The sequence below is a fragment of the Dermacentor variabilis genome, chromosome 11, assembly GCF_050947875.1.
Source record: "Dermacentor variabilis isolate Ectoservices chromosome 11, ASM5094787v1, whole genome shotgun sequence".
In the NCBI taxonomy this organism is placed as follows: Eukaryota; Metazoa; Arthropoda; class Arachnida; order Ixodida; family Ixodidae; genus Dermacentor; species Dermacentor variabilis.
The window spans coordinates 60551431-60695609 of record NC_134578.1 but is presented as its reverse complement, the minus strand read 5'-3'; the positions used below and the strand labels follow the sequence as shown (position 1 = coordinate 60695609).

General features: G+C 45.6%; 2 protein-coding genes across 2 annotated transcripts; both read left to right on the top strand.

The window, feature by feature from the left end:
• The first annotated feature begins 40976 nt into the window (after nucleotides 1-40976).
• Nucleotides 40977-97463, top strand: LOC142564127 (venom metalloproteinase antarease TserMP_A-like). The gene is made up of 14 exons (XM_075674983.1): nucleotides 40977-41134; nucleotides 52924-53093; nucleotides 53871-53963; nucleotides 62350-62470; nucleotides 63324-63392; nucleotides 63456-63574; nucleotides 63659-63730; nucleotides 67836-67975; nucleotides 73537-73586; nucleotides 79673-79781; nucleotides 90775-90945; nucleotides 91489-91639; nucleotides 91737-91859; nucleotides 97315-97463. Exons 1-14 carry the CDS (start codon nucleotides 41065-41067, stop codon nucleotides 97402-97404), a joined length of 1548 nt encoding a protein of 515 aa, XP_075531098.1. The 5' UTR covers nucleotides 40977-41064; the 3' UTR covers nucleotides 97405-97463.
• Nucleotides 97464-103187: 5724 nt separating this feature from the next.
• On the top strand, nucleotides 103188-132833 carry LOC142564783 (venom metalloproteinase BumaMPs1-like). Its single transcript, XM_075675936.1, has 14 exons — nucleotides 103188-103455; nucleotides 104095-104267; nucleotides 105627-105719; nucleotides 108829-108949; nucleotides 109310-109369; nucleotides 109424-109542; nucleotides 109611-109682; nucleotides 120166-120302; nucleotides 120929-120978; nucleotides 123862-123970; nucleotides 127708-127878; nucleotides 128547-128697; nucleotides 128790-128912; nucleotides 132589-132833. The coding sequence occupies exons 1-14, from the start codon at nucleotides 103386-103388 to the stop codon at nucleotides 132808-132810; spliced, it is 1671 nt and encodes a 556-aa protein (XP_075532051.1). The 5' UTR covers nucleotides 103188-103385; the 3' UTR covers nucleotides 132811-132833.
• The last annotated feature ends 11346 nt before the right edge of the window (nucleotides 132834-144179 follow it).

The window sequence follows — 144179 nt, the reverse complement described above, 5'->3', positions numbered from 1 at the left end:
TGCTTGGTAATTTGGTTCACACACTTTGGCGGGCCAGTTGGTTGGACACAGAGCTAGTAGGACACACAGAGACAGCACTGTCTCTGTGTGTCCGTTTTCTTCTACGTCCTCGTTCAGTCGCACTTACATATTCTATCATTGTTAGTTTAGTTAGTAAGCGAATGTTTGCAAGTTTATACGGACGATAACACTACCAGGCTTACTTGCTATTGCTATCTACTACCTTGCTATCGCAAGTGCTGCTTCGCCTTTCGATCGAAACTGCAACACATTTGTTAGTCCCGTCAACTAGTCAATGGCGGCGATAACAGGAGCAACTATTTGCGTCAGTGAACGGCGATAATAAAAAGGTACAAAAAATCAGTGGATAACTACCCACTTATTGTGAGTTGTGAATGCGAAAGTATTATTGTCCGATTGAACGCCGCTGAGCGCTTCTTCAAGTTATGAACTCCTCACAGGGAAGCGAGCGTGTTGAGACGCGGTTTAGCCCAATAGATAAGACATTAATCTTCTAACCGCGGGGTTGTAGGTTCAAAAGTCACTACCATCAGCGTTTTTGCTATAGAATTTATTCCGTTTTTCTTACGCATTAATTTCTCTCGAGCGATTACAGAGGCGAAGTGTGAATGCAGGCGAGAGGTTGAGCGGACAAGGAACGCGCGGAAAACACAAGCTTCCGAGAGCGAGAACTGGGGTGACGTGGCGTCGCAGCTAATAGGAATTTAAGTGCCGTTTCGTTGCTACAGGCGCTGGCTTTTTCGCTCAAGGGACCGTTTGATGCTTTCGCATCAATAAAAAAGAAGTGATTAATAACGTGATCCTCAAACCTTGGTGATTGAAATAGTTCAGTAGATTGTATATGTAGAAATGGCGCTGTTATGTGCCATTGTGCGTTCGTGTCGTCGGTTTTTCGCGCCTTGTGCCTGGAGAGAGCTTGAGGCACAAGGCAATAAGAAGGGGGAAAAAACCCAGGGAAACGATAGACACCACACGTGGCAAGATAGTACAAAGACGTTCGAGTGCCTAGGTAGGAAAAGGCAAATGTCATTCTGCTCAAATGCAAAGTAGGTAAGAACTGTGACGCACTTGTTTCGTATTTCAGCGGATTTACGTAGAATGAAGGTATGACTAGGTTTTTGCCCGCTAGGTTATTAGGAATATTTCACGCAGAAGTGAGTAACATTTTGTGGAACATTTATATATAAGGTTCTGGTGACGAAAATGAAGCTGAGAGAGCTCTGCTGGCGCTTTTTGGAATTGACGTTGAAGGCAATTTTAAAGGCCATCGCGACATCGACAATCTTTCTTGTAGCCAAATATTCTCCGCGTAGACACAAAGATGGAGGTAAGGTCAGTAGAGAAAATACACAAGGTCAGTGAACAGCGAACATTTGACTTCGCTGATAAGCCGATTTATAGTCAATGCCCGCTATGCGCAAGAGACACCGCAATATGTCCGCCAGCACAGTTGTCAGAGAAGAAAGAGCGAGGGCAGCTATACTGCTCAACGTATGCTACTGCTCCACTGGAGGTCGCAGTAGCAGCAGAAAATGGTGTTTGCCGAAAAAAAGAAAATAACTATATAAATTAAAGAACGAAAGGAATGGATGAACGAAAAGGGAGGTTGGAATAATGTTGACAACCCAGTAAGAAAAGGGGGGGGGGACAAAGCGACTCTATGAAAGATAGCTAAGTGCTATTGCCTATAGTTTGAACTTTAGTATAGCGAATCTAAAATTCAAACTTCAAATTTCGAAGTATAGGTAATTGCAATGAGTTATTTGTCATCCAGTTGTTTAGTCCCCCCCTTGTTTTTTTATTTGGTTGTCTATAATATTCCAACCTTCCTTTTCTTTCACTCATTCCTTTCCTATTTATGTATTTATTCTTCTTTTCCTTCCGCAAGCACCATTTCCTGCACTCATTCCTTTCCTATTTTATTGATGTATTTTTTCTTATTTTGCTTCCGCAAGCACCATTTCCTGCCCCTACTTTTTTTCTCGCTGAAGTGCAGCTTGCCTAGTCGCGACCTGAGCCTATATAAATCACTCATCAATGCACGCATGCAGAACCTTACATAATATGCACATTTCTTGGTGACAACACTCACAGAGGCCTTCATGTAATGAGCCCTGATTGGAATTCCATATGCTGCTGAAGTTTACGCAGACCTAAGCATTATCGCCCCACAGGAGGAACTTGATCTGAGCTCGCTTGTTTATCTGGAAAGTGTATTTAAGCAGCGCGATGGGACGCGGACAAAAAACGTACAAACAAGGACTAGCGCAAAGTCGTACTCGGTCACGGATTCTCCTTACAAGATTTCCATTCCGAAATTAAGTACGAAGTCAGCGCTAGTCTTGTTGCGTGCGTTTTTTCGTCCTCTTCCCGCCGCACTGCTTGAATATACTACGCAGGAGTCGGCTGGGCTCAGCTTGCACCAACCGCTGTGCGCACATCACTGGCCGGTGGAATAGCTGACTGTGAGCACTGTGAGATGCCTGAAACGCTGCGACACGCATTGTGTGATAGCCCACTATATTTGCCGAGAGACGAATGCTGAACAATTTGCTAGCGATAGTCGGCAGGAAACATTGTCAGCGGACGCTATTGTCGGCTTGTGGCCTGACACTGCCAATGCAAGGCAGACAACGGAAGCACTGTTAAAATTCCGGCATGACACTGAACTAGACGAACCACTTTAGTAGAGTGAAGCAATGAACAGGGCTAGTTGGTGGACGTTCATGATTGTATTGCGCTTTGTGTTGTACTGGCGGAAGAACTAATGGACGAACACAAAGGGAAAAAAAAACGCGCACGTACGTGGCGCAAGCCACCAACTCATTTATTATTGTTAGAGAACACGCTATATAAGGTGCCGTGGAGGGGAGGGGGGGCATGGGGTGAAATATAAGATATGACAAGGTGACGACATGTCCGGGCCCACTGCCACATGACATGTCGTCACCTTGTCATATCTTATATTTCACCCCAAACTTATATTCTATTATATATATATATATATATATATATATATATATTACATGAAGGCGTCTGTGAGTGTTGTCACCAAGAAATGTGCATATTATGTAAGGTCCTGCATGCGTGCATTGATGAGTGATTTATATAGGGTCAGGTCGCGAGTAGGCAAGCTGCCCTTCAGCGAGAAAAAAAGTAGGGGCAGGAAATGGTGCTTGCGGGAGCAAAAGAAGAAAAAATACATCAATAAAATAGGAAAGGAATGAGTGCAGGAAATGGTGCTTGCGGAAGGAAAAGAAGAATAAATACATAAATAGGAAAGGAATGAGTGAAAGAAAAGGAAGGTTGGAATAATATAGACAACTAAATAAAAAAACAAGGGGGGGACTAAACAACTGGATGACAAATAACTCGTTGCAATTACCTATACTTCGAAATTTGAAGTTTGAATTTTAGATACGCTATACTAAAGTTCAAACTATAGGCAATAGCACTTATCTATATATATATATATATATATATATATATATATATATATATATATATATATATATATATATATATATGTATGTATATATATATATATTATCTCTTTTATTTCACCTTGCCAAACTCCAACTCATCTTCGGTAAGCACGATGGACGGAGTACTTATGAATTCTCTTTTTCTTTTGCTATCGCAAGTGCTTCCCATATTTCTCGCTCCGTTTTCGTGTTTGCTGTGCGAATGACTTTGGTGCTTTCTAGTTGCGGAGAGGATTTGCAGTGTTTGCAGCTCACAGCTAAGTAGCTAGGTGCTCTAAGGAGCTGGCACGTGTATTTGTGCTCCCATAATTGAAAGTTTAGACAGCGTTCACTTTGCCCAATATACACTTTTCCGAAAGCCAGTGGATGTGGTAAACTCTTCAGCTGGCGCATTCCACACACTTTTTCACGTGCTTAGTCTGACAGGATGTTGCACTTGATTTTTCTTCGGTTCTGGCGTTAACACATGCCTTTAAGATTTTGCGTAGCTGAGAACTACCTGTACGCCATGGCGTTGGGCTTTCTTTTTAATTCTACGTGACAGTCCATGCATGTAAGGCGACACGATACGTTTTGTCCGTTTTTGCTTTTCCAGTGCTTTTTGTCCTTTTCTGTTTGCCCTGATTTCCGGAACCATGTTTTTACTGATTTCTACCACCATGCTCTCGGGGTACCTACTATATTCTTATCGACTTAGATGCAAATCAATCCTCTGCCCCACACCATGACGTTATAATTTTTCAAATGCTTGACTGATGCAAGCCTTGGCGAAGCCTGTTTTTATGAGTTTTGAATGGCGAGAGTCATGTCGCAGGATTTCTTTCCCTAGTGTAGTTTTGTAGCATGAGCCTTATATTTATGTCAAGGTACTGCAATCGCCGTTCTAGACCTACATGCACTTTCTTGAACATGCCAATAATGGTGTCTGCGCTCACTGATTAGCTCAGATTTCGCTCCATGCACACCAAATAATCGTCAACATATCTAAAACAGGTTGTTATGTTATTTTTCTCAAACAAGACGGCGAGTTTTCTGCCACTCGCACTCAAAAGGGGGTTGCTCCCTGAGTGGGGTAGTCCAATGCGGACGCGACTTTTGTGAAAAGTGGATGGATGGTAGTACCGTGTTAAATGTTCGAGCGCCATCCCCATAAGATACACCCAGGTAATTTCATCGCTGTAGTAGTAAATGAGAGTCGCAACTAGGGCTTGACGCTGAATTTATGAGAGAGCAATAGCGTTGACTTGTTGGAAGCACATTGCAGCTCTAGCACTAGACGTAAAATGTTACGTTTAACATCTAACTTACGGTGCTCATGACTCAAACATTATTGGGATGCTTTACACGAAAAGGAAACCTCACAGATTTTTAGAAGTCGAAATAAGTCACGAAATGTATTCTAGAGGACGCGCCCAACTAGAATTCATTACAGTGGTGATTTGACGCCTGTGCTTGATTCACCTTGTACGGGGACGATGACTATCTATTTGCGTTTGCGTTCCCGAACCAAAAACACTGTTCAAACATTTACTGCGACTTGATGACTGGCATTTGCAGTAGGCTTATAACCCTATTTGAAGGCTCTGTATGGGGGCGCTATACATAAAGAAGTACCTTCACCTACATTCGTTACTCTTTACGATCATTTGTAAGTTCTATATTGTGGGGCCGTATAATGTGTGATAAAATAAACGCACGAGACCACCGCGTGAAATTCAGCCCACCATGGTGTCTACGGCTCCCTTTCGTCCTTGTCTGCTAGCACTGAAATGTTTCCGTGTACGTTTACCAGCATTCTCAACACAGAGCTTTAATGCACTCAGGTTAACGTGATCTACTGAATCCTTCGTATCTTATCTATACGCAACCATTACTTCAGGAAAAGCTTCCAGAGGCAGCCGTACATAGTCATTTACCGCACAAGCAGCGAATAATATCGCGGCATCTTGTTTTTTGAGTATTCAGAAGCAGTGGCTTTTGCAAAGCAGCATGTGGCAGGGCGAACCGCCTTCGCGTATTCTTCCCTTGAACGTCACGCAGACGTCAGCGCTGACCTCTCTGCTGTTGCATATCGATATGAGTAGCAATGGAAAAGTTTCTCCACTACGGATTCATATAAAGATATATCTGATATCAAGCAAAAGTGCTGTTGCGTTTAACGAAAAGGTTTCAGAATTTGGTGTAATGCACTGCATTCATAGTATTCATGGATTTCATGGAGCGGCAAGGATTCACTCTTGTGACATTGTGCTCTGAAATTACAAGCCAGTAAGCCATCTCAGCGCCTGTCGGCAGAATAACGTATTTGCTTTGCTGTGTTGCTTTGTTTTCCCTGCTTTCGTTCAATGAATTCTTTAATACCTATACAGGGCCAACCGACTCCTCAGGCTCATTTGTATCTTTTATTTTATTTATAAAAGACTGCCCTATCTCGGTGACTCCTAAGCACATTGTTGCGTTTCGCCTGCGACACGTGGTTTTGCCGGCGCGACTGCGGCAGGGCGGCAGACATTTTGGCCCGATCGTCGTCGCCGCAACACTCATCGCCAGGTGTTTCCAGGCGCGACTGCGGCGATGCGACCGAAAAGGATCACCCTCGCATTCCAGTCATTGTGCCCGAAACAGGCGATGCCAAAGCAGGGATCGTCCCCTCATTACAGCCATTGTGCCCGAAACAGGCGATGCCAAAGCAGGGACCATCCTCTCATTACAGTCATTGTGCCCGACCGGCAGCGCTACAACAGGGTGCTACGAGATCGTGCTCGACAGGGTGCTACGAGATCGTGCTCGACGTGGTGCTACGGCATCGCTACGACAGTGTGCGTCACCATTAGCCCATTGTACATTCACGTGCTCGTCTTTTGAGGGGTTCCTTCTTGCCCTCAACTGCGAGAGTATAAAAACAGCTGCCCCCGGACGCCAAAAGGAGGGCTCCGATTTCTTCTGTTGAGTGAAGTGCTCTCCCGTCTCTCTACTTCGGTCAACCTGACCGCCAACTCTTTGCGATGTTAAAATAAACAAGTTGTTTTGTTGTTACCAGTCGACTCATGCTTTGCCGGGACCTTCGGATGCTTCCAGTTGTACCCCAGGCCGCCAGGCCAACGCTACCCTTGGGGCTTGCGACCCAGGTACAACCACGGGCGTCAGCGCCGAGTTCCCAACAGATCGTACCAGCAGTCCGATCCAAACATCTGGTGGCAGCGGTGGGATCGCCTCCGACTTCAAACAACTGTCTGCCAGCGGTGAGATCGCGACAACGGAGGCCAGCAGCGAAGAGATGCAGTTGACTGTATGCTGAGCAGCTCAACGACGATCCGGGAGCAGTGCAACGAGCCCTGTGTGATGACTGGTTGCCTGCAGCGGAACGACTGCGCTGGACTCTTGGCTGCGAGGTTTGGTGAGTGCGGGACTTTCTTCTTCTGAGCTTTGCCAGGCTTTTGTTAGTGTCAGAAACAGAGCTGGTAATTGTGGTTGTCGTTGCTGCCGGGTTAGTTTGCGGCAAGACAATAGTAAGCAGTAGAGAAAGCAGCATTCAGAGCAGCCATGGATTTGAAGTCGTTGCGCAAACCGAAATTGTTGGAGCTTGCAAGAGAGTTGGGTCTGGATGTCTCAGACAAACTAAGAAAACCTGAACTGCTAAAGGCTATTCTTGAGTTAGAGGCTGAGGATGACGAGCTGTCGGAATGCCTTGAGACTATTGAGGAGAGGTCAAAAAGACAGGAGCGCGAACTTAAAGAACAGAAAGAAAAAGAAGAGCGTGAACTTAAAGAACAGAAAGAAAAAGAAGAGCGCGAACACGCTTTGGAAATGAAGCGTCTCGAGGTAGAGATGGAACGCGCTCGTAATGGAAGTCAGGCACACGGTGCAGGAGAACGAGTATTGTTCAAAATGACTGACCTGATGCGGCCGTTTAAGCTTGGAGAGGACATTGGTTTGTTCCTGGTTAACTTTGAGCGAACGTGCGAGAAGCAGGGGTTCTCTCGGGAAACGTGGCCACAGCGCTTGCTCACTTTGTTACCCGGCGAGGCGGCCGACGTAGTCGCTCGCTTGGATAGAGAGGAAGCAGAGGATTTCGACAAAGTAAAATCGAGTCTGCTAAAAAAGTACCGGCTGTCTGCGGAGGCGTTCCGTCGGAAGTTTCGGGAAAATGAGAAAGGCAAAAGTGAGTCATATACAGAGTTTGCGTATAGGCTTATGTCGAACATGCAGGAGTGGCTCAAAGAAGAGAAAGCGTTTGGTGACCACGATAAAGTTCTGCAGTGTTTCGGGCTAGAACAGTTTTATAGTCGGTTACCGGAGAACGTGCGATACTGGGTCTTGGATAGGCCAGACGTTTGTACGGTGGCTAAAGCCGCTGAGCTAGCCGAGGAGTTTGTGACGCGTCGGGCTCGCGGAGCTAAGGACGGTCAAAAGGGTGAATTTGGCTCGAAGTTTGAGAGGCCGAAGTTCACACCCATGAGAGCAAAGGGGAACACGCGTAGTGCGGATGCGAGTGGAAGCAGTGCGACCGAACCTAAGGAGACGGCGGCAGCCGAAGCCGAACGCAGAAAGCGGTTCGAGATGAGGCAAGCGCGCGTTTGTTATACGTGCCAGAAGCCGGGTCACTTTTCGGCGCAGTGTCCGGAAACAACACCAAAAGTTGTTTTTTTTTCAATAGGCAGCACTGACGAGAACATGAAGCTTCTCGAGCCTTACATGCGAGACCTCCTCGTGAACGGGAAAGAGTGCCGAGTGCTTCGCGATTCCGCAGCAACGATGGATGTAGTTCACCCGTCTTACGTAGAACCCCATATGTTCACGGGCGAGTGCGCATGGATCAAGCAAGCCGTGGAAGCTCATAGCGTGTGTCTGCCGGTAGCAAAAGTGCTTATTGAAGGACCTTTCGGAGCGCTTGAGACGGAGGCGGCAGTGTCATCTATGCTGCCCCCCCCAGTACCCGTACCTATTTTCAAACAGGTCCGATCACCTCCTGCGCGAGAAGGGGCTTTTGTTTGGTGAAGCTAGTGTTCAGGCCTTAACCAGATCGAAGGTTCGGGAGCTCGCTGCAAAGGCGGTAGTTGCGGGGCCGACGTTATCAAACAACGAAAAAGGGTCAGAGGCGCAGCAAGCTGATATTCAGAGCACGCCCGAACTGAATAAAATTGAGTCTGTAGCGTTGAAGGCGCCAGATACTGGAGAGGAAAATCCCGATTCGGGAAAGTTAGAAGAGCTATCTACTGATTTGCTCATCGCGCCTACGTCAGACGGACTTGATAGGTTGCTAAAAGTCAGCCGGTCGGCTTTGATAGCCGAGCAAAAAAAGGATGGCAGCCTGGAAAACGTGCGCTGCAATGTCAAAGAAGGTATCGCCAGGAAAACTGCGCGTTTTGTGGAAAGAGGTGGAGTCCTGTACCGGAAGTATCTAGACCGAAGAGGAGTGGAGTTCGATCAGCTGATCGTGCCTCAATGCTATCGTCAGGATCTGTTGCGCTTGTCGCATGGGGGTTCGTGGTCCGGACACCTAGGAGTTAAGAAAACTAAGGACCGTCTCTTGCAAGAGTACTATTGGCCAGGGTGTTTTCGGGACGCAGACCATTTCGTGAGGACATGTGACACTTGTCAGCGGGTGGGCAAACCAGGGGACAAATCGAGGGCGCCGTTGAAATTGGTACCTATCATTACGGAGCCTTTTAGACGGCTCGTTATTGATACTGTGGGACCTCTGCCGGTAACAGCCACGGGGTACAGACACATTTTGACTGTGATCTGCCCAGCGACAAAGTTCCCTGAAGCAGTGCCGCTTAAAGAACTCAGCTCAGTTGAGATAGTTAATGCACTACTGTCCATATTTGCGCGAGTTGGTTTTCCTGCGGAAATCCAATCAGATCAGGGCACAGTGTTTACTAGCGCTTTGACGACAACTTTTCTCGAAAGGTGTGGGGTAAAGCTGCTACACAGCTCAGTGTACCACCCACAGTCGAATTCCGTTGAGAAGCTCCACTCCGTCATGAAGCGCGTGTTGAGAGCGTTGTGTTTTGAACATCGAACTGACTGGGAGCTGTGTTTGCCTGGGGTGATGTTTGCGTTAAGAACCGCGCCGCATGCGGCTACGGGGTTTTCGCCAGCTGAACTGGTGTACGGTCGCTCGCTTCGATCTCCGCTTCGCATGCTTCGAGAATCGTGGGAAGGTAGGGGCGACGACCCAGTCGTGGTGGAGTACGTGCTTAAGCTCCTCGAACGCTTAAGAAGGGCACAGGAGTTGTCAGGTGAAGCAATGACAAAGGCCCAGCAGAGGGCCAAGGTTTATTATGATCGGACAGCCAGGGCCCGTCGTTTTGAGGTTGGCGATGAGGTCATGATATTGCGCACATCGCTAAACAACAAACTAGACGTGCAGTGGGAGGGCCCAGCACGAATTGTTCAGAAACTGTCGGACGTTAACTACGTGGTAAGTCTGCCAGGAAAGCGGAAAGCACAGCAAGTTTACCACTGTAATCTGCTCAAACCTTATAGACAAAGGGAAGCAGTGGTGTGCATGATGATAAACGTTCCTGAAGAGCTTCCGGTCGAGCTTCCAGGACTAGGCTCAGTGACGAACAGGGAAGACACCGGTCAAGTCATTAGTGACCTTATCAGTAAAGCACCGCTGTCGCCCGAGCAGAAAACCGAACTACACCAGCTATTACAAGAGTTTCAAGGTCTGTTCTCTGAGAGGCCTGGTAGGACTTCTGTACTTACTCATGATATAGAACTTACCTCCCCAGAGCCAGTACGATCCAAGGCGTATCGGGTGTCACCCCGCCAGAGCGATATTATGGAGGCGGAGGTAAAGAAAATGCTACGGCTCGGTGTTATTGAGGCAGGTGAGAGTGATTATACCTCCCCTTTGATTTTAGTTGAGGTACCGGGCAAGGAACCTCGTCCTTGCGTCGACTACCGCAGGCTTAATTCCATCACTAAGGATCAAATTTATCCGATCCCTAACATCGAGGAGCGCCTTGAGAAAGTTAGTAGCGCTGAGTTTATTTCCACCCTAGATCTTGTCAGGGGTTATTGGCAGGTTCCACTTACAGAAGAGGCTAGTAGGTATGCGGCGTTCATTTCACCAATGGGAACATTCCGTCCTAAAGTGTTGAGTTTTGGTTTGAAGAACGCGCCATACTGTTTTTCAAGCCTCATGGATAAAGTGTTGCGGGGACAGCAAGAATTCGCTTTACCGTATCTAGACGACGTAGCGATATTCTCCGCATCCTGGTCTGAGCATATGGCACACTTGCGGGCAGTGCTAACCCGCCTGCGCGAAGCGGGCTTGACAGTCAAGGCTCCTAAGTGCCAGTTAGCACAGGCCGAGGTTGTCTACCTCGGTCACGTGATTGGTCAGGGTCGTCGCCGCCCCTCTGAAATAAAAGTGGCCGCTGTGCGAGACTTTCCGCAACCGCGCACAAAGACCGATATTCGGTCGTTCTTGGGTGTCGCCGGCTACTATCAGAGGTACATCCCTAGGTACTCTGATATCGCGGCTCCCCTGACGGATGCTCTAAGAAAGACAGAGCCTCAAACAGTCGTCTGGGACGAGACAAAGGAAAGAGCTTTTAGCGCCCTAAAGAGTGCCCTAATAAGCCAGCCTGTGCTACGATCGCCAGACTATACAAAAGGGTTCATTGTTCAGTGCGATGCTAGTGAGCGAGGCATGGGCGTTGTACTGTGCCAACGGGAAAATGGAGAAGTAGAACACCCCGTCCTGTATGCTAGTCGTAAGCTGACCAGTCGTGAGCAGGCGTATAGCGCCACCGAGAAAGAGTGTGCGTGTCTCGTGTGGGCCGTTCAGAAATTGTCATGCTATCTAGCCGGCTCGAGGTTTATCATTGAGACGGATCACTGCCCTCTCCAATGGCTGCAGACCATCTCTCCCAAAAATGGCCGCCTCCTGCGCTGGAGCCTCGCTTTACAACAATATTCCTTTGAGGTGCGTTACAAAAAGGGGAGTCTCAACGGTAACGCCGATGGCTTAAGTCGAAGCCCCTAACGTAGGAATCAGCCTCAAAATTGTTGGTTACTGATGTTTTTCTTCCTGAGGCAGGATTTTTTTTTAACATATTGCTTTTGTTTAGTGTTTCAAAGTGATGATATGCTTTCTAGTGCAATTTTTCAATTTGTGGACGCGTTCTGAGTGATGCTAGACTACTGTAAGGAACTAGGCAGTGGTATAAAAAGGGGAAAGAGCCTGGCAGGGCTTAGTGAGGGTTGTGCCGTGCTTGCGGACTGAGCGGTTGAGTTTCAGCGTAGTTCTAACGCTTGCCGGGAACGAGAACAAAAATGTGAACTCTCCCGAAGTCACTTTGCAGTGTCCCGTGCGAACCTGAACGAGAGAACGAGGCCTTCTCTGTGCGCTGCGCTCAAGAAACGTCGAGGGACGCCCGACTTCGGTTATGAGCATCATCGAGCGACATCCCTCCGGCCAGCGGATGCAGTCCCCTGTCCATCGGGATCTCCTTCCCCCGGCGGGGCGGTCTGTTGCGTTTCGCCTGCGACACGTGGTTTTGCCGGCGCGACTGCGGCAGGGCGGCAGACATTTTGGCCCGATCGTCGTCGCCGCAACACTCATCGCCAGGTGTTTCCAGGCGCGACTGCGGCGATGCGACCGAAAAGGATCACCCTCGCATTCCAGTCATTGTGCCCGAAACAGGCGATGCCAAAGCAGGGATCGTCCCCTCATTACAGCCATTGTGCCCGAAACAGGCGATGCCAAAGCAGGGACCATCCTCTCATTACAGTCATTGTGCCCGACCGGCAGCGCTACAACAGGGTGCTACGAGATCGTGCTCGACAGGGTGCTACGAGATCGTGCTCGACGTGGTGCTACGGCATCGCTACGACAGTGTGCGTCACCATTAGCCCATTGTACATTCACGTGCTCGTCTTTTGAGGGGTTCCTTCTTGCCCTCAACTGCGAGAGTATAAAAACAGCTGCCCCCGGACGCCAAAAGGAGGGCTCCGATTTCTTCTGTTGAGTGAAGTGCTCTCCCGTCTCTCTACTTCGGTCAACCTGACCGCCAACTCTTTGCGATGTTAAAATAAACAAGTTGTTTTGTTGTTACCAGTCGACTCATGCTTTGCCGGGACCTTCGGATGCTTCCAGTTGTACCCCAGGCCGCCAGGCCAACGCTACCCTTGGGGCTTGCGACCCAGGTACAACCACGGGCGTCAGCGCCGAGTTCCCAACAGATCGTACCAGCAGTCCGATCCAAACAACATATGTACAAGAACTGACTTCGGCAAGTTGGTACTGGTTTAACATCTTGAAGGGGCAGCACATATGATAAATGCCTATGCACATAGCTAAATACGTATGAGCGGACAAGTATTTTTGTTCTGCATCCACTGTAACAAGTTTAACGAGGTCTGTTGACTTTAAAATGAAATGTCAAAATCTAGTGACGGAAAGGGAAAAACTGGCATCCACCCGTATTGTACAACGAAGCTACAAAGGAAACCCATGCGGGTTTCTCAGAAAGAAAACCTCGCAGTTGAAGAAAAATTCTTTTTGGTCCAGGACTCGATCCCGCGACCAACACCTTTCTGGTGCCATCGCTCTACCATTCGAGCTAACCAGGAGGCTAGCCAATTGCAAAGCGAGGGCGAATTAATCGAAACTAGAGGCACCGGCACACTGAATATGGGAAATCAGTTCTGAGGAATTCCGCAAGGGGGAGCAAAGTGCATGAAAGGGAGAAATTGGCATGTACCTCAATTGTAGCATGAAGTTACAAAGGAAACTCATACGGGTTTCTCGTTTCTAAGGCCTTTCTTTGTAGCTTGATACCACAATTCGGGTGTGTGCCAATTTTTACCTTTCGTTTATTTTCCTCCACTATGCGCGATACCGCAGAATCTATCTGCCATATCCAGTGATTGTAGGAAGCAGATTTCTTTGTTCAGGCAACGGATTCTTTTAGAAGAAGTTCAGAATATTGAAATAGATAAAAATAGCGTGAGTATGAAGGTTTTACATGCGAACTTCTGAAACTTCTGAAATATTGTATCAATTTGGGAGCAACTGAATTTCTCAAATTTAGTTGCGTAAGAGACGCACTTTACCGAATGGTAAAAAAAAGTTTTCAAAAAGTTAGTTTTTCGGAGAAAATAATCGGTAGTTCAGTGCGCGAGAAGACATTATTTTGTTAATAAAACTACACTAAAAAAACTCCACAGTCAAGTGTTCACGAGGCAACTATTACAGATGGTGTGCCCACAGCAGACTCATATATCCGCGCCAACATTTTATGAGCCTTTAATGTGCTCTACCCTAAGCGAATATTCTTGTAATGCAAGGCTCCACCGCAACACTCTGCTGTTCAAGTGCTCCGCGTTTAAGAGATACTCTAAGGGCTTGTGATCGGTTCGTACCATCAATGAAGTTCCATAGAGGAAGACTTGAAATTTCTCGATCGCCCAAACTAACGCCAAATATTCCCGCACGTTTGCAGAGTATCTGTTTTCGCGAGGCTGAAGTTGACGGCTGGCGTACGAGACAGGGTGGAGGAAACCATCATGGTCTTGCATGAGAATAGCGCCTATATAGGAGTCTGAGGCGTCTGAGCGGAGCACAAATTCCTTGTCAACGTCAGGTGGTTTTACAATTGGTCCAGAAGATACTGCCTTCTTGAGCGATTAAAACGCTTCTGCTCTTTTCCTGTTCCATGTCGTTTTATTCTTCTCTATGTTCTTCGCCATCTCGGTAAGGAGCTGTGCCTTTTCGGCGTGACGGGGTATTAGGTCACGGTAGTACCCAGCCAACCCTAGCGATGAGCGAAGTTGCGTCTTTGTCTCTGGCTTAGAAGCGCCAGAAATTTTCATTATTGTGCTTTCGACTGGCCGGATGTTACCATCTCCCAATCGGTGACCCAAAAAGGTGACTGTGGTCATAGCCGCTTCAGGTTTCTGTGGCTTGATCTTCAATCCTGCTTGTCGCACTCTGGAAAATAATTATTGCAACGTTGCTAGATGCTCTTCCCATGTTTTGGTAGCGACCAGCACGTCGTCTATGTAATGAACCACGTTTGGGATTCCCAGAAGCAGCCTTCTCATCAGACGAGTGAACACCGCGTATGCGGTCTCGACACCAAAAGGCATATAGAGGAAATGATAATGCCCAGATTGAGTTGAAAAAGCAGTCTTCCACTGCGACTCTTTTTCGAGTAATACCTGCCAATATCCTTTGGTTAAATCATAATTAGAGAACCATCTCTTCGTCCCCACTCCGGCTAATAAGTGATCGGTTCTGGGTCTAGGTTCTGCATAAGAGACTAGAACACAATCTATGCGTCGAAAATCTGTGCATGCTCTGTAGCTCTTGCGTGGTTTTTTAACTGCCACGAGCGGGGAATTATATGGCGATTCGAAGCGCTCTATAACCCCAAGCTTCAACATGCCCTGGACCTTCTTTTCAACGACTTCTTTCATGGCAAACGGTAATGGGTATTATGGAGTGTGAATTGGTTCGGTGGCCACCAGGTTCGGTGGTTCGGTGGCCACCAGGTTTCTTTTACCCAGAGTCTCCGAGAATGTCGCTAGATGTATTAGTACATCACATATTTTGGCACTCTGAATCTCCTCGATACCATCTCCAATCGTGACGGAGTCATTGCCATAGCTCTCATAGACCTTGAAGGTAGGTAATGGCTTGTCGGACTCCTCTTCCTCGACCACCACAAAAAATGATGTTTGAGGAAGCTCTTCCACCTGAAGTTTATCATATTTTTTTAGCATGTTGATGCGAAAAAGCCTTTTGCTGTGTCCCAAGTCCAGCCAATAATCGTAATCATCCTTCTTTCCTTGGAAAAGAAACAGCCCTTTCCACTGCATTAGTAATTTGTTGTTATTTGTAGGAAGCAGAATCAGGGCCCGGTCGCCAACTTTGAGTTCTCATTGCTTGCTGCGGCGGTCGTAATAATTCTTTTGCGACTTCTGTGCTCGGCTCAAGTTTTGTTCTGCCAGCTCCAACGTCTTCTAGAGACGTTGTCTTAAGTCTAGAATATATACAGATACCGTCTTGATTTCTTAATTTTCTTGCTCCTGAGCCCAGAGCTTTTTCAGTATGCTCAGGGGTCCTCGGATATGAAGGCCATAAAGGAGTTCAAAAGGCGGAAACCTGGAAGTCGCTTGCGGGGCTTCACGATATGCAAACAGAAGAGGTGCAAGCAAGCTATTCGAAGATTTTAGCTGTTCTTGTACAAGCTTTCGCAACATCTGTTTCAAGGTTCCATTAAACCTCTCGGCCATACCGTTACACATAGGATGATACGGAGTGCTATTAACATGCTTGATTGCCAACAATTCATTGACTTCCTTCTTGAGATCCGATGTAAAACATGAAGCTTGGTCGCACAGAACTTCGCGTAGGAAGCCAATGCGAGAAAATACCTCGACTAGTCTTTCCGCAAGTGTAGCTAAGTCAATTGCCGTCAAAGGTACAGCTTCTGGGTAGCGAGTCGCAAAATCCAAAGGAGTGAGTATATATTGATAACCGCTTGGGCAGAAATGGAAATTAGAGGTGCAATGATGTGAACAGCCACACGTTCATAAGGGTTGTCGATCAACGGCATCCGTTCCAAAGGCACCTTGCCCACCTCGCTTCCTGGCGCAGTCCTTCAACAGCTGTCACAGGATTTCACGTGTCTGTGGGCTTGTACGTCAGGCCAGTAGAAAGCCTCAAGAATGCGATCCGTCGTCTTCTTGATACCCTGGTGTCCAGACATGACATTCTTATGAGCCAAATGTAACACTTGACCTCGCAGGGACTTCGGTACTACTGCTTGTTGAAAAGCTTTACCAGGGGATAGAAAGTAGTGACGATATAAAATCCCTTTCTTGATGACAAACGCAAAGGTTGTTGATCCTTTGCCAACAAATTTCTTGTGCCCTCTGTCTCTACATACATCGATAGTCCCGTCTTTCTCTTGTTCTTCCCGGAAATCCTTGTGAGGCATTTGCCAAGGGAATTTAGCGGACGGCAATCTTTGCAAGTTCTTCATGTCTTTTATACCAACTTGAAGTGAATTTGGCCCATTACCTTCGTCCACAGAGTGAACATCCCTGTTAATGGAATCATTCCGAGAAGAAAATTTACAGGAATCATCGGGGTCAGTGGCCTCACGCGACCCAGGTACATTTCCCACTATAACATTGTATAGCGGTGATGTCATACACTTGACAATCGCCGTCCCAAAGAAGTAAGGAGACCTAATTTGCACCTCGGCCTCAGGGACTACAATGGTACTTCCATGCGCCAACCCCAAAGTAGCCGTAGTGCCAGTTAGGGCTTTATCTGGCGCGAGTTATAGGCGAACAACCAAAGTATTACGACCGGTGTTCCTTAAGACGCGAACCCTTTGTCCATTGACTTAACCTGGCAAAACCGGCATGCGACGTGTACTAGATAGCGGTTGCGACTCCGCCGCGCCAGTGATGTCCTTGTCTTGTTTCAAAGCGTCGAAATCGTCTGTGGGTTGCTGCGTACTGGTCTCGTCCTTGGGCAACATCAGACAAGAGGTAGCTGGCTTTGATGTGCTGTTCTTTTTGGTACAACTCTTGGGTTCATGTCCAGCTTTGCGACAACATGGGCAATATAGTTGCTTCACCTTATTGCGGCAGTCAGAAGCCTTGTGTGCCTTTGCACCCACAAACGAAGCACTGATCTCCACCTTTTAATCCGTGTTATCTCCTCCCGCTTTTTTTCATGTGTTTTCACCCTTATCCCGAACTATTAGTACGTTCTGTAGTTTTTTTTCCCTCGATGAAAATATCAGCCGCTTCTGTCATGGTTTGAAGAGCGTTGCAGTTCTTCACTAGTAAGAAGAGCGCCAGCTGATTGTGACAGTTGACCATGAATTGCTCGGCAACAATTAAGTCACCGACAAGATCAAAGTCCTTCCCTATCTGGGACATCTCTATCCAGCGATCGCAAATGCTTAGAAGCTTTGTGGCATACTGCCTTCCAGTTTCGTCGTCTTGAGGCTTGCTTTTCCGGAATGTCTCCCTGCAGCCTTCAGCTGTGAAACGAAGACGCTGGAGCAATGCCAACTTAACCTTGTACTCTAGAGAGTCATCAGGCGACAATCGTCCACTTTCAGAGCTTCGTCTCTTTGGCCTAAACAAAGAGCCGTTGCCAACTTTTCCCGAGGCCAGTCTTGACTTGTCGCCCCCCTCTCGAATCTCTTCAGATAGGCGTCAAGGTCGTCTCGGTCCTCGTTGAAAGCCGGTATAAAAGTGTGCGGATTCACGACTGAAGACGTACCTCTTTGGAGCCCAGAGTCAACCACCGTTCGCTCCGCGCGACCAGTCTTCGCTGCTCTCAGGCGCAGTTCAAGCGTCCGTTCTTCCATTTCCAAGTGCGTGCCTCTCCGCTATGACCTTCCGTTTCTACGACCTTAAGGCGCAACTGTATGTTGCGGCCCTCCAGTTCTAGCCGGTCCTTCTTCGCCTCTCTCACCGCAGCTCGGTCCTCGCGCGCTTGCTCATCGAACCATGCTTGCAGTGCCACTCCTTCCAACCCCATGCCTTCTTCCAGTGGCATTAACTCTCGTGTGCTCATTTTTCTTTCTTTTTTATGAAAAACAACAACTGTATCAAACGCTCAAGTCCTGTAGCGGACGCCAATTTGTCACGGTTCGGTTGTGGAAAGCGACTGAAAAGAATATCGCTGTCCATGTTCTCTATTGAAATGAAGGACGAGAGCTTTTGATTTCAGAAGCGAAAAAAGAATGCATATTTACATATAGAAAGTGGAAGGAAAACACACATAAACAAAGGATAGAAAAAAAAACAAATGGATAAAGAGCACTCTAAACTGCTTTTTTTTTAATGCGAGGGTAAATGCCTCAGGGCATGCAGGGGTATGGGATGGGGGTGAATAAGGATGATTAGGTGAATGAAAAAAGATTTGCTGACCTACTGAAGCCCAAGAGGGATGGATAATGCGGTCCCTGCGTCCAAGCAGTCTAATCGCTAGGATTATGCGGCGAGAGTCCCGCTGCTGCGACGTGCCGGAGCCTCGTCGGTTTCAGTGCAGGGCAAACCCACAGCAGGTGGTGGATGTCGGCTTCAGCATTTCGCGACTTGCAGAGTGGACACTCAGGACGAGGATATAACGGGCGAAAGTGTGGCCACTTCCAAGTCACAGCAGGAGTGAGGGCAACACCGGCCCGGATCCTCCGAAGCGCAACCTCCTCTGCACGTGTAAGACCGCGGGGGTTTACCGCACACGGAGATATGAGAGGACGTGTGCGGCGCCGGAGTTGCTCCTTTCTTGTTAAAAGGAGGGTGGCATCATCTAGGTGAAAGAGTTGAGGCAGTGACGATGGAGACGTCGCTAGATGGGTCGCAGAATCCGCACGGCTTTGGAAGCTTAGAAGGTCGCGTGGGATCCACTCGGCAGATATTGACTGCGGGATGTGTGCCGCCTGAAGATGGATCTGTTGGCATATGTCAGGGCTGCGACTGACGCGTCGCAGAAGCCGTGTCGCCTGGGGGCATCAGTGCGGATGACGATTCGGGCCGTGGGGACCATGGGAAAGGCGGCCACAGAGCGCAACGCTTCTCGGACAGCAAGGAGCTCAGCACAAAAGGAGGAAGGAGCTTCTTGCATTTGAAACCGGGTCGTCTTATTAAGGGCAGGTGCGCATGGGCAATAAATTGCAGTGGTTGTTTCACAGTCCTGAATGCTTGCATCAACGTAAAGGACGATGGAGCCAAGTGACAGGTGGGCATCTTGAGCAATAATTCAGTCACGAAGCGACGCCGCCGCGTGAGTTGATGTCGGGCGATGTATATCAGTTGGCTTGTTGTCACTCAGCTGTACAAAACTCCAGGGAGGAAGAACTGGCGATGGTGGGGGTAGAAGCGAGTTCGAGAAAGCGTAAGCCCTGAGAGCACACGTTGCGTGTGAAAGGCTGGCCTCAAGCCGGCGAGCATCACGTCGCTGCTGCACCAGCTCATCTAGTGTGTTGAGCTGTGCATTTTCTTGGAGAGCCACGATCGGGGTGATGCGGGGAAGGCAAGTGATGACCCTCATTGCCTCGCGATTAACAGCCTCAAGGGGATTCCATTAGGCCCTCGTCAAATGCTGGAATTGGGCTTGATAAACAAGGCGTGGTTGCACTGCCGCCTTCACCAATTGTCGCGCAATATATGAGCTGGCGCCGCCCGTTTCAGGAGCAATGCACCTAATCAGACCCAACGTCTGAATTGCCTGCTTTTTAGCGCTGGAGAGCCAAGCAGTTCCGGTTCCCGACTCGTGTACCATCAGACCCAGAATTTTTATAGTTGAACATTGTTGAAGAGGGGTTCCAGATAGATGAAGACGAATGGGTGTTGCAGAGAGTTTACGCCGGCCCCAGCGATTGGCGACTGACATGTAAGCAGATTTGCTGACGGAAAGCCTAAGGCCGACCGAAGAAGCCTAAGTCGCCGTGATATCTCAAGCTGATTGAAGGGCAGCGGCTTGAGTCTGCAGGTCGTGATGAGTGCTCCATACCGTGATGTCATCAGCGTACAACAAGAACATTGTCGGGTACATCGTGTAAGCGCCATGCAAGCGGGATGAAAGCAATATTGAATAATGTGGGTGACAATACGGATCCCTGGGGTACGCCACGAAGAGGGACAAATGAGCCGACGGTGTCACCACTGAGGCGAATTGCAAAATGACGGTCTTCAAGGAAAGATTTGACAAAATTCCGTACTCTAGGGGGAAAATGCAGCATGTCAATTGAAGCCAAGATGGCAGCATGACTGATGTTATCATACGCCTTTTCAACGTCCATAGCGAGGACAGTACGGACACTGTGGCTACGTGTTGACGATAATACCGAGGATGCCAAGACAGCCAGCCCATCTTCAGTACCTATGGATGGACGGAAACCAATTTGAGCAGGGTGGTAGAAACCGTGGTGCTCTAGCCACCACGACAGTCGTGTGGCGAGCATTTGCTCAGCAAGCTTGCACAACGTTGACGTTAGGGAAATGGGTCTTTTAACAAACGCAGTCCTCATTAATCAAAGTCACCGCTATTATAATCCTATAGTTGTTAGGTGTGTCCGAATACGCAAGAACGATGGACTGAGAGCGGGGTGCGGCTCGCCGACGGTTCTGGCACGTGGTCGCATAGGTGAAGGGAGCCGAGCCATCGTCGACGGAAGGAACTGATCGCTCCTTGAGCGAACTCCAGGTTTTCAGGCGATTGGACCTTGTACTGGCTCAGGAGGTTAGGCAGTCCAGGGTCTGCCTGTGGGAATCTGGAAACTCGAGCCTGCGGCCCAATAGCTCACTCCAGTCACGTGATAGGACATTGTCCTTGCTCAGGAGGGTAGGCAGTCCAGGTTCTGCCTGTAGGAGCCTGGAAGCTCGGGTCCACTGCCCGACGGCTTGCTGCCGCTCTCGGCGGATGCTGACTTCTTCGGCGCTCACTTGCGTCCGAACACCACCACGCGTATATAAGGTCTCTCCCTCACCTCTTCTTCCTTCATTTTCTGCTAGGCCACCCATCGTGAACGGCCCTTAATGGTTCTTTTCTTCTTAGTATTTTGTTTTGACGGCGCATCAGATATCACACGCATCACTTCGTCGTCGGCTTCTTGCGCCCTCCCATTCGCTCTCGATGTTAAGTTGTCTTCGCCGCACCACTCCCTTTATCTACGACATTGGCTTCGCGCAGTGTCACTCACTAACACACAACATGGGCAAAGCGGAGCTGGCAGCAAACCAAACTTTCATGTAAAGTTCCGTAGCCATCAATAACAGGCTGTTAGTACATTTCAGAAAGAGCAAATGCCAGAATAGTCATGCCCATAACTGCGTGAATACCAGTGTTGAAAAGGAAACGACGATTACGATACTCCATAAATCAGATATCGAGCACACTTTTTACGTGTTTCCACTTGCCGACGAATTGGCTGGCTCCGACAATCTGTCTTGTGCGGTACGCTGCAAACGGTGCGAAGTGTGGCGCGACTGCCTCACTAATGAGAAGACTGCGAGAGGTAGCACGTACGTGACGCGTGGGAGCGGGTCACAGCAGCTGCCGCAGGCAGACGTCCGCTCAGGCAGCACTTTCGTTCCATACAGGCGACGCGGCCTACTCTGGTGCCATCTCGCAGCCTTTGTCCCCGCAAAGACCGTCTTGCGCGGCACTACGCTTTTCGTTTCACGCTTTCGCCAGGCCCTCCTCCTCGGCGTTCCTCCCCGCACTCTCTTCGCTATCGCATTCTTTCATCTCACTCTGCACTCTACGTTCACTGTCATCCTTCGCTGTGTCAATTCACTCGGTTACGAGGGACAGCACCGACGCACGCCGCAGGAACAAGCGCCTAAGAGCTGCGCTCTAAAATGCACTAAAATTTATTGACCATATTTAGGGGGTAACAGTCGGTCGTTATCTGTGCTAATGTACGGTAGGTACGGCTATCCGAAGGAGTTGAAGGACCATGCCTCAAACAGGCTAGAAAAATCTTGCCTTGAAATTGGCTTTCGAACGACCGCAAAAGTCTTTCACTGAATACGCATTATGTATTCGTTAAATTAGGTGTACATAGAAATCCGTCTGAAAGGGACATTCTCATACCCGTGTCTGTCTGTCCGCTCTTCCTTACACTTTTACCCATGCTTCGCCTTTCCTTTCCAATAAAGATTTTAAGCGAAGCTTTTCTTGCGAACTCTAACAGAGTTAGGCATAGTTGCCGCTACCGCAGTTGTCGTCGTAGCCATAGTCATTGTCGTCATCTTTATGTCGATGGATATATTTGTGGAAATAAACGGTCAGGTTGCATTTTCGGGGTGTCCTTATACGGGGTGTCCCAGCTAGTGTTTACCAAAGGGTTAAAAACGTACTAAAAAGGAAATAGCAGTGCTATATACAGTCCTATGGTGTTCCGTCGTGACTCCTCTTCGACCACCAGGCAAGCTGTTTCATAGCAATGACCGGAGTAATTATGAAATAATTATTATTCACTTGTTTCAATATTGAATTTAAGGCGTGACTCCTCATTATGAAGCTGGTGCTGCGTCTTAATGTATACGAAAGAATAACTTTTGAAGTGCTGTGTGCGGCGTAATAAATTTTTCCCTGCTTTACTCGCACGCACGAAATGCAATAATTAAAGATAGTTCGAAGTACAAAAACAACACAACCCGTGACCCGCCTTGGTCGTTTAGTGACTTTGGCGTTGCGCTGCTAAGCACGAGGTTGCGACATCGAATAACGGCTGCATTTCGATGGGGCCTAATGCAAACAACAAGAACAACAACAACAACAACCACCACCACAACAACAACAACACCAACAAAAACAACGACCAAACCGCGCGTTTACTGCGCATTAGATGCACGGTAAACACTCCAGGTGGTGAAAATTAATCCGGAGTGCCCTACTGCGCGGTGCCACATAATAGAGAATTTTAGTGCGTCCGGTATTCCGGCAAGCACGGGGGGTGGTTTGCCGGATGAGCGGGGGCGTAAGCGTGAGCGGCCAGATTGGTGGCGTCAGCTGGTGGTGCAAAGCTCAATCACATAAACACAGCCAAATACTACATTCTGCTTAGCTACTGGTGTAAAATGCCGACAGCGGTTTAATAGTGTTCACAATTACGCCACTGCGGAAAATGTGCACCAGCAGCGAAGGAGAATATAGTGTTACTGCAATGTTAGCTCTGTGTTTGTCTGGTTGAGCTCTACGCCACCAGGCAGCAGCACCGTTCCGGCTGCTCACGTTTACGCCCCCGCTTAACCGGCAATACGCCTAAACCACCCCCGTTTGCCTGAATAGCGGACATGCTGAAAGTCTCTAATCAGACCGTGGTTTCGGCACGTGAAAGTATCTCGCGAATAGCGTGAGCCAGTACCAATGCCGACAGCTTGTCAGGAGGAGGAGTCAGGAGGAGCGAGCACCAGTTCGCTGAATTCTTTGTTTTTATTCGGGAAGGCCGCTCAAGTCGCCACAGTTCCTTGCTTTCTAAATATATATGTATATGCACATATATAAAGGCTTTCTCGGCCTGTTGACCGGATGACTAGCCCGACTGCCAAGAACAAATTGGTTATCGCGGTCTCTGAACTTTTCAGAAACTCTTCTGAGGCAGCGCGAAGCGTAACACGGACACAAAAAAGCGCATATAAAAAGACAACGCACAGCGATTCTTATTTGTGGCTTCTTGCGTCTGTGTAACGTCGTTTCGCGCTTTATGCAAGGTGTTCATGATAATTAAACAACAAGGCCTCATTGCTGCCCTTGTTCGGAGCCTGTGACACCGCTCTTGCAATGTCATCCACCACGCGCTTGTTATTCTTTTGACAGAAGTGTTTGTGCCAAAAGTTAAAAGTTTGCAGCGTGCATTCTGAATATCTGTAGCAAATGATAGATAATGCCATCGGTCATCATCGTATAAGGGAACAAACGGACAAGTTAAACATGGCGAGAGATGTCCTTTTTAGAGACGCATATTGGAATTGTCACCTTAAGAATATTTTCCACGTATGCATACCCATGCGCTTGGAGATCAGGCCGATAAAAAAAAACATCTGTAAGCCTGGCATTATCCCGCTTCGAGCACGAAATGTCTGCTACGAGGCCAACTTTCGTCAACGCTGTTCAACTGCAAGTGGGTGGCCACGGCGTTGGTAGGCGAATGAAGTTTTAGACTGTGAAAGCGGCCAGCACTGACGTCTTTGTTCGCATTCTATAAAATAGAACATTAACGATTCCTCGTTGTGGCAGATTGAAGAAGATCAACATCAGCATTCAACGTTTTTATCATCCGTAGAAAATGACACATAATGCCATCTGTCGTCATCATATAGGTAAATAAACGGACAAGTTAAAATGACGAGGTACGACGTTTTTAGAGACGTATATTGAAATTGTCGCCTTAAGACTATTCACCCATACGATCGCAGTACAGAGTAAAAAAATATTCGTAAGCCGGACGTTATCCTGCTTGTAGCTTGAAATGTCCGTGCTACGAGGTCAACTTTCGTGCTGAAAGTGAATGGCAGTGGCGCTGACTGGCAAATTAAGCCTTAAACTGTAAGGTAGCCACTACTGACGTGTTTCCTCGCATTACATAAAATAAAATATTAACTGTTGCTTGCGACGAGAGCTCAATGTTGTGACGCACTAGTCACCTAAGTGAAAGAAAATGAACTTGGTATATTTAAACGCACTCATGTTACTATTTTTAAAGAGAACGCGGGGACTGACGCAAGAAAATACGCATGTTTACTTTTAGTTTTTTTAATGTTTCTTGGCTAATAATGAAGCTGGTCACACAACTTTTATCTGGTTAGAGAAGAAGCAAATTACATTTTCTTTGTCGGGATGGTAGCGCTCCGTAAGCCCACTCGTGCGAACGTGGCCGAGCGCGAAGCAAACTGTAAACACGGAATAACATATCTGGCTTGAAAGATAATCCATTGGACGTCGTAAGACACCTATCTAGGTCTAGGCTGCAGCACAGCTACTCAAAATATTGTCAAAACAGAAATAACGAGATACAACACAAATGCTGGAGTCTATGTGAAGCGAAGCTTCGTGAAATGGTTAATGAAATGCTATAAGTTTGCCCCTTTCGTGCCTGTGTCTTTGGCGCAAAGGAGACCGGCGCAAGCGTGTACCTTCATGCACCCGTGCTGTGCAATGTGATGTATGTATGTATGTATGTATGTATGTATGTATGTATGTATGTATGTATGTATGTATGTATGTATGTATGTATGTATGTATGTATGTATGTATGTATGTATGTATGTATGTATATATATATATATATATATATATATATATATATATATATATATATATATATATATATATATATATATATATATATATGAGCCTAGACGTTACAGAAATCTTATAGTCTTGAGTTTCTCTTTATTTTTAGTGTACCGGCAGCTTTTTGACCAGTCCCTCGTTTTGGGTATGCGTCGTAGTACGGAAGCCACATTATGCTTAGACTCGGGGCCATCATCGCAAAGATCTGGTTGGCTTTGGTACGATATGTACGCACGACTTTTTGTCCAATCCCACTTTGGTGGCCGAGATTCTGTCAATATGAACATGGTTGGTTGTTTGGGAAAGAACATTTTGCAGCCACTTTTACAGGTTTTTCTACCCACGCGGCTATCAACTTCGTACACTTCAGACCACCTAAGCACGTACCCTAGTCTCCGTTCACGCCAAATCACGGCCGAGGAAGGGCACAAGCACACTTGCCCACGGCTGCAGCAGGAAAGGACGGAACGGGCCGCACCAATCCCGGTACATGTAAACTGGTAGTCTATGTCACTGTGAGAACAGACGGAGCAACGTGCTTACCTGGAGAGACTGTTTCCCAATGCAACTGACCAGGCTCCCGCATCCCAGAAACCTAACACGGTGGCCACGAGCAAGTGGAACAGCAGCACAACTAGATTCTGCAATCAATTACTGCAGTGTAGCTAGCGCTAAAGTCCAGACTATCTTACAGAAAGAGCAATTCTGAACGAGAGAAGGAATTAAACATGGGAATTAGAAAGATTGCATTCAAGAAAGGAGCCACTTGGCTCTGCAACCAGTGGAGGCCAAAAACTTCGAGAAAAGTCAAATGCTACAGAGCACACGGTGCAACAGTTAATGCAAGATGCACGGGGATGGCGCATAAGTTATTTCAGGAAAGAAATTGCACATGGCAATGTAGGCTTGAAAATACTGCCACCGTCATGTTATGCTACTAGACAGTGACTGGTGTTAAGTATGAACAAAGAATGGCTTCACCTTGATGTTTGAATGACGAAGAAGAATGATCTCTAATAAGAATGGGAATGCAAAACCTTATATTCATTGAGAACTATACTAATTCAGAACCTATACTCAGCACAAATGGAATTTTACTTGGAAAGGAAGCTGATTGACAAAAAGGAAACTGACGGAACTCTTCTGCCCGCCGTCTTGCGTGTTTGCTCAGAGGTTGCAGGAGCATCTGAACATGAAAAATTTCCCTTGCTGAGGTGTCTGGATAATTCGCCAATATCTGAGCTGTTCTATAGATGACTGAGGTTCTTTTAGTCTTGATACACACCTCCGTGGACTTGATATCTCATCTAGATGCCTCTGGATGCGCTTCTTTATTCGGGGTGTAAAAGCCTTCAGAATTCAGGTCCAGCCACTTCCTGTTGGTGTAGATGGGGGGCTCCTGTGATGAGGACCAAGATGTGCTTAGTGCAGACTTCGTTGGAGCAGAACAGTGACACACGATATGCAGCACAATTTAGCCAAACTCAAGCATTGTTTCCTTTTATGTTTGAACAATTTAGGCTGAACCGTAAATATGAACATGCATTCATATCATCTGCTCCAAACAAATATCATGTATCTCAAGATTAGCGAGCCAATACAGTATATACGAAGCACATGTTTTTCCGAACCCGCTTTTGTTTATCATGTAGGAGCAGCAAAAGTCCACACAATGGCCTTCTTTTAGCAGGCAGCCGCTTCTCTAGTTTGTTGCTTTACACTGCTGCAGTCTTCTTTGCTGCATGTGTGGAACAGAAATTTTGAGTTCATCAGAAATTCACAAAGCGCAATTTTGCAATATTAAATGCAAAAAACTTTGACATATATATTGCGGTGGTTTTTCAATTCAGAACACATGCTAAGGTGCAGTGTTTGTTCAAGGGCGCTTCAGTGCCTGATATTTAAGTAAATATTGCTACTGTCCATAGAATTGATGTCTGCCTAACTACAATGCGTGTCAACAGCTTAAGTATTGTTAGGATGACCAATGAGAACATTTTTGCGCTCATATCTACACTAGAGAACATCGCACTCCTAGTTACACATGTAAATACATGAAAAACATGAAGCTATTACAAGTGATGCAGCCTTCTTTGCACGAGCATGATGCACCGCTTCCCTACTGCAAAAATAAATGCCTTAAGGCAAAGCAAGCTGAACAGCAAGAACAATTGGAACCAACAAGTAGGAACTGTGGGTGAATTACTATGCGTGTAACTGTTTAATACGATAATTTCAGTACTTTCACTTCAATTAACCAAATAGTTACTAGGTCATGTAGGCGAAAGAAGTTGCCAGTAGATTCGAAACAAAAATTTATTGATAAAGCTATTCAATCGCCCATTGCCACGGCTACAGCGAGATGCAAATCTGATGGTCGTTCCGATATCGCTCTCTCTTTCTTAATTGTGTGTGTAACGATGACCTCGCAACTAAAGGTTTATTTCGGAAACAGCAACGGAGCGTCCTGAATGTCCATATGCATTGCAGAATCTAGTTTGTTAACTTGTGTCCGCCTGTAAGTTAGCGAGGCGATTATTAAATAACGATTGAAGCAGCAATGTTAAACGACTCACCGGTACTGCCGTCCCCAGTCGCAGCAGCTCCCGTTTCGATGCAGTCGTGCCCCGCATGGTTCGTGACCGAAACCTAGCTTTAGGTCTTACATCTCCGCTCGCAAACACGTCACTTCACCCTAAGTTAAATAACGCGAGATAACGAAGCATGCAAACTGGTTTTAGCCCAACATAAGCAACAATCTGAAGATGAACCAATGAATCCGTGCCTTCCGCGCTCGCGAATATACCGGTAAATATTTGAATCCAGGCCAAAAATCGCTTGGCTGGTCAATGATCTTCAACATTATTTTGCGTTTATAGTGAAAAAAACAAACAAACAAACAAACAAACAGAATAAGTACTCAAGAGTTGCAATGTATAATTAAGAATAATAATTTTGTACTCTTTGTCATGTAATTACTCCTCTCGAGAGCACCGCACGCGTAGTGCGAAGACGTGGGATCGTTCCCCACCTGCGGCAAGTTGTCTTTTCATCCACTTTCGTTGCCATTAATTTATCATTTCTTTAATTCAACAAGTAACACCAGTAATTTACCCTATGTGTTCTTTGGTGTTGTTTGTTGGCTTCTCATGATACGATTAATAAAAATCGGGCCCCTCGGTTAAACACCTCTCTTCTCGAATAAGCTTATCGTGGAAGGCATACATAAACATGCAAGAGTATCTAGCACACTTGGCTAACTAAAACGCGACTTACTGCAAACCACTTCAGCCGCTTGTGAAATAGCGTGCCGAACCTTTGTTCGTCCACAGCTCGAATTCGCATCCGCCATGTGGCCGCCATGTCAGGAATATGTAATCAATTCTCTCAAATATACTCAAAACCATACTGCACGTTTCATCGCCAAAGATGACAGCAGGAATTCTAGTGTTAATGCCATAAAGAAATCACTATCGCTCCCACCTCTTGAATCAAGAAGGACGATAGCTTTGCTTTGCTTACTGCACAATATTCCTCACAATCCACACGCCGCCGTGTTATTACTTTCATCACCATTTTACACATATCGCCGCTTATATAACACACACAGTTTCTAATGTGTGTTTGGCTGCGCAAACGCCTTTCATAAATCGGCATTACCTCAAGCACTAGCAGCTGGGAACGAACTTCGAAGCCACATTGTTGAAATTAATAACCGGAAATATTTTAGCGAAACATTTAAAAAATATGTTTCCGCAGTGCTTTGCACTTGCTTCACTTGTACCACGTGACAGCTGTCGTCATCCATCCTTGTTTCTTGCATCCTGTTCATATGTGTACATACGCTTGCATTTCTTTGGCACCAGTTTCACTCAGCCATGCGCGTTCCTAATCGCCCATATTGTTGTTGTTTGATTGATTTCTTGCTGGAAATGTTTCCTCGTTTGCTTCATGTTAAACAGCGTCTTTTTTAGTTGTTTGATGTGTTGTGTTACGTTCTCGTGTTTATGCTGCATGTTGTTTTACAGTGAAGCTGTATATGTCTGTCGCCTGTACGCCGAAAACCCCTCCGGTGCAACCCCAGGCGCATGCGCAAAAAAAGAAGGCGTGCGATAGGCTGCGCTAGTAGTGACATCGCTGCTCTCAGTCTTAGCCAAAGGTGCGCAGAGCAGTTTTCTCCTGCTCCGAAATGGGTAGGCCACGCGTCATGCGTACTTCTGAGAAGCATGTAGCTTTCGATCAGCAACGCCACGAGCAGAACCGGGAAGGAGCTCTTCTACATCAGGCCGATGCTGCAGCCCGGGCACAAGAACAGGCTCGTGCAGCCGAGTGCAAGCAGCAACTGGCTACTGAGGATCCGGCATCCTACCAAGCTTTGGTTTAATGAATCGTCAGGGTTAACCCAGTGATAAACACAGGGGCCGCACGTTTCAGCTTAGCTGGTTAACCATCCATACGAAGTGCTTGGGTGCTGATGTTTTTTTACCCCCCTCACGCAAAACGCCACTTCGGAGCCTGTGAGGTATGTGGACAAACAAACAAACAAACAAACAAACAAACAAACACAAAAAATAAGTAAATAAATAAATAAATTGTCGACCAAAGAAATAAATAGCAATACCATTGGTCCTGACACTATTTGATGAGGTTCAATGCCAAACTAGAATTTCCTACCATCATTTTAAGACCTGTTGTAGAACGTCAGTGCTCGTGGTTTGATGCACGGCATTCCGGCCTAAGGCTATCCATAACAAGGTCAGTAATGAGTACTATTTTTCACGTGTTTGATGATAACATGTATGAAGGTTTTATCATTGTATATACATAATCTAGGAGTTGAAAGTTGCATAGGATTGTAGTAAGCTAAAGATGGAAGGCGTAGTGCCTTACTTCTGAATAAGTTGATGACCTGCGACCCTTTGAACTGTGCTCTAACGCAGCCAGATGAACGCTGAAACAGCCCGTTGCAATATAATTATATGGTAATACTGAATATTCTGCACTGAATTCTTGTGCTTTACTTGCGAAAAACATCATTTGATTAGGAAGCACACAGTAGAGAGGGTCTCCAAATACTTTTTCCCCCAGGGTTTCTTTAATGTGCCCCCAATGCACAGGATATGGACGTTTTTGCATTCCGCTTCGATCGAAATGCGGCCATCAGCGCCGCGACTTGAACCCGCGACCTCGAGCTAAGCAGCGCAACACCATAGCCGCTCTGCCGCCGCACGGATTAATTTGTTATAGGAGTAGCTACTGATGCACTTTCGCAGCGTAAGGATGTTATTGATTCAACTTTATTTCCAAATGTTCCCTACAAGGTCTGTAGTGATCTTTTTACAGCGAAGGCGTCTATTGCTAGGATGTGGAAAAAGATATGTCCGTGATGTTGACAAAAGCAAATCATCGTGTGGGCTGATCCTGGTGATAGTGCAGACAGGGTCCAAGCTAAATGGCACATACCTTGATAGGATCAGGGACCTGTGACGCACCCCTGAACTACGCATGTCACACGTGGGACCCAAAGAGGTCCCAGGAACAAGGGCAAGGAGAGACGTTTCTGAAAAAAAATGTTTTGTACAACTTTTCTAAATTACCTTGTTTAATAATTCTCGACGCCAACCACGCAAACACTAGCACCACTGCTCGAGCGTTCGTCGTCACCTTCTTCTTGTACAGGTGGCTCCGTTGTCGCTCATCATTCCAGCGTAGAATTGCACTTCTATCGCTTTAATGGGGAGGACGCGTTTGCGGGTGTATAAGCTATTGCTTAAGGGGGCATTAGCCATTCATTGTCTTACGGGACGGGCACATTTATTAACAGTGGTGATAGGCGAATGTGTGTGCGTACCTATATTGCTACGATGATGCCAGATTAGGGCAAAATAGAGAGGACGCTTAAACTTCGCCTTTAACAGTGGAACGCGATAGCTTCTTACACTTCCCGGCACCTGCAGCCCATGTAACCATAATATTTACCTGGAAACGCTGGAACAGAACGCTATGCACGAAGGCGAGCTTTCTGGTAGAAACGGCACGCGATGGATGGATGGATGGATGTTATGAGCAGCCCCTTTGGAACAGGGTGGTGGGCTGCTCCACCAATCTCTTGCTATTATACTGCTTAATGCCCTACCTAGGTTAAAAGAGCAAAAAAAAAACCCATTATGAACTCCCACAACCAAACCAATTGCGATGCTACGGAGGCAAGCGCCATCTGGAGGTGTTGCAAGGAAAGGACGCGCCACTCCATGGCCTCAGAAATCAGCGCGCTCGAATAGTGGAGGCCATGATTGCCCTATGAATGGTTGAAATGCTCAAAAAAAGGGCTTGTGCTTCAGTTTCCACGTAACAAATTATGTTTTATCGTATACTGAAACTACATTCCGGTGCTGTCCTCTCTATAGACCGTTTCATCGGGCGAGGAGGATAGGGCGCGCGGAGAGCCTTTCCTCCTCTCTGGCTTGGGCGATCCGGCGCGGCGCTGCTTGAAAGTATTGCTGTCGCGTGCTGCGGAACGATTTCGAGATGTTTTAGATGGTACTTTGTGAAATTTACGCCATGTTCGTTCATATAAGGTCGTCAGGGAAGCCTTTCGGTGCATCGGTAACTACTGTAGGCAGAAATATGTCTTGGGGGCGCAAAAATGTGACGCGCATAATCAGCCGCGGTGTACGCGCATTGTCAGTCGCGGTGCGTGTATGTGTTGTTTACTATTTTGCTTATATCGATTTTAATTCAACAAAGAAAACCGGCGTCTCTGTACTACCAGCATTAAATGGTAAATCAGCTCACTGTCTGATCGATTGGCGTAGGGAGTAAAACATAAAACATAAGAGCGTATGCTCGTGCACGGCCAACCTAAGGCAACCACGAAACATCTGAGCGGTAGGCGCTATCAAATATTTCTGATACACTGGCATCGTTCTCACGCATTTCAAGTCTAGTATGCTTGTAATTATCATATGTCTACGCTAGCCTTGCTGCATGAGGCCCATGGCGCTGCTCAACACAGCGATCACTGCGGTTGGTGAGCCAGCACGATACATATATAAGCTGTGTGCTTCGGCATTGCCTTTTTGGCCTGTATACAGCCATAATATATGAGAGGGTTCGCATAAAAAAATGCGATGGCTATTTTTGAGCGCCAGATTTCCGTAATACGTGTGAGTGCGTCGTAGAGAACTGAACGAACACAACCGAAAAAAAAATCGGTTATCCTCTTTCTCTAAAAAGCAAGAGAAAACGGGCTAACGCCGCACAACGTTTATACATATATAACCGCTGATGCCGTATGCTTGGACCATGTGCTATATAGAACAAAAATATCTGTAATCCAGCACCTACTACTGCTTAGGACGCTCGCGCAGTTCCTAAACGGTCGCTTTGCTGGACAAGCTTAATTCAGACTGCAAGGTATGCTGCCATTACTAGCCAAAAATTTTATTCATGGGTGGAAACCTAATCCATCCAACCTAGTAGTCACGCAATGTAACCTGCAGCGAAAAGTTTGAACGCTTGTCAAAGTATAACAACATAGCTCCTATCGTATCAGAACGCTACCCACGCTGTTAGGATCGTCGCGTATGTTTCATGGCTCCTAAACCGCAGCTTAGAAATAGAGGATAATACTGCAATAAGGTCACATTAGTGATTGGAACATTCAGAGATACACAGTTGATCTCCGAGGCTGATTGTAGGCTCAAATATGAGCGCACACATCGCGCTGCGTGTTCCGTCCACCTCAACGCCAGCAGAAATTCCGGTCATGCCGCCTTAAACCACTTCAGCACGTCTCACAGAACCGTTTACCACGTAGAAGGCGCACGTCATACTAAGCAGACCGCACGACCGCGAAAACAAACGCCAGAACCTACCGCCGAGCGTATACCTGCCATGCAAAAGGCCGCTTTCACCCAAGCCAGTATGGCGCTGCTCATAGGCGGCGCCACTGCGTTCACAATATGGCGGCGCCTACGAAAAAACGGTCTATACACTCTGCTTAGATTGTACTTTACGATTTTCCTGACGCATGCTACTTTGAGGAGTTAGTTCAGTAACGCCTCTGTCCCACTCAGATAGTCTGCGTGGTTGTGGTTCGGAATGATTTTTCGCCAAGCGATGTCCCACGCCGACAGTGCATTTTTACGACACGGGGCCCTTAACCCTATCACGTTAAAAATGTGTTCGGACCTTTGTTCAATATTCTGGGTCAGCTCTGTGTCGCGTCATAAAGTGCTTCACTGGTCATCCATCTTTGTAGAGCGGAATGACGTTGAGGTCACGCAAAAAAAGGAACCCAGTTGCTCCGAGAGCATACCAGAGCAGCCATGGGAAAGGGCAGTTTTATAAGTTAACAGCTGCGCAGGCGCTGGAGCGTGAGTCATTAGCGACATTAGCAAGCATTCCTGTTGCGTAGGCACGCGCTCATGCCACCCGCGCAACCAATCAGAGCCGTTTGAATTCAGCCGGGGAGGGAGAGGGCAGCAAAAGATTTCGAGCGTGCTGTGCCGGCTTCGTTTCCGTTTAGTTCATTTTCGGAAAACGGATCAGACGGCCACGCGTTGTGCATTCCCCCGAGGAACTGGCAGCCTTCAACGAGCGGCGGTGAAAGGGCTCGCCGTTGGCACGCCGGTCAGGCTGTTAAAGCCCAGGCAGTCCGACAGCAACGAGAAGGAGATCTCGACCTGAGGGAGCGGCAGGCCAAAGCGATCCGGCACCGTTACCTGTGCGTTACTTAACCATGACGAAAGTCAGGTGCGCGTAGAACAAGCTTCGCTTACCTCCATTTTCCGGTAGGGGTAGGGTTTTCTTCTTCTATATTTTCAGTACTCATACGTATGAAAAATATACGGAAAGGAGTGTTTAGGAATTTTCTGAAGCTAGTTCTCCTCCCTACTTCCTTTTGTGCTAAACTTCTCAACTAATTTATATAGGTAAGCTTCATGCCAATATATATTAATGAATGGAGTCTTAGTATACCTATCTACTGTCACATAGAGTGATGAACTAAACGTAAAGTGCGAGCACTCCCGTAGGCCGCTGCGGCCAAAATTTGCCCTCAGCGCACCTAGCAAAATTGGCGAAACGCACCAGGCTCCAAGATGGTCGCCGTACGCTACCGAATCTTGGAGGCCATGAGTTATTTTTTGTTTATTTTATTCTTTCTTTTCCCTGACCAGTAACGTTGTGTAAATCGAGTGATTTCATGCAGGCGCTCGTGCCACTGTTTAAATGTAGCGACAACGAGTGGGCCAAGGTGCTTCGCCTTATGTTAGTTTTATTTAAATTCATATTCGTGACGCTTCAAGCTTTAACCTAACGCAAAAATAATGTCATTTGTTAGCGAGGTAGTAGTACTTTAAAGTTTGTGACATTGTACTTCGAATAATTTTCACCGAAAGGAGTATCGTAAATAAATGGGACACGTTCCTTCAGTATCAATCAACTTCGGGATACATAGCGCAAAAATTACACAGGGACAAGCAGAACACAGGACGAGCTTGTCCCTGTGTAATTTTTGCGCTATGTATCCCGGTCTGAATGCATCCCACCAACACGCCCAAACTTCTTCCCTGCTAAAGTGCATCAATCAACTTGCTGGATCGCCAAAAATACTTAAAGAGCAGACAATTTATTCTAGGAAGGTTGCGAGGAAAGTGGCAGAGAGATTCAAAATGCAATATAACTTGAATACAGGAAGGAACTGCGAAATGCAAGTAATGGAGAATAGCGGGAAATTAATGCTGCGGTCACAACAAACTTTACACAACCATAACAACACACATAAGGCGTATCGTAACTATTCAGAGAAAGAAAAACAAGCACTACACAGACAAGCAAGGAATTTATTTACTGAAGATGGGATTATTGTAGGAGGAATAAATATGACGCTTTTTCTTGTACTTCTACGAAGGAGGGTGAATTAGGTTAGCAAAATTATGTGAATGGTTACAAGCTAAAATAAAATGGCTCCTCATATCGGATGTGTAATTCAGTGAGTCCATCAATAGAGAGCTGCACGATATTGGCATATCACACAATTAAGCACTTCGATTGTGTTGAGAGTCTTTGTTTGCGGTCTTCGAAGCCTTGCAGTCATGATCCGATACTTGCAAATTTGCCCTTGAATATGCATGATGTCCTTTGGCTGTAGAGTGTATATTTAGGAAGGAGTAGTAGAGATTCCTGCAATACATAGAATGACAGGCAGAACGTAAGCAATACTGGAGGCTTTAAATCTATTCAATGCAGATGCTACGTTCCTTCGTGTAGTGCATGCTTTTCTGATCTGACGTCAAGGAGCACTAGTATAAATACTAAGAAACACGACACTTTTTACGACAAGGACCACATACACAATTAAAACATGAATACACGTTTCTTCAGCCCAAGACAAAACAGCTAGCAGTAATGGGGCGCACATAGCCGGCTACAGAGGTTGAGAGAGCGCGCAGTAATTCCATGCTGCCAATGTTGCACGTGTGTGGCTTTTAGCAATTGCCATATTTCCGTTGCAAAACTGGCGCACGATGCTTCTTGAGAAGCCACTGCCCGCAACCTTCTTGAATAGATCAAGGTAATGCCTTCTACAGCGAACTGCATGTGTTCTTCATAGGCCGCATTTCCTAACGAACCATTTTATGTTCTTTTCGAACTTCGCCGTTGCTGCGAACGTGCCTCGCAGCTCGGATGCTGCCACGTCGCTGTTATCGCTAGCATAACCACCCATCGCTGCGTGCGATAAAAAAAAGATTGCACGATGTAATTTAACGTTGCACTTGGACAGCAGCTGTTTATGGCTTCAAGGCTGCCGTGCCCCCCTCAGTCGCTCATTCGTGCGGCTAACAGTCACATAACGAAATAGGAAGAGAATAATTCTTTAACAACGCGCAAAAGAACTTCCTGTGGTCTTACTGTGTAACGGCGACGAAGCAGTCGTGTCACACACTGGCAGAAGAACCCAGCAACGATCCTCGGGCGCATTTTACAGAATAACGAGACCACGAACCCGGCAACAGGGCCTGACTCGACCTAACTCGACTTCGCCCGCGTTGGATTGTGTCGCCTCTCAAGCTGCTAGCTACAGCCGCAGCCGCAGCCACATTTTTGTTGATGTGCTCTGGCACCTAGCGGAATAGGCGAATCTCCATAGCTGGGCAACGAAAGTGGTGGAGTGTCCCCTCTTGTCGTTCACTATGTTACTCTATGCCGTCCCTTTTCAAATTCTGGAGACGTGTGAAAAAAATCTTTGCACAGTGCCCGTTCGGCACGCTCCTAATTATTACACAATGTACCAGTTCTGGCTGTTTCTTCTCAGGCAACATCTGTGCCGCATCGTGAATGGTGTTAGTAAATAGTTTAAATCGACAACAAATATTGCATAACAGAACAGCTTCAAATAAAGCTTGCGTTCGCTTATAAATAACACTCGTCTGGAGTGAGAGTGCAAGTTTTGTTGTAAACAAAAAGCGTACTTGAAGTCGCCAGGTGCACTTTCACCGTGCCCTACTTCCCAGGGCGCTACTAATTAACGGTCTGGAGAACTCCAGAAACAAATGGTCGTTTCAATTTTGGTGCCGTATTTGAGCCTGCTCACTGGTGACAATACCAATTTGTAACTTTAGGACTCGCGTAGGCGCAGCATCAATCTTGTTGCCTATCAATTAATGTGAGAACCTCAACTGTTGAGGTAAGAATTATGATGTTGTCGAAAGCGCTATGAAGCACGGCGCATTAGGGGACTCAAAATGAGTTTGAACCACAGGAGGAGAGTTATCGCGCGCTGAAAGCAAGTTCAAAGAACGCTTTTGCATTTTTACCATGTAGCAATGGGGATGCTGCTGCCTAAAATCGAACCTCCCCCACTTCGTCACCATCCCATCGTCATAGCCACTGAGCCTCCACGGCATATACAAAAATTATACGCGAGATGTTCGTATAATTTGTTTAACGTACGTATGCACGTTAAAAAGGAGCATTCCTTTTTAAGCCCGTCTGCAACGTATCTGGACAGCAAACTAGGAAAATTAGTTATTAGGAATATTGTTAGCAATTAGTGAACACTTATATACATTTGATGTCTACGACAAAACGTACGTATAGCGTGACATCTTGTTTAAATTTCACAAATTTATGATTTTTCCTAGTCATATCGAGTTGCTAGATGACATTTGGTTCCCGCGATGGCCAAACACGGAGGCTTCTCGGCATAAAAAAATACCATGCTCCTCGGCGGTCACTACTTATCGCCTTTGCATATGACATTCGCCTTATACTGCTGGAACCTCTAAGAAGTTCGGTTTTTCGAGCAAAGTTCGCTCACGCAGTGAATACGCAAATCACCAGAGTATAATATAAAACGGTCATCGATGAAGACATCGTTTTAACATGGTGTGAGCGAAATGATTGTCCACTGCTGGCTTCGTGACCTAAATTTAGCCTGCAGTTCTCGAAAGCGCAGTATACCTACTATCGATCTGCTGTCGCTTGTGGCCTGTCAGAACTGACTGTGTCAAAGGAAAAAGCAGCCATGAAAACAAAGTTCATACGGATTTTGAATTTTGCATCGATACGAGCCTAAACGCACCAGTGCAGATTACAGGTTTATGGATAGAGCGTTGTAGGGGAACGAAAGCTTAATCTTTCATCGCTTGGAGTTTTTTTTAACATGGACTTGGAACTTGGTGTACGAAAATTTCTTCATTGCATCCACGTGATGTGCTACCGCCGTGCCTAGGTATCGAAACGCCCACTTCTTGCTTAGCATTAGAAACAGCATAAGACCATTATTCGCGTAAGTTAGAAAAGTTGTGCTTCAACGCGCTGTCTTTTGGTCTTCTGCATATGTAATGCCAAATTTCAGCCACGCATGTACTTCACAAAAGTGATTCGGCCACGTTAAACAAATGGGGCGGTGGAGGTTAAAGGAAATACCTTCTATTAGGCGTAGGGCATCTCCACGTTGACATTTTCTTATTTGCTGTATACTTAGCGGAAATAAATAACACGTACGAGGAGCATCGCTGATAAACATGCGTTCATGGTCTCCATCCGTGCTAACTGCTTGCTGATATTTGTTAATACGCACTGACAGCTTGCTCAGTCAAACTGCTTGCTGATGTTTAAGGGGACCAACCTTTCCTTTCGTACCTCACTGGCGGTGAGGACAAAACATTAATAAACGCCCACATTCTTCATAAGCGCCCTCTCATCCCAAGTGGAACAAATAATTGGGCTGGGATTGCGAGGAATTCTGCCGAAAACAACGCTTGACCGCCGCAGTAGCGTGTTGACATGGCACTTATAGCACGAAGATAAAGAAATCACAAGGCCAGAGTGTGGTGCGATTGTTTTATGTTTATTGAATGAAAAAAGAAGTAAAAGATGCAGTCACCCTGCAATGGCGACGGCTACTTCTTTTCGAATAACAGTAATAACCGTATAACATGTATGTAAAAAGAAGGAAACAACAGCCTGCGGCCGCAAATCCGCCACACAGTCTCTCTCTCTCTCTCTCTCTCAGACACACGCGCTCTCCGTCTCTCTCCATTGTCTTTACTTTACACTTCGGTTCGATTGGATTCGCTCCCGTACTGTTAAGCAAGCCCTGTTAACTGCTCCTTCTGAGTATCGACAGCTTCTATACTGCGGGAATAGTGGATCATCCAGTACGCCTATCTATACGCGTGAACTATCCCCAATTTTGTGGTGTCGGTTCTTTTTATAATTTTTAACGACGCAAATTTGGCTTGAGGCATTCCCCCTCCTTTTTTTGTATTGAAGAAGAATCAATTGAGCCCTTCTTGTCGTGCCGCCACATTTCTATACTATAACACACTATATATACTATATATACTATACCTTATATAGAAATTCTATACTGAGAAAGATAATCGTCAACATTACCTTTCGCGAAACTGGTCTGATTTTGGCAATTCCCGTTAACCTTTCATTCTGAGCTTCGACTCTGGGGTACGGTCATAGAGACGTTTGTGCCGCAGTCCAACTTAATGCCTATTCCTAATTATCATTCCATTAAATATGCCGCTTAGTTAAATTATATTCTTATTACGTTTCCATTCAGGTTACATAACCTTTTTTCTCGCATCTGCCACATTGAATTCATTAGAATTTGCAAAGTATCCGGTTATTAGTCATCAGGGCTTATCCACCTGAGTAATCGCCAACGCGCAGTAGAAGACCTGAGCCGGACGTTCAACAGGGAAGCAAAACCATAACAACTGGGGCCGTCTGGTGGGTAATCTGGGGACAGCCATTCTCTCCAAAGTGCAGACTTGTTGACTTGACACTGATTATTTAAAATGCTGAGTACTTTGTCATTTGTAGTCGCGTGTATGGTGTTGCATCGCTGAGCGTTCGGTACTACCGAGAAACTCATGGCACGAAATTCAAACAAATGGGTTCGTTTCCCTTTGCTAAATGGACATTTCGTAATTCGAGGCAACGCACTTCGCCTACGTTCTTAAGGAAAGCCATAACGCAGGCACCTCCCGCACCCCTCAAAAAAAAAAAGAAAAAGAAAGTGAAGATACTTTATAATGCTGTTAGTGTAAAGTAACGTTCAATCTGGTGTGCATTACAATCACGTGAATATGTGCGTACATAAAAACTGTAAGTCAGACCCCACATGCAAACAGTGAGAAGACGGGCAGCAAATGTGCGAATTTAAAAGAAATGGGGGAGGCTGGGAACGTCGAAAATTTATCTTGCGTACTGCGTGCCTGAGTTTCAAGCAGGACGCAACAAATCTATTAAGTATGCAGCAGAAATGTTTTTGTTATCAAGGAAAATAAAATGGGGCTACAATCAACCAGTCAACATGACGACACTAATGCCTACAGTGGACTAGAAAATTAAACATCAAAGCCACACAATGTATGAGTCACTGCTTTTAAAGCATTTGAGGCTTGAAATAGCGCGTTATTTGTATGTTGTATGAGACGAAAACAAAGGAATGCAATAAATAATAGTAAAAAGAATTGGTTCGCAGTTTTTTTTCTACATTTTGTAGCGACAATAAAAAATGAGTTAGCATGTTAAAATAGTCATTCCCAATGATCGGCATATACCAAAAATTTATTCGCAACGTTATTAATAGATATGGAACACATAAAGGAAACAGGGAGGGATCAAGCTGAGAACTGCCACCGAGGTGGGAACAACACCTGCCTGCTCTTTCGGGGGGAGGGAATGATAAGAGGAGACGGAGATAGGAAACAATGAAATAGGAAAGAAACAAATGACATAGACATGGATAAAATATATTTTATGAAGAGAAAACGCAAAGTTTAGCTCTGACATTTTTCTGCGACCCCACCCAAATCATGCATGCGAAATCAGGCCAAAGGTGTCGAATACAATGCTTTCAGTGGCTATGGCAAAGTTTTGCTTGTGTTATCGTATTATTCATAGCAGAACGAGAAATGACGAGTTTCGAAACGAACGTCACATGCAGTGAAATTTTCAACTTACACTAAGTTAGCAGCGGGCACTGAACGTCTTAGACGGTCAATATATGCCATCCTTTAAGGAATGATTGCGACTGCTGGTGACGTCAAATATTAAAAGTGGCAAGGTCAGGGCGCGGAAAGTTAAGACTTTAAAAGCTTCTGTTGAGCCTGATTTAAAGTTGGAACTGTTGAGCGCTAATTTAAAAGAACCTCCTTTTCTTTGAGCGCTTGGCGCTGCGATTTCTCGGCACTTATGCTACTGCTCTAGCGTGCCTGCAAAGCGATGCAGTTTATTCCTTTTTTAAAAATTGTGTATTTAGCGTACATTTGTACGAGCTGCCATGCTGCGAACTGTGAGTACCACTTTTGAATTACTGTCCTTCGCTAATTTGTGATCTTGATAACCTTAAGCATTTCATTATGGGTCCTGCCACTCAGCGCAACGTATCAGGAAACGTGATGACAACACTCCAAAGAAAAACTGTTGCGTCTGTTGCTAAGAAACCGGTAGTAACTGGTTGTTACAATGTTAACTAACGTTATAGTTAGGGTACTTGGTACCGGTACATACACTTACACTGACCACAAATAAAGGGGTGCGTTCGGATGGAACAGGTAATCAGTTTGCGAATCACATCTAATTAGAGCATCGGTGTACTGGTATTTGCTACACAGAAATATTATTTACAAGCGGTACATTGATTTGAAATAAATATTTAGACCACTTATGTTTTGAAGTCGTATTTTAAACATGTATGCGAAAAAGGAGTCGAGTTGGCTGTTCTGTAAATTTACGTCTCATGCTCAGGGTCCCCTGTGAGTAAATGCACTAGATAAACGTGCTTTTGCACGTACTCTAAAGGCCGACTGGCGACCATGAATTCTTGATCACTTGGCAGGCTATTGAACATTACCTTTGTCTTCTGCATGTTATTTTTCAACCACTCTTATAATTTCTTCGTTAAGGTCCTCAATCATCTGTTCTAATTCGTCCCCAGTATTGCCGAACAGGACAGTGTCACCTGCAATCCGAAGGTTGCGGTTGCTGAGATATTCACCGTTGATCCTCATTCCTAAGCTTTCTCAGACTAATAGTTTGAATACTCCTAAGCAAACAGTGAATAGCATTGGAAAGATTGCGTCTTCTTGCCTGACTCTTATCTTGGTCGCTAATTTTCAACTTTTCTTGCGGAAAAGCAAGGTAGCTGCGGAATCTTTGTAGATAATTACCAAAGTATACGTATGTCTTCTGTACTCAAGGATGATGCAGTGAGTGCATGACTACTGGTATCTCTATTACTTGTTATGGCTTTTCATGATCAATTAAATCTATATAGACAGGTTAATTGTATTCCGTAGATTTCTCAATTACCTGACTCATGACATAGATGTGATCCATTGTAGAATATCCTCTCCTGAAAGCGGCCTGTTCTTTTGCTACCGTGAAGTCAAGTATTGCCCTAATTCTGTAAGGTTGAATAGAAAAACGACGCGAGCAGACGTCCTTGAGGAGTGGAGGAGGGAGGAGTGAGAATAAACATGTAATGGCGACCCTATGACTGTTCTTGGTGTCGCGACAAAGTTGGCGCAGTCTACTTTGCGATATTGTGTTAATTGCCTGATGTACCACTCCGGTTTCCCAAAGACAATGTGTGTCAGCCTCAGGGCCACCGATATGGATGGTGTCCAGCTTGTGAGCGGGGCATACTGCGTCTGTGGTGGAAAGTCGGCCTGTTAGCGTGAACTATGACTGTTTGTCCTCCTAAAACGTGCATAATTGCTCGCGGCGACCAAGCGGCGATGAGTACTCTCCCGATAAAATAGCAGTGACCGCAAAGATGAAGTGGCCTTCGCGCATATTAATAGAAAGCATCGCGACGCGAAAGTGCACAGAAATGGGCTCACGATTGATATGTCGCACTAGGCTTAAAAACACTGACATCAATCAGACATAACGCCGCAAGCACCGCAGCTTTATTGCAGCCTGCGTCCGTGTGTTCCGCTGCTCACGTGTCATGATGACCATGGCAGTGCCGATGAAGGCACGATGAAGATGACGATGACGTTGGCGATACATCACTGGCACGATGAAGATGACGATGAAGTTGGCGATACATCACTTCTCCCCCTCTTACAGGTCCAAGCGTTCAGGAGGCCGTCGCTGTCGGGTCGATCTTCGTAACGGTGGCGGGCTATCCGTCTGGGCCACTTCCGGACTATGTCGCGACGTGATTGGAGTGCTATCTGCAGGGTTTACGGCTACCCTCTGTGTCGAGAAAGAGTCTGAGACAGTTCGACGTCTCACCTGGTCCAAGTGTCGCCGCTGAATTCCTTTCCCGGAATCAACAGTGACCATTCTGGACCCCAGTTGATCTCGCACTACTCCTGGTATCCACCTGCGACGACTTGTTCGGAAATCGCGCATCCAGACTGGGTCACCTGCCTGAACTGGAGACCCTCCAACTCGTGGTTGGATTTCTGGTGACCTTTCATCGGGAGCAATACAGTCCAGTTTTGTCCTTATTTGGTACCCCAATAAGAGTTCCGCCGGCGACTTCCCATCCTTGACGGGCGTTCGGCGATATCGACATAAAACCCGCGCTATGCGTATTCTGAGGTCTATTCCGGGGTTCTTCTTTAGTCCTTCCTTGAGCGTACGCACAGCTCGTTCGGCTAACCCATTCGACTGTGGATGATAAGGGGCTGTTGTGAGTTGTTGCACATTGTTCCGTGCCAGGAACTCACGAAAAACTTTGCCCACAAATTGTGGTCCGTTATCAGAAACAAAGGTTTTTGGAAGGCCGAACCGTGCAAATATTGATCTTAGCGCGTTGGCCGTGGTTTGCGAAGTGGCAGTTTTCATTGGAATGGCTTCCATCCATTTCGTTTCCGAGTCGACGACGACTAAGACCATTTGTCCGTCCAACGGGCCTGCGAAATCTGCGTGCAGCCGGCTCCACCTTTCCCCGGTGGCTGGCCAGGCCAAAGGTATCTGTGCTGGTGGCATCGCTGAAGCCTGCGCACATGCGGAACATGAGTGCACCAGTCGCTCTATGTCGGAATCCAGTCCCGGATACCAAAACAACGTTCTCGCTGTGGTTTTCATGGCTGTCATGCCGGGGTGTGTCTCGTGCAAAAGACGCAACACACGCCTTGCCGCTGCCAAGGGTAGAACAATGCGATGTCCCCAGTACACCAAATTATGGCTGACTGTAAGCTCTGTTCTTCTGTTGAAGTACGGCCGGAGATGCTCATGGCCCTGCGGAAGATATGACGGCCATCCCTGGGAAATCCATTTTTTTAACCTGCAGAAGGCTGGTGTCTCGATTAGTCAGATGTTCAACCTCGCGGGCACAAAGCGCTGTTTCCTCAAGAGAGTGGGCATACAAAACGTACTCGTCGGCAGCAAAGTCCCGCGGCTCCTTCATTACTGGCAAGGGCAACCGACTGAGGGCATCAGCATTGGAATGGTCACTGCCCTTCCGGTACTGCAATGTGTAGTTGTAGTTGCCAAGAAACAAGGCCCAACGCTGTATTCTTGCGGCCGCCATCGGTGGTATGGCTTTACCTGGATTGAATAAACCAGTAAGAGGCTTATGGTCTGTTACTAAGACGAACTGATGTCCGTACAGGTAGTCTTTAAACCGGGCGACGCCGAATACCAGTGCCAAAGCTTCTTTTTCTAACTGCGAGTAATTGCGCTCGCTCTTGGTAAGTGTCCTGGACCGGAATCCGATGGGGTAGTCAACACCATTCACGCGGTGCGACAAAACGGCCCCAATGCCTACTGGTGATGCATCGCACTCCAGCCGCAGTGGCTTATCCGGGTCGAAGTGAGCCAGAAACTTGGAAGCCACAATTGCCTGCTTAACTTGCTGAAATGCTTTCTCCTGTTCCTGGCTCCATTGCCACTTGACTCCTTTGGATAAGAGAGCATGTAGCGGAGCTAGCATGGTGGCCAGATTGGGCAGGAACTTGCCATAGTAATTTATGAGACCGAGAAAAGCTTTCAGCTCACTCACCGAGGTAGGCTTTGGGGCTTCAACAACGGCTTTGATATTGTCGTCCTTCGGTCGCAGACCCTTCGCGTCGATACGATGACCGAGAAATGTGACTTCGTCTTGCCGAAACTTGCACTTTCCCTTGTTCAGTCGGAGACCATACTCCCGCAGCCGCTGCAGCACGGCTTTGAGCCTAGATGAATCATGTTTTTTCTCGGCGATGATAATGTCATCCAGGTACACCTGCACTCCTGGAATATCCCCCAGCAGTCCGTCCATTCGCCTTTGGAATATGGCTGGAGCAGAACTTACGCCAAACGGCAATCTGCTAAAACAAAAAAGACCCTTCTGGGTGTTGAGGACTGTTATCTTCTTTGCTTCCTCATCCAATGGCAACTGGTTGTAGGCTTGACGCAAATCCAAGGTCGTGAATACTTCGCCACCGTTTAACCTAGCAAAAATGTCGTCCACTCGAGGCAACGGGTATTGTTCTACCACAGTGGCCGCATTCACAGTCATACGGAAGTCTCCACACAGTCGGAGGGACCCATCGCCCTTCAAAACGGGTACCACAGGGGTTGCCCATTCAGCGGTTTTTACCGGCGTCAAAACGCCTTCCGCGACCAGCTGATCCAACGATTCAGACATCTTATCTCTGAGAGCGTAGGGTACAGTACGGGCCTTAAAGAACCGTGGACACGCGTTTTCTTTCAATTGAAATGTGACCGGTGGTCCTTTGCACAGGCCGAGTCCCGGAGCAAACACGTCGGCATATTCGTCAAGCAGCTGTTGCAGACCTGTGCTGACAGCCTGTATTCCAGCCGGTTGCAGATTCGCTACCACATTCGACAACATTGCCACTCCAACTTCATTAAATGCCTTGATAGTGTCTCTGCCGCACAAAGATGGTCCGGAGCTGTCGACCACTATGACAGTACCAGGAATATCTTTCCCGTCGCACGTAGCGGTCATGCTAATCTGGCCGACAACTGGAAGTTCTCCCAAGAGACAAGAGAGCTTGAGCTGTGAACTCTCCAACGGAGGCCAGAACTGCTTGTACTTGCGGAACACCGTTACGGGAATGACGCTTACAGGTGACCCCGTGTCCACCAACATAGTGAGCGGAACGTTATTCCAACTGATGTCCTTGTAAATAGGCTTAACCTTGCGGATACTGGCTGCGTGATGGAGAACCGCTGTAATCGTGTGCAAGGCGTCGTTGTCGTCCGAGCTTGTGTCCTCTCCGGCTGCCATGGCGTACGAACCCTGGCGCCGTTGTCTTGCTGGATAAGATCCCTGCCGACGGTCACTATTTGTGCTAGACAGGCACATCCGACGTAGATGTCCTCGTTTTCCACACCGGTGGCACACCGCGCGAAGGTGTTTGCACTCATCCTCAGCATGCGATTCTCCACACCTTCCACACACGTCGCGTTGTTCCGGCTTGGGAAGTCGCTTCGAGGAATGGCTCTTTTGTCGGGCAAAATGTACCTCTGAGTGCGCCGAGTTCATGCTCCTGGCATTTTCAACAGCTCTCTGTGCCGAGACAGCAAAGTCTTCAGCCTCTTCTAAGGTGAGCTTCCGTCGCGTCAGTAAATGGCGCCGAACGTCTTCATCCAGCACTCCGCAAACGATGCGATCCCTCAACATGCGCTCCAATGACGTGCCGAAGTTACACTTCTCAGCTAGGCGTCGAATGTCCGCAATGAAGTCCTGAGCAGCTTCCCCGTCTTGTTGCGAACGCATGAAGAAAGCATAACTTGCAGCAATCTCGTTGACCTCCGGAGCATAGTGATCTTCCAGATACCCGACGACTTCCTCATAGCGCAGTTCATTCACCTTTTTTGGTTGACACCGGCCCTGCACCACACGCACTGCACTGTCCGTGAGCGAAGCGATGAGCAGCGCTCGCTTCTTCGTTGGGTCCACGATGCTATGAGCCTCAAAGTACGCCTCCAGGCGAACGCGATACGTAGACCACGTACCTTCTGCATCGGCAAATTCCGGTGGCCGTCCAGCACTCATGCTGACGCGGGTCTTCTCACCTAGCGACGCTAGCCTCGTCGCCACTGATATGTCGCACTAGGCTTAAAAACACTGACATCAATCAGACAACGCCGCAAGCACCGCAGCTTTATTGCAGCCTGCGTCCGTGTGTTCCGCTGCTCACGTGTCATGATGACCATGGCAGTGCCGATGAAGGCACGATGAAGATGACGATGACGTTGGCGATACATCACTGGCACGATGAAGATGACGATGAAGTTGACGATACATCAACGATGGGCAAAACGAGATTCCTACGAAAAAGACAGATGTTTCCAGAACAAAATATATATTGCGTGAAGTGATTGATTTGCAAGAAAAAAGACAGCCAGCGCGCAACAAAAGTTGTTGGAACTGATAAGGAAAACGGGTCTCCAACGGTCTCTGAGAACACCCATGCTATTTATTAAACCGAATGTCTTCGAGGAGTCATTGACAAAGAGTTTTCAGGCTTGGCTTAATTTCTATGAGTACACATGTGATCATAATTGTTGGCTGGATGATGTTGACAAACTTATGAACATGCGGTTGTAGCTCGGAAGCGTCGCAAGGATTTGATATGAGATCCGAGTGCCCGAAAAGGCAAGGCTTACTTGAGCGGACTGTAGGAAAAAATGTTTGAGGATATTTTCTGTAAGTAGGCTGGAAAGTTGGAATTGGGCAATAGCTTTCAAGTACGTTTCTGGCCCTGTTCGTAACTAATTTTTTGAAAAGTGGAGGCTATTGCATGAAGCAGATTCTGCACTGTCACACTCATCGCTCGTGCCCCTCATCATACTGAGACTTCCTAAGTGTATATAGCATCAAGTTCAACTTGGGGCACCAGAAACACTAGAAGACCTACTGCCAATTATGAAGCAATTTGTTCAGGAAAGACAACATGCGGCGACAGAAGTTAGTTAATGTCAATGAAATATCTCTAGTACCGGGGTTCCGAAGTGACAGTTTTAGGAAGGCACGTGGCAAGTATGGTTGATTTGTGGAAGAATTTTCTTAAATTATGGGGTTTTACGTGCCAAAACCACTTTCTGATAATGAGGCACGCCGTAGTGGAGGACTCCGTAAAATTTGACCACCTGGGGTTGTTTAGCGTGCACCTTAATCTAAGTACACGGGTGTTTTCGCATTTCGCCCCAACCGAAATTCGGCCGCCGTGGCCGGGATTCGATACCGTGACCTCCGTGCTCAGCAGCCCAACACCATAGCCACTGAGCAACCACGGCGGGGGTGGAAGAATTTTCTAAACAGAAGTATAACAAAATATTTAAAATGATGCCTGACGACGTCTCCCCACCTCTTTACGAAACAATTTTCCTCCCTTATCGTGCCAAGCTGATATGTGTTACCGCACAAGTCAGCGGAAAAGATGTGAAAGCACTAGTGGACAGCGGAGCGTCAATCACTGTGGTCAACAAGAACGAGATCCAAGAGCTAAATATAACCAAAGAATATCCGTTCATCGTCTACGGGTATGATGGAAACAAACAAGTGCGCAATGAATCGGCGGATGTGCTCATTACGTGTCAGGGCAAGAACAATTCTGTAAAAGCCCTAGTTCTTAGCGGTGTGAAACGCCAAATACTTTGGTCCCGTCCGGTAATGCAAGAACTCCGTTGAAATCTCTACTGGGATGGCCAAGTTACAACGCAAGACCATCATCGGTTGCCTTCCTTCACTGTCCTTGATGAAAATCCTCGCAAGCCCACTGCAGCAGAAAACATCCCTCGGATGTACCCATAGCTACTCTGTGTCGGAGGCTCCCCAAGAGCGACGTAACAGTTTAAAGTCCCATTCGAACTAGGAGATTCGACCGTAGTGAAACGGAGGGCGTACAATATGTCGAGAGTCAAGAAGCTTTCGCTGAAGAATGCTTGACGCTGGTGTCATACGCCCCTCTACATCTTCTTTTGCTTCTACGATCACGATTGTGCCGAAAGAGGATGGAACATTTTGTCTCTGCACCAACTACAGGCAGATTAACGAACGGACCGACATCTTCCTGTTTTCTATACCTCATATAGACGAAATGATTAATGAGACGGGAGGCTGCAAAGTTTTGTCTCGACCTTTGCAAGGGCTTCTGGCAAGTGGCTGTGTGAGAAGAGACGAAGAAGCTCTCAGGATTCATCACACCGTTTGATGTTTATCAATACAACAGAACTCTATCTGGCTGGAAAGATTCTCCAGCCTGGTTTCGAAAGATGATGACCGGTGTTTTGAAGCCACGCTTGGGACTCTTCTGTAATGTTTACATTGATGATATCTAGTATACTCACGGTCAGGAGAGGAACACTCCGAACATCTGGCGAAAGTTTTGCAAATGCTTAGTGACGCGGGCTTCAAGATAAATGAAAAGAGAATATAGCTATTTAAGTCAAGGGTAGTTTTTCGTGGAAGAGTGTTCGATGGAGCTGCTAAGAGCACCAAACAGGAGTTCGTTCAAAAGATCACGAAGCTTGCAAAGCCGCACGACAATCACTCCCTCAGAGTCTTTCTTGGACTCGCAGGTCACTTCAGGAGCTTCATTAAAGATTTCGCCAAGAAAACGAAGTGCTTGACGGAGCTCACAAAGATGTACCTTTTGTCTAGACTGTAGAATGCGAAATGACTTATCGAGAACTAGCACAACGTATATCATCCGACACTGTTCTTACCCTGCCGAACCATAATTTATCTTTTGAGATGAACACAAATTCATCAAATTCTGGTACAGGGGCAGTTATGTACCAAAGAGATTTGAAATGTTGTCTCCTTCAGCAGCTGCGAGTTATAGGATACTACTCCTGTACATTCAACCCTACTCAGCTGAAATATTCGACAACTCGGAAAGAAGCACTAGCCGTTTAATTGGCACCGCGTTATTTCCGTTGATGTATGATGGAAGGAAGATGAAGTTGTACAGTGGCGACCAAGCACTAACCCATCTTTTATCTATCTCAGAGACCAGAGGGAAGCTGGCCCGTTGGGTCAATGAACTTCAACAATACGATTTGATGTCTTTCCCCGAGCAAGTAGTCATCTTACAGATGCAGATGCCCTGTTTTGGACGGCAGCAGAGGCTCCACATGGAACGGTAAACTTGACAAACTTATAGGAAGGGTATGAGCCTCTGCACTTTGGGGATGCAATTTTCACTATGCCATGCGACGCTGATACCAAAACTACTTCACTTATATCTTGACAGCCGTGAATATGGTGGTAATGATGGCTTTTGGTGGCCGTGTACTAGGCTTCTTCAGAGGTTTATATGGAAAAATATGAGAAAGGACATCGAAGACGAGGTCAAATCGTGTCACTCAATTGTGCCAAATAAGCAAGCCTATAAGTACCAGCCGCGATCCGACGAAGTAGTTTTGCCATGTCATTCCGATAAAAGCTTTGAAGTTGTGCACGTAGACTTTGCCGAACTGAAGAAGAAGAGTCCTGGAGTTCGAAAGGCGCACTCTTTTGTGGTTGCTATAGAACAGTGCAATAGAATGGTAGGAGCGCCCCCAGAATGAGAAGACGCTAAGAGCGCTATGGCCCTTCTTGATCGCACAATGTATTCACATGCTGAAAGGTGTGATATCAGTCAATGGACCCGCATTCCTAAGCAAGAAACTTCAGCAGTGGGCAGATAGCCGGGTTGTTACGCTACGACGTTGTGCTACATATCACCTGCACGCAAATGGAATGGCTGCGAGAGTGATCCGTGACCTTGAGCAGTTTATCTTTATGTACCCAACGTTTTGAGGAGGGTGGAAATGCTGTCTTGAAGCGGCTGTGGTTCATCGTGACAAGACGAACACTACTAGTCTTAGTTTTAGCCCTCATTCTGCCGCTTGTGGCCAAGTGCGAACTCTGCCAGTTGACAAAGAACTTGAAATTAAAGACAACATGCGTCTGTATGAGTGCCGTAAAAGCAACGAAGAGCTAAATAAATACAAAAAGAACGAAGTTGCAATTTGACAAGCGGCACCAAGGGCACCGGGATGATGTTTCGCTGAACAATGCCATGACACACGTGTCATGTAGGTCATGAAATAACCGCCTATGTCTTGGTGCTTTCATGGTTGTTTTGTTCACTTGGTATGCACTAAAGTTGGCATAGTATGACAAGAATGTATAACGAACATAAATCATAGCTCATGACAGGAATATCATGACATTTCTCATGTAGGTCATGAAACTGCGCCAAAAGTGGTATAGTATGAGCGTATGAGGAACATAAATGGTGGGTCACCACATAAATGTCTTGTACGCCATGAAACGGCCGCCTACGTGTTGGTATGTACAAAAATTGGCATCGTATAAGAAGAGTCTGTAACGAACATAAATGAAAGCTAATTAACGTGACTCTCATAACACGCGTGTGATGTAGGTCATGAAACAACCACCTGCGTCTTGGTGCTCTCATGAACGTTTTGTTAACACTATATGTACCAAAATCGGTTTAGAATAACAAGAGTGTATGTCGAACATAAAGCACAAGTTACGACATGAATGTCGTAACATGCGTGTATGTAGGTTATGAAACAGCGCTATCATCCTGGTGCTCTCATAATGATTTCGTTAATTTGATAGGCTCCCCGCTTACTGCTTCGCATATCCTCGATTCGCACTGAGCGTGGGATCTGCGGGATTCTTTGTTGGCGTTTCTTCCCTAGAAGAATTTTAAGCATTTCGTATAGAAAGAACAAGTGATTCCGTTGACGCAACGGTCAGTCAGTCGCATCATTACAGCCGTTACCAGAGCCATTATGGTCGTGTGAAAATAAAATAAAAGTGCGCGCGTGATTGCCCCTGCACGGTGCATGAGGAACCCGCAGTCAAGTAATGCTTTATTGACCGCGGCAAAATTCCCCAAGATGTGTGATGCGTTGACGTATCTCTCATCAATTTTCCGGCGTAAGCTGAGCCCCGATGCAACGGAATTTTATTAGAGCCGCGGCCTACAGCCTAACACCATAACACTCTAACACACTACGCCCTCACAAAAGGTAGCGACTCTTTTGCTTAACCTGTAGCACACCACTAACGACGAAACAACAAGTAAAAATAAAACGACGCACTGTCAGATTAAACCACCAGCAGCTGTCGGGGTAACAAGTTCACAGTTGTTACTGGAAGTGAAACGGGGGCAAATACTTGAACCAAACCCATCTTCATGATGAAATAACACTATCCTAATCAAAATGTCGCCTCGAAAGTACAAACAAAAGTGATTACGTCAACTCCTGGCAGATCGCCGCTCGTTGATTGGTCTCCCTCGCGCCGTGACGTTCCACGCTTTTTCCAAGTTACCTAGCAGCCTGATCGAATCGGTTCCAGCGCGAACCTCTACAAAACATGGACTTTGGATAGCCAGGTACCGACAAAATGCTTCGCATAACGTCGATTCCCGCTGTGCATGGGATCTGCACATTTTTTTTTTGAACTGCGCTCCTGGTACATCCTACTCAATGTAGACGTAACCGTAATAGTATGGCATAGCATTCCTGGCATAAAAGTCGTGGGCGCCGAGGAATAAAGAGAGGAACCATGCTCAAGATTGATGACTATAATTGTTGGCCGAAAACACATGCACGCCAGGGTGTAAAGTATTTTTGATGCCCTTTGGTGAGACTGCCGTCGCAATGGTTTCATCACAATTCGCCTGTGACGTGCTGCTTCGAAATTTGTATTTTGTGATGCGCTAGTAAACGGGCACTTGCAGATTAGTTAAACTTTCAATGCACGTTCTTTTTGTTAGACAGAAAGATGAAGATGCGTCATCTGCTTTTTGGAATACGGTAAATACTTGCGGAGCTAGCATTTTGTCGTGCCGAGAGACACCTAATTAAAGATGTCCTCCAATCGCGACACCCACTGAATTTGCAGCTTTTGGCTAGATGCCTGTGCGACATCTTATAGGCTTCGGCTGGTGACTAAGGTTGTGAATGTTTTTGAAGGAGTTCTCCCTTCTGTTGCTACATGATATGTTAATCTTCTGTAATGTGATTTTTCACTATTGCAAAACGTTATGTTGGTGTCAGTGTCAGCGATAGAGAGTGGCACGAGTGTCATTGTAAATAAAGATATGCACTAAGTGAATGTTTGGTTTCACTATTTTTCAGCGCCGACATACCGAGCTGTTGTTTATCCCCAGCTGTTTGAAGGCAGAGATGAAAACACAAAAGTTCTGAAAATAAACGACGAAATAACATTGAACCTTCAGCCAAGCTCCATTCTTCATGACGAGTTCTTCCTGCGAAAGTATCGCCAGGGTGTTTCAGAATACAGATACGTAAGAAAGAAATTTCGTATTTTCCCTGTCGGTAGTTACATTATATTTTAAGTATATCTTTAACTAGAAAGAATATACATGGCCAAAGATTAGCTCTTCAATGAGTAGATGATGCAATCCCCTTCTGAGAACCTAAATGACCTGAATTTCCCAATAATACTAGTTCTCGAAAAAGCTGTTTACTTTTACGAGTACAAATGAAAGCACTCCAATTATGATTTTCGAATACAAATCTCGCGCTTCATTTTTTCAGGCTTCCCTAGATGCATATGTGAAAAACCTGGATATCTGAGCTACTTCATTTCACGATCTGTTGACTTATAGAAGGATTTCTTCAATAACTTTTTCAATGAATCTTAGAACAAAAGCGCACGCGGTCCTTTGAGGCAAAGGCAATCACCACATAATGGAGTTTGTTGCTTAACATTACATTGCATGTGAAGTAGACTTGTATATCCATCGCAGTTTATGAACTAATGCCGCTTTCTGTATCTTCATCAGCTTTCTGGGCAATGTTTGTTTGAAAGCAGTTTCTATTTACGTTTATAAGTTCCTTCACATGAAGCCAGTGTAAAGCTACGATGTTTTTTTAATGGCAGGGAGCTGCGCAGGTTTCAACCTGTAGACCGGGAAAGAAGAATATAGAGCAAATGCTGCAGAATAAGATACGTCATTGGGATATTCAGCTGTTTTGTGAAGTCTGGCAGGATACCACATTAAATATCGCTATCTCTTTTGACTACCTTTCGACTAAATGCTTGATAATTGTTCTTACAGTTCGACGTTGAAACACTGCAGCAAGATCTGTATCACGACAGCAGACAGCTTGCGGCTGTCGTAGTTTCTGAAGAAGACGGCGTGTTGCGCGTGGTATGTATACCCTAGAACTGAAGCTGCTCCAAGTTCCATTCTGTGTATTTTCCCAGTATTTAAGTGCGCTACGTATACATCTACATATATGTGTGTGTGTATGTATGTATAAAGAGGGAGAGAGAGAGGAAATGTGCCATAATTCAGTTGTTGGCGGTTATTTCACGCGACCATCGAGAAACCGCGCTGCATTGAGCGTAGAGCATGAGTAGATTGCTTTTCAACTGAAAGTATTTAATGAGGTTGCTTTTCTGAGCACCCATGAGGGCAGTCACATGGTTTTACTTCGATAGCAATTACACGGACACTCAGCGCGCATTAGCGCCTTCGTCATCGTCCCGCTGTCGCATTGTCGACGCGGTGACGGTTAAAAATTTTCGCTATAACGCTTTTGCCAATTCCGGCCAGCATCGGAGACAGTCTACACTGACAGCTAAGGAGACAGCAGGAGATATCTTCATTGCGGTGTAATGGATCGCGTTCCGAAGCCTCCGGAAGAGGCGTGGAAAACGCTTCTGCGACGTGACGCCGCCTCGCGGCGGCAACAAGAACGCTGAGAACATCCCGCATGATTTCTGTATTTTATGTCTTTGTGCCTGACAACCTTTGTAAAACACAGTTTTACTTAGAATAAGGGCGCAGAAAAGAGTGTCTACGTTTTCTTGTACGCAGACGACCTTTGTGTCGGCTTTCCGAACGTCCTGCTCAGCCGCCATCTTTTTTGGACAGGACAGTATTGGCTTCGATGCTGTCTTCGCGAAGCTGTCTTCTTTGACTTCTTCGTGAGAATTGGGGTGAGAGTTAATATTTCCGCTGTCCGCTTAACCGTCTACTTTGCCGTCTGGGGCGAGTATTGAAGAACAGTAACGCGTAGAGCATCTGGCCGCAGACACGAGAAAGCCAAGTGGATGCCCCCTTGTGTACCGCTTAACCGACCCGGCAGTGGAGTGGTGACAGCGTTCTGCCTCCCACTGGTGTCATGAGTGTTGTGCGCGCACAGGCGCTAGCGGTCCGGCTGAGTAGCTATGAGCACATCCTGCACCATGGTGAATAAAACCGTCCGCACAGAAGGGACACACTTCAAGCTATAAGGAAAAGATGAAGACTAAGAAATCTGAGCAAGTGTAGCTTCTTGTCTTGCTGCGATAGTTTTGTTATATTGGAGGCTTAACAGTGCTTCTTGGAGGAAAGGTCGTCTGAGGCGATGACAGAGAGCCCGACATCACTTGCGTCTAGCAAGCCTCTTCGCACTGCGTCCTGCAGAAGTATAGTCTAAGGCTTGCCATGAGGACGTTGACATGTCCGGTTCCTGTTTCTGCAACAGCAACCCGATGGAATCGGGTCGCTTCTACGACTACGCCGTCGTGGAAGGCAAGCGACTGAAGAGAAGATACCGCGAGAAAACCAAAGACGTGAGTGAGCAGGGCCGCACTCCGATTTGCAGGATTACTTTTGGGCCTCTCGACGTCTCGAAGAATTTAAACTCTGTACACCGACCAATCCTCAACATCTCCCTCGGTAATATGGTTCCGAAAGGATTTAACGAATTGCGTTTCAACACCAATAAAACGTAGTCACAACGGAAGTAGCTACGTAGGCCGCTCTAAAAAAATTGAAAACCTTGCGCATATTCGGACACACAGAAGTCTGGTCGCTCCTCGTGCACAGTGGTTGCACTCGGGCAGGTGTTCTTCCCGATGTGATGATTGACATCCGAGACGAAGAGCTACGAAGCTTTCTGTGTTCAGCAGTGAAGGTCGTCGATTTTCACCGCTTCAGTTGCTCGACGAGCGTCGAGCTTCTTTTCGAGAGAGACACGCTACCTGATCATGTCAAGGTGTGCTTGTGAGGCACCCGGTGCGTCCTTATGTGCTCTGATGACTGCAATGTCAAAAGTGCCTAAAGCTGAGCCATGTCAGTGCTTTCTGCACAGACCGGACGGCATGCCTCCGCTATGCCGGCAGCTATTGCGTATCTCCATGCACAGTAAGAGAAACGAAGTTCTCGAATTGCGATGGACCCCACGAGGTCAATTCCAAGGATTGACCTAAACAGAAAAAGGAGATCAAAATACTGAACCAAATGAGCAAGACAAGTATGCCCCAGAAGTAGGTGGCAGTGTCAGTGCAACACCGGAGGAGACAAACGCGTCGTCGACGGGGACAAGCTGTCGGTCCAAACGAGAGCTCCCTGGCTCCAATTGCGCAGGTCCAGCAGAATATAGTTGAATTGGCATTGATCTCTCCAAACCATTGATCCAAGCCAGCCGCGCAAACCCGTAATCGAATGTATGGCCACGCTTGCCACCACGCACACGGCCCTTAGACTGTCAGCGGGAGCAAGGACTGTGCACTCAGATATCACCATCGGACTCTGTCATGAAAGCTATGCTGCGACAAATAATCGACTCCCCGCAGCTGCTACTGTCTGGTTTATATACGCCAGTGGCGCTAACAGCGGCAAAAATTATAAAAGCTATAAACAGTCTCCTAGCTACAAAGCAGTAACTTATCCCTCTGCCCGCGAAGAACTGTGCTGTGCTGTAAAGCGTACACGTACGCGTTGCACTGGAACAATATGTTGCGCGGTCCTCATTATATTCACCATACCACCACCCTCCTTCCTATTCACATCCTATCTCTAATATTGCCCTAAATTCCTTCCCCAGCGTGGAGCAGCAGGCTAAAGGCACTTAGGCCGACCTCTGCACCTTTCTGCCAGTAAATAACCTATGTTTCCTTCAAGCTACAAATGATGACGCTTTTGCTGTGTATTCCGGCCGCACAATACTGAAGATGTAGAACGCCGGTCTCAGTGCCCGCATAGAGGGAGCCTTCATAAGCACAACTGCTCCCTGCGCTTGAGATCGATACGCATGAGGGCTCGATACGCTGGCGTCGTGAGGCGCCTAATGGAGCCCAGGTCATTGCTTCTGCGGCGCAGCAGCACTTACCTCGCGCTCTTTGCTTCGCGCCAACTTGTCTCCCCATAGCGTTCTTCGATTACTGTGTTAGGAGGTGTCAGGAGGTTCGGCGCGACGCTCAACCTTGCTATCGCTTTCGATGCTGATCCGTTCGGGTGAAACTGACCAATTTTCCTTTTCCTGTTTCGCGGGTGCTTCCACCCTGGTGTAAAAATACACGAAGAGACTCTCTCTCCTCTGGGAGTTGTGTGAGTATGCGTAAGCAGTGTGTCACTTGCTCATATCCATGCCACCCGGTTTCATTATCGATGTTGTGAAACATGATCCGACCACTATAAAGCTTATCAACCTTCAGCAGTTGTTATAAACCTTATCGGAGCATATCCGACCCTCACCAAACCTTATCGGTTGTTATCAATCTTATCGGACTCGATCCGATATTTTATCAACCTTTATCTGTCCTTATCAACATTATAGAGATGATACGGCCCTTATCAGCCGTTTTCAGTGCTTATTACCATTATCAGAATTGATCCGACCATTATAAGCCACTATCCCTCTTTAGAATCTTACCCATACACGTCACACCATTGTCAAACGCTATGAGGCCCATATAACGCCTCATCACTCCTTATCATCCTTATCAAGTAGTTAACTCTTTATCTGTGTTGCGCAACGCCAAGAGCATGAACCCTAATAAATCGGTGGCATTTCGATCGGTGAAGGAACGCGCCAACGGAAGGCACATCTGCCAACCAACGAAACGCAACGTGGATGTGTCTTTGGCATTAAATTTTCACAAAATCGAAATTTTCCTGTTGTCTACTATGCACCAAGTCGGCTCTACATGCGACTCTAGAAATGGCTTTTATTCCACCTTTTTCAGTATTCCAAATCTTTCCAAATCCATTATTCCAGATCTTTCAATAAAGCATTCATAGAAACTGGTTTTATACAGCGCTTTCTTCATAGCGGTTCGTCGTATACATGACGTACAGGTTTCCTCGTTGTGTAGGCATAGAAATGTTTAAGCATTTAGAAAGGAAATACGCTCGATGTGTACCTTGCTGTAATACCACATATTCATTTTAAAGCGAAGCTTTGTTTGCCTCTCTCTTTCATTTTCCCACTGCTTCTGCTGCCCACTGCTTCTGCTGTGACTGCGGCGGTCTGGCACACCGCGTCAGGGGGTGGTTAAGAAAGTGGGTATACACTACAAGAGCGAGTCAGACAGGAAAGGTGACTTGAGAAACTCGTTTGGACCCCGCCGCGTCGAATGTGCCCAATGCCCTCTAGAGCTCCCTGGATGTCGTCACATTAGCCTCTTGACAGCTGCAATTATCCATGACTCCCCTCAAAAGCGTTGCAGAAACTTCAGCGCGTTCCTATTAACGAACGTGCGAATCCAGAGGGGACGTGGGTAGGAAGGAGGAGAAGAGGCAGTTGCCGTAAAAGGGGAAGGGGGGGAGGTGATGCGAGAAGGCAAGGAAACCATGCTATTATATATACGACAGCAGTTGCAGGAAAACTGGATAAGTTTGTTTTCTAGGTAGGTTCAGTATGTTTCCGCTATTTCTGAAAAATAAGCAGCTAGCAAAATGTCAAGCGGACAAATTACGCATGGCGTGCAGAAGCAGAGCCGCATTAATTAAAGCACACAGCATTGTCCCGGCGACACTACGGAAACGGTCGACCGTCAAATGAACACTTCACAAATGAAGACGTAGCATTGCGGTTACGGCGTTGCTAGAGGTCGAGGATTTGATCGCGACTGCGGCAGCCGCATTTCGACGGGGCGCAACAGAAAACGCACCTGCACTTCGATTTTGGGGCACGTTAAAGAACATCGCGGTGCCAAATTATTGCTGAGTGCGCCACTACGGCGTGCCTCATAATATGATTGTGGTATTGGAACGCACAGCCCCATAATCCAATCGAAGTTTAATACTTCTGCCACGACGCGATGGGCCATGTGAGGAAATGACAATGCTGAACCCTCTCCGAGGTTATGAAGTATGCAGTACAACGCCTCGAGCGAACACCTCTCTCTGTGTGTTTTGTGCACTACACAGAAAACAGCAGCGCCGTACGCGCCGTAACGTTTAAAATCAACTCAACACTCGGGTTAGACTAAACGTTGATGAAATTAAGCTTTCGCCGTCAACATCACCGCTACTTATCGTCAAACCAACCAGCACAGAAAGCTTCACTTACATGGATTTCCTCACTGCCTGGGATCTACATAATGTTTCCTTACAATTTTCTACAGCCATATAATTCAAGGTTTTGAGGACTAGGACCACAATTTTTCTTTAATTATGGGGTTTTACGTGCCAAAACCACTTTCTGATTATGAGGCACGCCATAGTGGATGACTCCGGAAATTTTGACCGCCTCGGGTTCTTTAACGTGCACCTAAATCTAAGTACAGGGGTGTTTTCGCATTTCGCCCCCATCGAAATGTGGCCGCCGTGGCCGGGATTCGATCCCGGGACCTCGTGCGCAGCAGCCCAACACCATAGCCACTGAGCAACCACGGCGGGTAATAGGACCACAAATTCGTGCTTAGTTATCCACTTTTAAGTAATTGGACCTGAGGGACTGCAAGAAGCTTTGGCAACTTCTCACTAGAGCTCCAAATAGCATACACTTGCTGTTATTCGTTAGAATCCGTCTTCGTTTAATGCCTGCGGTATGACAGCCGGGACTTTCTGTATTGAAAACAGAAATACGTGCCAAATATACAGCACCTTGGTATATTCTGGGGTATTTCTTGAATGAGCGAACATTACTTGTTCGACAGATGACGTTGTCCTGTCCTAGGAAGACAATTTATTATTAATTTAATTCAATTTCAATTTATTTCTTGTTACATATATTTAATTCTTTCATTACAGAAATAATACGTAATTAATTTAGGTTTGATGTTTATGAAGAAGGAAGTGTTTTCCAGGATTGTGAGTGGGAAGCTTGTTAATATGTGCATGTATATATAATTACATATACATGTGCACACAAATAACCAGAAGGTTCCTCCATCACAACCCTAAAGTAGTCCTCCTCCTGCGTAAACATCAAACATCAATGTATCTATGTGCATGACTGTAAATATGTTAGTATGTGTATATATTCCGATGCTTATACAAATGCCAGCGTAAAGATGCAGATAAACAGCCGTAGATAACAATAGAAATATATTAGTGTAAAAAGGGCGTAAGTCGAATAAAAGAATAAACTAGTGGCAGATCGTTCCTAAGGTCAATGGGTAATGTATTTCGTAATAACTTTGGTGCGATATTCGCAGCCCATTTACAGTGTTTGTTCTTGGTTTAGGAGTCAACAAGTAATGTGTGTATCCAATCTTGCAGCGACATATATGGAGTGACTTTGGGTAATCAGTGGTATTGGACGCTTTTTATTGTAGAATTGGTGGATTACCTAAAGAGCAATGGTTTAATTTACCAACTGGAAGTGTGGTATAAGCGTAAGGCACGGCGGAAGCATTTGTTGTGGTCCCGTGAGGATAGATGGATGGATGAATGACTTTATTGAGGTCCCTCGGTGCTCGCGACTAGTACACTAGTCGCGAGCACCGCGGGACCTCAATAAAGTCATAAAGCCATGGCCTCTCAGCCACATGGCGGGCCCGATGGACAGCCCTGAGCTGTGATTCCAGGTCCGAGCTGCGTAGAGGTCGGTGCCACTCTTCCTTGGTGGTCCTGGCCCCGGGCGCCAGGGGCCAACCCCAGAGCATGCGAGCAAGGCTAGCCATATCCTGACAGTAGCGACACGCATGTGAGGGTGCGCGCCCGGAATATATTTTGAGCAGGAAGGCCGGGCATGGGCAGGTGCTCGTCTGACGCCGCCTGTACGTGACGTCTTGTGCTTTATTGAGTGCTGTGTGCGGTAGCGGCATGATACACAATAAAATGTGTAGGAATGGGCGTATAACGATTTATTCACGGAGTTGTAAGATTAGGATATGCCATGAATTTGAGCAGTATCCCGATCCCACGAGCTGATTTATTCAGTATTGGCGCTATATAAGTAAAGTTCACGTGCGCATCCGCTTTTTACCTATGAAAGTGCTATTGTAATTAGGAAATAATGTTACCTGGGAGGAGAAGATAAAAGCGCATTGCACAGTAATATCGTTCCATTTCACTAACACCACTTCGTCATAATGCTGGCTTCTGTATCAATTATGGATAACAGTGGCGTATATATTTAACCGCAGTCAGTGTGGTAGTGTCGCGAGCATCCCCTCGTCGTGTGTGAAGTCAGAAACGAGAGATGTGGCATGGCTGATGCGCCGACTTGTACGCAATAATACACTCGCCTCTCAATCATTCGCTTCTGAGCCACCATGTAAATACGTGCTTGATCGCCTTTTTAAAATCGTCAAATATGCTTAAGTACATGAACTGGGACATATCGGCAAGTTCTGCATATAGGAGGAATAAGAAATATATAAAAATAGAGCATTTCGGCATACCTATTTATGTTAATTTAGGTAATGACGATATATATATATATATATATATATATATATATATATATATATATATATATATATATATATATATATATATATATATATATATATAGTTTTTTATTACATAATCTGCTGCATTGTAAAGTTAAACCTCGGCCGGCTACTCTAATGGATGGTAGTTTCTAAAACAATACGAATAACGAAAGGAATAATTTCACAGCCCAATCACCAGCTTACAACCCAGCCTTAATGTATCTGACAAGTATAATCTTTATAGCTCATTCGAATACATTAATTGAAAGCCAAACAAATTTTAAGCAAGAAAAAGAAGCTAGAAACAAACACTTAAGCAAGTTTTAGACGTTCGCATAAGGTATATATTACGATCGCGGCATTCAAGTATCAGGCGTAGTCTTCGTTCTTCGTTGCTTTCAGTCTTGCCATCGTAGCTGAAATCCCCCTTTAGACGTACTTTTCTGTGCATACACCTGACATCGAGATTCTGGTTATAAACATCCGCGATATAGAATCAACAAAGAGAGGTAAGAATGCGATGTCATTTCTGTGAATGAACAAAACTGAATTTCAGGTTTTACAAATAAAATTGGCGAAAAAATGTGTGATGACGTGCATTATTGATATATTGAACATAAGTTCAAGATTTGCACGTGCTGGCTGTGTCTGATTATTCGGGCAGCAAAGTAGTCTGTAAGGGTACGGCTACTAGTACAGCCATTGAAGAAGTTGACATTTGGCTGGGCTACAATAATCAGCGGTCACAAATCGGAAAATGTTGCCGCTAGTGTTCTATATGTTTTATGCAGTCGCACTGATCAAGTCTTGAATACCTCTGCTGACTATCCTAGAGTCAGGTGCATTTTCAGGTGCTCTTAGCTTAATGCAGTTTTTGGAATGACTACAGATAATGCAAAGGAAGGTGCGCATAGACGTATTTTCAATTTATCCAGGAAGGCGTCGTTGGACCTAAGCTGAAGATCAGGCCAATTGAAGCAAGCGAGCGTTCCGAATATGGCCCTGAAGCTCACCTCGTTGACACTATTGAAGACTCGGATTCTGACAACGTTTATGGTATGTATGTTGATTGTTTCAACTGGTTAAAATTTCCCGTACTACTTAAATGAATCTTTCGTGACTGCTTGCCGCTAGTTTAACTACGATTAAGATAAATATGCATTAACCATCGTGAAAGCAATATAGGACATATAGCAAAATGATGTGAACGACGCTGTGGCACGCATGATATTTGCTTTTGGCTTATATTGCACACGCACTGTGTTGTCAGGGTTTCTTGTGAGCCATGCTTAAAAATATATGTGGAGTTTTACTTGCCAAAATCACCATCTTATTTATCACGCATGCTGTAGCGCGCTACTCTAGATTAATTTCTACCGCCTGGGGTCTTAACCATGCACCCACTTTACGGTACACGAGCGATTTTGGAGTTCGCCCTCGATCGGAATGCAGCCCGCCGCGGCCAATATTTCACACCACAACCTCTTTCTTAGCAGGGCAACGCCAAAGCCACTAAGCAAGCAGGGTGGAACTGCTAGGCTCCCGAAGATAAACCTACCTCCGATACAAAACAGCAAATGTATTCGGTAGGTTTTAAAATGTAATCTCTGGTTAACCAGATATTACGTGTTACAAAATCCTGATATAACCAGGGGGCCCGAATTGTGACATTATCCTATTCGGAAACCCCCGAAGGCAAATTCAGCTGCCGGCAAAATTCATTTCTCTGGCACCTGCCCGCTAATGGATACGCATAGCTCAGACTGCCTTAACTTGAAAGCTGTTTCTGTTTCGATGCAATATAATCAGAGCGCATGCTAATTAATTATTTGTATACGGATATCATAGGATGATTGCTGCCATTAAGGGAGAAAGATCACAGTTCTTATGCCGTATTTTGCCATTTTAGGGAAACTTGTGGACGAGAAAACGATGATATCTGAGCGTGCTAGAAACGATCGCTATGGTTTTGACCCATGTAAGTAACGTAATGCTGGAACCGAATTCCCCCTTTGCTTAATTATGGTAATTAATTTTTTAGCCGCATACAGCGTAGAAACTATCTTTCCGGAGGTGCTTATTACGTGTGACTCAGTATTTCACCGTGAATTTAGGAGCACAAAGAAAATGTTAAAATACGTGATGGTCACGTTTCAAGTGGTGAGTAACATTTCAAATACTTACAAATACCTCGAGCTATTGTCAAATCTTTAAACCGTTCTGATTTTTTTTCTTGGTGTTCAGGTTGTCATACGCTATCTTGGGGTTAGAAACCCTAGAGTTCGACCCATACTACGGGGCATCGAATTGACAAATGTAAGTTCTCTAACATTACATTGCTAAGAACCTCGGAAATTCGTGCTGCTAGCTTAAAGAATGAACAGTATGGCGTTATTTGGAGGTTTCAAAGGCAGCAAATGTGTTTTTGCTGGCTAATTTGCTTCAAAGTGACGAGGAAATTGTGTGGCCAACCAAAGTTAAAACAAAGAAGAGTTTACTTTTGGCTAGTTTTTTTTTATTTGTAAATAGAATGCTTTTCTAGGCTTTTATTCTGGGCTGTTTCCAGTAGCGCAAAGCATTGCCATTATGGTCCCATGATACTTAAAACTCATAAATATGTTGGTAGGGGCGTTCATTTTAATCTAGACATCCTGGAAATGGGGAAAAATGTTGCTACGGGCCACTACCATTGGAGACGAAAATGCGGGTCGTGTTGAGATGATGACGACGATTGCTGAGCTAGCGCTGGCCGTAGCCTTTAGGCCAATGTGGCGTATCTGCTTGCAAATATGCTTAGGTTGTGGAGTTTAGCCAGATTTTTGTCTGCGTTCTTCCACGTACCAGTTTTAGTGGAGCTTGGGCGTTGGCTCACCTCATCACGGAGTGCTACAGTGAGCGCTTCGGCAAGCTTATCGCTATGGTGCCAAAAGACACCTCGCCCACACCGGCTTTATTATCTGCTGCCCAAGACTTACCCAAGACTTGCATTGCTCTCCGATCGCCGTAATCCTTGCGTCTTCTCTGCGATCGATGATGAAGACGTCGAGGACTGGATCAACCTGTACGAATGCATCAGAATCAATAACTAGAGGGACGCTACTCTTATGGTAGCAAACGTAAACTTTTACCTCAGTGGCGCACCTCGTGTACGGTATCATCCACATGTTGGGTTACGTTAAAGAAAAAGCTCGCAGTCACGCCTAAAAGACGAAGCCTTGATTGGGATAGCAAATGATTGTATACGAACTAAGATTCGTAGTTTTATTCGTCGTGGAAATAGCAGAAAACATTCGCTTGCTATATAAATAGACAAATATGGTTAAATAAATGGAGAAATATACCGAGCCTCCCGCACTTTGCGCACGAACTCTTGCGGCCATGGTAAATTGTTCTCCGCAAGAGACCATCGAGGCGCACGACGCACAAGTGTGCATCGCAAAGGTAAGCAAGAGGCCACACCAGACGCGGAAAAGACCAGATTCGAAAGAGGCCACAAGTTTAAAAACAAACCACCCGCATTTCACCTTCGGACAAGGAAGACTTATCAGCAGTCAACATTTTGACGAGCTTGGCCGAATCTAGCGCATCTGCAAGCCTTGATCAAACAGCAACAACACTGCGAAGATACACGTGACGGCTGAGAAGAGCGGCTCTTCAATGCACAGCATGTTGGGCCGTACGTTGCGAACCCCGACGCGGTAACCACGAGGGAGACTAGCGACCAGAGCGGCAAAAGCCAGTGCCACCAACCAGAAAAGCTGGTTGCACGCTTCAATGGCTCGCAGACGACGACCTCATTTCCTGGACTAGTCTACTCTTCATGATAGGTTCCGTGGTTGCAAGCCACGCCGGAAACGTGTAGTTTGGCCGAGTGAAAAGAGCGAGTGTACTTGGGCTCAGGCGCCCGCACGACGGGCGTTCGAGAGGTGCCGAAGAACAAGTAAAGCTATTGCTTGGGCTAGTTGGTTCATGCATGAATGCGTAAAGGCAGCTCGAAGAACAAGAACGAAGAACAAGAACAGCAGCAGACGTTCTGGCCGTCAGGCAGCTGTCGGATTGTTTACAATATATGTATACCCTCTGATATATATATCTAACATGCACATCAAACCTGCAGCATGTAAGAACGATGAAGATCATGCGCGGCTAAAAGAGAAGACGAGGCCCACGGCGCATCGCTCAAGCGTGTATAATTAAAGTGCCTTTCCATGTTTTCTCGGTTCCTGCAGTCTGAATCCCGACACTAGTAGAGGCGTCGGGGTAGGTTTTCTGGACACCGCTTAACAGACCATCTGCCCGTCCAAACACCTGTTTGCCGCAGGAGTGGCCACCTAATAAGGTGTAGCCCCGAGTTACGTCCCTTACCACAAAGGAGGAGGGGAGCGCTGGGCTGTGATCGCGACCAGGACATCCCAACACATGGCGAACTCAATGCTGAGACAGGTGACTAATATAAGTTCTCGATCTCCCTTGAGCTTGTGCGTCAACGCGAGAAAAATTACAGAAACGGGCGAAATCACAGCACATGACGAAGACAAAGCCTTTATATTAATTGAGGGCACGACAACTACTGCCTGTCGGTAGCGGAAAGAAACGGCATTAATTTGTCTTGTTGATTTTTGAAGCCGCCGCACTACGAGCGTGTCCCCAACATTAGCAAGAAGCTTGCCTTCATTAGGCTCGTGCAGTGATGTTCTCAACAGAAGAAAAACCTTTATTCCTGCGGAAATAACCGCCTACTTGCCGTCCCGACCTTGATCCGTCATGAGTTCTTGCAAGGCTGTCCCAATAATCGAGGTCCCGTTGCCTCGGCTGCAAGCCAGCATTTGCCCGAGTCAAACAGAAATAATACTGGCCAAGACTTATAGTCGTTGTGAAACGTCACGTGTGCGCGTGCCTCAAATGTCAACGACACAAACTAGCCAGGCTATCACAATCAGGCCAGCCGCCCACAAAGCCATTTGCGCAAACTGTGATGAACTTTCTCGAATCGTCCCAGACTTCCCATACCGATAATGACTTCGTAAGTGACCACTGATTATGTCGCACGCTATGTAGAGAACAAGGGTCTTCAAGCAGCGCCACGGTCGAAGTAACGAGATTCTTTAGTGAAAATGTGCCTCTGAGGTACGGTGCGTCAGCGGACGTAGTAGCAAACCGAGGAACTGCTTTCACGGCTACAATTTCAAAGAGAGCACTAAGTCTCAGCTATAAGGCTCAGTGACCACAGCCTACCACACGTTAACAAATACCCTAACAGAGAGCTTGATGAAGTATGTTGGGCATATGCTGAGTAAATACGCAGAGCCGCAAGACAAAACTGGTATTACATTTTACCGTACATCACATCCGCTTATAAGACAGCGCAGCAAGAAATTCCGCCCCAGATCACAATGCGAATGCGCAATGTTGCGCCCAGCAAATAACAGGCCTATTAGTTATATCACTGCCTGGGCGCGAGCTTTGAATTTCGGTTGGGCCCGAAGCATGGAGATCTTGTTCCACTGTGCTTTTTGTGGTAGGGCCCTGGAAAGTAGCCAGATGTATAGGCAAGACCGAGGGTGGCGCACGTAAGCCTTTGCAATGAGAGAGACAGGTCTATGGTCTGGTTCTTAATTCAGAGTGCCATGAGCTGTCATGCTGCTCCCTCGCTTACAGGGATTCGGTGGGTGTCGAAAGACGTGAATATTTGGAGACGGTTTTAACGGCCTATGCTCTCCACATTGAGCCTACCCGCCGCAGCGGTTGTACTGTGCCACAAACACGGGCATTCCTCCAAGACTTCTATGATGAATATCGCTAAGCTTCTACATGTTCGTGTCACTGCAAAACAATTACATTAAAGCGGACTATACCACGAAGGCAGCGGTGAATTGCCGACGAACGTAGTGTGACAAGTGGCTAGACTGATCACAAATATCGCCGTGGTCTTCCCAACCAAGTGGGGATGTTCGGTACCGGCACAGCAAGACGTTTTCCATCTCCCGACGTTGTTTACGTCAACACTTCGACCCCGAAAAAACGTGGTGTTGTCATCATGCAAAACGCGCCGCTTCACTGCAAAGCAAGGTTTTATCCGCCGTTTCGAAACCCTTCTACATGCGTGAGGTTAAACGAGATTTCCCGCTGTAGACAAGATTGGTATTCACACGCTTATAATTAATGTAATCAACGCTTGCAGTGCCATGTGCAGCGCATGGCCTAGGCGCCGTATGTTTATTTATGTCTTGATTTAGATCTTCATATTCATATTCAGGACTCAATGGTAAAGGTATAGTTTGTCAAGTGTATTGCCTACTTGCTTGGTACACGTCAGTGTGATTGAGCTTTTGCCAAATCTACATTATACACGAGCTTGTCTTCTATTTTCCATGGCTTCGTATACCATGGTCTGAGAAATTAATATTTTTATTTCTGGCAGTACACACAGGAGCATATATATTACACATACCTCCCAGGAGGCGGCATAGACGCATTGAAGTCGCTATACAGTATTAAAGATTATGTGGCAAGGAAAACTACTTTGTACGCCAATTTTGATTTGCTCTACTTTATTACTGGGTAAGTAGCAAATGCTGTCTTCTTCAACGTAAACGATAATGAATTGGACGTGCTGTGATACATACGAGAAGAGATGTCCTTTCTTGATGTATTATAATGTGCAAGAAAATATGTACTCCTTTATTTGAGTTGTAATGTAATTGGTAAAAGCGATATGAACTTGCTATCGTGTGTTTTTTAGAGGCCTGAATTATAAGCATCACCACGTACGAATTATTTTTTCACCGGGATAAATTTCGCAAAATGAACGCCAATTATGAAATCGTTTTGTGCGTTGCCGCCCGAGTCTTTGTACAAGTACTTTTTATTCGGTAATTAAGAAGAAGCGTTGGCTCGGGAACATTTGTGTAAATACATGCGAACGTATAAATCGTTTTTCTGGGGAACTAATGCACCAATTTTGAGGTGCCTCGTTGCATTTAAAAGAAAAAGGAGAAATGTAAAAACAATATCAAGTAAATTCCAACTTAAGCAGCCAATTTCGAAAAATATGTTTGGGAACTTGCAGAAAGATGTATGTATGAAGTTCACAACTACGTCATCCAGTATCAAAAATGGTCACTCATATTTATAAGCTAGACGTAATAATACACCCGAACCAAACTAAAATAAACTTTGCGCAGGCTGGTTTTCGGGTGATAAATATTTTTTTGGAAATAGTAGGGGTAAATATATTTATTATAAGGGTTCTCTGCCATTGACCGGTCACTTCATGAATCGTATTCTTGCGCGAACGAAGAAATATGTGTACTGAAGACTAGTTAAAAAATATATTGAAACGCACCGGCAGCGTTGACGAAAGCAGCTGGCAGCTCGCGCCAGGCGGTCACTTCGTCGGGTGATAATATTCATCCTCTAAGAGGGGAACGCCCCTAGCATTCCTACCGGCGGCAGAAGCACCATCCCAGCGTCTCTAGAGATCTATGACAATGACGGAGTGGTGAGTTTGAGACATGCCGCATACTCAACGTCACAGGACTATGGTGCAAATGAGGTAGTGGAAGCGGTGGTGAACCACATCATATATGAGGGAAATCACGGTCCAAAGTATGCAGAATGCGCCCGTGTGCCGATAGCATTTCGGTGAGCCCAACCTGACGAGACAGGGACCAGATCATTACAAATGAACTGGGCGAAAAATGTGATCATTTTTATCGTCAATCCTGCCAACGCAGCTGCTTCTCGGGGGAGTTCAAGAGGCGTGTTGTGGACAATGGGCCGATCTTGCGCAAAGATGGTGAGGGTGTCTTGCGCTTGTTCACGGGTCGGTGCTACTAGGGATGAAAGGAATGCGTCTAGCGCTAATGCGGTGTCTCGATCAAATTACACAAAAAACGAGGCACAACCAGCCACGTAGTGAAGCGAACAATTGTTTGCGAATTGGCTGGAACATTGCCCTACGAACGATTGTATTGCAAATACGTTTAATGAATATGAGCCCAGCTGCTACATTAAAAAAGAAAATCCAGGAAGATATCGGAGCTTTCGCGTCTAGAGGCCTTAAGTTCGAGATTATTTTCTAGTTTTACCAACGAACTAAAACAATGCCCTTCTTTTTGAGACGAACGTTGTTTCCAAACAAGGCAAATGACTTACAGTAAAGAAAAGTAATGCTCTTATATTATTGTAATGCAAATACTACTACTACTACTACTACTACTACTACTACTACTACTACTACTACTACTACTACTACTACTACTACTACTAATAATAATAATAATAATAATAAAGTAACACTAATGCAAATAGCCATGTTTCGCAAGATGTGTGATGCTTTTCCTCATCTTGGAAGCCCTTATTGCAGTACATTATCCTATGCATTTTCAGCATGCCTATGTCTGTTGGACCTTTCGCGTTTGTCTGCTGTTGACCTGCGCTACTATCTGTTGTGCGTATGTGCTTAGTAGAAATTTATTGGAATATTGACTAGCCGCATAAGCCAACCAATTTACGTAACACAGTTGGATAAACGCATTCTCAACGTCTCAGCTACCGTTTGCGACGCAGATCAGCGTCAGTGCTACGTTCGCTTCCGGCACCACATTACCACGATTTAAATGTATACACGTGTGGAAGATTTTACGCAATATGCTGTCGCTCTATCGAAGCAAACGCGGCTACTATGAACAACAAACCTTTGATTATTAAAAGCCGACAGCGGCTGTGACCAATATTGATGCCGGTTTTCACATGAGTGTTAGGCGAAAATGTGAGATATACCAAGTTGTCAATGTATATTATCATTACGGTGTGGAAAATGGGTAAACCTAGCAGACGCTTTATATACAACAACTATTTACACATTGGAAAACCCAAGATGGAAGCTGCTCGCAACATATGATCTCATCACCGGACAGATCGCTGTCTCGGTGTGCATTATTCAGACACTGAGGTGGTTGAAAAGTTCGCTTCGAGATGGGAGAAGTGGAAAGCATCATTGTATGGGCAGGGGAGACGGTGAGCCACCGTCCAGCCATACACTTTTATAGCTCATGTCAGTAACTTGGCGTAAAATTTTGTAAGGTCATGTGTAGTGCCACAGAAGTTTTTCAGAGAGGCCGTAACGCAGATAAGGAGTTCGGAGAAGAGCAAAAGGCCCGCAATAGAAACGGACGAGCGGGTGTCGATGGTCGTAGCGGACCTTCTCAGGGAACAGACTGGGAAAGGGAAGTCGCGTCTCTGTGGTCTGACCAGCCGGGTGAGCCCAAGCTGCAGCGTCGAGGGCATAATCTGTATTGATTGCATGTATTGCATGCCGTGATGGCATGTAGGATGGAGTGGAAAAGTAAAGTTGGGTGTGGCTTTGCAATAGGTAAAATGTTGAGTAACCGGCGATGTCGTGGCGGTATGAATTCTAGGCAAAGGTGCCGTATGGAAAGGTTATATTCTAGACCTGGTGACCGTCCAAGAGGTACATCGCCCGCCAGTCAATGTGCAATTCAACTGCTCTGGGAGTCCGTTTGTCTGCGGGTGGTAAGCAGTTGCGAGACTTGTGTTCTGAAGAGCAGCAACGCAACATTCCTTCTACGGCTTGTGAGAGAAAGCAAGAAAGCAGCGGCCGCAATCTCTGTGCAGTTGCCTAGGCACACCATGATGCAAAATGGCCACATGAAAAAACAAGTCGGTGCCATCAGTGGTACAACTAGTCTGTAGGGCTCCTGTGATGGCATACCAAGTCGATCGCAATAGTGATCCATCTGTTTCCCGAGTGGAACTTGGCATATGGGCCGAGTAGACCAAGACCGATGCGGGAAGGGGCTTCTTATTTATGTCGATGGAGTGAAGGAGGCCAGGAGGCAGTAGAGAAGGCCGTTTGTTGCCGCTGGTGAAAGTCACACACTACAAACGTAGCGTTGACCTGAACGATAGGACCGAGCCAGAAAAACTGACGCTACACGTGGAGGTATGTTCTGGACACTCCAAGGTGGACAGCGATTGGTGGGTTGTGAAGCTCTTTGACAACAGCGCCACAACGGTGCTTTGCGATGAAGAGTAGAAGTCCACCCCGTTGGTGGATCGATTGCTGCGGAAAAAATAACTTCGCATAGCTCGAACAGAAGGAATGAAGGGTCAGCATGATGCGATCGTAGGCGATGGACGATATACCTTATTGTGGCACCACTTTGCTGTTCATGACGTATGTTAAAGTGGTTAGCGATAACCAGGACTGCGACGTAGGCATGCCGGAAGGGTCTGTAGGATAACGTGATGAACATCATAAGGTGCCCTGATGCGTCCGACCGGACTTGTGTACGGCGTAAATGGTGTTTCCCTCCAACTACAACACTCAATGATGAAGCCTGATGACAGAGAATATGGTGGCCGATGATGACGCAAAGTGCGAGTCCCTATATGAGCAGGCGGAATTTCGCGGCAGGTACCACTAAAGCGCGGCATTCGCGCTCAGTGATAGAAAAGTTCCGCCATAATCACGAAGGAAGGACTGGTAGCGCAATGGCATATTCTTGTCCATTTTAGTGGTGGGTACCTACTCCATGACCACTAGCATTTGTATGAACCCCGGTAGCTGCAGAAGGGTTCAAACACATCAAAGTGGGTGGTGTTGTAAGCAAGGTAATCAGGGTGGTGAAGCCAACAGTTAGCTCTTCACGCCATAAAAAGGCGGTGTCCTTTTTAATTAAGCCAGCAACTAGCTGGGCCACGTCATTGAAATTATGGGAGGAGCGAGAGAAGCAGAAATGTAAGTCGACAAAACTCCAAAATTATTTAGCTGAGTGGGGAAGAGCAGCATCTTTTACGGCACGCACATTGTCGGGTCAGGATGGACGCCACTAGCACTAACAAGAAAACCACAAACGACGATGTGGAGTAGAGTAAACAGGTTCCTGGATGAGTTCAACGTAAGTCTGGCTCTCCAGAACACTCCAAGAATTACTAACAGGCGAGTGAAGTAGCTCTCCAAGGTAGGGCACAAGCCGATAACATCGTTCATATTGCGTAAACAAGGAGGAGGAAAGAACTTTATTGTGTGCCCTGCGAGTTGGTGGGGAGGGCCAAAGGCCTCGCCTAGGTGACGGCCAGGAGTTCGTGGGTCCTGGTGGCATGCTCGGCCCGCTGGACGGCCCATAGTTGATCCTCGAGGGCGGGGCTGAGCAGCACGGCTTCCCAGCGCGTGCGAAGGCTGCTGCGTAAACAATAGACAAATTATAGCCTCTACGGAGAGAATCCGTCATCTGCTCATAGGTTGCCGGGGCGTCTCACTAACTGAAATACATAACCTTGAGCTGGTAGAGTCTATTTGTTGGGACGAACACCGTCTTCTCGCGGCCCATGACTTTGACATGGATCTTCAAGTAGTAGATCCATGGACGAAAAAAGAAAGGGTCAACCGAATCTCCACGCTGAAGAGGACAAGGTCGATGCACATGGTGGTTCAAGATTTGATATTCAGCAGGAGGAGCTCATGAATTAGTCGGAACATCAAGGAGTTGTCAAAATGAGGGATCCTTGCATTGCTATGAATAATATTGTCGACAGGAAGTGGGGTCGACCTAGCAACAGGATGTGTTCGAGAAGCTGCGTTAGGTAGTTGAGAGGGCGATAGCGCGTCAGCTAGAGACTGCTTTTATTCGAATAGGAACGTGATGCGAATGTGGTATTACTGCAGCCGAAGTGGCCCAACGAACGATGCGACCTGATCGATCTTTCAGCGCCGAGAGGCAGCACAGAGCATGATGCTAGGTGACCTTGTCGAAGCAGCTTCATAAAGACAGGTGCATTATGGCTCTAGAACTTTTGCTTGCGTTTCTTCTTGTGCATACTTGCATCGCTATAGCCATGGCCAGTGACCGTACAACGCCACGTTAAAAAGAAAATATATCGCCTCTTCTCGCTGTCTTTACCTGTAGCATGGTAAAAGATATTGAACAAGATTTGTTTTCTGAATTGAGAGTACATGTTATATAGGCAACTTGAATAAAAGGTAGAGTGAAAGTGTTTTGACTTTAGTAAATGAGCTTTTAGGTTTTTGTCTGCTCAAGAACAGTCATTGTGAAATACCGTTACTGAATTCGACTTCAAAAATTTTATTTTTCTAGCCATGACATGATTGCGCTACAAGGAAGCAGAAGGGAGTCAGCTCTTTCAGGTAAGTTGGCGCACACCTGCCTGATCCTTTTTAGGTTGTGTAAATTGGAACGTGTGTGACACCCATTTTGTGTGAAATTTTTTTAGCCAAATTTGACAGTTTGATTCAGCAAGAATTCAACCAGCACATTGTTCTTAAAGTTTATAGTTATGTGGACGATTTGCTTGTCTATTTATTTGTTCCACATAATGACATTAGTAGGGCAGTAAATGAGCGTGTGTTTCAAACAATGCTCGCTCTCGTTATCTTTCACAATGGAACTTCCTGAGAATAGCACAATCCGGTTTTTAGATTTAGTGCTCTATTGTAACTGGCACGAACATCTTTGTTCAGAACATTTGCCGCGTTCTAAGAAGGCCATTTTACCATTTGACTCCTCTCACTGTAACTGGTAGAACGGGGTATAGTTTCATCGTCCCTCAATTCATCCAGGACCAAATCTTTTGCTGACAGGGTTTTTCGCATAGCTTCAACCTACAAGTGTCACGTCTGAAAGCCTAGGGATCGCCTTCGAGTGTGCTAGCCCCAGTGGGTTCAACGAGGCTCCACCCAATGCTATGCCGCGCTCAAGGCCAAATAAGTTTGTCGCGATGCCATATTGCCTCACGATTTCACTGAAACTAAAAAGGATGTGGCAAAGAGATGGCCTCGACCTCATCTTTCCAGATCCTCTCAAGCTTTCTCGGTTGTGCGCCCTTGCAAGCGGTCATAAGAAGAACAGGACTTGTGAAAAGAAGCATACGAAACCCCTCACGTTCTGTGGCACCGAAGTGGTATATAAGATAGCTCTCGTCTGTAGGATTGTTTACATTGGGCAGACAGGGCGCTGTCTAAATGACAGGCTGAGAGAACATTCTTCATCTTTAAAGGCCCTGAGCAACTCCGCGCACCTTCCTTCGCACTGCAGGGATGGTGGCTGTAAACCCATTTTCGACAAAACCGAAATTATAAGCAGATCTAATGGCAGACTCGAAAGAGAAATTCTCGAGGCTAGTCAGATTCGCGCTCATGCTACCCTCTGTATTAGGGCCCCGTCAGTGCATCTGATGTATAAGGAATTTACGTTCCTCGCGCTTGGCAGAAGTTTATACGCCCCCTCATCCGTGCCCCTCCCCCAGAAGTTTATTTTGGAATGACTTCTGTCAGGCCACTTGCACGGGCCATTGTTGCTATCACCTACACTATGCTGTCATAATTGATGTAGTGATGCATGCCTCGTTGTTAGACGAATTTTATATAAAAAAATCAAAACATTTTTTTCAACAATTCTCGATGGCAGCGCATGCGCAATTACGTTCCTGGTGGTTTGTCTCTGGAGACATGCTTAGTTGCAAGTGAGCGTCTCTCCTGTCGACGTCTCCTTTCTTGCGCAACGCTTCTGCGCTCCCCTTTTCAAAAACCTTTCTCCTTTTATTCCCTTTATCCCTTTCCCCAGCACAGGGTAGCCAGCCGGTACTAACACTGGCTAACCTCCCTGCCTTTCCTCTCCTTTGTCTCCTCTCCTTTGCAAAAACCGCTCAGACCAATGCTTTACACAGCTCCGCTATGAATGCACTCAGTATGTGCCGCTATTTAATGAGCCGCTTACAAACGTGGGTAGCTGAGCTTGTGCCACTGAATGTGCAGCAAGGAAAACAGCAATCCTTAGCGTTAGCAGGCACCGGCACGCCGTGATCCTCCTGTCGGAGCCAACGCACAGACTTCTGAGCCGCGTTACTAGATGGCGCAGCATATGCATAAAGAATCGCAGAAAGGATCCCAGTTGCCACATGACGCGTTTCTGCGTGTTCGCAAGGACCGACACGCCATGCGTTACGGAGGCGACACGCAGGTTTCGCGACAGTGGCGCCCGATGGCGTCGGGTGTTAAGGAAGGGCGCAAGAGTAGTCCCAAACTGCAGTATACGCCTCCGAACACGTTTGACTGTGGCAATACGCTGTGTCGCCATATTGATTTATTGCCAACGCGTTACCGTAGACAGTCGTCGTGAGATGAGTTCCGCCTCCATTTACCGAGATTGAGGCAGTCTGCTCGAATTCAAAATATGCATGCGAAAACTTGCAGCCCTTGGTTCATTGCGAAATAGGGATACTTTCACGGTAGCTTGTAGCGAAGCCCTAGGTCATTTTATTGGCTGCATTGAAGATTTGGGAGGAGAGCTTGAAGGGGTATTGAAATATTTTACGCCTTTCTGGAGGAGAATACATTTATTCGACGGGTCGTAACGAAGTGACATCCTCCAGCGTTCTACTGTACAAGCGCTGAAATGGCATGTAGAAGAAGAGAACCACACTGGATGGAGGGCCTGAAAAGCAGAGTAAATTGAGGAACATACTGATTCGAATCGCGAGCCGAGACAAGCGCTTGACGTGTGGCTCTAGAATACGAGAGTTTGGTCGATTAGTAGCCCGCTTTTGCTGAGCGACCGATTCCCTAGTATGTGCTAAAAACAGCCGTAGCCTGCATTTGGCATGTACTTAGCGAGACAAAATCACGCCGCGCCTTATTTTGCGTTTAACTAACATCATGGACTGGAGATTCCACAAGTACAAGTCGGAGCGCATGTATTTTTAGGTACCATGCGTCGTCATCATTACTAAAGTATGCCAGGTTGGATACCAGGCGGCATCCAGACAGACAAAGAACCATGCGGCGATTTTATTGTCTACGGCGACTGATAGTAGTAACTGGTGTCTTCTTTGAGTGTGCGATAATTTAATGCGTTTCTTTCAGCTTTACCTAAAGGTCATTCTTAGAGACTACGCAGTGTCTAGGTAATAATTAGGGCGGAATTTTGTGGCATTGTACTGCAGCAAAAGCGACTAACTCCTCAAAACTTACCTGTAGTTAGGTATGTTCTGAGGCGTACCTTATGCTGCTGTATTCATAGCCTCGGATATTTTGTTATCCAAGCTGATGATTTATGAACGGGTAACTACGACCACAACACAGAGAAATGAAGCTATGGAGAGTTCGTCTAAACGCGTACTGTTTCCGCTCATGAATGTGTGGCTGGTAGCAAGTCCTTTGAGGGATGGCGTCGGCACCCTTGATAATTTGCTTATTCGCAGAATTAGAAAGTGTCACAAGAGATTTTGTCATCAGCCAAACTGGCATGCCGGGAAAATGGGGAGGAGCAAGATAACGGGACTCGCTATTCCTGAAATCGGGCGGCTGTTCAGAAGACGTTGGTTTGTATTGGACAAACTTTAATAAAGGTCCTGCAGGACTCACGTCAGCGCGCAGTGACTGTCTGCTCAGAAGACGTTACGTGCGCGCTCGTACTGAAGAGAGAAAATAGGACGATGTCAGCGTTGAGTGACAGCACATTGAAATACGAAGAATCTGTGATGCGTGTGGACTCAGTAGAAATAACGTGGCGTTTCTGTCAACAGGGATTTAAGTTGGAGTGCAGCGTAATACGTCTCACCAAATATGATGTAGATGCGCTTGTATTGTTTCCATTATACGTACGAAAGAACGGTTCATGTCCGATAATTGGGATTACCATGTAAAGCGCAAGAGTACAGCCTGTTAAAGAAGGAGCATAGAGTCTTCGGGCATCCTTCCTTCCTCTTTCTGCGAATTGAAGAGCCGGAGCACAGTTACTATGTCACAACGAAAGCTAGGGGACGCGTTGACCCGGATGAGTTACGGTCGAAGGCAGCGCGTAGATAGCGTCAACGTGTCACTTTTTACCGTCACTAGAAATTGGGTAGGAGTGCACGAACTATCGTGTGAATGCGATGACAGCCCAATTTTCTGCAGCCCACTTCGGTCCCTCATGATCTATGTGCTGTTGATACAGCTCGCAGAATACTTGTACGCACTTGCAGCTGCGTGCTAATTTTATCATTCTAGAATATGATCAAGAGTGGCCGAATACGCCAATTTCAAGACAAGTGTGGACTTTTTGACGTGGTTTTATCAGTGCGAAAACTCTTTAACTGTGTTCATACAACTCACGTGCCCCCATCCAAATTGGGTATCGATATAAGTAGGCGCATAACATCGATGAGGGCTTGGTTCTCACAGTCGAAATGTTCAAAAGCGTTATTGTTGATTGTCAAAAGACGGCGCGAGAGAGGTGTTTGAGGCTTCATTCATAAACTAATGTCGACAAGAAATGGACAAGAACCTGTCTGTGATAGCAGGTGCTCCCAATCGAGCTTATTTTGTATGAAAATCAAACAACAAAAGAGAACGGCGTTAGACAGTTGCAATACCAGGAATTAAGAAATGAGAACCTTATTAACGCATACTAACGCATAGTAATACATGTGAAGCGAGGCTTTATAGATTTAGTTTGATGATTTAACCCTGATGGTGATGCCTACAATTTTGTCTACTTTCATACCATGTAAAGTGTAGTCTCTTTCAGGGTTTCATGTTTATGCTACTGCAAACATCACAACGTTTTTGTCATGTAATTTTTTTGTTTGTTCACGGCCTCTTGCACAAACAATGCCGAAATACAAATTCTATATGAGGCCGCTGCACAGTGGGAAACGTTTAAGCAGTTATGTCACAAGGATGAAGGCAATGTATCATGCTTGTAGAGGGAAGAATCTGTTGAAAGCTGTATGCGCAGAAAATTACGACGCGTATCAAACGAAATTTAAGGATTCTGTACCCTTGCTGTAACAGTGATAAGCCATCCTGGGGTATTGGTTTACCCCAGCGTCAAATAGGGAATGCCTAAGTAAAAATTAAGTAAACCAAAGAATCCTTTAAATATGATTCACTCTAAAAATGCCGATTCGGTGTGTTTTAGAGATCACTGCGAGCCGATATTGTATATTGCGGCTTTATGTAAACCTTTATTTTTATTTGTCCCGCCATGCGAAAATGCTTCGTCAGAGTACAAGGGTCATACTGCCCATTCGCTAGTGCTTTCATCTGGCACACATATAACTTGTGTATGCGCAAACATATCCGCCGAGATAGTGACCACCTCACCATACCCAGCAGCCAGGTAGCAACACACAACCTGGGGTAGTAGGCAAGAAAGCGTTGATCTAGCACTTTTTTAGAATGTTTCCGTGAAACCACGCGGTATTGAAGAATCCTTAACAATTTTCAGTACTCCTCTATCACACAAATTTTTCTGCATCCCTGAACCATGGCAGTGCAGACTTAAATCACAGGTGGGCGTAGTTTTTGTAATAACCACAATCACTAATTACCGAACATTTGTGGACACGCGATAGAGCAAACGGCTATTTATTTTCAAGTGTAATGAGCCGATATTACGACGTTGCCAGATATAGCCTGATGTACAAATGCTGCATCTGTCGGCGACCGTTCTCTAGCGGCAAGGCCTAAAATGCACTATCCTTTCAACAGGATATCATCAACAGTACTTTGTGGTCAGAGTCTGCTTTCAAACAATATCGAGTTTGCTGAACAATCGCTGTTATTGTAGTGAATATTCTTACTGCGGTATTCATTTCTAATGGTTTGCTGTAAATGCAAAACTGAGCACTAAGACAAGAGATGAAGGAAGACCTGCACTACGCAAGCTTTGTGCAAGGATGTTCGCCTGCAGGTTATTTTTGTATTGCCATAACCACTCAGTTCCACTTGAATTTTCTTATTATATTTTGATTGATAAGTTGTTCATTTCTAGCTTTGTTGTTTGAAATATTACATATTGCGGGAGCAAGAAACATTGAATTCAATATTACGTGCACTTGTAATAAGGAGGATCAGAATACGAATTTTTCAAGTAGAGTTTTCAGATAAGGTCATTTGCCACTAATGTTGTAAGCTTTCGAGCCAAAGAAGGCAGCTAGAAACAAAGTACAATATTTACACTCGTCATGCTGAGAGGCTTTTTGTGTGCGTGACTGCATAACAGATTTGGCTTCTGTCACAATTATTTTGGCGAAATTTAATGCCCTGCTGCTTTGACTTCTATGGAGAGATTTGCTTATCGAGAGGAGCCTGCACACAGCTTACGGGGGCTTGCCGGAGGGTAGCGATGCCTGCTAGGACAATTTAGTTGGCCTGTTGAGATTGTAGAAGGTGCACATGCGGGAATATAGTCGATATCTGACCGAAAAATGTTGGTGTGTTGCTTACAGGCTTCGCCTTTGTTGGGTCTGCCTGCTTAGCCTCACGACAGCAGCTTGGTGAAGACACTGCGTACAGTTACCGAGGAATTCGAATAATGGCGCACGAGATTGCGCACACGTAAGCTGCTTGCCTTACTCTACCACGATAATTGCATATTTCGCTCCTACAAGTGAGCAGTGCTTAAGCATTATGATTGGAAACGTGTGAAAAAAAATGCGGATATCCCGTACTCCGGGAATTGGTGTAAGCGAAACTTCCTGTAGTGCTTGCGTTAACTGACGATAATTGGCGGTTATCTTGATGGTTAATGCCCAAGTTATTGAGCACATTGAACAATACAAGAGTGGTGAGGTGATGGTGTCCTTAAGGGCACCACATGTGTTTTTCTACGTCGCACAAAGAACAGGCAGCCACACATGTTTCCTAGATGCGTTGTTGTAGGCCGTTGTTCACTGCCTGCGAGACCATTAGTGCTGTCATTGCCTCGCACAGCGCATCTCATTGTGACAGAATTGCTAAACTTTAAATAAGTCATGGTTCCTTGCGTGCGAAAACCAAAATCAGGCACGCCGTGGTGGGCGACAGCCTCATAATTTTGCCCTCCCTATAGGAGTTCATCAACGTGCACCAAACTCTAAGTAAACGAGCGTTTTTGCATTTATTTCCCGTCGAATTGTGGCCGCCGCAGTTGGGATCAAAATCGTGTTCTCTAGCAATGCCACAACCATTAAGCTACCGCATCGGGCACACAAGTGTTGATATGCTGGGAGGCCGCTTGCGTAGCATAGCCTTGACGCTGGGGTGCTTTAACGCGGCTTTAGGTCTGCGCACCCTGTGTTAATTCTATGGCGGGGCACATTTGAACAACCTTTATTTTATAGAAATAGCAGAAACGTATCGTACCGTACCATTAAAATGCATCTAATTAGTCCTCGACTGATGCCGCAACTAATAGTAGCTTTTCTTTTTAAAAATAAAGCTCGAACGACGCATGCTATACACAGGTCACATTATCACTCGCCCTCACCGAGTAGGTTAGTTGCCACGAGCGAACAGTCGTGATGTTGCTGTTAGCTTGTTTCATGACTTCGTCGGTGAGGGAACCGGTAGGAAATTCGATTGTACCCATTCCCTGCCTCCTCTTTTCACTCCCTCTCCGGGCTGTTGAGCGTGAACAAAAAGAGAAGCATTGCCGCTATTGCAATGTTACCCGCCGTGGTTGCTCAGTGGCTATGGTGTTGGGCTGCTGAGTACGAGGTCGCGGGATCGAATCCCGGCCACGGCGGCCGCATTTCGATGGGGGCGAAATGCGAAAACACCCGTGTGCTTAGATTTAGGTGCACGTTAAAGAACCCCAGGTGGTCAAAATTTCCGGAGTCCTCCACTACGGCGTGCCTCATAATCAGAAAGTGGTTTTGGCACGTAAAACCCCAAATATTATTATTATTGCAATGTTTTTGCTGGGAGAGAGCATTGTGGCAAACACCCAAGGAGTTCCAGAGGGCAATGTCGCCACGATCCCCCTGAAGATGAGGCATGCTGTCGGACGTCGCTAGCTCTGCTCCCGCACTCCTGCCGTGTGGTCCCGACGTGATCCTGGAGCTGTCTGCAAGACGATGACTGCAGTACCAGCAACAGCAACAGCAGTGAAAACGTAGAAGGAAGAGGCAAAGAAAGCTTCGCTTAAAAATAACGGCCAGTAGAGAGAAGATTGTAAACGATCACACGCACACAGCACGAGCGCTAACGACTGTATTTCATGACTCTTGCCTGTTTGCTTTGTTACGGGCTTGGTGCATGCATGAAACCTTGCCGATTCGCATAGCTTTGCTCATTACCAAGGTTTGCCGCCAGTATTGAACTTCAAGATATCGTTCATTTCGAAAAAGCTTATTTCGATTGTTGCCTTGGCTAATATGTATTTTCTCCCAAAATTGGCCCAATTGTTCTACCATGTGAAGTTCATTTATGCGGATGGTGTTTTAGAGCGCAGTTCTTAGGCGCCATTTCCTGCGTGGAGCGTCAGCGTCGGCGGCGGTGGCGTAACCGCGCGAACGAGCACAGCAAAAGATAAAAGCGAACGCCGAGCGCCGCGGCGGATACAAGACGCGACGATGAAACCAGAGAGGAGGCTGCAGCGGAACCACGAGACGGAAGGGCAGGAGGGTACGGGGAAAGCGTAAGCAAAGCGTAGTGCGGCGACGATGGCTACGAGATTGGGTCAGAGTAGCGCGCGGCGGCTGCTGTGAAACGCGCCCGTGTGTCACCCACGCGCTGGCTCTCGCGATCTCCACATTAGCGAAACAGTTGCACCGCACTTCGCTCCGTTTGCTACATGTGGCACCAGGCAGATTGTCTGTGCCAGCCAATATATCGCGAAGCGATACACGTACAGAGCAGCGCTCAAATTTCGCATTAGGGAGTATCGTAATCGTCGGTGACTTCTTGGAGTTGTGAAACCAGCTACGCTCATGATATGCAGTGTCATGTCATCAGGACTTCATCACACTTCCCCAGAAGGCCCAACGAAGTATTATTTACCAAAAGCTAAGGAAAAAGCTCAGTGTCCTTGCATTCTGGGAAGAAAGATGACCAGCGAAGCTGTGTATGTGGGCCCATTAAGAGCCAACTGCACCTCCGCCGCGGGTCGACCCGACATTTCACTATCATCGGTATAGCCCACGTATGGGGAGTGCTTAACACCTGCTTCACCTCTATCATGGGTCGGCCCGGTGTAGCGCTATACGCGGGATCGGTCCACATGTGGGGAGTGCCTAAGACCTACTTCACCTCCGCCGCGGGTCAGCCCGGCATTGCACTATCTTCGAGATGTTTTTCTACACGCGGACACGATAGTGGGGAAAGAAGCCCTTAACAGCTTCGCTGTAAAAAAAGACAATCTATACCAGCTGATCAGGCGCTGTACTGTGACTTGTATTTATAGAAAAGATGGTGCTTCAAATATGTGGACACGGACTCAGTGGACACGGCAACCCTGTCGTGACGATGACACCTAATGTGCCGCTCTTCGTGCAGATTGCCGCTGGATGCCTCGTTCTCGCTTCGGCCTCGGGAACAACGATTTCGACAAGTGACGGATGCTGCTGGCGTGGCGCTGAATTGGGAACTCCGGTGACGGTTCGTTTCGACAACGCTTTTGGTACCTTTTCTACGCCCTCAACAATCTCAGCTGCTGCGCATGCACATGATGCCCACGGAGGACCGCGCAAAGCTACGATGACGTCACTCACTGATAAGTGGATCGCCTCAGGGCCACCAGCGCCTGCATTCTTCAGTGGACACGGCTACCCTGTCGTGACGATGACACCTAATGTGCCGCTCTTCGTGCAGATTGCCGCTGGATGCCTCGTTCTCGCTTCGGCCTCGGGAACAACGATTTCGACAAGTGACGGATGCTGCTGGCGTGGCGCTGAATTGGGAACTCCGGTGACGGTTCGTTTTGACAACGCTTTCGGTACCTTTTCTACGCCGCCAACAATCTCAGCTGCTGCGCATGCACATGATGCCCACGGAGGACCGCGCAAAGCTACGATGACGTCACTCACTGATAAGTGGATCGCCTCGCCGTTGGGTTTAAAAGGGCCACCAGCGCCTGCATTCTTCAGTGGACACGGCAACCCTGTCGTGACGATGACACCTAATGTGCCGCTCTTCGTGCAGGTTGGTGGTCGAAAAACAGGCTTTTCTAGCAATTCCTTATGCCTTATTGTGTTGCCGTGTCCACAAATAGTGCTGGATTGTTTGAAGGATGTGTTTTCAATGGCAAGCCTGTTACTTATGCTTTCCGGAGATGTAGAAGAAAACCCTGGGCCTCCGATGGAGGATATGGTTAAAGAAATGCTTCAGAACCAAAAAGAAATTTTGTCAAAAATTAACGAAATTCAACAAGAACAAGTATCATCGGAATTAAACATAACGCAATTTCAAAGTAAACTTGTCGATATCGAAAAGAAGTTACAGAGCATGGATCAAATTGAGAACAGGCTTACCAAAGTGGAAAGTTACGTTGAGACACTAGATGTGCACGTGGCTGCCTTGAGAAGACAAACTGAGGACTTGGATAACCGCTCTAGGCGAAATAATCTTGTTATAAGAGGAGTAGAGGAGGAAGACTCCGAAACAGATGAAATTTTGATGAGAAAGGTGAACGAGGAAATCATTGGATGTATACTAAAACAAAAACTAAACTCGATCGAACGAATACATAGGTTAGGAAAGAAAATCCCTAGTCAAATTCGTCCGATTATTCTTAGAGTTACGGACTTCAGGGATAAAGTTAGAATTCTGAGCAACCGCAGGAAACTCCGAGGTACACAATTTAGCATTAATGAAGACTTTTCCAAGCGAGTCTTTGAAATCCGCAAGAAACTTTGGAAATCATCGGAAGAAGAAAGAATTAAGGGTGCCAAGGTTAAATTATTTTTTGACAAGCTCCGAGTTGATAAAACTATGTACACTTGGAATGATGTAACAAACGAGCGGAGCAAGTGGCACGCCTCTCCCGATAAAACTACGGCATGAACTCGTAACCCGGAATCCTCTGCTTTTAAAATCATAAATTTAAATGCCAGAAGCCTGGTGAATAAGACCGACGCTTTGGAATGTGCTGTTTTGGAACATGACCCAGACATCCTGGTCATAACAGAAACATGGTTACACACGGACATATGTGATGCAGAAATAACACCTTTCGGGTATATAGTAATAAGAAAAGATCGAGAGAGAAGGGGTGGTGGTGTTGCCATTATGATTAAAAGCAACATTTAATTCACGATTCTGCCAGTTGAGAGTGATATTGAAACTGTATGGATCAAAACTAACTTAGGCAGTCGTACAGTTTTGATAGGTGGCGTGTACCGTCCCCCCGGTTGCCCCATAGATGCGTTGTTTCAACTCAGGACCTTTATGGATTCGAATCTGCACCAAGGGGATCATATTCTGATCCTAGGTGACTTTAACTTACCAGGGATTGATTGGCTATCCCAATCCCCTGGACAGGTAGAAGTCGCCAGTTGTGAACAACTACTAGAGCGTGAGTTTTGCTACGAGCTAACCCAGGTTGTAACGGATTACACACGAGTATGCGGAACGACGTCCTCAATTCTTGATTTGGTTTTTGTATCGCAAGGCTTGATGTCTTCTCTTGTCTGCTGTGAAGTTGCTGAGGGTCTATCCGACCATAATATGGTTTTATTATCATTAACCGTTACTGCAGACATGCTGAGTACTCATTCGAAGAAGTTCAACCTAGACTTTCAAGCTGCTGATGACGTCGGTGCACTTGACTTCTTAGAACAGTCCCTCGACATTTTTTTAATGCATTATCGTTCCGGAGCCAGTACGGACCTGCTGTGGAAGACTTTTTCAAACATTGTACGACAGTGCATCGAAAGTTTTGTCCCCAAACGCCACAAAATTGTCAGGAAGAAAACTCCTTGGATGACGAGGGAAATTATACATATTAAAAGGAAACTGAAAAGGAAACGAAAAGCCCGTTTGCAAAACTCCACCTGACACTATAAGGAACGCATTCGACAACTAAGTAAACAGTTAAAACAACTTGTTCGGGAGAGCAAGGACAGGTTTTATAGCATCACACTTAAAAAATTTCTTGCACAAGACCCAGGAAAATTTTGGCGCTACAATAATCTTAAGGATAAGTGACCACACGTGGATGCTAGCCAAAATAACGATAAACAGGTTGACAGCTTTAGTGATATTTTCTCGTCTGTTTTTACACGAGATAACTGTATGGTGCCGCACTTTGTAGACACCTCAGATAGGCTCCCAATAGAGGATATAGTAATTAGTGAAGAAGGAATTCTTAACTTGCTCCTCAACATTAATATAAAGAAATCGCCTGGACCAGATGAAATACCCAACGAATTTTTATACAGGTATGCAGCATGGGTTTCAAAATATCTTGCCATTATATTTCGCTCATCTATTACTACCGGCTGTTTCCCCAGTCCTTGGAAGCGTGCCAAAATTGTGCCCATACACAAAGGCGGCGCAACAGCAGACGTCAACAACTACCGCCCAATTTCCCATACCAGCGCATGTTAAAAATTACTGGAGCACATTGTATCAAAACACTTAATTAAATATCTGGATTACCATAACGTATTATACAGCCGTCAACATGGTTTCAGAAGAAAACTCTCCACGACAACTCAACTTATAGAAATTGTGCATGACCTCTCCCAAACCATTAATTCACGTGGCCAAACCGACATAGTGTACCTAGACTTTGCAAAGGCGTTTGATAAAGTTTCTCATCCTAAGTTATTACATAAAATAGACGTCATATTTAAGAATCCCGCAATCACGAAATGGTTCGTGTCTTACCTTCTTTGCAGAGAACAGTATGTTCAAATTGGAAACTGCCGGTCTGTACCCTCACTTGTAGAGTCTGGGGTACCTCAGGGCACGGTACTAGGACCACTCTTATTTCTCGTATTTATTAATGATATGCCTAATGAGATCACTGTACCGTTGCGCTTGTTTGCGGACGACTGCGTCATTTACAACAAAATTCAATCGAGACAAGACCAAGAAGAACTTAACTCAAATCTTCAAAAAAATTAAAAAATGGTGCGACGATTGGCAAATGGTCATAAACCCTCAAAAATCAGTGTCTATGTCTATTTCACGTAAGAAGTGTACCCTTAGTTACTCGTACTAGATTGATGACAACAAACTCGAGAACGTTGAAAAACACAAATATTTGGGTTTAACGTTTACATCAGATTTACGCTGGAATACACACACAGAAAATGTGTGCATCAAATCGCTTAGAGCCCTATGGTCGTTGAGGCGCAACCTCAATCGGGCAACCCCTGAAATTAAATGTCTTGCTTACAAAACTCTAGTTAGACCAATTATTGAATATGCCAAAATAGTTTGGGACCCACACACCATAACTAACTGTTCTAAACTTGACCGCATACAGAGGCTAGCCGCCCGGTTTATATTTAATAAATATTGTCGCATCCATTCTCCAACAGAGTTATGTCAATTAGCTGATCTAGCACCACTTGAGCTCAGAACTAAATACGACAGATTAAAATACCTCTTCGAAGTTATTCACAATCAAGTAGACATTAAACCAGATGATTATTTTGAGGTTCCTATGAACGCGTCAACGAGGCACCGTCATAGTATGTACATTTCTCCTCCACTCGCCCGCAATGATTGTTTCAAGTTCAGTTTCTTTCCTAGGGCTATAAGAGACTGGAATTTGTTACCCGACTCTCTTGTAACCTCAATGTCCTCAACTACCTTTTTGGAAAATCTTAAAAGCACCATTTTTTGTAATAACACATAGTGAATTACCCGATATGTATGCATTTACTTTTACATGTGTGACTCCTATTGTGTCTATGACGATGCGGTGCCAAATTCTGAATGGTTCTTTATTACTTTCCCTTGTATGTTGTAGTTCATACTTTTCCATTTTTAGACAAGCTTTGTGAGCCAAAGCTTGTTGCTCGGTCGCATTCTATGTATCTCTTTGTTGTTTTTATTCTCCATTCCTGTCATAGCCCGATGAGGGCTGACAGTATCAATAAATGAATGAATGAATGAAATGAATGTGTAAAGTTATGCCCCACCAGATAGTTTTGCAGCACCAACTTCCGGTAAAGGTTTTATTGTGAACGTAACCTGATCCTAGTAATTCGACCTCTTTAGCGTGTTTGCCATTCAAGAACCAGTTTCTTAATCGTACAGAAAGAACAGGATACCTTGTGCTTGCGAAGCAACAGGTTAAGCTGAATAGATCGTAACCAAACCAATGGGACTATGCAAAGAGTGGGTGTTTTATTCTTTACAATGCTTGTTTGTGCTACTACTTCGAACTGCACAGCGCTTTCTCATGCCTGGAGTATTCTGACACGTGAGCATCAAGCTATCCACAAAGTTCTATGAACAGTTCGAATTGCGGCAGAAGAGCTACGATTAGGATTGCGATTCCCGCCTGCGAGATCGCAATGTGTAACAATGTTTTAAGAAGCTAGGTGAACAATTTTTATCTTCTCATTTGTTTAATACCCCAGTGTTGTTGACGATGCGTGTGTATTGCTCTCTACCTGACCTGAATGGTTGATTTATTATATAATAACAATTTTCCACCTGTTCCCAGTCGAAAGGAAGCTGAAGCACTTTCTACTAACCTAGTTTGGAGATGATTGAAATCTTTAGGCTGCATAAATTTTATATCGCTAGAAAGCTTGTCTGCAGACACACAAGTTATAAATTAAGGAGTGGGGCTGATGCGGGTGATCTCCACAGTTCCTTCGTCTACTCTGCAGTTTCAGTGTATCTTGACCTCGTTGTGGGAGTGTGTGTTGACTGTCATGACACGAGGCTGCTTACTAAAAAAAAAAAGAGAATTACAGGGCTTGATGACATCAGGAAACTTGCTGACATATACGGTAGAGTTCGCGCACGCAAGACAGGGGAAATATATCTTTGGAAGAGAGATGCTTTCGCCCTGTAATGAACAGAAATAAGTCGCTATTTCGCCAAGGCTAATTATTGAGAGCGATAGCAGTTAGAGAACTACACGTCCTACGTAAGAGTTGCTATTATATACAAGCAAACTTTTTCAATGAGGCACGGTTGCCCAAACAACAATACCTTAGTTGAAATATCAGTGACCCATCAGTGAAGACTTGATCATTACTGAAAAGTGGCCACCGGGGAAATTATAATTTTATTGCTGTTTTTGTGTTGACATCACATCTAGTACTCATGGAACATATTATTTATAATTTTTAGATAGACCTTACAGGCCTACGAAGAGGCTAGGGGGAGGAGGGTTGGTACAATTTATAACTAAATGCAATCAGTAAAAAGATATCAATGTGCACAAGGATTCAAAATTTCGCAGGAAACTAAGAAGTTTGCATACTACTGAAACCAGACAGATCTTAAAAAGAGAAAAAGAGAAGTACATATCATCGTAAAAAGATCAATATTTTGCATAACTAAGGCAGCATTGCATAGCAGCAAACAGCAGTAAATAAAAACACTTACTTTGCGTTGGGACGTTGTGCATTTACATTGCTTACTGTAAAAAAAGGATCTGCGGGCAGTGAGGAGAAAGAATTTCCAGGCAGTTCCAGAGACAGATAGTGCGAGTCAGTGGTAAAAAATAAAATGCTTGCGTCACGCCATATACGCGGGCGTAGCTGTAATCTACGCGGTGCGAAGACGTGGGAGGGGGGGGTGTTTTAAGCATCGTAGGAATGATCTGTCAAAGTAAATGAATTTATGGAATAATGACAGCAATGCAATATCACGGCGAGCACTGAACGACTGCAAAGATAGTTCGGTTTTGATCTGCGTTATGCTGGACTGGGTACTGTAATTGTGAGTATTGGAACGACTTGCCCAATTCTGACTTATTTTCAACGCTTAAATTGGGTATGTCTATGATGTGGTGACCACATGAGCAACGTGTACTCAAGCTGGATGTCGCACGAGCGTTAAATAAACAAGTTTGCGCAAGGCAGATGGAACACTGCGCAAGTTCCGGCACAGAAATCCTGATGATTTGGATGCATTGTATCCATATGATCACCAAAGGGTAATAAATTTCTCAAACTTGTATAGTTCGTGACAGGACTTGCTCTAGAATAACGCATTCAAGCCCTATGCTTTGATTATATTTATACCTTCTGCTTGAAGTGTATTGAACTTGTGGATCAGACAAGCTGGAATGTCCCATCACATCTGCCTGCGATATAGAAGTAGCGAAAATAATTAGGTGCATTAAATTTTAAAGGAACGCCGCCGTTTGACTTGCGAAAACCACGTTGTGATTGTGAGGCACGCCGTCATGACAGGCTCCGGAATAATTTTGTCCACCTAGGGTACTTTAACGTGTATTAGATGTACCATACACGAGCGTTTTTCGCATTCCGCCTTGATCGGAATGAGACACCTGCTAAAAAGTGTAAACCCACCACGTTGAGCTGAACAGCATAACGCCACAGCCACAGAGCTACTGGGATGGGCAGAATTAGATGCTATTTTACCTGTTGCCTTGTAATTTATACAATCAAATGCTGGTTCTGCCACAGACCATATATTTACACAACAGAAAAATCATTGTCGCTGCATGTTAGTGAAATTTGGACATCGCATGAACACAGACAAGATACTTCCGGAAGCAGTCACAGATCATTTTACTCTACCATATCACAATCTACCATGTAACAAGAACTTAAACATTGTATTCTGCAATAACAACTCTGTTTGCCCAGACACGTGATATAATCGAATATTATGCTGCACAAGGTAAATTCACTCCAACCAACCGGTATGATTGTTTCAAATGCAGTACTTGAGTCCACTTGTTATACTAATGAAAAAGTACAGCAGCGTAAAGCTAAGCCAATACGGATGAAAGAACTACGGATGAAAGTGAAGGCTATAGGCACTGAGCCGCATGAAAATGCGGGAGTGCCAGAGCGGGGGCGTTAGTGCGGTAGGACAGTTCGTGGTGTAGCCAGCAATTTTCTCTGAGGCGGAAGAAGGGGCTTGTGAGAAAACAAACGCTCCCTGTAACAACTATGTCGCTGTGAAGAACGCTCGCAGAGTGTAGTGACCGCTTCGTGCTGCATATCGCTTGAACGCGTTTCCAAAACTTGACATTTCGTGACCTCCAGCCAGTAAGCGCGCGGGACAACACACGCGAAGTCGCTACTCTTCTGGGCTCACTTTCGCACGCTTCTCTGCTTACCCTCACACCATAGCATACGGCGCGCGGCGCGACAAGGTGTCGTCGCACTTAGATTTTACGCGAAACATCACGGCGACGGCGACGGGAATGACAACCGAAAAAAATGTACCTGAGATGTCCCTATAATTGCCGTTGAAATATTAGGGCAAATATGAATTCAACAAAACTGGCCAGTGTGCTTAACAACGCGAGTTTTAATGTATTTAGGATAACACTGAACGACAAGGAAGTAGTGTATACAACAGTACTTGAAAGTTAAGTTACGAAAATTGGCAAGAACAGTGTGCAGGTAATTTTTTGCACCGAGTGACCTGGAAAATTATTTTGCACGAATTGCAGGCTGGGTTGCTCGCACGACGGAACGGCTGTAGATGGCCACTTGAGAGGATTCAAAGCGGACTCCTCGAGATGTCCATGGAGTGATGGTTACATCATGAGCTATATTGAAGAGGACGTCAGGAGCATGAAATTTTCAACGTGCTGCGACTACGATATTTCCCAGTATTCCTGGTACGTGGCAGCACCGAAAACTTTAAAGTTATTGAACATTTACGCAATTTGATACCATGAGTGTGTGTTTGGAATGTAGCCACAGGCGCCCTAAGGTCATTTCACGCGAATCGAGTATTCTATCAAGGCGGCGGGGAGGTGATTTTGTATGAAAAGCTGTGCTTGCCTTGCAGTCATTCACAGTCTCCCTTGTTAGCTTAATGCAAAGGCAGCCTTCTTCCCGGCTAAACAGGTGCACATATGAAATAGGCTACTATATCTGAAAATTCAGAAAGGAAGATTCCTAACGCTTGCATACTTGAGCAACAGCTATGCTAGTCTTTTGCTTGAACTCGTTGGTCATACTGGTACAAGTATTAGGGCACAAAAAAAAAACAAGAAAAGAGCAACACAAAACAACACAAAGCGCGCCCGTAATACGTGCTGTTGTTTTTATCTAGCCATAATACCTATAGCAGCTACGCATTCCCTACAATCTTCCACACATTATGAATATGAGCTTAAACATAAGTTTTCTTATGCAACGCGACATTTCCTTTTCAGGATGTATGGAGCTGATTGTCTGCGTCGGAACTCAACTAAAAAGATTTCAAAGAGGTGGAGAAAAGTATTTAAATTACCCGGCGAAGTTCTGAGCAGAAATGAACAGTGCAAACTTACGTACCCAGACCTGAAAAGGACATATTATATGGAGGTACGATTTATTTATTTTCACTTCCTAAGGCAATTAATTATGCAAAAAAATTCACCACAGCCTGATTTGTACTGATTTTGTTTCTTTCTCATTGCAGGCTAAGGGCATCAAGGAATGCCGGGTATATTGCTTTGTTCCAGGAGATCAGTTCGGAGGAGCCGATTACTACTGGCCCATGTACCTGATAGACGGCAGTACTTGTAGGAACGAACCGAAACAGGTAGGAAAAGAGACTTGATTACTATTTTCACATTAGCTGCATCATCACGAATTTAAGAAACAAAGAGTTTCGGCTTATTAAGAATGGTGCTACAAAGAGAATAATTATATTAGCTGAGAAGCTTGCCACGTGTAGTGTAATTTAGGCGCATACGGCTTTCAGTTTCTTCCAGATAGGCACCCGCCGTGGTGGCATAGTGGCCTTGGTGTTGCTGCGCTGCTAAGCCCGATGTTGCGGGATCGAATCTCGGCCGCGGCGGCCGCATTTCGATGAGGGGCGAAATGCAAGAGCACCCGTGTACCGTGCAATGGGCGCGCATCAAAGAACCCCAGGTGGTCAGAATTAAGCCGGAGCTTCCCAGTGCTTTATAATCACGCCCTGGTGTTGGCACGTAAAACCCGTGAATTTAATTAAATTTTATCATTAAGGCAGCACACCTATTTGTGAAACGAGGCCCAGCAGAATAATCTGTAAGCTTGCACTGGAAAAATAGAGAAATATATAGATTTAGACAGATACAGACAGATTTCAATATTGGAGCTAAATCTTCGCGTTGTCGCATCATCGAGGCATCATCTATAAAGGACAATACTTAGCAGGTTAGCGATAAAAACAATTAAATGCGCTAAACCGACCAATTGCTCAACTGCTTGGTTTATGAGTATTAGGAACCTTGTTAACAAATGACATAGAAATTAAAAAAAATCTATTATACAAAGCACTATTCTTGGGCTTCCCGCGGTACAGCTTACCTGTACTAGAAAACGCTTGCTCTTCAAATATCCGCAGAGTTCAGAGAGTGCAAGCCTAAGCACTCAGAACTTGTCTTGGTATCCCAAAAACTAAGTCATTGAATGTGACAGTGGCCATTGCCAGACACGCTCCTTTGACAGTCTACGTTGGTCAAGATGTCCTGAGAGCACACATCCGAGACCTGACTCATATTCGCTCACACCATCTTGCTTGCTCGCCAGCGAAGAGGCCACATTAAACATTTGGGAAAAGTGTTGTAAGACATAAGTCCTACTTGGCAGCACAATTTACGGCTGCTACACGATTATCAGACCCATTTTGGTGCCTGCAGCGGCCGCAAGAGAAATTGACAATTCTGCAAATCAAAGAAAGCTGGAACGCCGTCGCACGCTTTGAAGAAAATAACTTTGGAGCCCATTCATAACGGGCACACATTTCTGGGACATGTCTACACAGATGGTTCAATAAAACTGAACAGCTCTGCTGCTGAAGTCTTCATCCCGGAAAAACTTGAAGAAATCGAATTAAAAACTTAATGTGTAACCACATCGATGGGTGAAGGACTTGCGGCACTGCACTTGATTTCATTAATCAGGAACCATCGCAACAACGAACAGTCTTTAGTGACTCCAAGGCAGCCCGTCAGTGCATACAAAGCACAATGCGCCACGGACCTAATGAACAACTGGCGCCAGAACTTCCACAGATATATCATCGCACCCATGACAAGAGACACAACCTAATCTTTCAGTCGCTTCCAGGACATTGCAGCGTGTCAATATATTAAAGTCAAAGTATGCTAGATAACATTAGTAAGTGCCTTACGGAATTCATCGGTGTTAGTAACGCAGACTAGTGTATCCGGTAGGTGATTCCATTCCTGGCATGTTTTTGGATGACACGAGGTACCATAGGTAGACGTTCTGTGGGATAGGATGTTCACTTTATGACGATGGTTGAAGCGCGTAGCCGTAAAATAGACTGGTTCGATATAGCGCGTTTTAAGCGTGGGAATTGAATGGTATATTTTATGGAATAAACGAAGGCGTTGCTCAAATAAACAAGCATTGCTCGCCATTGTAGTAACCATACTGTCTCCTCTCCTCTGCGAACGCCATTCACCAGTTATCGCCTAGAACAGAGCGAGCATCGTTACCAGCATCAATTGGCGCCGAAACAGCCAAACAATGACGCTCGTGTTCTTTGGAACAAACCCTCGTCGCCATTCCGACGCCACCAGTCCCGTTCGCGGCCAGTGCGTCGACCAACGTCCCTATCGCCGCAGGCTCGTTGCCGCCGTCCCCGATGCAGCCCCGACACCCGTCTCCAGAAAACTAAGCGATGCAGCTCCCAGAGGTCGCGTTGCATTGACGACTGGACCGCAAAACCCTCTGATTACTTGGCCGAAAAAACAGAACTTGATGGACGTTTGAGTCGATGATGTGAGTGTCCCAGCACTCATTGACACTGAGGCCCACGTATCCATAATGATTGCCCAATTGCCCCGACGCATGAACCAAGTTCTCACAGCCGCTGCATCTCGCACACCCCGCGTCGCCAATTGAGGAACGCCTACCATGCTTAGTATGCGCACCATTCGCAATGGCAGTGCGGGCCCCGAACGACTGTTTTGTTGGCCGTTTTTGAACAATGCCCTTACGCCGCGCCTTGGCTAAGAATTTTTATCGTCCCATTCAGCCCTTTTTGATTGCGCGTCTAGTGTCATTCAGCTTGAAGTGCCCCACAGCTACTATAGTCTACCAGTCGCACAAGCACGGTTATGCTTTCCCGAAGACATCCGCCTGTCGGCTCAAGCCACTACGTATGTCTCTCTACTGTCGGTCCCATCTGTTCCTGGCGGCGTCTATGTACCGTTTCCCACCGCTGACATACTGCTTGAAAGGAATTTGACTGTTCCCCATACTGTGCTCACTGTAACAGGCAATCAGACTTCGCTGCCTCTTCTTAATTTTAAGTGCTCAACTCAAATTGCTCCGAGATGCATGTTTTTGGGTGATATCTCGCCTGTGAAAGATTGCGAGATATCGGCTCCTAACGCCCAATTTCCGCCGCTCTCTGCAGGAACTTCGGGTTCACCGACTCTCACACACGAACTTAGTGAGATGATTGCACCTGAGCTTCCTTCAGCACAAGCTTTTCACCTCGACCGTCTCTTGGATACTTACGTGCGGCCCCGGTGTTTATCACTGGGTTAATCCAGGCGGTTCATTAAACGATGGCTTGGTAGTCTGCCGGATCCTCGGTACGGCAGACATTGTCAGCTCCTCACTGGAAGCTTAACATTATCACTGAAAAGGAACGTGTACAATCAGTCCATTTTACCAGTCCTGGCATATGGGGCAGAGACTTCGAGACTGACAAAGAAGCTTGGGAACAACTTAAGGACCGCGCAAAGACCGATGGAAAGAAGATTGGTGGGCATAACGTTAAGAGACAAAGAAAACTGTTTGGATCATAGATCAAACGGGTATTGACGATATACTGATTGACATCAAGAGAAAAAATGGAGCTGCGCAGGTCATGTAATGTGCCGGTTGGACAATTAGGCTGACAGAATGGGCACCAAGAGAAGGGAACCGCAATGGAAGATGGCAGAAGACTAGGTGGGGCGATGACATTAGGAGGAAATTCGCGGGCGCTAGGTGGAATCGGTTGGCGCAGGACAGGGGTAATTGGATATTGCAGGGAGAGACCTTCGTCCTGCAGTGAACATAAAACAAGCTTCTGATGATGATGATTCTTTCAAGGTGTAAATTCTTGCAGCAAGAACTAACAATCATTATAGGAGATGAATCATAACTCTAATTAAATTTACGGGTAGGTAGCTACCTTCTTAGGAGTAGAGTGTGAACGAATGGTTTATTCCTGTCCTTCTCAAGGCATGGTAACGAATCGAGCTGAAAATCCTTCAAAGGGAAGTTTTGATCAGAGTACGTTTGGAGAAATTAGTGATTTTCGTTGTATGTCTACCAATAATTTTACCACAACGCTTCAGCATCACAAACAGCCTCAAAATAACAAAATGATTGGTCAGAAAAAACAACGTTCTCGTTATTGTTCTAATTGGAGGTTTTTGAATGAGCACTTCGTCCTAGATGAATTACGGAAAATTGTATGATGGCTTAACGCCATTCCAAGCCAGGTCTCCGAGAAATTGCTTCCGTGCCTCGTTTATGAACTTGCATGATTTTTTTGTTTTTGTTTTTGTCCTCTCTCGACCATGGTTATTGAGCAAACTATCAGTGTCTGCGTGTAATCGCTCGTCTCCGCGTGGTTTCTAAAAACTGCTCCGCAATTAATGTCGAGCATGCAATCTGATAATACGATGTTTGACGAGCACGTACAGAACAAATAGAAGGAGCGATAACATTCGCATAAGTTCCAAATCATGCAGGCGAGTCTTGCGCTTAGCGATAACGTTTAACATTTATTTCATTTCATTTCATTTATTATGACCTTGAAGGCCCGAAGGCATTACATTATCCAGTGAACAGCGGTCACCGGAGAAAGATAAAAAAGTACACGTATCATTATGAATAAATTTGGGATTTTCTTCATATTAGTCCATATTACAAAGGCGATTGCCGTGTGCATACAAATTTTTTGTATAAGTCATCAAAAAAAAAATGCGGAGCTTCATCTCCAGTATGACGTTATGGCGGACTAATAGTTTCATATCTTTAGACGTTTCTTTTAACCGCGTGAAAAATACGAGGACACAAGAAAGAAACACACGCCCCAGAACAAGCACAATGTGTGTTTCTTTCGTGTGTCCTCGTTTGTTTCGCGAGGTTAAAAGAAATACCTAAACAGTCTGTTCGGAAAGACATGCTGAAAACATTTTAGCGGAAACATTGTAGAAGCCTTAGGGGTACTGCGCTTTAGTAAATTTCCTTATCGCTTTCACGCTTCTCTGCAAGATGTGAGTCTTGCGAGTTGATATTTTAAGGTTCATGACTTTAGTTTTCATTATTAACATGAAGTGTGTGTTGTAGCATCGTAAAACATATTGAATTGAGCCCATTGTTCTAACTTTAATCGCACAGACCGACAGTAAATACACTTGTGGCCTGGCGCAATTCTAGAAATTATGAAGTGATATTAAAACGAATATTTTTATTCTTTATGCCGTACATTATTCCAAAACCATATTGTCGAACGCAGAAGTCCTGACCTTCCTTTGAAAATCTGGGACACCAAGAATGTAACTGCTAAACAGCACATAATGTCAGTTTCATTAATAGCTGCTTTCGATCTACAGAACATGTTTGTGTAAATATAAATATAAAATCTATGTTCTCTTTGAAATTACTGGTTTGTCAAATGTAAATGTAGTCCTTTTATACCAATTGTGGTCAGTGCCATCCACGTGTTAGTGATTACAAAAATCGCTAGGCAATTTGAGAGTACCTACCACTTCAATTCAGTCGTCCTCTCAAAGGCAATGATTCACAAAAATAGTTTTTTTTCCGCCGGTAAAAATACAATGTCTAGTCCTCACATATTTATAAAACTTTCCGAGACACTGAGAAGCCAACAAATAGGCGAAGCGTATAAACTTTATTTACTTCTTGGCCGACTTGGTACTAGTTAGTCGGTAGCCCAATAACCAAAGCTTTTGTGGACAGTTTTGATATTACATGGTGTATTGTTTAATAATATAGATGGCGGATTTTTTCAGATATGCATTAATGGGCAATGCATGCAAGACCGGAGGAAGAGGAAGCGGCGCAAGAAGAATCGGAAAGTTAAATCTAGTGATGAGTGCTAAGATTTCCGACGTTCATCTTTACGTGTTCTGCAAAACAAATACATTCAATGGCTACTTCCAGGCGCACTTGTGCATTTATTTACACAGTTTAACACTGGAAGGCCCAAATTCACTTCGAACAGGCAGTACGGCTAGGCTCCAAACAAGGTGTTCGAATTTCATGACCGTTTGGTACCTGTTGCATAATAGAGCCGTCGTGGACTTTTCAACAGACTCACGCCGCTGCTCGCTGATTCCTTGGTGTACATAGGCATATGCACAGAGGCGCACGTACTGGCAATTTTAGACACATGTACGCACAGACAACCACCCCGACACACATATCAGTACCATCAAAACCTTATCAGAATACGATAAACCATTGCCAATATTAAGCACCAAAAACTTTAATATCCTACGGCACCACTAAATCGTACATACCTGCACCTGGGCTTCACTTGTACTCAAGAACACTCAGCCATCATAAAGTTTGTAAGAAACGAGGAGGGGCCTTACGGGAGAATACGTTTACTTCAATTAACATTCGCGCAACAGCTACGAGCATTAAGCATCGTGTGATATTCTAACAGGTTGCTATTGCCACGATTGTTTATGGCGATACTGGGATATTCGTTTACAAGAAAGCCACCGTCACTTACCGTGCGACATATTTGACTTCTGTGTGATTATGACGGCTTGCGACCCGCCGTGGTTGCTCAGTGGCTATGGTGATGGGCTGCTGAGCCCGAGGTCGCGGGATCTAATCCCGGCCACGGCAGCCGCATTTCGAGGGGGGCGAAATGCGAAAACACCCGTGTACATGGATTTAGGTGTATGTTAAACAACCCCACGTGGTCGAAATTTCCGGAGTCCTCCACTACGACGTGCCTCATAATCAGAAAGTGGTTTTGGCACGCAAAACCCCATGATTTTATGACGCCTTGCTACAACATGTGCGGAAAGCGTCCATTCTACGCCGCACACTGGAATACTAATGTGAAACTTGCACGAATTTATAGATAGTTCATCTAAACGCCTGACTGAATGGGTCATTACACAGCAAGAAATAGTTGTAAACGGGGTGGATAGCGGTTGGCTGCGCGTCCTCCCCTCGCGCACAGAGAGAAACCGGCTGTCTCACGTAGCCGACGGAATTCGCCGCCTTCCCGGTTACGAGTAGCGTGCGGATGGCGCGCTGACGAAGGCTACTACACGTGCTACAAGAGCCGGAAAACTTTTTCCCGCATGTAAACCGTCTGTGTAGATTGCCGGCAGCTTTGGGGCAGCGCACAAATGCCGATCATCGCATCCCTCCTTACGTTCCACGAGAAGGCATGCAGGAACATAGCAATACAGTTGTTTGCCGGAAAACGAATTCACTGGATCGCTGAATACAGCTTTGCAAAAAACATGATCACCAAGGAACATTTTCAACACGAGGAGATGCTAACACTTCGTTTTCGCTTGCGTAGAAAGTACTGCTTGCTACCCGCATCTTTTGCTTCTTGGAGAGGCCGACTACGCATACATGTAGGGAGCAACGCCGAACTCCTCAGAGAAACGCAAGCTCTCGAAATTTACCATTACGGTCTCACCACACCACAGCGCCAAACCACCTTGCACCGTGCTTCATGTGTGGCGGCAGCGGCCGGTCCGGACGAACACCAATGTTGACGTCACGAGGCACCCGACCAATCACAGGCGGGAATGAGGCGCGCGAGCTGACTGAGTCTGCTGCTGCACTTTTCGTCAAAATAAAATCTGTTTGCGCTTTCTTTAGCTCAATATCGATACGATATTCGAATTCGGAGGGTTATTAAACCATTACGCACAGCTCTTCATTCATTTTTTTATGAAAAACTCTTCAGCTTCCCTTTAATGGCTCAATGATAAAAGCACGAAAAGCACGTAGTAAAGACATGGTTCCGAGTGGAAGTAAAGACATGGTTCTCGTACATGGTTCCGAGTGGAATTCCCATTTCATTGTAATTCCGCTCCTGCTTGGGCCACGTTGGACTGCAGTATTGTGAAATAAAAACATAAATAATAAATAAATAAAATAAAGCGTGTTTACAATGCGAAACTATTCAACATGACTGGAACTACCTCAAAGGCTGATTTTCTTAACACTTAAGCGTCCCCAAGCAACTTTTTTCAATCAATCGAAGAAGCTTAACGAATTTTTCGCAAGTGCATTTTTAATTCAGCACTTTTTATTCGTCAAAATTTTGCCAAATATTGAATACAGGAATCAATAAAAGACATTCGACAGGTACAAGAAACACGGTGCACATAAAATGTCACAGAGAATTGTCGGCAGTTTGTGTTGTCATTTGCCATGCTTCGTCGTACACTGCACTTTCTCATAGCAAACTCTAATCTGTGCATTTGTACGTGGAGATCGTGACATCCTGTATTAAACCTTAAAGTTTATATAGGTCACCTGCAGCGACGTTTTCGCAACATTTAGAAGCAAATGGTCATGGTAATTCAAAGAAAGGCTGCCTTTTCCACAGCCTTTTGAAGAAGCATTGACCTAAGTGCACCCAAGGAAAGCTCGTCCAATGTTTCGTTAGTCCCGCCTTATTGATGATATTAAGCATTCTCACATAGTGGACAAAGTCCCCATGTAGACCTCAATAGCTGTGTGCATGGTGTTTGTTCCTTCAGTATGTTTTGTTAAACTATTAGAGCAATTCACAGGGTTCTATGCAGTTTGAATTTTCAAGTGTTCTTGCATAAAATTATTTTCAACGTTACCAAAATAGTATTTTTTCCTAATAGTGACAAGTTGAGAACAAATACGAAGCTTTGTTTTACCATTTGGTCTGTGCTATCCTTGTTTCTTTGCTTTAGGAAAGGTATTAGGGGGAAACGTGACGGCTCTACCTAACGACTTTACGAAATGATGTGTCATCCTTGATATAGCCTTACGGACTAATTAAACAATACCAATTACAAATGTGCGCAACGGCTCTTTCAAAAGCGATCGCTGCGTTCTGCTGCATAACTTACGGAAGAAACAGAAATGTCCACTCTTATTGAAATGCCTGTTCAGAGTTGCTGAGCCCTTCGGGGGGAACTTAATGTGCGATAAGGTTCTGTTCGACAGCGCTTAAAATGTTTAAATTCACAGCACTGCTTTCTTCAGGGCGGCACATATTTATTGCAAGGCTGTTGAAGTTATATGCGTGTCATGTGTAAATAAGCTGCCTAGAAATACTTTGCAACAAGCTTCACTCATCTACATCAAGTCGGCTGTTAAGAAAAAGAGGGTCGTATTTGTTCCACTCACACTAAATGTTCTTTCCAAAATATTGGACGCATTAGTCTCACTGACCCTGTAGGTCTCGATTAAAACTTATTTCTCCCAACTTTCTTGCTTGAAACAAAACTCTTGAAGTTTGAATTTATTTCCAGTGCATACAAAGGGCCTTGCATTCCTACGAAAATTGGGACGCACTCGTCTCACTTACACTCAGCGGCATTTTTGGAAAGTGGGACTCATATGCCTCCCTAAAGTTCCAAGCTGTCAAAAAAAAAAGAATGTCTGTAATAAACTCCCTCATAAAACTGGCAGAAACACGCAGGACAAAGCGGAAAAGCTGAGGTCGTACGCAAAAAAGTTTGTGTGCACTTCTCAACCATGCGCCGAATACTAGCAACATCAGCGCGTTTCTGCACGTAAATATATTTACACATGCATTCAGGAGGTCGAGTTTGGCTCACTAGGTATGGCCTCAATGTAGAAAAAATGGGTGCTGATTCGTAGTTAAAGGCGTGAATATAAATGCAGAAAACAGTAACAACCTATCAGGAATCTTGAGAAGTTTTCGCACCAAAGTATGGGCCAAATTTGGGAAGTGTTAAATAATGAAAAATTTTCTCGCTCATGCATTCTCGTCACTAGCTCATGCTAGTAGTGATAAGATATCGACCGCATGAGGTGAGTCTTCCCCGCGAGACTCAAGAGACAACAAGGAAGGCGGGCATCGTGATGATGGAAAAAAGGAAGAATATATTCGCTTTAGTGGTACATGGTTCCGACTCTATCCGGGTCACAAGTGGTTCTGCCTAATACGGAAGACAGGACGGTCCCCTGCAATGTGCAATGTCCCCTTTAATAACCCCTCGCGTACATCCCTTGCATTTGTTGGAGAGGTCTGCAGCGGAAGGGCCATTTACTTCTCGTGGCCTTGCGGTAGTCGAAGTCTGCACGTGGTTGCGCCACGTGAAGACTTGTGTCAAGTTCAGAAGTCGACGACCTCCTCCTACAGTGGCTCTGGTTAACCGTGTCAGCTCAACACATGACAGGAGCCATGCGATCACGCTTTCTCGGGTATGAGGGTAATCACCTGGACACGGGAAAATGACTTTGAATGTTTGCCACACTTGAGGGGTCGAATTTCCAGGCCGATCATAGCAGTACCCACTCACGAAATCTTTCTCGCAGGAATTGCTGACATATTTAGATAAAAGGCAGCCCCAAACAAACGCCATAGAAATGGCATTTTGCCGCCAACATCCATTTCTGCGCACATGATGAAGTGGGACGTACATGTCCCTCAGTCCTGCAAAGGTTTAGCCTGACGGCCATCATGTCACTTGATTAACATTTCGGGCATTGAAACCTACAAGCAAGAGGTGGGAGCGAAAGATGGTTATTTCATGCTTACGAGAAACACCCCGAGACACCGGCAACCGTTTTGGAGGATAGTTATTATAAGCTTCTTTGACATTTGCGATCTGATCAAATATTACGCAACCAATTACCACACTGAGGTTAGTAGTATCGCTCAAATAGTCACTACACGCTAAGGATTTCCCCCGTATGCATGAAGGATGGTTAAAACTGCCCAGAGAAGCGAAGACAAGAGCAAGGAACTCGCAATACACCACGAGCGCTCCTTCCTCTTGTCCTCGTTTTTTTCCTGCAGTTTTAAGCTTCCTTCAGGTATGAAGCCAGCAAGAACCTCCCTATGTGCGTCCCTGAATTTTTCGTTTGATAATCAAGCTGACTCAAACCAAAGTTTCTGCTAAAAAGTCATTATTGTGAGTTAGGTAATAGTTTACGACTCTGGAGGAGGGTGGTTCGAGAGGTAAATAATGTAATACATGTTCAAGACAATGTGAGTTGTTCCTTTGTCATGCACTGCAGAGCGCAGCTGCGTGAAACATTGTTTTCATTAGAACATTTAGCGAGCACGCTCTGGAGCCTTTCACACACGTCGGCGATGCAGGCAACGTTTGCTGCCAGTTGTCGCAGAATTGAAAAGCGAAGTAGAAATGCGAATAAGCACTTTCGAGACAGAGAGTGAGCTACTGAGCTCTGTTCACCAGTTATCTTTATCAGCACGACATCTGAATAGATCCCTTATCACAACTGGCATCTGACAAACAAAGTACGGTTTGGATATTATTTTAGAATGGTACGTATGCATAACAGTTTGTTTTCCAGTGCTGAGAAAAACATGTGGCAGTTTTCTCGAAAGCTGCACTTTCAACAACCAATACACTTGATAAATATATCTAACGATGGTATTGAATATATCTGTGACATTTGCTATTGCAAAGTTAAGATCTCTTCGGTGTTCATGTGCTGAAATAACGCGAATAGGTCGCACAGAAGAGCCTTGGCAGAAGCGTTCCGTTATCCCGCTCGGAAAAGTCAACACCACCTTCAGTTACGCGGCTTTTAATTTTTATTGTTATCATAAGTGAGTTCCATCGTGTCAACGTCTCTTGACATAAAGTCGCTCATACAACGTCCCATCTGTATAACATTAAGTTGGTTATGTATGTAGGACAAGGCGCTTCCCTACTTTTTATTACCAGGAGAAAAATACTCGTTAAAAATACAACGTGCACTGTTGTTTGCTCGCAGTTAATGCTTCGCTTGGACGTTGGATGGTCACTCATGCTTTAAGGACTCTTTCCGCCGAACTCGGAACTTCACACTGATCCCTTAAATTCGGCGAGTGTGGGTACGCCTATTCACCGACATGAGGATTATAGACTTTGCTAGCGTCCCGCAGCTAGTGTGTTTGTTCCTATGTTGCCACAGCGCTAAATGTGAGTAATAGTGCGTATAACTTCACTTTTAATAAACCATTCATCAGTAGTATGCTAGACATGCCGCCAGCTAAGCCTCTCTGGAATTCATCAAATAGCCTCTCTCTGTTTTCTTTGCACCTAACATTGCCGTATGTCTTCTTGTAGACATACACAATATGAAAAGGTAATCGAACAGGAGCGGAAAAACTCATAAAGTTTATCTAGGACGTATTCTACAGTTATTCCTGCAGGTTCGATATGGCTACGCGACACTATTTTTCAAAGAGTCGCCAGTCGATTCCTAAGGTACAGCTCGCGCGGTTTGTGAAAACATATCCCAGAAAGGCTACAGAAATAAACGGTGGCCAATAGAAGTGACAGAGTATGTTACGAGCGGAGTTTCTTTTTTAACTCGCAGTTGCAGAAAGACATATAGGAATGGATGTTGCTATTGATATTGATAGTGCTTTGACATCAGTTAAATTGGGTGTGTGTCAGCGTGCCAATGGATGAAAAGTGAAGCCCAACATACTTATAGTGCATTTTGTTTTGTGGCTACGCATATGGGCATAACCAACACCCAAATAGGCACAACACTTCTTACGCTCAGGATGGTTCAAACCAAGTGACTTCTGACTGATCAACATTTTTTTTCAGTGCCAAAATATCAAGCTATTGTTTATCCCGAGGTATTTGATGCACGTGACGATGAAGACACTACAGTTCTTAGAATAAATGATGATATAACTCTCAACCTAAAGCCAAGCTCTGTCCTACACCCGGAGTTCTTTTTGAGGACCTATCGTCAAGGAGTTCCACAGCACACCTATGTAAGAACACCCTATCAATATACAATACGTTTTCAGTCATCGTGAATACACTTACTTTTTAAATATCGAAACCATGTCTTCCTGAAGGATCCTGTGAATATTATGTAATATTGATGGGAGAAAACAGCGCAAAATAAACACGGACAAGGGAGGAACACAGGACCGCGCGGGTCCTCTGTTCCACCCTTGTCCGTGTTTATTTTGCGCTGTTTTCACCCATGGACTCGTACCTACTAGCTCGCATTCATACCCTTCTAAGTAATAATGGTTACAATGTAGAACATTTCCATCTTCATTAGATATTTAATATCAGAAGGTAAATCCATTATCAGCCGAAACTGGGCAGGGCTAACTAAAAAATGATGGGATTGATTTTTAAGGCGAAAGCCTTAATTGGCTCATGCCACCGATGGCCTTGAAAAACAATGCTTCGCCCGGTCCAATGGCGCAAGAACTATCATCATCAGCAATCGCCCATACACCCTCTAAGCAAGCAAAATGCAATAGCTCATCCCTCTCGTAATGCAGAGGTTATAAGCACTCAGCAAAGTGAATCGTATAGTGCATAGATTCATTGGAATCACGTGTACAACGCACAGAAATGTTGCGTCTGTTCGAGTGGTGGAAAAAAAAAGAACCGCGTGACCTTCTCGATGGCTCATACAGTTGCAAGCAAGCAAGAAATGCAATAGCTCGTATTCCCTTAAGGGAGATGCTGCAAGCGCTCAGCAAAGTGAATCGAGCAGTGCATACATTCATTGATATCACCCATGAAACACAAAGAACAGCACACGTTTCAATCCCTTGCTGTGAGGGTGCAATGTAAAGTCGAAGAGAAATGTTGTTGGTGCGAGTCTGGCCCCGCTATGCCAGCGCGCGCAGCTGCAGATAAGCGTCGAAAACGAGCCAAAGAAGCCGAACTGTGAAAGCAGGAACGCGACGATGCGAGACGGCGCATTACCCAGGGTGCAGCAGGCTTCCGCCTTCACGTGTTCGAGGAGTGTAGCATGATGCCGCACTTTTTTGGTACAGTGAACATAATTCGTCATTGGTGTGATTAGCAGGTATCTATAATAGTGCGGTCGTATAGCACTGGTTAAACAAGGATTCTTATATTTTACCTTCGTCAATCATCCACGCCGTAATTCATTTCGCGAAGGATGCATTGGTTTGCATACAGCCACCATTTCTTATTCCCGTGCTAGATGTTAATGTTTGCCGTCGCAAACATATACGGTGTATTTATATTTTCGGCCTACTGATGTTGTACATGGAGGGATGGCTATCGTAGCTTTATTTAAAGAGGCACATATCTACAATTCATCTCATGTGCACTAACGGACTTGTTTTTTGTTTCAGTTTAACGTCGAATTTCTTGAGCGAAATTTGTACGACGATGAAAAACGTTTTGCAGCAGTTATAATGACAGAAGAAGATGGCGCTTTGCAATTGGTGAGATGTGGAACGTAAATTTTATCAAAGATCATTCTGCAATAGATGGGCTGCGTTGTCAATGCTGAATATCGCTTTAATCAGGCGCCCAGAGCTTATGTCAGCTCAACGCTAGGCAGGTTCGCTGATCCCGCCTGTAGTGACCAAAGCCACTTAAATGACCTTGCCCTGCAGCATCCTACATATAGATACACAAAGGCAGTCCTTCCGTAATCCTGCACCTAATTGAGTCCTACGGTGAACGCTGCAGCATATTGGAAGGTTTTTTTTACAGCAATCATTTACATATAAGCCGTTCGCCATAACCGTACAAGCACTGAGTGCATTAAAAAGGGCATAAATAACGTACCAAAGCCACATTTTATTTGTACAACAGCTTTTGACTCATACCACCAACGGCCTCTGAGGATGTTTGAATAAACTAATTTGATTTGATTTGATTGTATAAGCACCTTCCTCTTGCATATTACCAGAGAATAATCGTTATGTTCTAAAAGACCAATAAACTACTAGAAACGAAAGACCCCCCCTCGCAATCAGGATTATTAACATCTCACATGCACGCGATTGAAGGACGGTGCCAGCCTGCGCAATCGCATTTGCGCACTGAACTGAGTCCAGATTGCAGTGAAAATAAAATTGTCAAAAAGCACTCTTGTTAATATTTCAAACGAAAAAAAATATCTTAGGTGCTTATCATTACCGCAGACGCACTACGGACGAAAATGTCTTGTTTCTCTCTGATGTAATATTGCTCTGTCAACTCATGGGCAGAAGCTATGTTTGTTTCTGCCGTGTAGACACGTTGGAAATTTAAATAATTGAGCTTCGAGCGCCCGCAGTAATATCTTATTATGAGGCAAACCGTGGTGGCTAATCCGAAATAGTTATGACCATCTGGGGTTCTTTAGCTTGCACCCAAGTTTCAGTTGACAAACTTTTTGAACTTTGCCGGCAGTGAACTATCGTCTCCGGAGCTGGGATCGAACACAGGACTTCGAGCTCAGCGGCGCAATGCCATAGCCTGTGGGTAATCCCGGTGGGTTCGGTAGATATTATAGTAGGCTCACATGCTACATGCAGGAACCATAGTGCATGAGCAGTTTGCAATGGTCTTAATGTTGATAGAAAGCTCGCACTCCCTTCCATATTCGACATCGAGTAAAGCGACAATGTCATTGCGGAACAGAAACAAGCAATGATACTCCTGTTGCCCCGCGCAACAGTGAACGTGAAATCCGCGATTGTATGGTATAATAAGCATGTATTTTTGGTCATCTCATTTCATTGTCTGCCTGGTACGATTTCGGTGAGCAGATTCTCTTTTGTACGCTGGCTACATTTTCCAGTTTTTTTACGCTGCCCTACTATGTACCCGAAAAGTAGGACCGCCAACCACGCTTTGGGGTGTGGCATGCAGATTTAGGTAAATTAAACGAATGATCGCATGCCACGTATTGAGGTTTTTGTATCAAAACTGAGACAGAAGCCCGTAGCTCAATTTCATGACGATCATTTCCAACTTTCCATATAGTTGCCGTACAGTGACGTAATGTATTTATTTTGATAATTATTGCACGGACCGTTTGGGTGTGTCTTGCAAACGAAGTACGCCTGTTAAGGTAATTAATCTGTAGCGACGTGATTAGGACTAACTATGATCTTCAAGTAAAATGTGTACATTCAGAAACGATCAGGACATCACTATGTGTAGTTCGACCGTAATTGACGGTAACTGCTTTAACGAACAGTTAGCCGCGCAAGAAAACAGATCCACGAAGCGTGTGCGCTCGACCAATACTATTTCGCGCATCGCTAACCTGCGCGAATGAATATTTCGTGGCCACGTAGCTCAGGTCTGTAAAACCCGCCGTGGTTGCTCAGTGGCTATGGTGTTAGGCAGCTACGCGCAAGGTCGCGGGATCGAATTCCGGCCACGGCGGCCGCATTCATATCGGGGCGAAATACGAAAACACCAGTGTGCTTAGATTTAGGTGCACGTTAAAGAACCCCAGGTGGTCGAAATTTCCGGAGTGCCCCATTGCGGCGTGCCTCAAAATCAGAAAGTCGTTTTGGCACGTTAAACCCCATAATTTAATTAAATTAAGTCTTTACCAGATGTCTCACTAGGTCAGATGATTATCGAATAAGAAACATTTTGACATTTGAGGGAGTGACCACCCCGGACGGCTTAAATTAAACGGTTACAAATTGTGCCTCATCGGTGTAAGAGAGCGGGAACACATGGACTGAGGATAACAGAACAGCGCTTTGTTTCTACTGAGTACTGAAAGCGGAACTTTTTGTGATTTCCCTATGACGACGGATCATGAGAGGAAAATCAGCATGTACTACACGTTAGAAGGAAGGACGCATAATAAGTAATCCACTTAGAACAAATTTCTGGTTTTCAATTCTTGGTGAGAGTGTCGAGATAAGGTTCTCCTATGCCGCTATTTGAAGATGTGCTCCTTGTCGCTGCGGGGTCCTGATGCACTAGTTAACGTTGCGCAAGTGACTTGATTTCTGCGCCGGGAATATTGATTTCTACGAGCTCAGAATATATTCTAATCGCTTGAACAAGTTTCGGAAGTGATTAAGCCGATGGTAATTTTCATTATTGTGGGCTCATCCCTGACATAGTGGTGACAACGCACGCGGTACATGGGCGGATAGGTAGAACTTGCCAGTTAGGTGAATTGTTAGTCTTTTATAGGCTTTAGTTTGACCCACTGTGTTGCCATGTTCTTGAACTCTTGAGAGGGTTCACCACCATAACCCATTTTAGTACTGCGATCTAAAATGCACATACATTCTTCACGATCAGTAATCTTTCCGCATTATTTGATACAACGTTTAAAGATGCGGTCTTAAAACGTCTATGCTGCTGTTTATTTTAGCATGAAAGTGCAACACAAATTGAATGGGGGGTATTAAGGCGCTTGCTATTAAGCCATGACTGAAATATTTGCCTCGTCCAATGGCTGATGGAAGTTTTTTTTTAGGTAAGATACATGTTATATTCCTTTGGCTGTAGCACAGGTGGCTTGACTGACGGTTGGGAGGTGGAAATTATATCTGCTCGCTTAAGCAAGTGACCCTTTTGCAGAAAGGCGTCGTTGGTCCAAATTTGAAAATTATGCCTGCTGTGGGCATGGAACGATCAGAAAGTGGACATCATCCCCATATCCTTGAATCTATTCATGACACCGACGACGACTATGTTTATGGTGTGTATGATCGCTTTCTTACTTAATAAATTTATATTTTTGCGAGTTCAAGCAGTTACAGCCCACCTACGTTCGGACAACGGTTTCAGTGCTTCAATACACTACCGGCGCTTACACAGCGCGGAAATTCAATGTTTTAGCACAGATTCAGGAAGCGTCCATACCGGCGCTGAGACTCTCTACGCCAACTTCGCAGTTATCACTGTTCAAAATCAGCTAGGATGTGCTCCGCTAATTGGAGGCAAAGCTACTGCAGCTGAAACCTAATTTGCAATTTATAGCCTCCTATCTTTTCTCTTGGTTGCTATACCAATGATCATGTTTTCTGTGAGGTAATTTAGGTTATTCTTCGATTTGCAGGTAAACTTCCAGAGGAAAGACAAAGCCAGCTTTCTGCCCGCTCCTTGAAGTTAGATTCAAGTAAGTAAATAAATACTCAAGGTTGTGTAAGTTGACTGCAGTCGCTCTTTTCAGAGGCTTACAACATCGAAATTGTGTACCCCGAAGTATTTGTGGTTGTTGACTCCGAGTTTTATCGAGAATTCAGAAGCAATGAAGACATGCTATTCTACTTGATGGTCGAATTCAGAGTTGTGAGTACAGGTTTACAAAGTGCGGGAATTTCATTGCCCTTGGTCCGAATCGTTATTTACTTTTTCAGGTGAACCTCCGTTATAGGACAGTGTCGAATCCTAAAATTCAACTCGTCTTTCGTGGCATTGAAATCACCACCGTGAGTACTTGATCACTATTACTTGTGGCTCCGCACTTGCCAGCATTTTTTTTTCTAGTCGACTCTTCGTGCATGCCCAACTCTTAGTCGCCATTATAACTGGCTGACAATATTTTGGTGGGGCCGAGATAGAGCAGAAGCAGAAGGGTAATATTTCTCAATGTGTTTTATATTACGTAATTTCTTAATTGGGGTACTCAAGTCTAAGTTGCTCGTAACGTATGGCGTCTTGGCGCTGCACATAGGCTGAATGCAAACAGCTTTCTTGAATTTTGTGTAAACAATCATGATCGTGCTCATGGAAGCGACGGCTCCAGCCTGGTACCAACTCCGCTCTGATCTTTCTGCGACTTGCAGTGTCCATGACAACAAAATGCCGACAAACGCTGTCGCGTTCACTCAGCTCAGACAGACGACAAAGATTGGGCATTAGATGATCGCTGTTTTTGAGTAAGGTTTGCCGGTCGGGACCTGGTAGCAAGGCGGGATATTTTAAGCTGGCGTACCCTGTTTTGGAATGCTTTAGCTGATGACGGCCGCTGCTTTACGTTCCTTGCGAGAAGAAAAAGAAGGTAACTGTGGTGGTAAGCATCCCCCAGGAATCTTATTACCCTCGGCGCTGCTTGCTTGGCAATTATTACTTGGAACAGTAGCCGTGTCACTAACGCGACGGACACAACAAATGTTGCAAGACGAACACTAGACAGACGTAGCTGTATTTATTGCGCCCTACGATGCTGCATTGGTTATCGCTTTATTTATAAGCCGAATATTCCGAGAAAAAATATTGACCCCTAACCTACAGATTGATACTCGTAAGAGATCACCCATCGTACTGATTTACTATATTAATTCTCAGGGAGCACCACGTCAAGCCCTGCCCTTTTCTCAGGCACTACTTTCTCAAACTCTAACATAGTGTGGAGAGTAATTATTGCACTGCTGAATTGGTTGGAGGCACTGGCGTCGCGTGTCGCTGGCTGGCACACCCAGAGCTACATCTAGTACACATAAAATACCCAAGATAGTGTCTGGAATGATGGCCGTTGCGATAGCACAACTTGTAGCGAAGCGCACGTGTAATGCGGAGATTGTGAGCCAGAACTACGCCAACAGCAATTTATCTCTTCGTCCATCTTTAAGGGTTCTTCACTAATTTCTACATCTTAATTTCGGCCTGCTCTAAGTTCCCCTATAATTTCCTTGGTTGGCTCCATAGTCTTATGACTTTGTATGATCCTGATTTAAAAATATCTAGCCCCTTGGTTAACCACTTCTTGTGGACTGAATTATGAACTCGAAATGCTCACCGAGTGCCGGCGTATGCGTTTTACCTTTTGTTTAATGTTAAACCTGCTTACCCAGTCTAAAGGAGGGAACACCGCAAAACAGCATGAACTCACTAATTTTTTGCTTTTGAAACAAAGACAGATGGCGCCGTAATTGCAACTTATTATATTGACAACTAGCGTGGTGGGGCAGCTGCTCCGACATTTGCAACAATGGAATGCATGTGGAGAAATCAACGTACATGCACGTACGGGTTCATCGGACACTTAAAAGGAAAAAGAGTGAACACAAACAGGTACATGAAAGATATTTTCTTAGTACATGCAATTACAGGCAACGATATGAAATACTGTTGCAGAGGAATAAAGAATAACAATACTAATGGGACTTCATCGAAAAAAAATCGAAAAACATCGAAAAAACGCAACTTCTTGCCACAGGTGATGGTCATGTGGCCTACAGCAAAATTATTATAGTTTCCTTAGTTGGGAAATGATAATTTTGCACTTGACAGAGACTGGCGCGATTCTAATAACAGTACGTGTACAGGGCAACATGTTTTGATGAATGCCTGTTTATACGGGCAACAAGGCGTGGTTGCTACTCAAGACAGAGGCATAGGTGATTTCAATCTCTAATGAATATCTACCACGTTGCTTTGAAAATTGCGATGCAAAAGGCGATAATGTTGCTTTGCAGTTACAATTTTCATTTTAGTTGATACCCAAACTTGCATGAGCAGTTGTCAATGAGGCTGCGTGGTACCGATGCTTTACTAGCTTAGTGCAGCCACTCAGGTTGCAATAAATTCAACGCTGACTAATAATGTTACGCGAAGGATGAGTCGGTAAGACGAGCCACTATTTACAGGTTATATTTACAACAGCTGTTGCAGCGCTGACAGGTTAGATTCACAGCGCGAGCCCAGTTCATTCTTCCTCCTCGTTACTCGAGTGATGGTGCCCACGCGCCTCGTTCAAACAATCAGATACCACACGCGTGTAGCATAATCCCCCGGCGGCAGAAGCGACGTCCCGGAGCCTCTAAATGTCATAACTGGGAGGGTGATACTGCTTCAGTCGGGTAACGTGCTCGATATCACTGGACTGGTAAGCACATGGGCCGTCAGGGGTGATTTCGTAGGTGACGGGAGTCACGGCATAAAGCACTCGGTATGGGCCTGTGTAACTAGACAGCAGTTTTTGTGACAGGCCGACCTGACGCGACGGAGACCATAGAAGCACCAAAGAATCAGGCCGGAAGTGCACATCTCGGTGTCGCCGGTCGCACAAACGCCTTTGACTCTTGGGATTTCAGAAGGCGCTTACGGGCAATTTCTCTTACGTGGGCACTGTGGGCGATGGCATCAAGTGCTTATTCACTGGTCGGTGCCGCGTGAACAGGGACGGTTGTGTCGAAGGGCAGTGCTGGTTCTCACGCGAACAGAAGGAAAAATGGAGAATAACCGGCCGTCTCGTGGCGCGAGGAATTACAAGCAAATTTGGCAAATGGCAGAGTGAGGTCCCAGTAAGTATGGTCTGAAAAGACATATTTCGCGAACATGTCTGTGAGAGTGCGATTGAGACGCTCCACGAGGTCATTTGTTTGCGGATGGTATGACGTGGATAGCTCTTGCCTCGTGGCACAGGACTGCAGGATGTCCTAGATAAATTTTGATAGGAATGTCCGGCCATGGTCTGTGAGAAGTTGTCGCGGAGCCCCATGTAATAAAATCACGTCGCGTAAGAGAAAATCAGCGACATATGAGGCGCAGCTTGTAGGAAGCGCTCAGGTGATGGCGTAGCGCGTGGCGTAATCCGTGGCAGCAGCGATTCATCTGCTTCCAGAGGCAGAAATAGAAAAAGGGCCTAGTAAGTTCCAAACCAACCCGAAAGAATGGTAACGCGGGAATGTCGAGTGGTTGAAAGTGCCCAGCAGGTAGCGTCGATGGTGTCTTGCGTCGCTTGAATTTCCCGCACGCAGCTACGTATCTTCGAACGGAGTGAGCAAGCCCTGGCCAAACGAAGCGTCCGCGGATCCGGTCGTAGGTATGTGACACACCCAGTTGACCGGCAGTGGGGAGGTCGTGAAGTTCGTGGAGAACAGCCGAGCGAAGGTGTTTAGGGATCACAGGGAGTAATGCAGGGCCGTCGGGTGAACGTTGTGGTGGTAGAGTACGCCATCTTGAAGTGTGGATAAGGGAAGGGAACTGTCGACAAGTGCCGATTCCAGGCGGTCAATGATAATACGACAGGACGAGTCACGGCGCTGCTCGTCGGCGACATGGAGCAGTGGAAAAACAGAGAGAACACAGGCGTCGGTGTCACTATCAGACGTAGAGGTCGCGTCTTCGACTGGGTAGCGAGATAGGAAATCTGCGTCCTGGCGTTGGCGTCCCGACTTGTCAGTCACTGTGTAGGGATATTCTTGTACCCGGAGGGCCCAACGACCGAGCCTACCAGTAAGATCCTTGAGCGACGAAAGCCAACAGAGTGCACGATGGTCTGAGATTACTGAGAAGGGCTAGTCATATAGATATGGGCGGAACATTGAAACAGCCCAGACGAGATCAGTACATTCAGGTTCGGTAATTGAATAGTTGCGCTCTGCAGTTGTCAGGAGCCGGCTAGCGTAGGCTATAACGCGGTCGTGTCCGTGCTGGCGTTGCGATAAAACGACGCCGATCCCATAACCACTGGCATCGGTTCGGAAGGCTGTAGGTGCGGACGAGTAAAAGTGGGCTAAAACGGGTGGATTGGTGAGAATCGTGATAAGGCGCGAAAATGCGGCAGCCTGAGGGGAACCCTACGTAATAGGCACGTCTTTCTTCAGAAGTTGAGTGAATGGTCGAGCGATCGCTGCGAAACCTTTCACGAACCATCGGAAATAAGAACAGTGTCCCACAAAACTCTGAATGTCTTTGACAGACTGAGGCACAGGAAAAGCCGTTACTGCTAGAACCTTCTCCGGGTCGGGTTGTACTCCGGAAGCATCTACGAGATGACCAAGCACTGTAATCTGTCGGCGGCCGAAGTGGCACTTCGATGAGCTTAATTGGCGCCAAACCTTGCGGAAGACGTCAAGGATAGCTGCGACGCGCTCATGCAGCGCCTCAAATGTAGGATAAAACACAAGAACGTCGTTGAGCTAACAAAGGCAAGTTGACCATTTGAAACCTTGAAACAGAAAATCGATCACCCGTTCGAACGTGGCGGGGGAATTGCATAAACCGAACGGCATAACGTTGAATTGGTAGACGCCATCTGGAGTGACTATAGTGGTCTTCTTGTGGTCTTGCTCATAGACGGAAATCTGCCAATAACCAGATCGAACGTCTATGGACGAAAAGTATTCGGCACTGGGAAGACAATCAAGAGCATCGTCGATTCGTGGTAAAGGGAAACGTCCTTTTTAGTAATTCAGTTTAGGTGGCGGTAATCAACGCAGAAACACCACGTGTCATCTTTCTTTTTGATGAGCTCGACTGGCGACGCCCATGGACTCGACGACGGCTCAACAATGCCTCTGGCGAGCGTCTTGTTTACTTCCTGCTGAATAACTTGCCGCTCTGCCATGGACACGCGATACGGTCGGCGGTGAATGGGAACACCATCACCAGTGTATATCCGACGCTTAACAAGGGATGTCTGACCAAGTGGTCGATTGTCAGTGTCAAATATGTCGAGGTAGGAAAGCAAAAGGCGATATAGGGCGGCTGCTTGGTCAGGTGCGCGGACCGGAGCGATCATGGGACGCAGTGGACGTCGAGGTTCAAGGCATTCTGCTGGTAATCAGACGCGTCGGCTGCAAAAGCAGTGACGTGGTCGTCTATCACTGACCGGAGCGTGGCTAGCGCTATGTCTTCAGGTAACACTTGCTTCGTCAAGCCAAAATTGATAACGAGGAGGCACATCCGATTAACGACAAGCGTTACGACGTAGTGTGGCACAGAGATGTCGCGCGCCAGAAGAACATCACGAAAAGGTGCGACGACATAGTCGCCATCAGGCGCGGCTGCCGTTGATGCCAATTCGATAAAAGTTAGGGCTTTTGGAGGTAAGGGAGCAAACGATGTAGCGCAGAGGGTGTTCGGTTGTCCGGGCGAACGTCTGAAAGAAGAGGAAGATAGAGGCACAGCGTACCGCTGGAACAGTCGATGAGGGCAGAATGCGTCGTCAGAAAGTCGAGCCCCAAGATTAGGTCATGAGGGCAATTGGTCAGCACGGTGAAGAGGACTGGAACTTGGCGGCCCGCCACTCCTATGCGAGCAGTGCACATACCCCTGACGGCAACAGTGGTGCCATTGGCGGCGGGTACGGCTCGAGTGATGGCAGGCGTAAGAACTTTTTTGAAGCGACGACATAGGTTAGCACTCATTATGTACACTTGTGCTCCAGTATCAATTAATGTCGCCAACGGAACACCATCTACGTCTACTTCAATTAGATTCTTGTTGGCGAGGAGCGTCAACGGAGGCTTTGGACAGGACGAACGTGATGCAGCAATACCTCCAAGAGCTGCATGGCCTAGTTTTCTGTCCGTCGGTTTGGCGAGCAAAAGCGGTGAGGTTGGCGTGAGGGGGAGCGACGGCGTTGAGGCGATGGCGATCGCACGGAGCAGCGGCTGTCAGACGCATCAGAAGTAGGGTACAGACGGCGAGCGTCGGCGCATGGGCGAGAAGCAGGGTATGAGCTTCAGTACGGCGGCATCCAGGTGGTGCGGCATTGGCGGGATACATGACCAACGCGGTGGCAGCGGAAGCAGATCGGTTTGCCGTCTGGAGTTCACCGTTCAGCAAGATTGCGTGGTGTGGGAACGAAATACTGGTCATTACAGGTTGTGGACATGGGAATGGGTGCCGAATCAGGCCGGGAGACAGAGCAGGCGGTAGGTAATCCAAGGTTTGCAATTTCTTGCCGCACAACTGCTTGAATAACGGAAATAGTGGGAGCCGCTTGGTCAAAGGTACCGTCACGGGGTCGTGGATGAATGGCGCCCGGACTCGTCGCTTCAATCTCACGATGAACGATGCGTGTGACGTTCTCTTCAAATGGTTGTGTGGCGGTAAGAGTTGAGCAAGAGGATGTTACAGGGGCGTTTGGGAGCCGGAAAAACTGTAGGACGACGCGGCGTCTTTTGGCTACCTCGAAGCGGCGGCATTCTTTGACGATGGCGTCGATGGTAGAAACATCGTTATTGACGAGGAAATTTAAGGCGTCGTCCACGATGCTTTTTAGGATATGATATATAAAAAGGCAATCAGAAATAGAATCAGGTACACCTTAGACTTCTGTCAACCAAAAGACCAAGCAGGATTTCATAAAGGCTACTCAAAAATAGACCATATTCAGGCTATCAATCAGGTGAAATGAGCGGAATATAACCAACCCTTATATATAGCTTTCATTGATTACGAGAAAGCGTTTGATTCAGTCGAAACCACAGCAGTCATAGAGGCATTACGGAATCGGGGTGTAGACGAGCCGTATATAAAAATACTGAAACATGTCCATAGCGGCTCCACAGCAACCGTAGTCCTCCATAAAGAAAGAAATAAAATCACAATAAAGAAAGGCGTCAGGCAGGGAGATTCGATCTCTCCAATGCTGTTCACAGCGTGTTTACAGGAGGTATTCCGAAACCAGGATTGGGAAGAATTGGGGATAAGAGTTAATGGTGAATACATTAGTAACTTGCGATTCCCTGATGATATTGCCTTGCTTAGTAACTCAGAGGACCGAATGCAATGCATGCTCACCGACCGAGCTGGAGTGGCAAAGCAGAAGGGTGGGTCTAAAATTAATCTGCAGAAAAATAAAGTAATGTGTAACAGTCTCGGAACAGAACAGCAGTTTACGATAGGTGGCGAGGCAATGGAAGTGGTAAGGGAATACGTCTACTTAGGGCAGGTAGTGACTGCGGATCCGGATCATGAGACTTAAATAATCAGAAGAATAAGAATGAGCTGGGGTGCGTTTGGCAGGCATTCTCAGATCATGTACAGCAGGTTCCCATTATCCCTCAAGAGAAAAGTGTATAACAGCTGTGTCGTACCAGTACTCACCTACGGGGCAAGATACTGGAGGCTTAAGAAAAGGGATCTGCTTAAATTTAGGACGACGCAATGAGCTATGGAAAGAAGAATGATGAGTGTAACGTTAAGGGATAAGAACAGATTGGGTGAGGGAACAAACACGAGTTAATGGGCATGGAAATGGGCATGGATGGGCATGTAATGAGGAGTGAAGATAACCGATAGCCATTAAGGGTTGCGGACTGGATTCCAAGAGAAGGCAACAGTAGCAGGGGGCTGCAGAAAGTTAGGTAGGCGGATGAGATTAAGGAGTTTGCGGGGACAAGAAGGCCACAACTAGCACATGACCGGGGTAGCTGGAGAAGTATGGGACAGGCCTTTGCCTTGCAGTAGGCGTGGCCAGGCTGGTGATATATCAACACTGCGGCTGAAAGCATGTGCAGGCAAAACGAAAAAGAAATGCGGCGGATAGTCGAAAATAAATTATGATTGAAAATGGAATACTTGAAGTGTAATGAAAATTTATTTGTACACAATGTGCTTGCCCTAATAAGATCACTGTAATTTGGTGGACTTGATGGGCACATCGTGCTCTTTGAAGTGTTATATCAGCCGATGTTGCTTTTTCCAATGTTCCGCCAAATGGTTCAGAAACGTTCGCAAGACATTGAAAGAAGCTTTGCACTTGTTACGGGTAATTGCGTCAAAGAGCCACGGATCTCGTGCCGACATGGCTCGACAACTAGTCGAGTCGACAAACAGCGCATTAAACGGCAAGCGCAGTCCCATCGCTTGCAACAAGGCAATGGTCGAAACTCATTGTAGTAAAGGAGGATAGGAGCATTAGTGATGCTGCCAAATCTGACCCTAATTCCAGCAATTCAAGAGCACGTATATTCTACTACTACCTCGGAGCCTATTTAAGGCGACTCTTTATTCAATGTCATCGCATTTTCCCTTCTCAACCAAGTTCAACGATCATCTGCCATGGCGTTACCTTACTATCAAGGCTAAAGCATCGTCAAAACTCCGATCACCACAAATGAATCTCTCTCGCGGGTACTGTGTAATGAAAAGCCGCAGCTGCTGACTCAGAAGAATGCCGCGTTTGCCTTCGTCGGTCGAAAAAATCCTGGAAATTAAGGTACTCGACCATAAAGGACAGAAGACGCACAAGTCTTAGTAATTACACCGCAGGCCAAGAATAACGCAGTCAAAGCAAATAATACGCCGAGTAGCATCAGTGCGGTTGGCATCCACACTAACCCGCTCAGTGCCTCAAAAAAGTTCTCAAAAAGCCAGGCATTTTCTAAAAGAAATAATACCTTCCAGCTATTTCCCATTATTCGTCAACGCATACTGAATGCAGGCTTCTGATGCATTTGGTCACGAGTGACACTGCGTTCCGACACACCGAAATGCACCGGATACCTTTACTCCGAACGTCTGGCCTACCTTCTTAGTCCAAAAATAACTTCTTAATCAGGAATACGCGCCTCAATCCGCCTGTGTTTGTTTGCTTCTCCCTTTTTATCTTTCTCGTCGGGGGGAATTTTCTGTTCGGAACTTGCGAGTTACGAGCTGCGGAGCCCCAGATCACCTCGTGTCAGCAGGGACTGGTGTCCAGTGCCTGAAAGTCACGTGAGCTGTCTAATGTGCGCCGCTCCCGCATTCGCAGCGGACCTTCAACGCCTTTTGTGGCTTTTCCCAGGAGCGAGGAATATTCGAGAAATGATTTTAAGATCTACTAAGCTTAACAGATTGGACAGACTGTTATAGTCGTTGTCTCAAGGGCGCTAATCTCGCTAAGCCACTAGCGCCATTTCTGTATGAGATGAGCGTCCAAGTTTTTATTTAACTACACCTTCACGCAGTAAATAAGCCTGCCGGAAACAAAAGTGTTGCACTAATACCCCTATAGGAACGCCTTATATGAGTCGCTTAGAACATGTGACATTGGCACAGTCCGATATCGAGGAAAGCTAAGATAGAGGTAAACAGGTAAAGCCGGAGTGCACTATTTTGTGTTCTTTGTTCAACATTTTCTTAGCCCGGCCCCACATATATGTATAAAATAAGGAAAGAGGCAATCTCACTATAGCAATGAGCAGTTGATTAAAGCACAAAGCCGTATAATTCCGACGTGAGAAAGAGAGAGCAAATGATAAATGAAAGCTAGGGAGGTTAACAAGGACTGAGCCTGGTAGGCTACCCTACTGTGGGGAAAGGGAAAAGGGGAAAATAATAAAAGAAGAGAAAGTCCACTGGGGATATCGCCTGGTCACTCAGTCTGGATCACAGACGCTGACTCAATCAGGTAGCTTTCAAATATCGCCGCAGCGCTTTTGGGGCCTTTTGTAGCTGCGATATGCGAGGCCATCGTCCCAAGACCTTGTTCAAGACGAACGTTTGAGTTTAAAGTGAACTGACTGAGAGCTGTGCAGAGGTCATGTCTTTTATTTTTAAAAGAGGGGCAGTAGCACAGTAGATGTTCCATAGTTTCCTCGACACCGCAGGCATTGCACTCGGCGCAATCAGGCATTCCAATCAAAAACGTATATGCATTGGTGAATGCGACGCCCAAGCGTAAGCGGCACGGCATTGATTCCTCATTAAGCGGAAGCCGTTGTAACCGCCGCAGTTGCATAGATGCATCAAGGGAATACAATCGATGTTGGGTGAATTCAGGTGTGTGCGACTTCTCCAATGCCATACGTTGCGCTAGCTTGCTTAAGTGTTAGGCTGCGTCAGTTCGCGATGAAGGTACGGAAACTAGGGTTTCTCCTTCGTGTGCTTTCCTAGCAGCTTCGTCAGCGACGTCGTTGCTGGAGGTACCGCAATGGCCAAGCAGCCACTGAAACACAATGTGGTGCCCTTTCGCGATCATGTTATGGTGCATTTCTCGTATCTACGACAGGAGTTGTACACAGGACCCGAGACAAAGAGATGGCAGAAGACATTGTAAGGCCGCTTTCTAATCGCAGAATATTGCCGACCGATAATTCCGACGTAGTGCCAGTAGTGCCTACAGGGTGGCGAAAAGAGAGCGATATTTCAAACCTCCATGCAGAGATAATGATTGCTGAATCAATGACCATCATTTTGTTTTGATATGGAGGGGTGGACAGTTATGTGTCATATGTTTTTTTTTTATTGCAGTATCAACAAGAGGGCAAGTACTTCAAATATATAGGCGCGGGAATAGATGCCCTTAAATCCCTGTACGCCATCGTTGAATATGTGACGGAAAACAATCAAACCTACGGAAATTACGACCTGGTGTACTTCACAACAGGGTAAGAGCATACCTTCTATCGTTCGACCATTTAAGATGTGCATGTTTAGAAACGGTAATTCAACATTAAGAACAGAAATAGGTAGCGAGTAATATATTCTTTGTGGCTGCTTCCTTGTGAAAAAAATGGTTTCTCGCTGCCTTTGTGAAATGGTAGTAATGTGGGAGAGAAACTCAAACCAGGGACTATAGTTCAGTGACCTCTCCATATCAGCAAAAAATAACTACCCGGTAAATGCAACATACTCCTTGTCGTAAGAGAAATGTGGCGAGAATAAATCCATGCTTTTCACGCACTCTTCTGCTAGACCACAATAGCGAATGCGTCCTTGCGTAAAATGGTCTCAATGTGACCTATACACGGTGTTCGAAGTGTTGGATCTCTCCGTGCTATATTAAGATGTCAAAAAACTTATGCAGCATGGCTAATTTAAAAAGGTACTTCGCGTCCCGAAAGTCGACGAATATTAGCCGCACTAAATCAAAGGACACTACTTTGCTGGCGCCCAGATTTGTTTATTGGTGTACTGCAGTCTGAACATGTCAGTGTCAGCTTTATAGTTGCGTTCCAGACACTTGCCTACATTTATCACCAATATGTTGAGATACTGCAACAATGTCTTTCAGGAGAGACATGATTGCCATACAAGGATCGAGGCAGGAAAGCGTGCTTCAAGGTGAGCCGTATGTCTTAAGATCTCTTGTTTTACTAAGGTTATCCTAATTTATCGAAAAAATTAAAAAAGGGGTTTTACAAAAAAAAATAAGCTTTACACACGATAGGACTAATTTTTTTTAGATGACTTCTGTAATTGTTCCCAACTGCCACACAATTATCATGAAAAAATACTTATGCGATACCATATTTGTATCTCTGTTCATTGAAAGAATTCTGATAATTTCATGTGTGTCATTATACGTTTTCATTGACGCAGTTTTTGCTTCCCCTGAAGGGGGGGGACTTTTCAAGCCACCACTGAGGTACATGTGCTTGTTACTTCGTAGTTGTTTTGTTTGTCATTCGCTGTCCTTTAGACCGCAGAATCTATGACTCTACTTAGGCTCAATTTGTTCACCTCTTGTATTTATACACCCCTCTTTCCTTACTGTAATACCCCAGGAAGAAGTTAGGTATCTAAAGAAATATCTCGCTGTCATTAATAATTGTAAGTTTTCAAGATAGGGCCCGATTACAGTTGATATTGACACGCTTCCTGCAGTGGAAATATATTGCTGAACGCGCAGCGGCTGAGTGAGCAGGTCGCCTTAGTGTCACACGTGTTCTACCCACTGCGGCTCGTTATGTCTTGCAGCAATTCTCGATTGTGTAACGTAATGCATTGCCAATATGCCCTACAAAGAAGTCTAACACTGATTGTCTAACTTCATGGGTTACCAAATGTCCAGCAGGATATCGCCTTGTGTTGCAAGAGTGTAATACCTGCCGAACCTTTGTATACACGTGAGCGTAACTGGCCAGGTCTTCAAACCGGCGATGTTTGCCTGAGGCAGCCAAGCAAGCGAACGAGAAAGGAGCCTTGAGGTGAAGAAAATGGCGCCCCGGGGTTGGCACGAAGGAGCGTCCCAAGCGCGCAGTTAAGTACCGCCACCTAGAGGAAGGTGTAGGTAACGTTGAGCGAAGTGGAGATGTAGGAACGAGACCAGCGTCGGCGCAAGAGGAAGCCAGACGGTTGCGCGCTTGGTTGACCTCCTTTGGCAATTGCTACTGACTTCCTTTGCGATTCATACGTAGTGGGTTCGTCTCCATGGCAATACCGTCCTCACGCACCGCACGCTGTTTGTGCGAGTGAGAGTGTGCGATGGTGAGCCGACTCAATCACGCAAACCCAAGGCGAGGAAGAGCGCCGTATTCCGTATGACGCATTGCACCATCGCACCGGGCGAAGGGGGCGTTATACTTCGGCGGCGTGCGGTCGCGCGCCCTTTAGCTTGAAAACGATCTGCTTTGGGGGTCAAGTCTAGGTGGACCGACGGCTCGTAGCTTTGCTTGGTTCTCACCGCTGACTTTGCGTTGAAGCGATACGCTGCACGAAGGCCACTTCGCTCGCTGCTGCTGCCGCGAATCCTCATGACAGCATTTTGACAGCGAGTGTCCGCGGTCATGGAGTGTGGACACTTGCTGTTTGCCTTTGCGTGCAGACCTCGTGCTAAGCAGGTTAAACAGTAAGCAAATGTTTACAGCGGTGCGTTCTACTACGGCGGCTGCTGCGTGCGGCACGACCACGCGTGCCCTCTTTTCAATAGGATCAGTGGTGCGGACAGTGTAGGCGTCAAGGCGCACCGAGGGCTGATAGATTCCTGTGCGTATAGCACCCATGCACTTGCGCACCGCCCTCGTTCACGACGTGAAACGTCACTGTAATTTTTTTCGTCATATTATCCGTGACTCTGCCTGCGTTATGACAACTTTAGCTGACCTTCCCGGCAGCGGCCTTTCGGCATGGTCACCAGCACGCGACGATGCATTCACCACACTCCGCATCTTCATACGTCAGCTCGAATTCTTCGACATTTTGACCCGCCCTCGTCAACTGATATTCACACCAACGCAACCAAAGCTGACCTTGGCACTGTGTTCGCCCAGCGTAAACCTGGTTTTGAAAAGTACGCTATTGCTTACTGCAGGGAAAAAAGGAAGTCTAGCCATCATATGGGAAATAGGCCAGCTGCGCCTTCACGTTTTCGGACGCCAGTTCGGCGTGGTTACAGATCACCATGCGTTATGTTGAGTTGGGTCCTTGAAAGATCCATCTTGGCGGCTTAACCACTGGGTACCGCTGCTCCAACAGCATGACATTCGCGTCAGTTACTGGTCTGGACGTAAGCATTTTGATGCACATGCGTCATCCCACTCGCCTTTGACATTTGGCATTGTGAATATCTTTATTTGCACCTATGATTTGTCCTGATTCTCCGTCACCGACACGCTTCTGAAGCAACGGAATTGCCGCTGGGTTACTTCCCTCATGAACTTGTTGCGTCAAGCCACGTTGCGTCTCATTTCTCCCGAAATGCTCGCTCAAGCGCCTCACTTCTTTCATCGAGAAAGTCATCAATAGCACCGTAACTTTCACGCAGAAGGATGCAAACGCCTCTTGGTAATTCTGCGCCACCTGCGCTTATACAAAGCACATGGAGCAATTTTTGCGCCTGGTGCTATCTGATTTTGCGCACTCCGTTTTCGCAGCCAGTAGCTCATGGTGTGCGCAGGAGTAGCTCTCATCGCTTTTGCGTGTTTGAAGATATTCGAACCAGACCCGACAAGGGCTCAGCGTATAAGTGAAGAGGTTGATTTCTGAAATCCTTGCTTAACTCCACGTAATCGGAAGTGTTAGCGCTTATTCGTGCCTTTTTTATGCTTAAGAAGTGTAAGGCTTGCATATCGCGATTTAATATTTAAAAGAAAGTGCACGCCCCCTCCATTTGGAGGCTGCCGAGAATGCTGAGGCGAGTCTGTGTGTTGGCCACGTGTTATGCTTATGCTTTTTCTCCCATGTAGAGAGGAAAGAGTTTAAATGATGTGATTTGTTTTCTTTAAGGCTATGCGTTTGTGGCGTCTGCTTGCACCGACAAGCGTCAACAGCTAGGCGAAGACAAAGCCGACACTTATATTGGCATTCGCATCATGGCACATGAAATGGGGCATACGTAAGTACTATTGTAACGTAAAAAAATATGTTTGCATCTGTCTAGCTCAGCGATGATAATGTTGCCTGCTTAGTGCGACCTAATGAATATTAGCTCAGCTAGCTTTTTTAAGTGTTGTGCTTCGTAAAGTAGAAAGAAAGAATATTTAGACTTTCATATTCTACAAACCTGCTGCATTCGAGCCATGCAGGAACAAAAAGTTTAGCGAGCTTATTTTGCTTGAAAAAATCAACTGTTCAAATGACAAACTACGAATGACAAAATCAATATACCTCATGAATGCGTGAATAGCGCGCAATATTCACATTTACATGTTCTTTTCATTTAACGAAAGATCCACTTTTTCCGACCATTTACCCTGCTGGAAGAAAGCCAGCCGGATTTCTTTCCGCAATTTCATTTGCTCTGTACATCATTTACACAACGTCACAGACATAAATCATATAACAGCTCTCTTTTCAGTCTAAGGCGCCCACGACATCATAAAAAAACGGAAGCAGAAACTTCCTACTCTTTCACTGCTACTCAGTCCTGTCTCCAACACCGGCACATGCGTATCTGAGCGTGACGTCAGTCGTTTCAGAGTAGTTGGCGCCGGATAAGTGGCGAGTGCGACAAAAAGCCGTCAGCGAGTGCTCGCTCCTCCAACTTCACATGCTTTCAGTCTGCCCTTCCTCTATGAAAGATGTCCCCAGCACCTCCCAACCATGCAACACAGTAGCCAAAGAAAGCTATACACTCTAAATACTAGAGATTAGCTGAATATTACCGTTGTGGCACGTAATACTAATGATTTCGCGTTCCATATTGATGCTGATATGGTTGTAAATAGGCTCAGAGATCTTCTCACTATCAAAGTACTTAGCACTTCGATAGTTCGAAGTACTTCGCCACAGGAGCAATATACTGGCCAGGATACTGCAATGTCTTGATTAAATTGGTTCTGCTTGTGTTACTTCGTCAGTGGCTGGAGATGCGCTGCGCTTATGTTATCAGCGCATTGGCTGTCCGTGAGCAGCTGATCCTAAAAAAAGGAATAAAAGGGAACGGAAAAACCCTCAATGTATGCTGGCTCAGATGTGGTTTCACATTCGGACGCGAATTCTTAAGCAGAGGTCCTTAACGAACATTCTCGAACTTCGATTACCATGGCAGCGGTTTCCTGTAGCTAAGCTCATGGAAAGAATGGCACGGATAACGAAGCGGCGTATCTATCTATCTATCTATCTATCTATCTATCTATCTATCTATCTATCTATCTATCTATCTATCTATCTATCTATATATATATATATATATATATATATATATATATATATATATATATATATATATATCCACGTGATCCCTGCAACCATGGGTTGTAGTGGGTTGGAGATTTACGAAGACGTGATTATGCAATCTTCGAGATAGGCTCAGCTAACCTTTGTGCCATCTCCTGGATTGATTGAATTTGCTACGCGGGAAACGTACGAATCGCCGAGGAGTAACGGCAGTAGGGAGGCTATATATATATATATATATATATATATATATATATATATATATATATATATATATATATATATGTATATATATATATATATATATAGCCTCCCTATATATATATATATATATATATATATATATATATATATATATATATATATATATATATATATATATAGCCTCCCTACTGCCGTTACTCCTCGGCGATTCGTACGTTTCCCGCGTAGCAAATTCAATCAATCCAGGAGATGGCACAAAGGTTAGCTGAGCCTATCTCGAAGATTGCATAATCACGTCTTCGTAAATCTCCAACCCACTACAACCCATGGTTGCAGGGATCACGTGGATCGCATGGTGCGTGTCTAGGCGTTCTGTCGTATTGCCGGACCCTCACTTAATCGCTGCACCGGTGAAAAACACGGTGCGAAAGATTAACAGTGTTTTAGCCCACAAAAAATCCAACATGTGCGCACCAGCTGTACAACGTTCTTTATTTTAGGGCGCCCTAATGTTCCAATTGGCAGACTTAGAACTTGAAAAGTATTACCTTTGCTGGCAAAGTTGCAGCAGGTACACTTCGAAAGCGTTTTTACTCCCTCCAATCTAATAAGATCTTGGCCTAATATACACACTCAGTTACAGCGTTGCGCACTAATTAGAGGTCGGCAACAATTTTGTCGCCAACTAGCGCTCGCCGACGAGTATCCCCGCTCTTTCACTTACGGAGCTGGATTAAAAACTCAATTTTTATTACCGGAGTGTTCTGCAATGGGGATTCACTTCTAAGTTCACCTTCATCCTGCAGTCTTCTAATACTGGGTACGTTGGGCTTTCAGCCAATTTTCACCTACAATCACGTGCCAATTGACCCACATTTTGACCCGGCGTACCTGAAAGCTGAAGTTCTACAATTTCTATAGTTGCAAATATTCTTTGAGCACCATGTTCTGCTATATGTCCGATAGCTAGGTACTTAAGTCATGTTCTCCACCAGTGGTTCTGACCTGAAAGCCAACTGTCCACACATTAGGAAGGTAGGAGAGCGCTAAGGTACCAAGCAGACACATTTCCGTTACTGCAAAGGATTGGGTTTCGAAAGCCATGTACACACTTGTAATATGAGTACAAGATGGCTAAGAAATAATGTGTTTCTAATTTTTTGCTCTTTCTCGTCAATACTAAGGAGGTAAATGATGTACTGGCTTGGACAGAAGTTAAGGCAAGGATAATTCGGGAAGCTAATGTGGGCTTCATCCATCAACTGCCGCACATCTGACGACAAATCCGACATCTAACGACTTGTAACGCCACCTGCGATGTCTCCTGCCCTCCCCCCTCCTTATTTTCATTTTTTGGTGATGCGCTGTATATGTCTGATAAAAGAATTTGTTTATTTCTTTATCAGTGGACCTTGCGTACTTCTTTAGGCTTGTGCTTCGAAGTTAGGTAAACGTCTGTGCTGTCTGTCATTGTTATGATCTGTTGTTTAGTTAAGTGTTTTTTCGATCACATTGTTTCATACAGTACTGTGCATAAAACTCTAAACCGCAAAGCAGTCTACTGTTGGCGCAATGTTGACGTCTCTGCCTGCAACAAATTGCACGCAATTGTTGTTCAACCAGCCGTGGTGAGTCAGTGGCTCTTTAGCTGTTTAGCAGGGTGTCACGGTTTCAATCCCGGCTGGACTTTGATGAAGGGGGATTGTAAAAACGCTCTTATACCGTGCACTGGATGCACTTCAAAGAACTGCGGATGGTAAAAATCATTTAGAGCGTCTACACTCGGACGTCTCTCATAACCCAATTTGCTGTTTGGGGCAATAAAACAAAAACAAAGATATGCAAAAATATACAAAAGTATAGTACTTCCTAATAATAATAAACGCTGTAGCGGTGAGTGCGCGGTGCATCAACTTTTCCTTAGTCATACGTTCAGATACATAATTTTGTGCGTGACTGAGTCATATTCCCGACATATTGCCGAAAGAAGTGAGTCTGACGCTAATAAATATGTATAGTTAGAAAACAACAATTTAGAATTGCATCTGAGACAAGTATTTGGCACTGAAAACCTCAAGTGCGCCATTGTTTGCAAGCATTTGTCGAATTCCTTAGGCGAATACTAACTTGCTGACTTCGTTTCACATTGCTTCCCGTATTTGAAATAAAAGCCCTTAGGCACAAGCAATGTTACATGAATTCTTTTTCAAGCATGTAATATCGGAACATTGTATTGTGCATCACTTTCAGATTGGGCTGCTCACACGATGGCACAAATGTCGACGGCATAATTCGGTCATTCAAATCGGACTCCACGAATTGCCCCTGGGAAGATGGCTATATTATGAGCTATATTGAAGAGGACAGTAGAAGCTATCAGTTCTCTTCTTGCTGTAACTATATGATGTCCTTAGTTTCGTGGTACGTGACCTGAAAAAATTTCTCGTTTCTTTTATGAAGCATTCACTGGGACGTTCACATAAGTTGTGGGCCTAGCTTGCATTTCCAAAAGCAACAAGCTTGCCGGATCTTGATAACAATCAGAACACTGAGAAATTTCAGTGCCCTGTAACTTTCTAAGAAGCAATCTCGTAAGTTAAAGGCTGTCTTTGTGTATAGGGTAAACGCTTGAAATGAGTGCGATCTGGGCATTTTGTTTGTCAGGTTGTTTTCCTTCTAGCTACAGGGCTGTTTCAGGACACTGAATGATTCTATTGCAGACGCTTTCTGTAAAGCTTAAAATTGACCCGATGCAAGTGTAACCCAAAATTGTAATCTGAGAAGTTGGAAATTAGCTTTTCTAGATGCACAATTAGAATAGAAAATACTGTGTGACACACTCCTGACACAGAACAGTGGCCTACAATATTCGTTTAATGGCGCCATATTTTAGCTCATTCGCATTCTTAAAACATTCGCACGATTTACCTGTGTCTCACAAAATAGTGACACATCAGACGGCAATTTACGAGGGCACTGGTTCTGGGCACCTTACGGCATAATTTAGACGCGCTAGTTGCCAAGTTGTGATACGTATGTCAAAGTTTCACTTTGCATCATCTATCCGGAAACGGATCTTTTTTGTTCAGGTCAGTTGAAGCTTCCTGTCTGCGGAACAATGAGACAAGCACGCAAATAACAAAAATAAAGAAGACAATTTATTTGCCCGGACAAATGCTAGATAAAGACACGCAATGCAGGATGACATATCCCACATTGAAACGGACATATTTCATGAAGGTACGTCTGCCACGAAAATTGCCACGTTCAAGAGAGCTATTTTTTCTGTGCACACTTGCCCACTTTCTCACTCTATGCTTCTTGTTCTGCAGAACCTGGGTATCCGGCACTGCATAGCACAGTGTTTTGTCAACGGCATAGAATTCCAAGCATCTGACTCTCACTGGCCGATGCTTCTCATCGATGGCAGCGTGTGCGATGAGAGGAACAATATGGTATGTTTGTGAAAAGTTGACTGCAGCTTAAGAGGAAGCTTTAGCTCGGCCCCAACTGCAACGCGGCCTATTCAGATGCACGTAAAACGCAGAGATAACCCCTGGGCCGATTTTGGTGAAAGTTCTCGCCTTTTAGAGCAAAATTTAAAGTTCTAGTGACTGCTTGAATCAAAATTTTTGTTTGAACCTAATTGTCTTTACAATAATATAAAAAAAAATGTAAGCGAACAAAAATGGGAAGCCCGAAATTCAGAAGTTTGTGCCTCTACATGAAAAAGATATCGCCATTATACAAGATGCCTCCGATGGAATATCTAAAGCGCACAAATTTGATACATAAGTGTACAGCTTACGTGAATTTATTAGATTGTGTACGAGCGTTTTGAAAAAGTCCTATTCACATATTAGTTGTATATGTGAGAGCCATGTGCAACAGAAAAAATTTTACCTGCTTTGGATGTACTGTGAGATGCAATTTACAGAATTGGGATATAATTTTTCCCTGCTGAGTTAGAGTTGTAAACTTGATAGTTCCGTTTCTTTAAAATTTGCGATTTGTAGCAATTTTTATTAGGACATGCATCGCCTAAATAAAAAAGTTGATACCAGCCGTCACTAGATTTAAAATTTCTTTTCAGATGCACCAGACCTAATGAAATTTGATGAACAGTCATTAAGCACGTTTGAGCGTTAAGCAAACTAGCCAAGGAGACACTCGAAAAATAAAAAAACGGGAAGCTCGACTCGAGAAAGCATGCGCCGAAAATTGCTATTGGGATAACAATTTATGGACATTCCAGGAGCATTTCTGCCGTCGCTGTCGGCGTCACGGTCGCCATCACCATGAGGTTCCGTATAAAGTCCAAGGACAATGTAATCGTTGCCGCGGGCTGTACGCTGTATGTGAGAGTGAACGTGTACGACGGGGAGCTGGCGAACGCGGCTCAATCTCGCGTGCGCAAGCGGAGAAGGCGGGGCGGAAGCGCGCCCGTTCTCTCGTGCGCGAGGCACGGGGTTGAGGCGAGGGAGAGAGGGGGTGGGCAGGTCTACGGCGGCTGTTGCTTACAGCGCGGCATGCGAACGCTCTGTATCTCGAAAGCGATCTGGGACGTGGGCCTCATCTCGCGCGGGCCTCATCTTCAAAGCGATCTGCGATGTTTGCAGCGTGTGTGTAGTGCCGGTAGTTTCATATGGGCTGTGCTTTCGACGCTTCGTTCGCGCTGAAACGAGAGATGTGCGAAGGTCAATTCGCCCGGCGCTGCTGCCGCAATCCCTCACTCCGCTGCTGCTGCCGCGATTTAGAAAGCGAATGTTTACAAGTTCGTATAACCGATAAAACTACTATCCTTACTTCATATATTTCCCTACTAATTTCCTATCGCAATCGGTGCTTCGCCTTTCGGCCGAAGCTGTGACTTTTTTTAATAGTTCGAATGAAGAAAAAAATTGAACTGAAGAAAAGAACCTTACAATCGCAAGGAACTGGATTTTCAGACATAAATAGAAACAAAAACGCATCCCGAGTTTTCCACAAATCGATGTTCCCAGAATCTATCGCACTATGAATGTCGTCATTAATGGGACTAGCATTGAACCAATGTTGCTGCACATCGTACGTTGCGGCCACCGCAGCAACGGTCTCTGCATAAGGCATATCCAGCCGTTATGCTCTGTCTCGCATGCCTTTGGAAATGTTGCGCCATGTAGCGACGCCACCGGGACGTCGCCGCGTGACACATTTCATTCATTCCGCCAAGTACTGGACATATTTTAAGAGACACTTTGATATTTAACAGCCACGCATACCCAGTGGCACATAAAGAGCGACCCAACGTAGTTTCAATGGGGTTCATAGAAAGACGACACAAACCGAGTGGCATATTCCCAGTTGGCAAGTTGGCGTCGAAGACGTTCATTGAAGAGTGGTGCATACCTTGTGTCACATACTAGTCGGCTGAAGTTGTTGAAATTGTTGGTTTGGAAAACGCTTCCCACCGCACTGCCGCCCGATGTTCTACCCATAACACCATGAACGGCCCAGTGACAGAAACCGGTGGAGAAACGCCTAGAGACATCGAAACACAAATGCAGAAAAGCGCGTGAAGTATCTTAAGAATGCCAATTGCATTGAAAACCAGAAATGCTGAACCCCATTTAATGCCACCTTCAACATGAACTGTCCTGTTGGTGGGTCGGTGTTGTAGTTTGTGGGATTACCGTTGTTAGGATATTAAATCCGAAGCATTTCTTGGCGTACATTTGCCACATTGACCGTATCTATCTGTGTATATGTCTAGCCACCTACGTCTTGGTGCTCTCATGGTCGTTTGGATAACTTGGCTTGTACCAAATAGTATGACAATAATGTATGACGAGAATAAAGGATAGATCATGACATGAATGTCATGACATGCTTGTCATGTATGTCATGAACCAGCCGCCTACGTCTTGGTGCTTTCATGGTCGTTTCGTTAACTTGGTAGGCTCGCAACTTCGGTTCCCACAGGGCGTGGGATTTGCTGGCTGTTATTTCACACGCTTACCATTAGAAAACTATCGGTGTCTCCAACCACCCTCCGAAGCACGTGCTCGCAGTATAAAGTGCCGGCCACGGCGGCCGCATTTCGATGGGGGCGAAATGCAAAAACACCCGTGTACTTAGATTTAGGTGCACGTTAAGGAACACCAGGTGGTCCAAAGATTTGCCCGGGTTTCTCACTTCAGCATGCCTCACAATCGGATCGTTGTTTTGGCACGTAAAGCCCCACAATTCTTTTTTGCCTCTAACCCTTTCTCCGCCATTTTCGATCAACACGTAATCTATTGTGTAATTGGTAGTGCATCACGCTGCTGTGCAGATGAACCCGGGCTCAATAACAACCGTCGGGCCAAGTTGACTAAACTGGGCTTATGTGTCACGGGGTATGTGCCACTGTTCAAAAAACGTCTTTGATGACAGCTTCGGGTGGTGTGTGTACCACTATGTATGCGCCGCTTTTCGGCGAGATTAAACTCCATAAAACGGTTCCAGCTGCTGGAGGCAATCGACCCCGCATCATTGTTTGCGACTATGTACATATTTACACAGGTGCTATGCGAAGGCTTTCCTGTGGAGCCGGTAGGTGGCACAGCTTGTCCCGAGGTAAGCGCGAGAGAGGAGTCAGGCTGCATACACGGCTCATAAATGACGTGTTTTGGCCGTGGCAATGTGATGTGTGGTTATATTCCTTCAATGCTAACAATATTATCGTCTAGATCCATCGTCATAGGAGGAACTAGTTGACAATACTCCCTACCAGTAAGCGCACCACGTGCCAGGCGAAGCTGAGCCATCCACGAGATGCAATGTCGCCCTGTAAAAGGGATGTTTGCAATTCAAAGAGCGCATTGCGGCCAGCAATGATAAGTCAGCAAAGATGCGTTCTTATCACAGCGACCACCACTAAGCGGTACAAAACGACAATGCAACACTTTTGACATGTCTACTGCGACCTTTGCATGTGATCACGGTGGTCGTATTTCGACCAACTTATTACGCAAAAGTGGGAATTCTTGTATTCGATGTATTTCCTCCCTTAAAGCAAAAGTACATGATGAAGCTCGTTGCCTCTATTAACTGTTATCTATGGTCACTGCATGTGATTACATTTATGCTACTAAATACATTTGCTTGCAGGTGTGTATAAACGGGAGATGTGTTCCGAACTTCCTTCCAACATATAAACCCAAGAAAAAGAAAAACAAGACAACAAAGACAAAGAAACCCACGAAAAAAGAAAAGAAGAAAAAAGGAAAGAAGAAAACTACCAAGAAACCTAAGACAAAACGCAATAAACCTGAAGAGACAACCACTCATCGTGCTGGGCCACTAACGACTGCCAGACGTACTGCTGAATAAACAAAACAAGAAATATTGTGCTGAACTACTAAGGAAGTGTTGTTCTTCTACAGGTATTTGAGTAAAGTATTGGCAAGACAGAGAAATACCTGCCACAATTGGGGCTACACCAAGCCGCTCCTCCTATCATATTTGGATCTATGGATCGTGCCATAGATCCCTGCAGGGCTTCATGGAACAAAACAAATTATACGTCTAAACTATAAAACGAGCATGCTTCATATGTTTCTGACCCCATGCGCAAGGAAAACCTTTGAATTTAGAACAAAGTATATAAATATCAAAAGTGCAGTATTGAAAATCGCATGGCCTAACGGGAACGGCGCAAACCACCGCTTGTAGATATAATAATCTCTGGCATTTTAGAAATTACTTTGACCTCAATTGTGCGGAAAATCGAGGCACTACAGTAGAGCCTTCAGCTAGTTGGTACAAGAAATTTGAATTAAAAAAAAATGGGCGACGATTGCGCTTCTTGGTAATGCGACCTCTCAGCGCAGCTGCTGCATTATTTCAACAACAGACAACCGCATACAGAAGTCGCTGTGCCGAACGGAGGCAGTTCTACGTTTCGGATTGGGCAGCACACACCGTGATCCGCCGCTATCGAGCCTGCGATGCGTGTGGGTCACCGCCGCAGAGAGGGGAGGGGGGCAGATTAGCAATTATTATTTAATGTTTCATCTGAGGTGGGAGTAGGAAACGGGTACAGAACAGGGACATTGAGTAGAGGTCACGCACTCATCCACTCACAGACAGGCCTCAACGTGGCTGCACAAGCTTGGGATAGCAAGTAGAAGTAAGGGGACGAAACGCTATAACTGTCTGTCGAGTCAGCGCAATGGCTCTGCGCCAGGTGAGGGGAGGTATAGGACAAGAGTGGAGGCCGAAGAAGGACAGTCAGGCGCAAGTATTGCGAGAGGCGACAAAATGCCACTGAGGAACGTGCACCGCAAACGCGGAAGCGATAGACACGGCCACTCCGTGGACACCGCTGAAAGCAGCACAGCCACACGGAGACGCGAAGACGGAGGAGCGGAGAGCCGTGAATCACGCGCGAGGCGGCAAAGAGGGCCGCCACTGGCACCGTGGCATTGCCGGGTCAGCGGGAGACAGGACGGTGAGGGCGCGGTAGATGGTAGCGGCGAGTGTGACCGCAACGGCGCTGATCATATTTTGACGATCGCCGACTGTGTTCGGCGTTGTCGCCGTTCTTTAAGAACAGTCTGTTTTTGCGGGCACAGGTTTGTCCAATAAAAATTACTTTCGTCTTTCACAGTATTGCTACTGTGTTCCTTATATGCCACTACCACGTGACAATAGCATACACCGTGCTCTATTTCAGGGCATTATACCGATGTAAGCCACACTGTCCCCGTGTACAACAATGCGCAATCTGCCTTTAACTCGGGCACAAGACTGATGTTTACCTGACGCCACAGCGTCGTTGCTGCCCCATCTCCGCTGTCGATGAGCAGTGCGCTATGGCCTCCAGCCATGTTCCCAGAACTACACCAACTGAAATGGCGCTTACTCTGCTACATATCCAGCTTGTCCAAACATACAGGCAGCAAACAAGGCGGCTTATCAAGTTACCCGACTCCACCGTGAACCACGTCCACCACCACCATAGTTTTCGCCGGCCGTGGACACTGCCAGAGCCAACACGCCTCAGCACCGTTCACCCAGCCACAATGGGGGCAGGAGTCCTGACTCACCTCGCAGACGATACAAATCGAGAACCAAGAGCAGCTGCAAGCCGCGCAGCAAGTGACAACTTCGACCCTCCAGTGCCAACCTTCCAATAATTGTGGGCCTGGGGCTGCTGCCGTTTAACCATCCTTCTTCCATCCCTTATGTACTGACAACGCCTAGCGTCTACTACTAGCACTCCAATATACCATTATTTTCGCCTAACCTCAGCCCTGTAACAACGATTTCATGGCCAGTCTCCATGAAGATACCAGAGCCTACTGAGACTGTTCCTTTGCCTAATTTATCGACGCACGTCACACGGCTAGGGCAGCGCCTTGACACTCTCACCACATTACTCGAGCAATGGACTGTGCATCCTACCTCTACGGAGGGTCGCCTTACACGCTTTGAAGTAGCACTTGCTAAACTGACAGACACTGTAGCCGAGCTCGTCGCACGCCGTCCGAAACAGACGTGCCGCTTTCTTTCTGAGGGATGCAGCTCAAATTCATCCCCTCAGCAAGCACAAGTCGCAGTGATGGCTAAATTCACTGGGGCAGTGGAATTGCAGCAGCCTCATACCGTGTCTTCATCACGCATTTCCCCACCTGACGTTGTATTTCTTTAGGAACCTAGCACTCTTCCTTGTCTTTCTGGAAATGTAGAATATGCTGAATACAATCATACCTATGACGACCACCTCGTGGCTACACTAGTCAGGGTGTACATGTGGTGGTCGACATTAGATTGGATAACCAAGACATTCAACATGTCACGCTTGGCCTTCTTCCCAGCAGCGCCCGCAACCACGAAACAGAACCATTGCGCCATCTTAATGTCTACAGCGACCCACTAACACCATGTACGTTTTGACACATTGTTTGAAGAAGCGCTGTGTAAGGGTAGAGCCACGCTCATTGAGGGTGATTTGAACGCCCGTCATACCACTAGGGGATATCCTCATGAAACACTCAAAGGCCGCAAGCTCCACACTTTAATACAGCAGCACCATCTTACCTTACTTATGGATCAATCGGCACCAACTCGTCTTGGCACAGGCATTCCTCGGGACACCTACCCAGATCTTTTCCTTTATCATGGCCATCACTCCTGCACCTGGTAGCACTTTGATGAGTACTTGGGTAGTGACCACTCAATCGCTGCTAGCCGAATTAATACAAAGGACTTTGTGGGGAGGCATGCCAGATGCGGTTAACGCACTGCCCAGACTTCCGCGCGTCCTCTTGCGCAATTTCCGCATGCGACACACTCATTCATCGGGTGCAGACACTGAAAGCCCTGCTAGACCTTCACACGCGCACCCTCACCACAACGTTGGATGCACCAAACATAGCTGTCTACATTGTCCAGTTATGGCAAGCGTATCGTAGCTTAACCAAACGGTGGCGCCGCCAGCTTCATAACATGCGCTTGAGGTTGCGTTTCACACAGCTATCTGCTGAGACAGTCCGCTACGCTGAAAACCTTACCAGTTAAAATTGGCTCTCGTTTTCTGATAGACGAAAAATAAATCTCAGTATCGCGCCTACCTGGTCTCTACTGCTTCACCTTATAGAGCCCGGCAAAAAAAAGTCAGATAAGTGAAGAAGCAACTTCCCCACACAACTAACATTCCAGACTAGGAATACCTTGCACAGTTACGACGGCGTTATCTCCGACCGCCACGCACGCCATGTTGCGTGGACTACACCAGTCTTCCCAACATAATGGCTTATCTTAGTGGGCTAACTGTCACCGAAATTCGAGCAGAGCTCACAGTGATTGGCCGTAACAGATCCTCTGGTCCCAACCGGATCCCGTATTCGCTACTCTATAACCTCTCTGATTCTCGCGTCAATCAACTTATGACTTGAATGAGGTGTGGTAATCCGGTACTTCACCAAAACAGTGGAAAGAGGCCACAGTCGTTTTGAATCCCAAGCCCGGAAAGCCCTTCTCCTTGGAGCATATGCACCCACTTTCTTTCACCTCGCGCCTTGGCATTCCAGAAAATTGTCCAGCTCCGTCTACACACTTTTTTTTCTGACACCTTCGCGCTTCCCGACGCTCTTTGCGGTTGTCGTGGTTGCGTGCGTAGACACGACATGATTCTCCGCTTGAAACACGATGCCACACACCTACAGAGTTCTGCACAATACTGCGTTGTGTTAACCACAGAAGTCAAGGTGGCGTTCGATAGCCTCGCCCACGATTTCATTCTTGAACAGTTAGCAGCAACTGGATGCGGCGCAAAGGTGTATAACTATATGCGAGACATTATTTGTGAGCGATCCGCCAGCCTAGTCAGTGGTCATCTCCACTCCTCTGCTGAACCTGTATCAAACCGCGGTACTCCGAAAGGCTCTTCCTGTCCTATTCAATCTTGCCTTGCGTGGTATCCCTCCCCTCCTCAATCAGACCTCGGATGTTCGTCATGGTAATTACGCAGACGATCGCATTGTCGTGGTAATGAAAGTCTCTCTCGGATATACTAAAACCCAGTTGCAGGACATAGTTACCACCATCGAGGAATGTGTCCAGCGTCGAGCTCTCACATGTTCCCCTGCCAAGTCGGAGTTATCGAAAAACGCGCTCGCGGACAGACTTGTCTTGGAACATCCCATCAGATGCGAAACCAGTTCAACGTAAATTATTGATAACGGTGGTTGGTTTCACTTTACAAGTCAACGCCAAAGCAACCCAAACATTTCGCCAGCCCGCCACCTAATGCAACCAAATCATGCGAATTCTTCAGTGGGTTTCAAACCATCGACATGGCTTCAAGGGGGCTTATGCTTTACACTGTGTGCAGGCGTTGATGCACTCGCGCCTTCTACACCTCATACCTGTTTTAGAATCTAACTCTCACGGAACGCGCACGTATTTCTAACCTACTAACAAAAGCGTAGAAACTTGTGCTTGGCCTTCCTATGCGCACGGCTACACTTAACCTGGAGCAAGTTGGCTTGGCTGACACTCTAGATAAACTTATAGAAGCCCCCAAACCGCCCATCTGTTGCGCTTGCATCAGGACCGGAATTTTCTTAGTTCACTCGGCCACCCAACCAGTCCTGCTGTCCTCTCATCTAGGTCCCTTTACCCTGAAGCGAGTGCCAAACTCACCGCATCTCCTATTCTCCGCCATGCACCCTACTCGCTATGCTACCCGCCAGGACCATCGGTTGCGCTACTTGCGGCATGAATATCCCGTGGGCTGCAGCGCAATTTCTGCGCTTTTCACTGGCGCAAGCCGAACGGAGGAAACCAGGGTAGTCAGGGTAGTGGTGGACTCTGACCTCATGACTGTACTGGCAGCTTCCTACAGGTCGAATAACGTTTGGCCCAAGAATCAAAAAGTATTTTCATGGTTAAAATACCAAATATTCTCTAATTTACCATCAAAGACTCAAGGACAACATGTACCGACAAGGATGCAACCGATAACCTATGCTTCACCAGGAATCTATCGACTGTGCCTAATTGGCGTGAAAAAGCACAGACACGCGATCAGAACGTGCAAGCTCAAATTATTATTGAATGCAGAAAACAGAATCGACGCTGAAATTTACACTGGTGCTAACTATTCCATCATCCCCGTAGCATTCCCCTACATGTTCAAGTGAAATAATTTAGTGACTGCATGGCATGGTCGTCATGTTCAAACAGATGGAAGCTATCTGAAATTGTTCCCGCCAGTCTCCGGCACACCGAGACCAAATTCAACTTTCCTCGATGATTCAGGTTTTACCAGCAATTAACAAGAACGGTACAAAATCACCTTCGGCAGAAAACCGTTTCGTCAGCTAAAATCTTACAAGCAGAAATTGCGAAGGATTGCATCATTGCTGAAGAATTCATTCAGTCTCTCCGTCAAGCACAGGTAGTTTCTATAACACTGCGAGGCCAAAACAAAATGCTTCTTTAGTGAAGTTTTGTAGACATACAGAAGATTGGGTCATCAACTTTTGTTTCACTACGGCATGAACGGTACTAGGTTCTTTGGTGACGAATAACGAGCATAGAAATGCCGCCAGCATTATGGTCTTCCATTTTTTTTTACCAGGCGTGTTACGGATTCGAGAAGTTGTGCAGTATTGTGCATCTTTAGTTAATGCATGTGTGGCTTGTAACTTATTATTAACGAGACGAATGAAAAGAAGACCGCTGAGATAATGACATATGGGCTCACCGAATTCATAATCACGCAAACCTGGCCCTACTGGAATGTTGGCTGGCGTAAAGCGGCAGAACAATTTCATAGACATCAATCATAGCCGTTTTTGCCACCTACTTTCACGATAACCACTTGTGGTTTGGAAAAGCAACAGAGACTTTCTAACCTTCCTCACGTGTCCCTGGTCGCAAAGCTACAGCGTCGCTTAAAACAGGAGTTTAGAACATAAGGCTAGCCAGGGACAGAACTAACTTCTGACTACGCCGGCCATACCTCAGTTAAAGGCGCTGCACATTTGGCTTTCAGGAAGAGAGTTGACGCTTGCTGTCATCGCACTCGTTGCTATCCTGTTTCGTAACATCACGTCATTCAATGAATTGGGAATTGACTCTTCAGTATCGTCAAACAGAACTACACCAGCGTCTCTATCGTGGATAAACATCAGTGTTCTGTTTGTGTTTCTTTCCCACTTGCCTTGAACGTATTTTGTACTTTTACCTTCAGAGGCTTCAAATAGAACGTCTTAACACTAGGCGTAAACACGCAAGTAGGTGCCACCGAAAAAAGAGGCCGGTTTCAAGGAACCTTGTTGGATGTGTTGACGTATTTGTTTCTTTCTAGGTTCATATGACACGATATTAGGGGCCGCTAGCGATGAAAATGTTCCGAAAATGGGTTTCTTGCGTTTTTACATGTTGCATGAACGTTTATCTTCGAAACAGAAAGTTTAACAGACGACAGAAATACCTTAAAAAAGGCAGTTCCCATGAGGTAAATAAATATTAGGCAGACAAAAACCTTGTGCCATTCACCCCTATGGCATATATGCCGCTTTTACATTCCGTAGTTAATTTCCTTATATTCTAAAAGAGCCCCCTCTTTCTATACGTTTCACCCGTAACAGAGACTTTTATAGGTTTTATAATACCTGAACTGACGTTATTGCATGGAACAACTGCGGACCCTAGTGCCGATGCACTGAATTGACCAGCCTTTATTCGTGTTCACAGAGAAGCATAGTCCCGATGGCATAGGCAGGTTACTAGTGTACTGACATATTGCTGAAAAAATATTTGTTTTCATTTGGACGGCTAGCGCCTGGAGAAATATTTGTATCACGACACCCAGCACTTTGCCCCTCTGATAGTTTCCGAAGCAGACGGAACTGCAAGCGGTAAGAAATAAACCTTCAAAATTAGAACTGAACGCTTCCTGTTAACATTGAATGTTATGATCAACAAAGTAACTGGTTGTCTTGCAGCTGCCCAGTAGTTACTTTATTTGTGGGCTCTACGCTCGCGTGGACATTCGGAAGACATACTGAGAAATAAAACTTTGACAATAAACGTTCTGTGGTCACATCATCGTGACATTATATTAGTAACGCATAAATCACAACAAAAACGATCAGCTCTATTTCCAATTACCGCCATGCAAAATGCTTCTGCTAGATACTTCAAAATCTGTTGAGTACGTCCGGAAATGACATCAAAGTTCGCCAATAAAGTAGTTACAATACAGCGCTTGCCACTTGCAGATGCTCCTATTCATTCAGGAAGCTGGACGTGCGATCATATTCCGAATCTTTCTCACCGAGCTCTTGTTCTTTTTCCGCATAGTCTATTCTCGTCATCAATGGCTGTAAATATTGGTCAAGCGATATATATGTGCAAACAGAATAAATAAAACAATTTTTAGACACGAAATTTGTGATTATTTTGTAAGTAAATTCATGCTTAGCTTGAAGAAAGGTAGCTTTTACGTGATCATGTTTCAAATTGTCCGCATTACGTTCGGGAGATAAAATTTTGTACATCTAAGACAAGAACTCAAATTTGTCCATGCATTTCATTGGGAAGATGAGCAAAACTAAAACAAGGTAAAAGCGGGAGCCAGCGTTTCGATAAGTGGATTGTCTCCTTCATCGCCATTTTCCATCTCCCGCCCTCCCCGTGTTTTTTATTCTAGTTCACTAGGAAGGTGTTCTGGGGCCCAAGTTAAGAATAAAGCCATCCACCGTGCTTGATTAGTCCAATGGAGTGGATATCCCGCATGTTCTTTGAGAAATTGCCTAGGACTCCGTAATGCGCGAGGGAATGGGTAAGAAAAATTAAATGATTAATTTATGTATTCACAGTACTGCCAGCCTCTTAGAAGACCAAAGCCGGAAGGAATTAGCACTACAATGCAATGAACACTACATAAATATATTTTGACACGCATCATAGAGAAACAGCACCTAATTTGAAACTGAAAATATTAATGGTAGTCACATGCAAATACGAGAGCGGAACAATTTAGGCACAACAATATATACGCACACCTAGAAAGCAGCCAACTGGCATTTTGCTACGAAGGAGAATACTAAAAAAAGCCCAAAAGACTAGTAACTAAACAGTTTCAATATTCGATGTGAAATCCGCCAAAAAATTCTGCGTTATTGAGGAATATGTCTAAACGATTCCATTGTCAGGGATTCACTGATTGTCAAGAAAAAAGCATCTGAGACCATCGCTGTTATAAGCGTGTTCTCTCAGAGGGTATTACTGTTCGTGATTCAACAAGAATTATGTATTTGGACGCAGTGATGCGGCAGCGCTTATGCAGGAGTTGGTGGAGAAACCTCAGACGTGCCAGTATTGTCCTTATCAGGAGCGTAGGTAGTCCGGGAGATGCCAAAAGGTTAATGGGCGAGTCGGTTCGCTTGTACTTGTTATGAATAAACCTAATGAGGTTCCTTTGCGCCCGTTCAATTTTGGCTAAATTAGTGACAGTATACAAAACCATACAGTGTTTGCATATTCTATGATTGGGCGCACGGATGCTGTGTAGGTTAAGAGCGTAGTATGTGTCGGGGCGAATGGCAGGAGCCCTCGTAGCAGAAACAGTTTACGCAGAGCCGCTGCTGTGACGTTGTTAATATGCATATCCCATCTGAGATCAGAAGTGTAGGTGGCACCGAGATATTTCTGTGGCGTAACTCTTTCTAATGGTGTGTTGTTAGGTATATAAGTTAATTCGGGTGGTTCTTTCTTCCTTGTTATCACCAGGCAGAATGTTTTTGATTTGTCAATAGACATTTGGCATGATCTCACCAGTGAGCTATCTTATCTATAGTGCAAGATTTAGTGCTGAGGGATCATCACGATTGGTAATTTCCGTTTAGACGGTGCAATCGTCTGCTAAAGTATAATTTTGCGGTCCATCTCGGCTGTGATGATATATACACACACCAAATTAATAATAATGGCCCCAGAACGGATGTTTGGGGGAAACCGGTGTTAAAGGAAGCTGTCCTTGATGATGCACCTTTGAATCACTGCTGTGATGGGTGGTAATGAACGATATGGGTAATGGTAATGGGTGCTGTAAATGGCGAAGGTAATGGATGCTATAAAACTCACAGATTAGGGCCCGATTCAATTCATTTCGCTTTGCTTCCAAATTTCATCGAAAGAACGAGTATTTACAGAATGAGCAGTTTTTGAATCGAGACGCAAATTGAAGGTTCGTTTTCGCCAGAATGGTGTGAAGTCTGAGATCTAATGTCAGTTTGCCTCGTGTGGAGCAGCAGCTTTGGTTGGCAGCTTGCAGGCTTGAACAGTTGTCATGAAGCGTTTGCGCATGTAAGTATCGAAGCGATACTGTGTATAAAACATTCGGCTGTGCTTCACCGCACTCGAAGGTAATTAGTTTTATGTGAAAGCAACCTTCCTACTGCTGTGCCTCTTATGTCCGATACAATATCAACACTAACAAGCGCCACGCGATCAAAACTGGCCCGTCATGTACAAAAAAATGTTTCAGTTGTAAAATTTGATGAGGAAGTAAAGTTATGGCTACGAAATACTAAATGAGACTTGATTCGATTGTGATGTACCAGTAGTGTGGTGGTTAAATTCCTCTGCTTCACCAATAGTGATGACGTTGCAGACGGAACTTCAAAAGTTATAACAGATGCCCAATTCTTCAATAATAGAAAGTTGTAAGGCAGGAACAATATCCGTTGTAACAAGGATGATTATATGCGCCGATGTAGACAGGTGACAACTTTACGTACTTGACATAAACTCAGTTTTATTTCGAAAGACAGTTGTTACAGAATATCCTAAAGGACTTTGGTCGTAAGCTTGACCCGTCTTCAGTTTCTATAAGCAGAGTCATCCCTATTGTCGGCATTGATTATAATAGCCCATCCTAATATTTACGAAAAAGAAGGTCATTGTGCTCTTATGCCTCTTTGAAGTTTTTAACCTGCGATTTAGCTGGCCTTCGAAAAATACGTGAAAAAGCATCGCAAGTTCACAATTCGCTAAAAGTTTATACGCAGTAGGGAGTTTCTGCGGTGGTTCGTTCGAGGCAGACAGACGATTTCATTTTTAGTGGTTCTGAAGAGATTGCGTTGTCTACAAAAAGGCTGTGCTTGTACTTCAATAAAGCCAGTAGACTTTCATAGGCGCGCCGATATGTTAAGCTTGTGTTACAAACAAGGCACATTTTGGTATACGGTAGTTCTATGTTGGTAAAATTGAGGAAATACGTCCGATTAAGCGATGTTCTTAAAAAGGTGTGTTCTCGTTCAAGGTCAACGCCGAATGTTGTAGTGCGCATGCAAAGTAAAAACGAACGAAGGATGCCTTATTTAGGTGCCACCTTACTGACGTATTATCATAAACTTTTTAATATTTCGTCTTTCTTACAACAAAAAATAGTCATTGAATCGTGGCAACGTCTCTTAGCAACGTTCCGTCCGTAGCATTCACCAGCAAATGCCAGAATGCATATTGCTAGTATAGTACTAATGGCGATGCTTACCTGCTATAGATTGCCTAGTGTAGGTTCTAGGCGTTAGTGATGTCACTGAACCGCATATGTCTGGCTAACGTTCTATGCTGACTTTCTGGCGGCGACTTGCAATCCGGTCGTGGCCACCAAGACATTGACGTTTCGCGCTAAGTTAAAGCTTTGAACCTCGTATATCTTCGGTGCAATGTTTGAGTTACAGGCCAGTAAATATGACAGAACATGGTGGCCCAAATGCTTGCAATTACCATCAGGCCTGCCTCTGAGAGTAGCGTATAGAGAGCGACTTATGCATCTCTGTTTTCATAGCGAAAGTTGGACAGTAAATTTGTGGTTAGTAGGGACGTACGGAAAGGTGTTTCCGTCTAGTCAAGTTAGTGTACAGTGTGTGCTAGTAATTTTTGCTAGGGCCAACAAAGAAAGGAACAAAGAATATTAAGGGGGATCAGCGGACCTTTCAACGGAATTTCATTGCAAGTATCGCTATCCCACTTGTTTAGGCCACAACTCTGATAAAATTTGTACTTGTGAATCTGTTCGTATTCTCGAACGTTAACAATCCACAACTACTCGATCAGATTGCTTGTGTAAATTGTGCATTCCAGTGGTTAGGGTCAACAAGACCTCGATATCGGATCTGATGTTTAAGAAACGAGCGAATTAAGCACCTGTCAGTGACAAAAATGTTTCCTGTGCG

Bases quoted from the DNA above. Each gene is read 5' to 3' on its own strand.
- LOC142564783 (XM_075675936.1), top strand. From the start codon at position 103,386: ATGAGGATTATAGACTTTGCTAGCGTCCCGCAGCTAGTGTGTTTGTTC. The intron at 105,720-108,828 runs GTGAGATGTGGA...ACCCTTTTGCAG, and splicing joins AAGATGGCGCTTTGCAATTG to AAAGGCGTCGTTGGTCCAAA. The intron at 109,370-109,423 runs GTAAGTAAATAA...CGCTCTTTTCAG, and splicing joins CTCCTTGAAGTTAGATTCAA to AGGCTTACAACATCGAAATT.
- LOC142564127 (XM_075674983.1), top strand. From the start codon at position 41,065: ATGCAGTTTATTCCTTTTTTAAAAATTGTGTATTTAGCGTACATTTGT. The intron at 91,640-91,736 runs GTACGATTTATT...TTCTCATTGCAG, and splicing joins AAAGGACATATTATATGGAG to GCTAAGGGCATCAAGGAATG. The intron at 91,860-97,314 runs GTAGGAAAAGAG...GGATTTTTTCAG, and splicing joins GTAGGAACGAACCGAAACAG to ATATGCATTAATGGGCAATG.